General features: G+C 45.0%; 2 protein-coding genes across 4 annotated transcripts; one reads left to right on the top strand and one right to left on the bottom strand.

Moving 5' to 3' along the window:
* Positions 1-22,053: 22,053 nt before the first annotated feature.
* Positions 22,054-53,771, bottom strand: SRD5A1 (steroid 5 alpha-reductase 1). 3 transcript variants are annotated; one of them, XR_004030396.1, is made up of 6 exons: positions 53,230-53,771; positions 39,628-39,794; positions 38,002-38,191; positions 35,455-35,556; positions 28,687-28,837; positions 22,054-23,418 (listed from the first exon to the last, which is right to left on the bottom strand). XR_004030396.1 is itself a non-coding variant. In XM_003263223.4 (5 exons), the coding sequence occupies exons 1-5, from the start codon at positions 53,520-53,522 to the stop codon at positions 23,352-23,354; spliced, it is 780 nt and encodes a 259-aa protein (XP_003263271.1). In that variant the 5' UTR covers positions 53,523-53,771; the 3' UTR covers positions 22,054-23,351. The 3 variants fall into 3 exon arrangements, 2 of the variants coding, with proteins under 2 accessions (XP_003263271.1, XP_012357136.1); XM_003263223.4 differs by lacking the exon at positions 38,002-38,191; XM_012501682.2 differs by lacking the exons at positions 38,002-38,191; positions 39,628-39,794.
* A 261-nt stretch (positions 53,772-54,032) lies between these two features.
* NSUN2 (NOP2/Sun RNA methyltransferase 2) lies at positions 54,033-87,963 on the top strand. Its single transcript, XM_003263219.3, has 19 exons — positions 54,033-54,213; positions 54,341-54,498; positions 55,118-55,222; positions 61,407-61,512; positions 63,777-63,848; positions 64,969-65,053; positions 66,774-66,966; positions 69,017-69,091; positions 70,176-70,306; positions 75,456-75,529; positions 76,172-76,302; positions 77,352-77,448; positions 79,872-80,056; positions 80,341-80,433; positions 81,855-81,990; positions 82,575-82,655; positions 82,981-83,119; positions 84,760-84,799; positions 86,970-87,963. Exons 1-19 carry the CDS (start codon positions 54,118-54,120, stop codon positions 87,274-87,276), a joined length of 2,304 nt encoding a protein of 767 aa, XP_003263267.1. The 5' UTR covers positions 54,033-54,117; the 3' UTR covers positions 87,277-87,963.
* The last annotated feature ends 26,527 nt before the right edge of the window (positions 87,964-114,490 follow it).

Genomic DNA, 114,490 nt, shown 5'->3' with positions numbered 1-114,490 from the left:
TTGGTTGATTTTTCAAAGGCACGCATGGCAGCCATCTGACCTGCTTCACACTTGCGATGGGAATTTCATCCCTTTTGGCAATGGGAAATGCCATTGTTACTTGTTTGAGTTTTAGTGACTTTCCCCTAACATGCTCAACTTTAAGCTGCTTTATCACACTACATATTAAATGTGTTTGTTTTGGAGAGGTTTTTATGGTACCCCAGGAGATAATTTCTGATGACCCTGTCAGAAACACAAGAATGGGGAGAAGGTGAGCAGCCAGGGTTAGAAATTCATATTTTTATAATCTATGCTATAGAAAAAGTCTTCAGGATCAGTACTCGTCTTTCCTGAGACTACTTGCAACAGTTCAAAACTGTCACAAATAGCCTTGAGACATGTGTGGTTTGATCTTTATTTATGGAGTTGTTGAAGGATTCTTAAAATTGCCCAAGGGTCGCCTCCTCCCAGAAGCCTTCCCTGACTTTCCTGGAGTGTGGGAAGGTCGTTCCTTCCTCCCCGAAAGCCAACCTCAGAGCTGCCAATGCCCTCCCCCCAGGCTAATGTATCTCCACAATCACCCCTCCACCCTCAGTCATGGTTTTCCTGGCAGCCACCCCCTTCAGACTGTGGGCTCTGTTGGAGTAGAACCCACAGTTTCCTCATCCTCGCATCTCCAGGTCCCACAGCAGGAGGGGCATGCAGAAAGATGGAGTGAATCCACCTTGAAAGGAGAGGCAGCACAGGCACAGGGGCTTGGGGGCAGGAACACGAGCATCTGAACAGTCAGCTTCTCTCCTGTCCCACCCCAACACATGGCACAGGTGGAAACCAAAGAACCCGTCGGGTTCACCTGGCCCTGGAGTCATGCTCTGAACACAGTGGAGCAGGCACAGGCTGTGCGTCCCACACTGTCTGCTCTGCGGGAAGAAGCACGTCTGCTTCCCCAGGGCCACCCGCGACAGCCTCTGCACAGTGTCTATGCCTCTACCTGCCCTGGAGGGTCTTTTTGAGATGGAGTCTTGCTTTGTTGCCCAGGCTGGAGTGCAGTGGTGCAATCTTGGCTCACTGCAACCTCCGCCTCCCCGGTTCAAGTGATTCTCCTGCCTCAGCCTTCTGAGTAGCTGGTATTACAAGCGTGAGCCACCACGCCCGGCTAATTTTTGTATTTTTAGTGGAGACGGCATTTCGCCATGTTGGCTAGGCTGGTCTCAAACCAGGAGGGTCTTAAACCCTTTCTATGAATTACTCTCCATTGAAATTAGTAATTTTTTGCGTATGTCGTGATATTTTCCAGTTCCAAGTCTTCTGAAAAGGGTAGGACACTAACTTGTAAAGGTTACTGTGATGGTAAATTGTATGTGTCAACTTGGCTAGGATACAGTGCCTCTTTGGTCAAACACTAATGTAGGTGTTGCTGTGAAGGTATTCTGTAGATGTCAGTAAAGGAGATTACCCCGGATAATGTGGTGGGCCTCATCCAATCAGTTGAAGGTCACAGAAGCAAAAACTGAAGTTTCCCAGAGAAGAAATTCTGCCTCAGGATGGCAGCATCATCTCCCACCTGGGTTTCTAGCCTGCTGGCCTATAGATTCCAGACTTGCCAGCCCCCACAGCTCAGCGAGCTAATGCTTAAAATAAATATATTTATCTATCCATCTATCCATTCTATCGGTTTTATCTCTCTGGAAAACTCTGACTGATACATGTACATATTTAAAATATAATACAGGTATCAAAACACCTGCATTAGGAATAGACGAACATACCCATATAAAGTATAAGCTTTTTGATAGAGGTATCTGGTTGACTTTCTATACCAATCAATTGAATGAAGTCAATTGGGAAATTTCTGTCATTTTTGTTTTTCTTATGTCTCAAGAATCTGAGATGAAATCAAATCACTAATGTGTAATTAATGTTACTTGGCTACATGTTATGATTTGATTATTTATAGAAACCTATTGATATACAGCAGTATTAATATATCACATTTAACTTTACATTGTCTATGCATATGAAACATCTGATTACCACTTGTTTTACAGAATAGTGTCATTTTGCAGGGAAAATTAATATCCTGCTGTTGTTATTGTAGAGGGGATCTAGTACCTGAGGATAAATCTCCTCTGTGAGAGTGAATGGAGGCAGAATCAAGAGAAGCAGGTGAGACCCGCTGCGAGTGGGTACCTCGCATCCCACACATCTACTTCCACCTATGAGGAGCCACAGGACCTGCCTGCCTGCCTGGCCGCTCTCTGCAAGCCCACAGAGCCTTTCTGCGCTTAGGCCACACGTGCCCAGCATATGGTGCAAATAACCATTTGTCGAGTGTGCTGGACTGAGGCCTCAAGGCAAGCTTACCCCTGTGCAGGGTTAATGACAAACCCAAGGTGGGCAGCCTGGAACTAGCCACAGTCCAAGCCAAAAGCTCCAGTGACATCTGCTCTGTGTCCAAAAAGGTAGAAGGAAAGGAAGGAACACAGTGTGCTAACTTATCTCAAATAAAATAATTACTTATTGCCAACATCAAGTATGAAATGTGAAGCTATTCTGTGCCAGTTACAGAAAAGCTATATTACTATGTATATTACAGAATAAATTACTAAGTTTTGACTAGAGTATACAATTTATTTGTCTTAATTTCTAGTAAGTTTTATTTGTTGAAATATAGACTCATAACATTCAAGCCAGTGCTGGGTGTCGACTTCTGAACACAGCACACGCTGGATAGTGTATGAAACGCTGTGCAACACAACAGGGCAAAAAATTGAAAACCTGCTTTTCTGCAGTAACTTTTCATTTGCCATTAGACAAGGAACATTACACGGCTTATTTTGACAATGATGCTCTTGTATTCATTGAATAAGTCATCTAATTTGTAAGAATCTACATTTTATTCCCATGTGACTTAATAAAGCATTTTCATTATGAATAAAAATGTGAACTGCATAAACATTTGTATTTTTTTTGAATTGGTCCTCTTAAGGGGGGGATAGGGCGTTGTTTTTCACTGCTTTATACAAATGTAAGGCATAGAATCATTCTCTTAAAAAATTAAAACAAAACATTTCATTAATTATTGACTTACTTGCCTAAAAATGTCTTTATGACCAACAAATGGAACAACTTTTGCACTTAAAGTAAAATCTTCACTTTCACAAACCACCAGCAGTGCAGCAGAGCCAGCCATGGGAGGCAGACGAGGCACGAGACTTCCCAGAGCCTGTCGATCCCCGTCACTTCTGTCTGTCCTGGAGTCTGAGCCCTAGCGTCACCCCTCTAGCCCCGACCCGCTAGCCCAATTCCTCTAGTCCTGCCCTTCTATCTCCACCTCTCTAGCCCCACCCCTCAAGCCCCACCCCTCTAGCCCCACCCCTCTAGACCACCCCAACCCCACCCCTTTAGCCCCACCCCTCTAGCTCCAGCCACTCTGGCCCCATCCTCTAGCCCCACTCCTCTAGCCCCATCCCTCTAGCTCCATCCCTGTACCCCCACCCCTAACCTGACCCTTCTTTCCCTACTCCTCTAGCTGCACCCCTCTAGCTCCACTGCTTGGCCCCTGCTCCTCTGAGGCTGCCCTGCTCCTGTGACGGATTTGAGCAAGCCCTTGAATTTGGCTTCTAGGCTTTCAGTAGCTCCCACACACTTGCTACTTTTTTTTTTTTTTTTTTTGAGACAGAGTCTCACTCTGTCGCACAGGCTGGAGTGCAGTGGCGCGATCTCGGCTCACTGCAAGCTCCGCCTCCCGAGTTCACGCCATTCTCCTGCCTCAGCCTCTCCGAGTAGCTGGGACTACAGGCGCCCGCCACCACGCCTGGCTAATTTTTTGTATTTTTAGTAGAGACGGGGTTTCACCGTGGTCTCGATCTCCTGACCTCGCGATCCTCCCGCCTCGGCCTCCCAAAGTGCTGGGATTACAAGCGTGAGCCACCGCACCTGGCAACTTGCTACTTGATTTTGGACTTTTCATGTTGAAAGTTAAAGAAGCTTATTTCCCCACTGTGGTAGTAGCCAGCTTTTGTTGACTACACACACACAAACACACACACACACACCACACAAACACACACACATGATACACACTGCACATACACACACACCACACAGACACAGATACACACACACCATACACACACACACCCCACACAGATACACCACACAGACATACATACCACATACACACACACACACACCACACACACAGCACACACAGACACACATACACAGCACACATACATGACACAGATACATACACACACATACCACATACACACCACACATACAGATGCACACACTGCACAGGTACACAGATACACAGCACATGTACACATATGATATACATACACAAACCACACATATACACACACAGTGACACACAAACACATACGCCACAGATATAGTCACACACCACCACACACACCAACTCTGTTATGGATGGAACTGTGTCCTCAAGTTCCTATATTGAAGCCCTGCCCTCAGTGTGACTGTATTTACAGATGGAAGCATTAAGGAGGCTCTCAGGGTTAAACGAGGCCATGAGGGTGGGACCCTCATCTAATAGGACTGGTGTCCTTACAGGAAGAGGAGAAGACACCAGAGCCCACTCTTTCTCTGAGCACACAGAGGAAAGGCTATGGTGAGGATGCAGCGAGAAGGTGCCATACACAGGCCAGGAAGAGAGACCTCACCAGAAACCAACCCTGCTGGAACCTTGATCTTGGACCCCCAGCCTCTAGAACTGTGAGAAAATACATTTCAGTTGTGTCCGCTACCCAGCGTGTGATTTTGTTATTGCAGCCTGAACTAATATAGTATCTAAAGTTCCTTCCTGATCATCGAATTCAACCTGCATAATTCCAGCCATATAGAGGGCTGGTATAACATTTTCCAGGATGTCAGAATAATCACGTTCCCCACAGCCTAGGTTATGGCAGAGTGAAAAAAGGTGAACATGACTCTGAGGCAGGACTATGAAGGTATATTGTTGGCCCTGCTGGGTAAGAGTAAATCCCTTTGCATATAGTACTTGCAAATTGGAAAAGAAATTGAAAGCATTTGTCAGATCAATAGCTGCCTATCAAATACCAGGAGCTGTGATAATATTTTCCAATTAAGGTGGAAGAGCAGCTGCTTTTGGAGTCACTGCCTAATTAAATTTATGGTAATCCACAGCCCATACCTTCTGAAAAAGCTGAATAGGTAAACTAAATGGGGATGTAATAGTCTTTCAAGTTACTCAAAGAGAGTAACCTGGTCAAAGTTTACTGCAGAAATACTGCCAGTGCCACCATTCTTACATCTTTGAGGATCATGCCAATCTCTGCAGTCTACTCAGGAATATGGTATTACTTTGGGTTTATTGTCCTAGAAGAAAGGAAAAGTTCCAGGAATTCTACCAGCTCTTTCCTCCCATACTAGCTCTTATTCCAAACACCAGAGAAGCAACGTGTGTAGCCTTTCCATTTCTGATGGCATGTATTCCAACTAATCTTGGCAGGCACTGGAAAATAACAGCAAAGTGGACCCATGGCCAACTGGACCCACTGTGGAGCTTAGGCAAAAACTCCATTTATCATTTAAACAACATAAGCCTTCCCTTTCACTAGTGAAGCTCAGTGTTATCATTATTCCCACGAATTAGCATCAATTCAGAGCCATCATCTAGCAATTCTCCAAATTCTGAGAATTTCCTTTTCCCCACTGCACATTTGCCTTACTGAATGGACACTGGTCCTTTGGAGAGTGCTTGGGGAAAGATTGACAGAATAAATACGTGGCAACATTGCAGGGTCTTTAGTTGTATGCCTAGTAGTTCAGTAACAGTACTGTCTTCCCCCTTGGACTCCAAGCTCCATCAACACAGAGGTATGTCTGCTCAGCTCGCTCTGAGATTCTCAGAACCTAGCATAGACCCAGACACAGAAGGGGCTTGTGAATAATTTCTGAATGAATGAACCAGGGATGGGCTGAGGGAAAGAAAGCGACACGATGCTGGGCCCTACACACACAGGTTTGGGACCAAAACTCCAGCTGCTCATAAAGTGTCCTGTACTCAAGCTTGTGCATCTGTCTCCCTCAGGCTCCCCAGCGCATGACAGCTTCATAGAACCAGGTTCCAGGTGTTCAGAATTCTGAGGGTTGACCATCTCAATCTTTTTGTGGGCAGAGACGGCCTCTTTTTTCCTACTTATCTCACTGGTCTCCATCTCTGGATTTAGCCATGTCTCAGTTCCAAGGATGATTCTGGACTGAACACATAAAGGATGGGAGAAGCACCAGCCCAATCTCTGAGCCTGAGTGTCAAGTCACCCCTGCCACTTGCTTGAGTCTGACTCCTGCCCTCTATGTGTGCGTGGACATCTGGGTGCCCTGGAGTTGGAGGCTTTGCCCTAACAACCTGTGTGGTCCCTTGATGGCTAGGATCCTCTTGGTCACCTTCATCTCCCTATTCGTCTTACCAGGTCCTTCTCCTCATCTCTTGCCAGGGGTCTTTTGGTGGAATTCCCTGATAGCTATTTAGATTTTCAGTTGGATCCCATGCTTTGCATTTTATTTTTTTATTGTTTTGTTTTTATTTTGTAATAGTTTTAGATGATCAGAGAAAAGTTTCAAAATAGTACAGAGTTCCCATAAATCCCTAGGGCAATTATCAAATCAGGAAATTGACAAGGGTACTGCCCTTTTAACTCAATTACAGATCTTATTGAAGTTTTGACAGCTTTTCCACGAATGTCATTCTTCTACCCCAGGGTACGATACAGGATCCCACATTTTGTTTAGCTGTCTTGTCTCCCTAGTCCTCTCCAGGCTGTGATAGTTCCTCATTCTTTTCTTGTCTTTCATGACCTTGACATAGTTGAAGAACACTGGTTAGGTATTTTAGAATGCCTCTTCATTTGGGTCCTGTGAAGTATTTTTAAATACAATATTATGTCATAACATATGGCCTAGCATCCGTGCTTCCATATCACTTGCAGAATAATATCTTCAACTTGCCATCGGGACATACGGACTCCTTATTATGTGGTCCTGCTGTCCTTTCCTCCTCTTTTGCACACGGCCTTTGGAATCACCAAGTTCTGCAGCCATCCAGAAAATATCCTGAACTCCCTCTAATAAATATGTTTGAGCATTGTTGTCCTTTCTTACCTGAATTCTTGTCTACCTTGTGAACTCACAATCATTATTCAATACTATGCTATTCATGCAAGTAAAGTTAGAAGCTATAATAACTCCCAAGTCTCAGTGGCTATTTTAGTCAGGGTTCCCCCAGAGAGATAGAGCCAGCAGGATATATGAAAAGGGATTTTTTTTTAGGGGGAACTGGCTCACACAATCACAGAGGCAAAGTCCCATGATAGTCCAACTACAAGCTGAAAAACCAGAGAAGCCAGTGGTTCAGTCCAAGTCCAAACACTCAGAACCAGGGAGGCTGACAGTACAGCCCCCATTGAGCCCTAAGAGTTCCCAGCAGGCTGCTGGTGCCAGGTTCAGAGTCCAAAAGCTGGAGAACCTGGAGTCTGATGTCCAAAGGCCAGAGGAGAAAAGTGTCCCTTTCTAGAAGAAAGAGAGAAAGCAAAGAGGACCAATCTTCCTGCCTGTTTGCCCTAGCCAGGTGCCAGCAGCTGTAATACCCATATTACATTGCTCAAAGCCATATTACATGGCTCCATCCATATGCAACAGGATTGGGGAATGTGGTCTCCTGGAGCCTGGGAGGGAAATGAACAGCTTAATGAAGGCATAGCTATCCACCATTCTGGTCACCAAATTGTTTTGCTTCTCTTCCCATATGGTAAAACTTGCTCCCCCTCTGCACAAGGGAGAGAGCACAGGTGCCCACCCAGTCATGGTATGTAGTTGGAACCCAGGATCCCTGGGCCATTCAGGACTCTCCACCAGAAACTGAACTGCTCCTGCTCCTGTTGGTCTGAGCTCCTATGATCTGAGTGATGTGCTATCTGCCACCCTGCTTTCCGATAGACAGTGATGGTTCAAGAACAGAACTGTGTGTAATTCTTCCTTTTGGAATGGAGGAATGGAAGTCTCACATCCATCTCTAGCCCATAGCTGTACTTAAGTCCTGTAGATGTTGCATGGTGATGTTTCCCTGTTCTTAATGCTAGGAAAACTGATTAGATCCTGTTCTTGTGGCTTCAGAATTCACCCTCTGGGGGCTCTTCCTTCCACATTATTATCCACAGTCACCTAAGAATAGATGTTGGCCAATGTGTTTGGTTTGGGGCAGTGCATCTTTTGGAAGTCACTTTCTGTTCAGGAAAGATTCGGTACTCAAAGATTGTTTTTTAAGTCTCCAATAGTCAAAGAACTTTTTGGACCAGGGTTATGGTATTTTTGGCAGTGCAGTTATCTCAAAATCTTAGTGACTTCTGATCTATTTGCTTCCAGTCAATTCCATATATCAGTAACCACATTTAAAGACCTTTCCTGGACATTGTTCTCTAATTTCCTTTGGTTCCCACTTCTTCTCCATGGTGTTTTTGCTGCTCAGTGGAATGGCAGCTTCTTTCATTTCACTGGGCTTGAGTGGGAAGTCTATACCCTTACTCACATATTTGCCCTGAGTTACTTTAATCAGCTTGGAAAGTTCACTGGATCTTTGTCAGCTCAAATAACTTTTTATTTTCATGTTTCACTGTCTGGGGACCAAAAGCGGTTACCTCTTACAAACCTATAAGGCTCTAAATTTCTGGACTCTTGTTACCTTTGGTTTTCTGTTTCCAAAGTAGCCAATTACATCTGTGCTCATCTCTTTCTTGTATTTCTTGCCTTTCCAAAGAGAATAAATTCCGATTTGTACACATTTCTAACATTGCATTGTCCAATAACTGCCATGAGCCTATAGTGATGGAGTGAGCCTCCCAAGTTTCTGCACATGATCATTTGCCAGATATCTTGTCACTATGTAACATAGATGTCCAGTCACCCAGCATGCTGTTTCCACCCCACCTGTTGCTCAACTGCTAAGAAAATGGCCACATATTTTTGTTACTGCAGCAACCCACTTCAGAATACCAATTTCCATAGTATTAAATAAATCATGCCAGTTGTTGCAAATGACCTCCAAATTTTAGTGACTTAACAAAATAAAAGTTTATTTCTCACCCACCTGTTGTCCAATGAGGATGTTCCAGTTGAGTCATCCTTCTCCAGGCAGTGGAGTGACTCAGAGATCCAGGCTCCTTGCATCTTGGGATACTGCAGTCCCCAACATGTAGCTTCACATTTGCCACAGGAGGAGAAAGGACTGGATGTATGAGACATTTCATGGGATAGCCTGGAAGTGTCACACATCACATTTGCCCACATATCCACCTTGGCCAGAATTAGTTTCATGGCTCTACTGAGGTATAAGGGTAAATGTGATCCTCCTGAGTGTCCAGGAAAGAATTAAATGGTTGGCAATAATTAGAGCTATTTCTGGATCATTTCTGCCATTACTGTTAACTGGTAGCAAGTCTGGATGAGCTCCCCTAGTCCTTGATCCTTGTCTTGGGAGAAAGAATTCAGCCAAGAGACAGAGGTAGATGTAGGGCAGACATGATAGTTTATTGAAGCAAAGTGAAGTACACTTGGAAGGGACCAAGTGGACAACTCAAAAGATTTGAATGCTCTGCCTGATTGTTGGCTCAGGGCTCTTATTTATAATTTCCCAGTTTCTCCCAATCTCCTCCCCTCGTCTTTCCCTTTGGGTGGGCTGTTGGCTAATTGCCAGGTGCACAGTGACTTGCTAGTGTATGAGGGACCACATGTGCCATTTGGTGGTTGAAGCTATGTGCATGCTGTCTTAGGACAATTTTCCCTTACTGGTCTAGCACCCCCAGAGGTAGGTCATATACAGGTCAAATGCTGCCATTTTGCCCCTTACTGTGCATGCTTAGACGTGTCCCAGAGGAAGATCAAACTTCACTATTTTAAGTTTTTATTGGGAAATTGTTGCCCACAATCTCAAGATGTCTCCTGTTTGTTGGGAAAATTTCCCCTCCCTATTGCCAGCTCCCTGGCTGTCAACAATCACCTGACAGTAACCTGAAAGTCACCTGATGTTCTTTGGGGCCCTATGCTGCCCTGCTCGTATCTGCCTAATTACCTACTCTACCATGACCATCTCAAGTGTCACCTGATTTCTTTGGAACCCCCATGTAGAATCAGACATTTCCCTCTCTGCTTACATGTGTATTGTACCTAATTTGTATCATAGCACCTACCGTGTTGTATTAAAAATTATTTTTTTGTTTATGCACTTATCAGGCCATGAGCCCCTTAAGGCTAAGATCTCTCCTGTATTCATTTTCATGTCACCAGTGCCCCAGGCTCTGTGCTGAATGAGAGCTGGTGGAGCAAATGCTGAGATAGGAAGGAGGACAGGCTTAGAGCGGACCTATAGAGTCGGTCCTCTCCGCAGAGCAAGATGGGGTTTCTCTATTAGTAAGAGAAAAATTGGGATTTTGGATATGACATACTGTCTAATAAAAATGAAAGCATCATTATTTTATTTTTCATTTAATCAAGAGGGAAGCCTGTTCCTCCTCCCTGCCTCCATACTTGCTATTCACTAGGTAGTTTAGCATTTCCCAATGCATTATTCTCTACACAATGTAAGTCCTCAGTAGAGGCCATTAATTATGTATTTTTGAATAACCTCTTGTCCTGAATGAAACTGTTACTTTTAGTAGACAAAAAGTCTCTAAAATATGGGTATTGGAAATTCTCAGGACGCAAGCTGCTATTCAGTACTGGAAGGGTGGCATGTGGGTTCTCTGTCCTCTGAAGATTTAGGATTGTGCCCCAAAGCTTCTCTATTCAAGAAGCCCAAGATAGAAAAAATTCCTATTCAGGCAGAACCATTTCCAATTAACTGATGGAAATACATGGAAATGAGGAACAACAGCACATTTGTTTGCTATTACGCTAAGGAACAAAGGGCTCGTGATGAGCCTGCGCGAAGGGATTTTGTACGTCATCTGAGATGTCTCCTGGCTCCCAAGGACAGGGCCTGTGGGTGTGGAGAAGGACGCTTCCCAGTGGCCTGCCTGTCCTAATGGAGGGAGGAAACTGGCCACCAGGAGTTCAGATGGGCCACCTTCCGACAATAGGTGGAGGAGGACAACATGTCTATGGGACGTCATCACAGGTACAGACATCACAGGCTTGTATTTATCTAGACAGTTTTCTAGCAGATGAAAGTGAGTTGTCTGAAACATCAGAACAGTGTGACAATTTTCTGACAGGTAGATGTGAAGCATCTTGAAGAAGGGCATCTTTTTAGGATTCTCCCCAAGGTGCCACCTGAGCTTCCTGCAGCCAAGGGGGCAAGCCCTTCCCACTAGTCCTAACTCTCCCCTCTGGCAGGGCTCAGCCTAGGGAGGAGATTACATTGTGAGGAGGAGAGGTGCTTGTGGTCTGAAATCTGACTCCAGGGAAATTGGCCTCTGGTTGTAGTGGACACACCTGCCTTTGCAAAATCTGTCTGGCACAAAGGCACCAGAAGCAGCTCATGGAGTTACTGACCACCTCTCACCAGAGGCAATAGAGCATAACCCCAGGAAATCAGAGCACGGGAGGATGGAAACCTCAGGGGCGAGGCTGGCAGAGCCTTCTCCCACCTTCTGCAGGTTTACGCCCAGCCAGCTGACTCCATCACATGGAGGACAAAAAGTCCATCCAATGAGCAAAATGCTCTTTTTCCACTCAGTTATTTTTTTTAATTAATAGATTTAATTTTTTAGAGCAGCTTTATGTTTACAGAAACATTGAAAAGAAAGTACAGAGTTCTCACATATCTCCCTCTCCAACACAATTTCCCCTATTAACATCTTGCATTAGTGTTGTACACTAGTTACAGTTGATGATATTAACATAATAATAAAGCAAAAATTAAGTAGCATCTAAATTTAATAATTAAATAACATTTTAGATAATAATGAAAATAAGTAAAATAAATCATTTTAATTAAATAATAATATATTATTAATGAAAATCCAGAGTTTACATTAGCATTCATTCTTCATGTTGTATATTCTGTGTTTTGAAAAATGCATAATATTCTATATCCATAAAGTATCATAATAATAGTTTCACCGCCCTAAAATTTGTTTGTATTCTGCCTGTTCCTCCCTCCCTTCATCCAAAACTCTGATCTTTTTATTGTCTCCATAGTTGTGCCTTTTTCAGGATGTCATGCAGTTGGGATCATATAGTATGTAGCCTTTGCAAACTGGCTTTTTTCACGTACCAATATGCATTAAAGTTCTTCCTTATCTTTTCGTGGCTTGATAGCTCTTTGTTAAAAAAATCTCTGACACTAATATTCCATTGTATGAATAGATTTTCCTCACAGAAATAGAATTGGATACAATTTCTTTATCCACCCACCTATTGAAGGACATCTTGGTTGTTTCCAATTTTTGGCAATTTTGAGTAAAGCTGCTATAAACATTCATGTGCAGGTTTTTTGTGTGGACATGTTTTCAACTCCTTCGGGTAAACACCTAGGAGCAAATCTACTAGATTATATAGTAAGAGTATGTTTACCTTTTTAGGAATTTGCCAGACTATCTTCCCAAGTGGCTCCACCACTTTGCATCCCCACCAGCAGTGAAGGAGAGTTCCTGTTGCTCCACATTCTCACTAGCATTGGTGATGTCAGTCTTCTGGATTTTGGCCATTCTGATAGGTGTGTAGTGGTATTGTTTCAATTTGCAATCCCCTAATGTGATATGATGCTGAGCATGTTATCATATGCTTGGCACTCAGTTTTGTTTCCCTTTCCTTCATGGACCTAATGGAGCTATTTCTGATTCAAAGCAAAAAGAACTGGCTTATTGTTATGGGAGAAATATGTTTTTAGACTGATTGTGCCAACATTTCTTTCATATATCTTTCAAAAGTGATGGAGAATGATACTAATGCCAAGTATCGTTTCCTTTTTTGGATCTTTTCAAATTAGACCGAACAATCAGTCCTAAAAACAATAGGAAATAATTGATGCCCTCCCCAGAGGATCTGAATTGGGAACGGAGTTTTTCCAGCCACGTGAAGCCTTTGAGAGCAGATTTTGCTGCTTTGCAGTGGGGGAAGCAACCAGCTCAGACTGTCAATTACCTTACAAAGAGCTAGACGCTAATTAATTTGAGATATTTCTACAATCCCGCCTCCCACATGTGTATTTTAGACCAGATCAGCTAGATTTTAAGAAAGAAAAGAAAGTATTATTTTATTGAGAGAACCAGCTAGTTTTTTAATTCTGTTGAATAAAAGAAGTCAAACACAGTGTCTGTACTTGCTCCAGCAAATTCTCCATAAGCCAATATTTATGAAGACATAGGAATTAACATATATCTTAAGGTATACCATGTCAATCACAGCAAGAGGTGCAAAGAGTGATGGCTCACTCCTCACCTTGAGAAGTTTACAGCTGTGTTGGGTAGACAAAATTGATATATAGACAACAGCAGGGATAGCCAACATCTGCAAATAATAATGCAACAGTTGGACCAGGAGCTGTGGCTTGTGCCTGTAATCCCAGCACTTTGGGAGGCTGAGGTGGGTGGATCACCTGAGGTCAGGAGTTCAAGACCAGCCTGGATAACATGGTGAAACTCCATCTCTGCTAAAAATACAAAATTAGCTGGGCATGGTGACGTGCACCTGTAATCCCAGCTACTCGGGAGGCTGAGGCAGAAGAATTGTTTGAACCCAGGAGGCAGAGCTTGCAGTGAGCCAAGATCGCACCATTGCACTCCAGCCTGGGTGACAGAGCGAGACTCCATCTCAAAACAAAACAAAACAAAAAAACCACAAAATAATGCAACAGTCAGGAGTATCAACAGCTAACTTGACCAGGACACTTGGGCTGTTTCAATATCTAGTTTGACATTGATTATTGGAATTATCTGCTCAGAGGCATGCCACTCAAAAGAAGTAACTGCCCTCAGTGAGACGGCATGAACAGAGGCTGGTGGCTGCTGGCCCAAGATCCTAAATGGGAGCCTGCAGTGGTCAGTGGATTGTTCAGCATAGTCCCTAAAGTCCCACCCAACTCACAACATCAATTATTTTCTTCCTTAAGCACCAGGAAATAACGAATGTTCATAACTCAAAAATGTCTCTATAAGTTAACATTTTCAGGAATCCTGCTGTAAAAAGGCAAGGGGGACAGGAGAGGGCAGGTAGCTGTTTATGTCCCCAAGAGGCTCAGTGGTGGAGAGAGGGCCTAGAATAGGTTGATCAATGTCTTTTTTTTCCATAAGTTATTGGGGGTACAGGTGGTATTTGATTACGTGAGTAAATTCTTTAGTGGGATTTGTGAGATCCTGGTGCACCTATCTCCCGAGTAGTATATACTATACCATATATGTTGTCTTTTATTCCTCACCCCCCCTTACCCTTCCCCCCAAGTCCCCAAAGTCCATTGTACCATTCTTATGCCTTTGTGTCCTCATAGCTTAGCTCTCACATATCAATGAGAGCATACGTTGTTTGGTTTTCCATTCCTGAGTTACTTAACTCAGAATAATAGTTTCCAACAATAAAAACAAGGATAAATAGATGGGACTTAATTAAACTAAAGAGCTTTTGCATGGTAAAAGCAACAGTCAGCAGAGTAAACAGACGCACAGAGTGGGAGAAAATCTTCACAATTTATACATCAGACAAAGGACTAATACCCAGAATCTACAAAAAACTCAAACAAATCAGTAAGAAAAAAACAAACAATCCCATCAAAAAGTGGATTAAGGATATGAATAGATAATTCTCAAAAGAAGACAACAAATGGCCAACAAAGTATGAAAAAATGTTCAACATCACTAATGATCAGGGAAATGCAAATAAAAACCACAGTGCGATACCCCTCACTCCTGCAAGAATGGCCATAATAAAAAAATAAAAAAACTGTAGATGTTGGCATCCATGCGGCAACCAGGGAACACTTCTGCACTGCTGGTGGGAATGTAAACTAGTAGAGCCACCATGGAAAACAGTGTGGAGATTCCTTAAAGAACTAGAAGTAGAACTACCATTTGATCCAGCAATCCCACTACTGAGTATCTACCCGGAGGAAAAGAAGTCATTATTCAAAAAAGATACTTGCACACACATGTTTATAGCAGCACAATTCACAATTGTAAAATCGTGGAACCAACCCAAATGCCCATCAGTCAATAAGTGGATAAAGAAATTGTAGTATATATATGATGGAATACTACTCAGCCATAAAAAGGAATCAGTTAACAGTATTTGCAATGACCTGGTCGATCAATATCTCAAGAAAGGTGGGCAAGCTTTGGTTACAGCAATGGCCTATGGAGAAGATTATGGCTGTATCAGACACAAGTGAGGGTCCCTTTCCTTTTCCTTGCTTTTATTCTTGTCATTTTTTTCTACCTAACATTATTTTAGCTACTTAGTTGTTTCTTACCTGTCACTCCACCTGGGCCAGGACCGTTTTTTCTACCCATCTGTCCTCAGCACCCACTGCTGTGCTTGACATATAGTAAGTGCTTGGCAAATATTGTTGAATGCACAAATGCATGCACTGCTGGCCTTGGAGATTAAGGAGGAGATGGGTACAACTATTGTTCTCTGCCTCATTGGATTTTAGCTTTCGTCATGATAGCAGTTGGCTGTGGTCTTCCTACATATAACAGCAGACAGGGTCTGGACAGAAGGAGAGAAATGGGCTATTGGGTTCTAAGTTCTGTCAGTGTTGGGTGACTGAAGTCGCACACAGAGGCCTCTCTGAGGGAGAAGCCTAGCACGGAGGTGGTTTGAGTCAGAAACAGGTAAAAAGTAGGAAAAGAGAGAAGCAAGTTTCGGCAGCCCTGATGTCTCCACCAGGGAGAGGGCCAAGTCAAGCTGGGAGAGGCTTTAGGATTGCTGAAGGGGATTTTCAGGCAATAGAGGTGGAGGACCACTGGGGCTGCTGGAAAGTGCTTGGTTTAAAACAAGTAAGACAACTGGCCATCGCAGCATGGCTACTATTTCTGAAGTACTGCCTGATTTAAAGCCCCTCCTGCTAAGCCAGTTCTGCCTCCTCTCCTGCATCCCGCCCACCATCAAGGCTTAACCACAGGTTGAGGTCAGAGAGACCTTGGAAAGAAGTCCCAGCTAGGCAAGGGAGGCCCAACAGAGACGCCTGCCCATGGGGGGCCCTGGGGTCCTGTGGGGGAAGAGGAAGGTGCAGCAAGGAGATGCTGAGTTCTGAGCTCCTCCCTCCAGCCCCTGGCCCAGGGTAGAGAAGACGCTTAGACAAGCAAAGGAGAGCACTGTGGGCTGGGGCTTTTGCCACTATAGCAGCCTGGGGTGGCCACCTCAGAGCAATCCCATCCCCAGCATGGACAGGAGGAAGGGGACGCAGTCTGGGAAGCAGTAGACCCACTGGTGCCCACAGACACCCGAGGGCAGCTCAGAGGGAAGCTGCACTATGGCAAGACTGGGGCTCACCATGCTAGGCCAAGGACTGGGGCAGGGTGCCTGGGTGCAGTGAGCTCCCTGAGAACCCCAAACCACAGAGGAGGGTGGCAGGGTGCAGAGCAAGCTAGGGGGCACTGGCCCTGCTGGGTTGGAGAGAGGCCAGACCCCCAGGTTCCCTGAGGAACAGGCTTCACACCCCAGCACTGCAGAGCCATTTCCATGGGAGCAGCCCCTTGCCTGGGACGGGAGTTTGATGGTGGGCACAATCCCCTCGCTGAATTCCTAAGGGCTGGCGACTGTAGGCGTGGGGTGGGGATGTGTTCAGATAGGAAAAGCAAAGCCAGTGGGCCTGCAGTGTCTGAGTGTTTGTGAGCCCCAAATTCAAATGTTGAAACCTAGCCCCCAATGCGATGGTGTTGGGAGGTGAAGCCTTTGGGAGATGATTAGGTGATGAGGGTGGAGGCCTCATGAATGGGATTCGTGTCCTTACAAAAGAGACCCACAAAGCTGGCTAGTCCCTTCTTCCAGGTGAGAGCACAGGGTGGTGTCGCCTATGAACCAGGAACTGGGGCCTCACCAGACACCGAATTTTGATTTTGGACTTTCCGGGCTCAAGAACTGTGGGCAATACATTTTTGTTGTGTACAAGCCACCTAGTTTATGGTATTTTGTCAGCAGCCCGAACGGACGTAGGGCCCTCACCAGGAGACATTAGAGGAAGGCTAGAGGGACCCAGGACACCCAACCAGGGTTAAGCTACAGGTTCTGGAGTCGCGATTTATCTGGCAATCATGGGCTTCATCAGAACCCAGAGATAACCGCGTCTCATCAGTGGTGATGCTGGTCAGCTCTGAGCCAGCACTTTGAGAAGATCAAATGAGTGAGTGGAAAGGCAGACGTGGGGGCCCCAAACTGGCCTGGGGGGCTTTGGCTTTGAAAGTTGCTTCTACCCAGAAGTGGCTCCAGAGGGGATACCCTCCCTGGCTATCTTGGGCACCCACTAATTTGCTTTCAAGGAGACAGGGTTACGAGGCTGTCATAGATCTGAAAATGCACAGATTAGTTGTGTCTGGGGATGTGGACCTGAATGAGCTTTAGCCAGGAATGGTACCTGGCAAATTCTTTTCCAGCCTTCCCACTGTACACCACACTCATTCCAGGCATCTCTTCAGGATCCACACCCCTGGGTGCGTTTCCCTGTTGTCTTTCTACCTTGGTTTTCTGCTTTGAGTGAGAAGCAACACGGGAGTCATTTTGCTGTTGTTGTTTAGCAAATGTGTTTTGAGCCCTTACTACATCCCAGGCCCCCTACCAGGTCTCAGGGTGGATGGTAGCGAATGGCCCAGGCTTGGTTGCTGCACTTCAGCAGGTCACAGTCTAGCGCAGCGCTGTCCAGGATAAACGGAGCGGGAGCCTCACCTTGCTAATGGGAGCGACTGTGCGCCTATGCCCTCCAGGTGACCTCCTGCTCATGGTGGCATGAGCATGCCGCGCAGGCAAGGTTTCTTTTTTTTTTTTTCTTTATTTTGTTTTGAGACAGAGTCTCGCTCTGTCGCCCAGGCTGGAGTGCAGTGGCGCGATCTCGGCTCACTGCAACCTCTGCCTCCCGGGTTCACGCCATTCTCCTGCTTCAGCCTCCCGAGTAGCTGGGACTACAGGTGCCCACCACCACGCCCGGCTAATTTTTTCTGTATTTTTAGTAGAGACGGGGTTTCACCGTGTTAGCTAGGATGGTCTCGATCTCATGACCTCGTGATCCGCCCATCTCGGCCTCCCAAAGTGCTGGGATTACGGGCGTGAGCCACCGCGCCCAGTCAAGGTTTCTAAACATAAAGGACTCGCCTGCAGAAAATGGGAGGAAAGGGGACCCTCTGGACATTGACTAGGGTAGTCTCCTGGCTGCTGTTTATTTTTATGTGGGTGAAGGAATCAATGTCCTAAGCAAACATTCAGCGGGTAACCATTTATCAGCTGAATGTCTTGCTATGGTGACCAGCAGTGACCTGCTTTTGTTAATACGTATCAGACAGTTAGTGTCACACTGTCATTACCTTAATACCATTCTACAAATGCTGTTCTGCTGTGCTGGAGAGCAATTTTGTGAGGGAATTTCACAGCAAGTAATAGAAAGTAAAATTGAGAATCACTCGTCTTCTTCACTGAGATTTGGTAAAGATGCCTCTCTGCAGAATGGAACCATTTTTAGACTGGATTTTTTTTTGTTATTTTTTTAATTAATAAAAAAGTTGAATTTTTATTAGTCAAGGTCTTTGCAGGGCAGAGAGGTTTGGCTGTTCGGCGGAGGAGCGTCGGTTTTTCGCTCCGCGACTGTAGCCTCAAACTTCGGCGCTGGGGAAAAGAAAATGGCCCGAACCAAGCCGACAGCTTGTAAATCCCCGGGGGAAAGCCCCCCGCAAACAGCTGGCCACGAAAGCCGCCAGGAAAGCGCCCCTCTCCGGGGGCGGTGAAGAAGCCTCATCCCAACAGGCTCGGGGCCGTGACGCTGCGAGAGATTCGTGGTTATCAGAAGTGGAGGCAGCTGCTCATCCGGAAGCTGCCTTTGCAGAGGCTGGGGCGGGAGATCGCGCCCGATTTCAAAACCCACCTGAGGTTTCCCAGAGCAGCCATCCGTGCGCGGCAGGAGGCTAGGAAGCTACCCGGTGGGTCTGTTTGAAGATACTAGCCATCCACGCTGAGAGATACTATCTCATCCAAGCTGAGAGTCACCATCGTGCCCAAAGACATCCAGTTGGCTCGCCGGATACCGGGAGAGAGAGATTTTATGGCGTTTTGTAGTAAATTCTGTAAGATACTTTGGTTTGTGACTTTTGTAAGAAATTGTTTATAATATGTTGCATTTGTACTTAAGTCATTCCATCTTTCACTCAGGAGGAATGCGGAAAGTGACTGTCCACAGACCTCAGGGATGTGATCACTGTTGCTCAGGAGTGACGAGCGGCTAACATGCAGAAGGGATCGGTGATATTTCTCGCTTCTCATGATGCACGTTTCTGTATGGTAATGACCTGTTGGGTAGCTATTGAGGTACTACAATTAACAAATGTGTGCAGGGCCCTTTTGCAATAAAACTGGTTATGACTTGATCCAAGTAGTTAACAATTGGGGCTGTTAAGTCTGACCATACATTGCTGTGATAGAATGTGGGCTTTTTCAAGGGTGAAGGTACAAGTCTTAACCACAGTGTAACTTAGTTTCCTTAAAAAAAAAAAAAAAAAGTAAACCTGGCAGCTATAGAATATGCTATATGTGCATTTATAATAGCTATTTAATATGTTGTAGTGTCAACATTTTAAAATGTTTTACATTCACAAGTGAAAAAAAAAACAAGGTTGATATAGTTTGGCTGTGTCCGCACCCAAATCTCATCTTGAACTGTAGCTTCCACAATTTCCACCTGTTGTGGGAAGGACCCAGTGGGAGGTAATTGAATCATGGGGGCGGTTCCCCCATACTGTTCTCACGGTAGTGAGTAAGTCTCACGAGATTGCATGGTTTTATAAGGGGTTTCCACTTTCGCTTGGCTCTCATTCTCTCTTGTCTGCTGCCACGTAAGATGTGTCTTTCTGCCATGATTGTGAGGCCTCCCCAGCCATGTGGAATCATGAGTCCATTAAACCTCTTTTTCTTTATAATTAGCCAGTCTCAGGTATGTCTTTATCAGCGGCATGAAAACAGACTAACGCAATCATATTCTTAGTTAATAATGTTTCCTTTTCTCTGGTCAAACGGGTTTGAACTTTAACTGAAGAACAGGCCGTTTGAGCAAACGTGTAGTTTTTAAGGGGTTTAAAACTATCTGCAGTAAATGTAACAATATTTAATGGAGGAAAATAAGTTATGGCTTACAAGTGTTATTGGGAAAATATTCATATTTTGGGGACTATCATATGTAGAAATGTTAAATTAAAATGGAGACCAGACCTAAAGAATCCCTGGGCAGACAAAACCAGTTAGGCCTCGTAAATGACCTAAACCTTGTTTGCTTTGCAAACATAAGCAAAACTTAACTTGAGCTATTTGTTGTAATTGCCTATATTGAAGAAAAACAAGATAACAAGACTTAAGCTCAACTGACCAGAGCAGGCACCAAACTTATATAACCAGGGACCTTTCAAGGGAACAGACCAAATGAGGCAGCTGTGTAGCTGGAGCCACAAACTCGGTGCTGCTTTCCTCTGTGTCCATCCAGTGGAAGCCTTCCCCTTGCTCCCCGCAGTGGAGCTCCTTAACCACGTCTGGTTTGGAGCTGCCTAGTTAATGAATTGTTGTCTGATCAAATAAATTCTTTAAAATTTGTTTGAGCCTCAGCTTACTGTTCAACAGAATGAATTTTTGTAGATTTCGACATTCAAATCAGAGTTTTGTGAAAGGCTCATAGATGTGTACTGATATCTTATTAATGTTTCCCCAGTGACCAAAGACATTAAGCATCTTTGCATGTACTTATTTGCCACTTACATGTATTATTTGGTGACGTGTTGGATAATTTGTCCATTTAAAAAATGTATGCTTTATTATTGAATTTTGATAGTTCTTTACATATTATGAATATTAAAACCTTTAGCAGATATGTGATTTATAAATATTCATCAACAGTCCATTCCTTCACATTGCTGAGTGGTATTCCAGTATGTGATGTCCCACAGTGAGTGATGTCCATTCCCCTGTGGATGCTGAATCTCCCTGAAGTTACAATTTCTTTTTAAAAATTCCCTTTGGTTCCTGGGATCATGTTTTCTTGAAGAGGCTTTCATTGTTCTTTCATGATGCAGATTTTTCTATGTATCTCGTGCTTCTTGCTCACTGGTTCACATTTTCTAAAAAGGACCAGAAAGGCTGAGCAGGAGAGGTAATTGTGGGGGCACCATGCCACCCCCGGCTTCCCTGCAGCTTGAGGCAGGAGGTAACCCGCCATTACGGGGCAGGATCCCTACAGACCAAAATGTGGAGACTTTATTTTTTTTCCTGGGATGCCAACACTAGTTCTCTGGTTTTCCCCACCTAGTTAATTTTTGTGTTAGGAAAGGCCACCTCCTCAGCCTACCTTCTCTTCCCCGGTAATGGGCACACAGCTCATTTCTGGGCTCTCTGTGCTCTCCCTGGGGAGTGGGGGTGCAGAGGATGCTGCTTTCTGCTGCGGGCGCCGTGTTGAGTTAGTCTCACTTTGAGGTGCTCATTTTCCTCTGCCCTCTGTCAGCCCAGGTGTGAGGACCCAGGGTCTCCGCAGGGCACGCACTGTCATGGCCTCTCTGCTCTGCCACATCAGGCCCATCTCCACCCGTGCTGTGCTCCATCTGCAGTGATGACTCTCTCTCACTCTCTTTATGGGGCCACACCCCACTTAAATTCCTTTGAGGTGATTTCAACTGGGGTCAGGAGAGGGGAGAAGGAAAGGTGTATGTTCAGCTCATCAGATTTAACTGGAAGCTCTCAAGGCTACTTTAAAAATCACAAAAGCCATTCCCAATAAGCTTGTTTGTTTTAAAGGAAATCTCCTTTCCAAATCACTGTAGATAATAAACAGAAGTTGAAAAAAACCAAATAAAAACAGGAAACGTGATGAAAGAATGTTTTGATGTAACAATTAGTAAAAGAATTTGAGCTACCTTGTTAAATGGCAAAGTCTATTTATTATGTTGTTAAAGACAACTGAAACAAATGGCATTTAAAAACTCCAGATGAGATGATAAGGCAAAGCAATGCCAGATGAATTCATCAAGATAAAAAGCAGTATGGCAATGTTTTTATCAAAGTAGAATTCAAGTCATGAAGCATTCAACAGGAAGATTATTTTATACTGATAACAGGTACAGGCTATGAGGGGAAAGCTTTGCAAAGCAACAACAGCAAAACAGAAAGCAAAAACTATTAGAAGGAAGATTAGCTATGGAACAAAAAGAAGGCTGTAGAGAAGTTTAACAGTATAATTATTATGTTTCAATCAACAAAGAACAAACAGGATAAATCTTAACAAGTGGTCTTGTTATTGTTACAGAAAGTGATCATTCTTTACACTACAAGGGAAAACTCCAAATCTACAAAGGAGAAATTTCACAGACAACAATCTCTACTATATCCATATGTGGGGAACAGAACAAAAAACTAGGTCTAGACTAGAAGACAGAGAGAAACCATGTCAGACCAGAGCATATTGATGGCTCATGGTGAGTGACCCATGGCCTAAAGGTGCCTGTTTAGGGCCCAGGAGCCTCTCGCACAGGCAGAGCAGCTTACTCCGTATGAACCACCACCAGCACGCTTCCCTGCCTGGTGATGTCACCTGGTGGGCTGGGCTGGAACAAATCCAGATGTTTTTGCCTCGCCTTGGAAGGGCCACGAGGAGCTTCCTCCTCCATCCCCAAGTTCTCCGCTTACACACAGCACCTGACACGAAGGTTGGCAAGTTTCCCCCGGGTCATGACTGCACAATGGCAACCCCCAGCCTCTGTGGCCTCCCAGAGAGGGCTCCAAGACAGATCCCAGCCCTACAGAGGGAGGGAAGCAACACTGCCATTGACCTTGAAGGGATCACTGTAGGGGGCTATAGAAGGGATTGTGACATTTATTGTTCTGAAAATGCCATCAAAGACAGTTGTAAAGTCTAGTCTTATACACACTTGGCAAGACATAGCCAAAAGAGGTAAATTCGAAATTAGAAAAAATGTCAGCAGTTATTACCCAGAGCTTGAAATTCTGACCTGTTACACGGTAGGATATTCAACCTCCGTTTCAGTGTATTTAGGTACTTATTAGGTAGTTTGCAAAATTACTAGAAAAAAAATTCCTAGCGGATATCTTGAAAATGATGAAGTAGCAGGAAAATTACAAAGATATAACTTATTTACAAAGTCCATAGAGAAGCGCCACTGGAAAGCTTCCAGTTGAAGATAATTTCATTGAAAATGCACTTAAAATAAAAATGGAATTATAATTTTTCTGAACTTTGGATACTCTTCAAATTTCCGGAGGTACCACCTAAGAAAAAAAAATTAAAAAAGGAAATAATTCTGTCACTTAGACATTTAACAGATGCTAACAAAAGTGACAATATTTTTCATTACAAAAGAATACTCAGTTTTTTAAATGTAGTAACAAAAACTTTGGCATTTCATACTTATAGTTTAATTTTGCCTATTATGAAGAATTAAATATATCTAATCATAAAGTGTGAGTCAGAAGAAGTAGCCCATAGAATTCACCTTTCTATCTGGAAGGAAAATTACTGACATTTGATGAAAATACTGATGAGCACATTGTGGAGCTGTCTTTTCAGCCCCTGGGGAAAGCAGGCAGGCTGGAGGAGGGGCAGGACCTGAAGTAGGTGCTTCCTGAATATCTGCTGGTGACTCCACAGTTTTCTCCAGCCTGCGGTTGAGAACTACTGGTCTAGCCCAGGGTGTGGAGTGGGCGCCCAGCTGCATACCAGGAGGCTCATGAACAGCTCTTAGTAAGGATTCAGCGAAATCTGGGGAAATGCAATATGGCATTGTCCACAATTCATTCTTGTGCTCGAAACAAACATTATTTTCAGTTTTGATATAAATTGTATCAATGAAGGCATGCTGATTTGTTGTGGGGGTAATAGCCAGTTGGGAAAGGTGGCAACTAAGTGGATGGAGTAAAAATTAGAAATAATTTGACAAGATGGAGAAATAGTCATAAAAAGGGAGTTTCTATAAACACACACAGAAAGATTAAACAACAGACTAAAAATCATCATAGAAAGCAATTAGCTCATTGTTAATGTGGTAGAAACATATGAGGATGAGAAACTGAGAGGGAGTTGGCAAAACCCTGCTGGTCTTAGTTAAGTTTAACACCGGAATCCACAAATAGAGAATTTGAACATACTGGGCAGCCACGTTTACTTTTGTATGTTCTGTGTCCCCAAAAAGGCACGTAATAAGAACAATTCTAAGAAGTCGGTCAGGACTTCCAGGTCAAACGTCACTTCCCTTGGCATGAGGCCTTGAGACTGCAGCCTTTCCAGCTGTGTGGCTCAGTGGTGGTGCATGGACCCACGAGTGCCCAACACACAACGTGGCCAAGCCTAACGGCCGGTGTCAAACCTGCGAAAGTGCACTGCAAACATGTTCGCCGGTTAGAGGCTGAAGGTTTTCACAGGCCTGCCGGGATCCAGGCCATCCGCCACTTGCAAGTGCTGAAGAGCTTCCCCATGGGACATAGCGGGTGAGCTCCTCTCTCCCAGAAACTGCCCGTGGGAAGATGGGCACCCTGGCCCGAAAAGGCAAGGGCAGAGTACATGATAGCAGGAGAGCCTGAAATGGGCAAACACGAGAGGGCAGGCGGGAGACGGGAAACACAGGACTGCCGCAGGATGCCAAGAAAACACGCCCCCCCACCCACGAGGCTGGGCAGCAAGGCTGGGCTCCGTGACATCAGAAAGAACATGTGTGAGGTCAGGGTGTTCTCACACAATGAAGGGATGTTGGCTGAAGAGGTTAAATGTATTTCACAGAAACCATTATATAGAAATAAAATATTTATTGTTAAATGATTAAATTCTTCTTACTGCTTAGAATACCTTTAAATTTTGCCCTTAAAGAGAGTATTTGTTAGCAACCCAGCACAATTGACTGTTTCTGACCTAGAGTTTAACTATCAATGCAATCATTTATGAATTTAAAGACTAATTATTATAGAAAGATTTCATGGAATACAATTTTGTTTTTAGAACGTTATAATCCGGCCGGGCACAGCGGCTCATGCCTGTAATCCCAGCACTTTGGGAGGCCGAGGCGGGCAGATCACGAGGTCAGGAGATCAAGACCATCCTGGCTAACATGGTGAAACCCCGTCTCTACTAAAAATACAAAAAAATTAGCCGGGCGTGGTGGTGGGCACCTGTAGTCCCAGCTACTCAGGAGGCTGAAGCAGGAGAATGGCGTGAACCTGGGAGGCGGAGCTTGCAGTGAGCCAAGATCGCGCCACTGCACTCCAGCCTGGGCGACAGAGCGAGTCTCCGTCTCAAAAAAAAAAAAAAAAAAAAAAAGAACATTATAATCCATCAGATAGAGTGCAAGGAATAGATCCTCGGCATGTTTTCTTTTGGAATACATTTATTTGATGGCTTAATTAGTTGGGCTTATGAAAATATTTTTTAAAAAGGAGTTTTTATTTTATTCTCAGCTTGTAAGTCCTACATTTCTGAACATACTTCTGCAAAACTGAATTATTAATTCTTCAGGGCTTAAAACTGGTTTCACACTGACACCAATTTAAACAGCAAATGAATGACAAAGAGCTCTTTCAACTCATGAATTCTTCTGCAAAGAATATCTTTGGGTTTTCATTAGCAAAGACTTTCATTTAGATAACTGAATTATTTATTTTCCATTTCTATATGTTTCATATTCAAATACCGAGAGGGGCTTTCCTGTTTCCTGATTTCATTTGAGAAAACATCTTTGCCACCGACATGGTGTGCCCGTGTTCAATCTTACTCTGATCCATGTTTTTTTAAACCTCAGTGTTATCTCATTTTTTTTAATGAGAAATGAGCCATTACTCGCTTCTTCACATCAAATGTTAGGAATGTAAAAGGATGGCATCTTCACCGGGAAGTGTGGCCCAGGCCGGGTGCAGTGCTGGGAGCAGCAGGGGCAGAGGGGAGGAACTCAGATTCTAGAATGTATATTTAGAGAGATAATGTTGTATTTCAACCAATCTTGTGATAACAAAGTCATCTGGCAGAGGAGAAAACAGAGGGGTTCACCAATCATACTCCTGCCCTTACTTTCCCAGTCAATTTTAAATGGCTGGAAGGCTGGCGTATCAGTTCCCTGTGGCTGCTAGAACAAAGTTAACCACACACTGGGTGGCTTATAATAATGGCCATTGATTCTCTCCCAGTTCTGGAGGCCAGAAGTTGGAAATCAAGGTGGCAGCAGGGCTACGCTCCCTCTGAAGGTTCAGGGAAGGTTCCACTCCCATCTCCCCACTCCCAGCTCTGGTGGCACCACGTGTTCCTGGGCTCATGGCTGCATCGCCCCCGCCTCTGTGTCCATCTTCCCACAGCCTTCGCACTCTGTGTGATCACCTGGTGTATGTCTATCCACGTTTCCCCTTCTCATCTCAACTGATTACGTTCCCCAGTGAGGTCGCTTTCACAGGTACCAGGGCTTAGGACTCTCATATGACCTTTTGGCAGACACAGTTCCCAGCACAGAAGGCCCATTCCTGGCCCATAGTGTTTTCTGCCATGCCTGGCATCGAGCCTCCTTCTCAAACCCTCTCTGCCTTTGGCACTCATTCAACTTTCCGCAGATCCCTCTGTTTTTCTCAGCAGTTCTGGGATTTAGGTAGGTCGTGGCTCTCTGATCTCGCTCTCTCCTCACTGTCTATGCATGAAAATACCAGGCCACTGGCACGATGGAGTGTCTCGAAGAATGCAGGGCGCTGCTCTTAGAGCTCTCATCAGCTCTCACATTTATGCTATCACTTCTTCAAATATGAGACAAAGAGGCCAGCCACGTTGGCTCACGCCTCGAATCCTAGCACTTCGGGAGGCTGAGGTGCGAGGATTACTTGAGTCCAGGAGTTCAAGACCAGCTTGGGCAATATAGTGAGACCACAACTCTACAAAAAATATAAAAAATTAGCCAGGCCTGGTGGTGCGTGCCTGTAATCCCAGCTACTTGGGAGGCTGAGGTGGGAAGATCATTTGAGCCCAGGAGGCAGAGGTGGCAGTGAGCTGAGACTGTGCCACTGTACTCCAGCCTGGGTGACAGAGCGAGACGCTGCCTTAAAAAAAAAAATTAGACCAAGAGATACTTCAGATATGACCTTTCTTCTTCTTATCTCCAATAATCATCCTTTGCATCTGCAAACACGTGGTGAGGCTGGGAAGTACACCTAGGTACTCTTCCCACTATACCATGATATCAATCTATTCTTCTTTTAGCTTTTTCTCTCTGTCCTTAGTCCCAAAAAAGATGATAAACTCCATGAAGTAGGACAGAGTTATACATTTTTGCACACCTCGTAGCATCAGCAGCATTGGAGATTTCGATTAGATGTTTTGAGCGGATGAAGTGGGTGGCTCGGGGGACACAGTAAATGTGCATACCAGGCTGGCCGCTTGCTAAGCCCAGTCTCCATCATTTATTGTCAGGGACATGCGCCAATGTCAGGGCAGGTAAAGATCCCTCGCTGCTGCTGAGATCTCTTCCCATCAATGAGATGGGGCTCCTGGCTGGCCTCACACTCAGCTCCTCGAACCTCAGTTTCCTCATCCATTGGATTAGAAAGATGTTCTCTAAATTCACTTCAGCCTTGACATCCTTCAATTTCTTTTCCTTTTTTCTTTTCCCCTTTTTTTTTTTTTTTTGAGACTGAGTCTCACTCTGTCAACCAGGCTGGAGTGCAGTGGTGCGATCTTGGCTCACTGCAGCCTCCACCTCCCAGGTTCAAGTGACTCTCGTGCCTCAGCCTCCTGAGGAGCTGGGATTACAGGCACCTGCCACCATGCCTGGCTAATTTTTGTATTTTTACTAGAGACGGGGTTTTACCATGTTGGCCAGGCTAGTCTTGAACTCCTGACCTCAAGTGATCCACCGGCCTCGGCCTCCCAAAGTGCTGGGATTACAGGCGTGAGCCACCGTGCCCAGTCCCTTTGATTTCTTTATGAGTGTGCTGGTCAAATGGCTTGCAAGCCCTTTGGGGGATCAGATAAAAGCCAAGGACCCAGTCTCTGGAAAATGATGTCATTTTAGGGGGCATGCAGAGCTTCTGTAGCCCATCAAGGACCCCAGGTTCAGAGCCATGGCCTAAGCCACCACATAGCTGGAGAGCTCTTGTGTGCATGAGTTCTGCCAGTGTCGCTGGGCTCTGAGATTCACCGTCCTCTTCAGGACTTCCTCAACCTGCAGCATTCACAAGCTGGCCGTTGGCTATTGCTCGGTCAGGGATCTGTTTTAATCAGTATTTCCCATTCAGAGCCCTGAATCCCCTGCTTGGTGTCTAACTTGACCACTGAATCCAGCAATGTCAATTCAGAGAGGCTAAGGGCGTGGTATAGAGAGCAACTGTGATGATGTGGATCTGATTATTCCCTAGAGCTGGGTGATTCTACAGCTATTTGGTTTTGCACTTGTTTGGCCAAAGCACAGAATAAACTGGAATTCAGCAATTTAAAAGAACACTTCAAAAATCTAGCCTGAAAAATGGTAATAATATAGTCAAAGAACAAATTACAAATGGTAAAAGTGTTTTAAAACTTACTCATGATGCTCTTTTGCTCTACCAGCTAAAAAACAAAACGTGAAGAAAGCAAAAGCCGCGCCTTGGACAGACCAGCTGGCCAGGGCATAGCCACACCACTCCATGATTTCTCCGAAATAGTTGGCTGCAGTTACGTATTCAAATAAGCCTCCTAGAAGAAAACACACACCAAAGTAGTGCATTTACTACAAAATGAAATACGGACTTCAGAGATGCTAGTGAATACTTACCTGGAGAACATAAATTCAAGAACGGAAAAATATTGCCCCTACGGAATGTTAATCAATAAGACATATCCAGGATTACATGGTTTACTAATTCATATCACAACTTCTGATCGTCAACTACATATGTATATCAATACCCGTCTATGTGAATACGCACACGTACAGTTACAGCGGAAGACACCAATAAACCACTGCACCTGCTGATGGATCATGCAAACGGAGAATACAGAGTAAACCATGTAAAATGGACCTAGATAGAACCCTAGAGCAATGAGTGACAGAGATAATCATTTTCAAGCACAGATTCATTCATTCATCACATCTTCACAAATGCACTGAGTCAGTATTACGGGCCACGCCCTGCCCAGGCACTTGGACAGACCCCCTCCCCACATCTAGAACCATAAACTCCAGTGTCATGAACAAGGAGAGCACACGGCACATGGAGGGGGAGGAGTAGCGAGGGGCAGGGCAGAGTGAGGGGGCCCCGGAGCTGGGACGGGGTGGAGGAGGTCACCATCACAGAGTGGCTGGGAACAGGCCTCACAGGGAAGGTGAGGGTCGATTCAAGGCTTGCAGGTGAGGGCCAGCCTGGCAGGTGCTGGAGGTGCTCTCAGGAGTGCTCCAGGCAGGAGAAGAGATGCAGCAAAGGCCCTGAGGCGGACAGCAATGGCTGGCACACTCCAAGGACCAGATAAGGGGCGGGAAGAGGGGTCCCAGCAGAGAGGAAGGGCAGGAGGCCCCTCCTTGGGACTCACCCTCAGGCTGTAGCTTTGTGGTTACTCAAGTGTGTTTAGAGAGGCCTGGTGTGATCTGCCCCAGGTTCCAACTGGACACTATGTCTGCAGAGCCGAGAAAATTCTGAAGGCATATAAGGACAGAGCATTTTTTTAAAAAAATTAGGTTGGGTGCAGTGGCTCACGCCTCTGATCCCAGAACTTTGGGAGAATGAGGCAGATGGATCATGTCAGGTCAGGAGTTCGAGACCAGCCTGGCCAACATGGTGAAACCTTGTCTATACTGAAAATACAAAAATTAGCCAGGTGTGATGGTGCACACCTGTAGTCCCAGCTACTCGGGAGGCTGATGCATGAGAATCGCTTGAACCCAGGAGGCAGAGGTTGCAATGAGCCAAGATCATGCCACTGCACTCCAGCCTGGGTGACAGAGCTAGACTGTCTCCAAAAAAAAAAAGACAAACCGATTACACCGTAAGTCTTCAATTTCAACAAATACTCCAGCATAGGGTGGAGACTACATCTCTGAGCACACTGTAACTTACATGCATGAGGGCTTTGGCTGGGGCTGAGATAGTCTACTTTTTTTTCTTTTTTTGGAGTTATGTATTTTTAGTAGGGACGGGGTTTCACTATGCTGGCTAGGCTGGTGTGGAATTCCTGACCTCAGGTGATCCACCTGTCTTGGCCTCCCAAAGTGCTGGGATTACAGGCGTGAGCCACGGCACCTAGCCTGAGATGGTCTATATTTTAAAAAGAAAGAAAATGGTTTTGCTGAGCCCAAGACAGCAAAGTGCTTTTCTTTTTCTTATTTAAGGAAGGTGGAGTGTGTAGATGCTTGCAATATTCAGCTCTCTACTATTTTTCTGTAAGCTTGGAATAATTCATCATTGTAAAATAATACTGATATGGTTTGATTCTGTGTCCCCACCCAATCTCATCTTGAACAGGACAAGGGAGGGACCCGGTGGGAGGTGACTGAATCATGGGGGTGGTTTCTTGTGATAGTGGGTTCTCATGAGATGTAATTGTTTGAAAGTGTGAAGCAGGTCCCCCTTCACTCGCTCTCTCTCCTGCTGCCATGTGAAGGTTTTTCCTTCCCCTTCGCCTTCTGCCATGATTGTAAGTTTCCTGAGTCCTCCCCAGCCATGCGGAGTTGTGAGTCAATTAAACCTTTTTTGTTCATAAATTACCCAGTCTCAGGTAGTTCTTTATAGCAGAATGAAAACAGACTAATACAAATATCAATATTCATTGACAAGTAAACTTTTTAATGACAATATAAAACATAAAAATATCAAACTTAATGCCCAATAAATAGAAAGTCATTCGCCATGTGTGGGCATGTGCACCTGCAGAAGCGCCTGCAAGAATCGACCCAAAGCATTCACAGCGCTGTTCCCTCTGAGCCATGGAGCTTAGTCACTTTCACTTTCTTATTCACCCATTTCTGTAACTGCTTCAACTTTCTACAAGATTACGTTAATGATCATCTGTATTTCATCAGAGCCCTGGGCAGCTGAATCCCAGACGTGGAAGGACCTTTGCACCCCACCCTGCAGATGCCAGTCACTCAAAGGGCAGACAGCCTGTGGGCAGGGCTGGGGCCACGATGCCTTCCTGCGTGCAGCCTGCTCAGTGAACCTTCTCTGTAAGTGTCCAGTGTGGGGCACGCTATTTGGTGGAACAATATGGGTGGACTGGTAAGCATGTAAGTAGACTGGAAAACCTGTAGACGCCAATCTGCTAAAAAATGTCCTCTTGAGACACAGGCTGCTTACAGATGCCGCATTACAAAACCACAAACTGGTTGTCACACACAGCCCACAGCACTTGTCCTAAGCCCTAGTTCAGCCTGTATGTACTGACGATGGATGTCACACCTGTGCACCTCCCTTTATCTCTTTATTTGTTCATTTTGTCACTTGCTCCTTTGACCCTAACCAGTTATGGCACCATTATTAACAGAGTCCTGGAAAGTGTTTCTGAAAGACCTCACATAGTCACTGGATGTAGACGGCACACCTGTGTATTAGAAACTGTGAATGGGTCACATGAAAACACCCTGCAAAATTAAGAGTCTGCAGCGAAGGGCGCCGGTCACAAAGCCGACCATGGTGGAGTCCTCATGGGGCACGGCACTCAGACTCCCTATACCTGTAGTCTTCAAAACCTGACAGATTTTACATGAGGGTCTCCAAAGCTAGGATAATATTTTGGCTTCCACGTTCCTCGGGCCTCTCATGGTGCTGCCTCTAAGGCCTTGGAATGGAACGAATCTAACAAACTTTCCCTCACAAGCCACTCATGGCACGTGCAGATGATCGTCACTGTTTCCTGTAGACTTCCTCCGGTATAGGGTGCGCACTTACAAACGGCAGACGCTCTTGTGTCTTGTTTTACTTCACAAAAGCTTTCTTGAATTAGTTTTTAAAATATATTCTGTTCCAATGCCTTGGATTTCTTCTTCATGGACTTCAATGTGCCTAGGATGGATATATTTTCCCTACCTTCTCCATCTACCACCAAAAAGGTCATTCACAATAAGAATGACCTTTTTTGGCTGGGCGTGGTGGCTCACGCCTGTAATCCCAGCGCTTTGGGAGGCCGAGGCGGGTGGATCACGAGGTCAGGAGATCGAGACCATCCTGGGTAACACGGTGAAACCCCATCTCTACTAAAAATACAAAAAATTAACCAGGCGTGGTGGCGGGCACCTGTAGTCCCAGCTACTCGGGGGGCTGAGGCAGGAGAATGGCATGAACCCAGGACACAGAGCTTGTAGTGAGCCGAGATCGTGCCACTGCACTTCAGCCTGGGGGACAGAGCGAGACTCCATCTCAAAAAAAAAAAAAAAAAAAAATTTTTTTTTTTTTGAGACAGCGTTTCCCTCTGGAGTGCAGTGGTATGATCGAGGCTCACTGCAGCCACAAACTCCTAGGTTCAAGTGATCCTCCCACCTCAGCCTCCTGTGTGGCTGGGACTACAGGTGTGCACCACCATGCTTGGCTAATTTTCTTTCATTTTTTTTGTAGAGATGGGGGGGGTCTGGCTATGTTGCCTAGGCTGGTCTCGAACTCCTGGCCTCAAGTGATCCTCCTGCCTCAGCCTCCCAAAGTGCTGGGATTACAGGTGTGAGCCACTGCACCCAGTCTAGGTTTCATATTCTTTGCTTTTCCATTTCTATCTTCTAACATGCTTCTGTGTGTGTGTTTTTTTTTTTAATGATTAGAAATAAAGAATTTTGATCTTGTCTGATCTTGGAAGCTAAGCAAGGTTGAGCCTGGTTAGTACTTGGATAGGAGAAATTAAGAATTTTAGAAGCATTTTCTTCCCTAAGTCTCATGTGTCCCATGTTATCTGCACCGATGTCTGGTGTCACCTCCTGCTGCCTGAGAGTTGCAGCCAAGCTTCTGCATTTCCTTTGGCCTGTCTGTTCACAGAGATGCCATTGATGGCCACAGGCCATCAGGAAGCTGGGTTGATTACTAGCTGCATGAAGGAGGCCATGTGCTGTGGGGAAACATGGCAGGGAGAGGTCTCCCTTTACTGCGACAGGTAATAAGCTAACTTTGTGGATTGCGGGTTTGTCGCAGGTGTTCTTTAGCTGATGGGTATAGACTCTGCAAATGCTCCATTCACATTTTATTTTTATTTTTTAGAGACAGAGTCTCACTCTGTCGTCCAGGCTGGAGTGCAGTGGCATGATCTCGGCTAACTGCACCCTCTGCCTCCCAGACTCAAGTGATTCTCATGTCTCAGCCTCCCAAGTAGCTGGGATTACAGACATGTGCCACCACGCCCAGCTAATTTTTGTGTTTTTAGTAGGGATGGGGTTTTACCATCTTGGCCAGGTTGGTCTCGAACTCTGGACCTCATGTGATCTGCCCACTTCGGCCTCTCAACGTGCTGGGATTACAGGTGTCAGCCACCATGCCTGGACTCCATTCACATTTTAAAATTCATGTTGGAAATTTGATTACAATTTTCCCCTGCTTTTGTGAGTTTCTGCTTAGGTAAGTTTTGCTGCTTTTTTGCTGTCCTAATGTTATGACTGCACAGATTTGGGGATTGTACCTTTTTTGTTCTTCAGGTTTGAATATGTTGGATTAGAAGAAGGATCAGACACTAAGAGAGGAAATGGAGGGAAAGGGGCTGAAAAGTTTTTGTGGCATCTCAACTACTGTGGGACAGTGGACAGGACCCTTTGTGTGAGGCACCTCAGGCCTTTCCGTGACCAGCCCGGCCCAGGAGGGCCCCCATGGGATCCTGCTGTCTCTGGGGATGCCCTTTCTTTTGGAAGTGGTGTTTCTCAAATCTGCCAGTCTGTGGCTTCTGGCATCTTCTGCACCTTTTCATTCTGCCTCCCCCAGGACTGTGCCCTGTCCCTTCTTAGTCTGGCTCATGGCAGCCCCTCCTCAGGACAGGGCCCTCTCCTTCAGGGGATGAACACTTGCCGATGAATTTGGAATCACACGGTTCCCCATGCAAGAGTGCTGGGCAGGAAGCGAGGGGGCCACCATCCAGCTTACATTGTGCTCTCCCAGCCACTGTACCTGCCAGACGAAGCGGCTCCTTGGGATGACCCCATGAGGGTGCAGTTTGCTCATAAGCCCAACACCAAAGAGGGGATTCTTTCCCAATCCACCCAGGGGCTGAATGGGTGATCAGCAGCCTGTCTAGGACTCTGTCATATTTTCTCTTCTTTGCCACTTCTATCACACTACCGTCATGTTTGGAGCTGGCTTTGCTGATTCCAGGTTCTCAGCGTCACAGTTTAAGTAATTTGAGATTTGTAGCATTGTTTGTTCTTGTTGCTATTCTCATATGGTTTCTAGGAACATAAGTGGAAGAAGTCAAACTAAGTGATGTCACGCCCTTTCTCCATTAAAGTTTTAGATTTATGTACTTTAAAATTTTTTTTCTGAAGCTCTATTGGTTTCTAGTCCTTTTTATGGTACATTGCTTCTTTACTCCTAATTGTAATCTGCTCCTTTTAAAAAGCATTTCAAGTACTCACTTTATAATGTTTCCGTTAATTCTAACATCCGAAATCTTTCATGTTGAATTACGCTCTCCCTAATGGTGCTGTACTTCCTTGTGGGTTCTGTACCTTGTGACCATGCCTCTTACTCTGTGGAACGTGGCACATTGGGTTCTTTGAGGCTCAGGTTGAATGCAGATCCCCTTGGGGATCTGGGCTTTTGCTGGCCAGGAGAGTCCACCACCACCCTAGGCCCTGGAAATTAATTTATGGCTTGAGATTTTTCATACTATACAAGTAGTGCGAATCTGGGTTATAAACCAGCATGGGGGTTTATAAATTCATTACAAATTCTCAAAAGACACGCTCCAGATTCCACCATTCACCTAGATCTTGTCCTCTGATGATTACTTCCTTTCTTGATAGTATACTGATGCATTTAAGAAGATTTTCAAAATATTCCAACATTTTAAACTGTTTTCAGAGGAGGGTCAAAGTATCTATTCCATTATACTGCTAGAAACAAAAGTGTCAGACACTCCTCGTAAATCATAAATTCTTCCTCATCCTCTCTTTCCAAGCACAGATATAACTGGAGTTTCTGCTTTGTTTAATAACTGTTCAGTTAGCCAGATTTGGTTCTTTTGTTGTTCTAATAAGACAATAACAATAGCACTTGTTATTAATAATGATGATGACTTACTCTGAAAACTTGTAGCTAATAAATACTATGCTACTACTTCTTAGAGCTGGCAACACTAAAATAGCCTGGAACCACGGCACGCAACTTTCACAGAAATTCTTCACTTTCAGTACGTACCCCTTGGTATTTTGTATCCAGTGTCTCCTGGTTTTCTGAGATTCCTTAGGATATGATCTGAATGGATGTTTATCAACATGCCCGTTAACCACAAGCCAAAACCTAAAGGAGAAAAATTGCAAGATGATTATGGCTAATAAACCATAAAATTTCACTACGAGCCCAGTCTGACTGAACAGTATTACTGCAACCCCTCATATTACCATTGTTAGTGTAACATATTAGCCAGAACTGGTAGTAAAAACCACGAAGCACTGTTGTCAGGTATGCTAAGTAAGGCTTTGTTTTTCTAATAATACAAATACATCATCTAATGTACTCAAAATACTTCGACCTGATCATCACAATCTACATTTTCAGGATGACAAGTATGGACAGAAAACTGACTTGGGCACATGGCTCCTTTCCAGGGAGCATCAGGGAGTCAGCCCACCAGACAGACTCATCCCACTTATTTCTCACAAAATCTGCATGAGGCAATGCTACCATCTCCACCACATGAACCAGGAGGGGTGATGCTCCTGTGCTGCTCTGTCACCACTGGCTGTACGCCACCCCTTGAGGGGTGACAGTTCCTAGGAGCAGATCTCTGGTGTTCTTCTCTTATTTACAACCTCATTTAAACAAATTAATGCACATCCACGTTTCCCCCACCGCAGAATTCCTGCAGGCTCATCAATCAGCATTCCTCGGTCAGTCCTTCCTCCTCGGTTCTTGATAAGAGTCTCCCGTGGCCGGCTGCACGGCTCTCCCCAGAATCCCACGGTATCCCTAGTTTTCTCGCCTATTCTTACAAATCTGCAAGGATTTTTCATCACTTAAAGGAGAGTTGTTTGTATCACATCAATTAATTCCGTCAAGAAAAGGCAAAAGGCCAAAACAGTGTTTTATAAAAGAAATATTGATAAAAAGAGGTTAACTTGATGGTTCTGATATACTTTTTTAAAATGTGAAAGACAGATGCTGCTTAATGCTGGCATTCAGTACAATATTAAATCAGTGTACACGTGGGTATCATTGTTATTTGAGTCATCACATCAGTGACATTGAATACTTTTTCACAGTTAGAAAAAGGACATGGAAAACCTTCTGATCTATAGCAAGAGTTTCAAGATTTCTTCCTTCTGATTCTGCCACTGTAATCAGCTTTTTTTTTTTTTCTAAGCAAAGCAGTTCATACCAAGTTTTATAATAGGTTTTGTAAGTCATTTATTGGATCCATACATTCATGGTTGATTTGCTACCTTTTTGGGATTTTAGTATTTCACTCCCAGGTAATTTGGCTTCCAATATGAGGTTCTAAAAAGAAATCATGTTGTCTAAATAACATGGCTACTTTATGTTTCTTCTAGGAGACAAGCTCCCTTTATTGCTTAGATTGGAAGAGAACTAGTACTTGTGTTCATCTAAGCTAAATATTTAATTCCATTTATAAGAATCTTAAAATCTGGCTGTGCACAGTGGCTCACACCTATAATCCCAGCACTTTGGGAGGCCAAGACGGGTGGATCACTTCAGGCCAGGAGTTCAAGACCGGCCTGGCCAACATGGAGAAACCCCATCTCTACTGAAAATACAAAAGTTAACCAGGTAAGATGGCACAAGCCTGTAATCCCAGCTACTCTGAGGCTGAGGTACAAGAACTGCTTGAGCCTGGGAGGCACACGTTGCCATGAGCCAAGATCGCGCCACTGCACTCCAGCCTGGATGACGGGCTGCCTCAAAAAAAACAAAACAAACAAACAAAAAAACCCCAAAATTTTTCTATAAAATATTTTAGATTAACCATTTTTGCTGTTTTGGAAAACCTTTTGTTAGAAATTTGCTGGGCACGGTGGCTCACACCTGTAATCCCACCATTTTGGGAGGCTGAGGCAAGTGAATCACCTGAGGTCAGGAGTCCAAGACCAGTCTGGCCAACATGATGAAACCCTGTCTTTACTAAAAAAATACAAAAATTAGCTGGGCATAGTGGCATGCACCTACAGTCCCAGCTATTTGGGAGGCTGAGGCAGGAGAATCTCTTGAACTCAGGAGGCAGAGGTTGCAGTGAGCCGAGATTGCACCTCTGCACTCCAGCCTGGGCGACAGAAAGACGCCATCTCAAAAAAAAAAAAAAAAAAGGAAGAAATTTATTATTATTTGCTTATTACTTCATGGTAACTATAGTAGGCATAATTACTTATGTAATTTTATGTGTGTTTCCTCACAAAAACAATAAACTCTAGGCAATAAATACAACACACAAAAGGTAACCTAGATTGTCTTCCAATTGGCATATTTTTTCCTTTTCAAATCCTTCTGTTTAATTGTAGAGAAGTCAAGAGGTCTGTATACAATTGATCGGTGTTTGGAATCTCTGACCAGCTTCACAGTCACCTCTACGTGACGTGAACCATCTGCGGAGCTACTTTAAATAGGAGGGTTCTTCTGTTGTTGTTCATCAGAGGTGAGTACCATGAGACTCTCTAGCAAACATTTAAAATCTATATCTTCAGTTAAAAAGAAAAAAAGAAGGAAATTCCCCTTCCTCTTATTCCTTGTTGCCACTTGTGGACACTCAGCTTGGTGAGGTGGTGGAAATCACCGCTCTGCCATTCAGTGTGTCTAGATGTCTTGGGCCAGCTGTGTAACTCTTCTGACCTTTCACATCTTATGGGCATCCTTTCTGCCTCAGAGAACATGGGGAGGCATAAATCACGTGATCTGCACAGGAACTCAAAAGCCTGTTCTTCCTCTTGACAGGTAGGGCAGAAGAAAATAGTCAAAAAGCAGGTAAACCAAGAAGATATTTGGGGATACTGTACAACAATTTAGTAACAAACAATTTAGTCTAGCATTTCATGGAGGCACAGATTTCTGGGGCTAGAAAAGGATCTTGAAATGCCTTCTCAGCCAACCCTCCTTTTGTAGAGGAGGGACAGGTGTCTCACTATAACGATCCTCAGGTATGATGAAACCTTGGAATAAAATTCTAATTCACTAACAAAAAACATGGCTGAGAAATGTGAAAGGGATCTCTCAGCAACAAAGTAGTATCCGAGTGTTAGTTTATTTCTATGATTATAAATTAATACACATGGAGAAAAAGCAAAATGCAATGTAAGGTCACTTTATGTAGCTTAAGGTGAAGCACTGAAGGGTAGTTTGCAAATCTGACAGACTGACTTCAGACTTTTAGCATGCTACCTTTGTAAGCTACACCTCAGTATGGTTTAACATCTAAGTGCTAGGATAGACTAAACAAATACACAGAGGAACCTTTCCTATATATAAGATCCCTGAGTTTTTTTTTTTTTTTTTGAGACAGAGTCTCACTCTGTCACCCAGGCTGGAATGCAGTGGCACAATCAGGACTCACTGCAGCCTTGATCTCCTGGCCTCAGGTGATCCTCCCACCTCAGTGCCTCTGAGTAAGCGGGGACCACAGGTGCGTGTCACCATGCCCTGCTACGTTTTTGTATTTTTTGTAGAGCTGGAGTTTCGCCATGTTGCCCAGGCTGGTCTTGAACCCCTGGATTCAAGTGATCTGCCCACCTCAGCTTCCCAAAGTGCTAGGATTACAGTGTAAGCCACTGCACCCAGCCAATTTATTAATTTTTAATGCTCTTGCAAATATTTTTGATGGCTGTTTTATTTTCATTTTTGCTTAGAACTTAAAAAGTTATAATTAGAAGTTGAAAATGTACATTAATTCACACTAACTGATACAAATAAAAAAATTCAACAACTTCATAAACCTAAAAGTTGATTCAAGTTCATAGAATCACAGAAGCTGCACTGTAGGAAGATAACCCAGTGTGGGTTTTTCTCATGTCACGGAAGGAACTGCAGGAGATTATGTGGTCAATGAGTGGCCAAAGGGTCTCAGTCTTTAGTCCTGCTCATTCTGCTACAGTGCGCTGCTATTTTTGGGTTCTTGGCCTGACCAGGCACCTGTGTTTCAGCGCCTGCCCATGCAGGGGAAGGCGCCCAGCACCTGCGTCACCTCCCTGCCCTCAGCCGTGCTGAGACAGCTGGGCTCTCCCACGGGGACTCCGGGGTCCTGCTGCCCTCTCTGTTGTGAGTCTTTGTTCTCACAGGAAGCTTGGACTTTCTCATTAGAAACCACTGGGACATCAACATAAAAGCAATGATGTGAACAAGGCACAGTTCACTGCTGTGGACACTCACCTATTAGAAAACGGGGATCTGTTACCCAGTCATCAGCATACACTGCACAATGGCTCAAGTATCTGCTTTGCAAGTAGCCGTTACAGGTACAGAACATAATCGCCATTGCACATGCCAGCAGTGGCATAGGCTTTCCTCCTCGCATCAGAAATGGGTAAATTAAGCACCTTAGGAAACAAGAAACAGGCACAGTTTTTTAAAAAATTAAAGATAATCATTTCCGTAATCCTATCTTAAATGATTTGGGTTTTAAATCTTACTTTCTTGTACAAATGTCATCCTCAGTAACATTTATACTGATTTATTATGTCTAAGCTAAAAGTGGATTTTGATTTTAATTTTATTTTTTGAGACAGGTTCTTGCTGTGTTGCCCAGGCTGCAGTGCAGTGGCATGATCATGGCTCACCGCGGCATTGAGCTCCAGGGCTTAAGCGATCTTCCTGTCCCAGCCTCTCGAGTAGCTGGGACTACAAGCATGTGCCACTACACTTATTATTATTATTTTATAGAGACCAGGTCTCACTCTGTTGCTCAGGCTGGTCTCAAACTTCAGCCTCAAGTGATCTTCCTGCCTTGTCGTCCCAAAATGTCGGGATTATAGGCATTCAGCCTATATCAATCATGTTTACCACAGTGTACAAACTCCAGATTCTACTTACATGCAATATAAAACAGAATACACTGAATTTGAGAAAACCAGGGGCTTCAAGAGGCTCTCAAGATTTTCACTACCCTAAAACCATTAACTAGTCCTAGTCTAAGCAATGAGATTTGGAACACATCATCACATCATCCATCACCATTGCAATGGCTTCCATTCACTGAGCCCTTTCACCTGCTAGCCCCACCCCCAACTCCCCCCGCGACTCCTCGCCCCCAGCTCAGCTAACCAGGCAGAGGCACTCTTATCCACATTTGATAGAGGATAAAATTAAGACTCAGAGTGGTTAAGTAAGCTGCTCAAGGCCACGGGCTAGTGAGTGGCTGAGCTTAAATGTAAATCGGGGCAATTCAAAGATGATGTTCTGTTGTACCACACTGGCTTAGGTGCACTTTACTAAAGGTTTAATGAGTGAAAATAAAAGGACAAGAAATTAGAAAATTATAAAGAGAATGCAAAATGTTATTCTTCGTTTGAATTTTCTTTTTAATATCAGTGTATAACACATTGAAAGAGGGGACATCACGACATATTCTACAGACCTTAAGAGGATAATAAGGAACTCTTTTTTTTTTTTTTTCAAGACAGGGTCTTGCTCTGTCACCCAGGCTAGAGTGCAGTGGGGCAATCATGGCTAACTGCAGCCTCAACATCCTAGGCTCAAGTGATCCTCCTGCCTCAGCTTCCTGAGTAGCTGGGACCTCAGGCACACGCCACCACACCTGGCTAATTTAAAAACTTTTTTTTGTAGAGACAGGGTCTCTCTATGTCTGATCTCTAGTTCTGGTCTTGAACTCCTGGGCTCACGTGATGCACCCAGATAATAAGGAACTATTATGAACAACCTTATACCAATAAATTTAACAACTTGCTGAAATAGACAAAGTCCTTGAAAGACACAGATGACCAAAACTGACCCAAGAAGAAAGAAAGACAACATGAATAGCACTGTTACCAATGAAATCAATCCAATTTAGACTTATGAAATTCTAGAAAAGGCAAAATGAGACTCAGCGGAGAGGATTAACTGCAAAGATTGACTTTCCCTTTTTGGGCAATATTACTGCTCTCTATATATTAATAGATTGTGAAGGGTGGGTGGGCAAGATGGCTGAATAGGAACAGCTCCAGTCTTGCAGCTCCCAGCGAGATCGACACAGAAGGTGGGTGATTCCTGCATTTCCAACTGAGGTAACTGGCTTATCTCACTGGGACTGGTTGGACAGTGGGTGCAGCCCACGGAGGGCAAGCCGAAGCAGGATGGGGCATCACCTCACCCGGGAAGTGCAAAGGGTCGAGGGATTTCCCTTTCCTAGCCAAGGGAAGCCGTGAGAGACTGTACCAGGAGGAACGGTGCATTCTGGCCCAGACACTACGCTTTTCCCATAGTCTTCGCAACCAGCAGACCAGGAGATTCTCTCCAGTGCCTGGCTCAGTGGGTCCCACCCCGATGGATCCCAGCAAGCTAAGATCCACAGGCTTGAAATTCTCGCTGCTCCACAGCAGTTTGAGGTTGACCTGGGATGCTAAAGCTTGGTGGGGGGAGGGGCATCTGACATTGCTGATGCTTGAGTGGACAGTTTTACCCTCACGGTGTAAACAAAGCCCCAGGAAGTTCAAACTGGGCAGAGCCAACTGGGGGAGGGGGCGGCTGTGGGCGCAGCTTCAGCAGACTTAAACGTTCCTGCCTGACAGCTCTGAAGACAGCAGTGGTTCTCCCAGCACAGCGTTCGAGCTCTGATAAGGGACAACCTCCTCAAGTGGGTCCCTGACCCCCCGTGTATCCAAACTGGAAGCCTGCTCCCAGTAGGGGCCGACAGACGCCTCATACAGGAGAGCTCTGGCTGGCATCTGGCGGGTGCCCTTCTGGGATGAAGCTTCCAGAGGTAGGAACAGGCAGCAATGTTTGTTGTTCTGCAGTCTCCACTGGTGATACCCAGGCAAACAGGGTCTGGAGTGGACCTCCAGCAAACTCAGGCAGACCTGCAGCAGAGGGGCCTGTTAGAAGGAAAACTAACGAACAGAAAAAAAATAGTATCAATATCACCAACATCAAAGACCAAAGGCAGATAAAACCACAAAGATGGGGAAAAACCAGTGCAAAAAGGCTGAAAATTCAAAAAACCAGGACACCTCTTCTCCTCCAAAGGATCACAACTCCTTGCCAGCAAGGGAACAAAACTGGACAGAGAATTAGTTTGACGAATTCACAGAAGTAGGCTTCAGAAGGTGGGTAATAACAAACTCCTCTGAGCCAAAGGAGCATGTTCTAACCCAATGCAAGGAAGACATAAAAATTGTGGGGAATATAAGGCCTGGATTTGGTTTAGAAAGATGTCTGTTAAAATAGAAAGGACTCAGTTCATAAGAGGTCGGGCCTCTGGACCTGAAAAAAATCCATCCTAAATTCAATACTGGATAACAAGAAGGCAAGGTGAAAAAGAGGAAGGGAAAATATTAGCAAGCTTGAAATACACAGAATGGAAAATGGTCTATGACACTTCTGCATTGGATGTCACCCACTGAAACAATGGACAAATGCAGTGTGAGAGAAACAACGCTGAGGAAACATTCTGCGTATGTGGTGGACGTTCCCTCTGGGATATGAGAATCACATCCAGCGAACCTCGATCCATTTGTCCCAATTTGCATCCAAGTTGTGGGTTGAATTCTGACCTGAAAAACGTCAGCTGGCAATGACAATAGAACCGTGTCAAAAGAATATAATAGAGGATAATACTACCAGACGCTGCACTCACCAGCCTATTCCCAACTCACAGAAAAGCACTGGTCAGAGAAATTAGAACATTTAAGACAGGGAGGCCGAGGCAGCAGGGTTTCTTCACACAACAAAGGAAAATGAGGCTGCAACCAAAGTAAGTTATCGGGCGGCTCATTGGTTAGTGAAGCAAGGAAAGCTGCACATCAATGGTGAGTTAACCAACGGCGGCAGCCAAAGAGGCGTGTCCAGAGAATACACACTTGTTTCCCACAATTAGCCTTTCGGGGAGAACACTTGCTAGAGGAGTTAAGGACACTGGGAGCAACCTTGACAGTCAATTTAAACAAGGCAGGACCAGATGCAGGGGCTCATGCCTGTAATCCCAGCACTTCGGGAGGCCGAGGCAGGTAAATTGCTGTGACTAGCCTGGGCAACATGGCAAAACCCCCCCCTCTACAAAAAATACGAAAATTAGCTGGGTGTGGTTGCACATGCCTGTAGTCCCAGCTACTCGGGAGACTGAGGTGGGAGGATCATCAGAGCCTGGGAGGCGGAGGCTGCAGTGAGCTGAGGAGCATGTCACTGCATTCCAGCTTCGGTGACAGAGTGAGATCCTGTCTCAAAATAATAATTTAAAAAAAAAAAAGGCAAGGCAGATGATGAGCAGTCTTTGTTGGCTCTGGGTGAGTCTATGGATGTTACTGATACAGCTCAGTTGTTTATTTGAGGAGTTCACATCAAGGCTGAAGTGAATGAAGGGTCAGGCTCTTTAGACAGTATGTGTAGAACAACTACCGGTGAGAATATTTTCAAAGATGTTGAGAAAAAACGAATTTAGTAAAATCCAAAGTGGAATCTGCTAACCTGTTGCAACTGATGGTGATAAAAATGTATGGGACAAAAAAAACAAATTACAAACTTACAAAGCTTGTAAAAATGTAAGGTGTTTCATGCTATTTTTTGTATCAGCAGGTCTTTTGCAGAAAATCTATTGTGTGTGACTGAGCCCATAGTGTCAACAGTGAATGACAATCTCTCTCATGGACTCAACCATCATCAGTTCTCTAACTTTCTGTCACAAATAAGCTGACTATGCCAATTTGCCCCACGTAAATACACCAGTTTGATGGCTTAATAAAGTTTCATCACATTATTTTGAGCTCAGAGCTAAGACTGAAACTTTTCTGAGCAAGAACTGCCCTCACCACCATTATTGAGTTCTGAAGGGCTTAAGTAGCTTTTACTGCAGACTTGATAATAAATTCAACCTAAAGCTGCAAGGCAAAACAGCACTCATGTGCAAAACTCATATTGTGTTAAAGTCATTTTGATGACAACTGACATTGTTCCAATCACAAGTCATACCAAACTGCGTTCTGTACTTTCCATGCTATTAAAATTAAAAGACGTGAGATCTCCATGCTCACATAAGTTTGCAGTGGATATAAATTCTAAGTTTAAATACAGTGTGTTTGTGAGCCTGGATTTCCATATTTCAAAATCCATTTAGCTATGCAGTGGGAGAGTTGCCATCTAATCTTCCATAGGAAGATATGAATCTGCAATGTAATACCATACGGAGAGGAAAGATCAAGAGAAGAATCTAACGGGATTCCATGAGTGCCTTCCAAGTGATGATCATGCTCAATTAAAATCATACACATGTGGACCGATGTCAATGCTTCCATTTATAGAGATAAAATACGTAAAATCTCACGACAGATCAACACTAAGAGAGGAACATTTACAATAGATGTTGACAATAGGAAACAAACTTTGAATCCCAATAAGTGAAATGTTATCCCTCACCAAGAAAAGAATTCTATCTTCTCATTAGACAAATATTACAAAAAATGCACTAAGATAATATATTTTGAATTTACCACTGAAACTTTTGTGAAAATGTGTTTTCCCTCATCGTAAATACCTACCCAGTATCTTGGCCCACAAAGCCTAAGATATGCACTACCTGGGTCCTTCCAGAAAAGCCTGCTGACGATTAGTCTGAATTAGCACAAGTGTGTTATATTTTGGAGACGTCGACTTGACTTCCTTAGAAAGTGCTCTTGCTCAGGGCATTGGTGCTACATGGCTGCAGCTGCTGCGGTCTAGGCTTGGCTGTGCTCTGGGAGTGAGGACGCGCTTCTGTGTATCTGCATTTTTGAATGACTTCTGCTCTAGCACATGCCCTGGATAAGACATTCACAAAGAACCTCAGGATAAGATTTGTCCCTCTTTTTTGTCTCACGTGAATGTCTGAGAACTGCAAGGACTGGAAACCGAGCCTTAAAAAGATCGACACCAGTCTCTTCTGGTGTTCTCTGATTCCTGCCCTGGAAGGGGGCACCAGTAACCCTGGTGCCTATAGGCCTGTCATAAAACCGCTGCAGTCAACAGAGTGGTGGACAGGGTAGAGGAGGGCAATGCTGCCTCTGCCTCCAATCGCTAGGAGAAGGTGAGATCTTCCTCCCAACTTCCTTCCCTCTAGAGAGCTCTGACTTGGACCTAGGCGCTCCGCTCCAAGGAAGCGCTCTGCCCCTCTCAGCACCTCCTGGAAGGCTTTTCTTCTTGCGGGCCATTCCCTTTAGCTTTACTCAGTTTCCTTCCTTGGAAATCCATTGTTGTCGGCAAAGATTTTCCTTTGACTGTGGCCAATTTGGAACTTGCGTGGCGTGGGGTCGGGAAGAAGGTGTCTGGGCATTGGCTTTTACCTGAGTCTTTGTCTAGACTCTAGAGGGACAACAGCACTTGAGAGAGTGCAGTGGACCCCAGGCATAAATGACAGGGTCCTACTTAGGGCCATGGGGCCAATTTCAGATAGCAAGGAAGGTGGGTGCACCCGCCTGGACATAAATTACTCATGGAACTCACAGCACATCAGTCTGCGGCCCCGACTACCCCAGTTAGGACAGGCGTGGGCACTCACAGCCTTTCTCCTACACCATCCCATTTGCACACAAAATCACCCTTCCATAGAGGAACAATGGGAAACAACTATTCCCTCTCTTTGAGAAAATAAAGGATTGAACCAGAAGGTGACAGTCCCTTATGATGGAAACCATCTTTAAGAGAAACTATGAGGCACTTGGATTAAAAAGAACATTAAGTAATGTGTTATAAATCTGTTTTCTGTTCTGATTACAAGTTAACGAATACAAAACAGTCACGTCTGGGAAGCTACACAGAGATTCTGTTTGCTGATTAATCAGAGTAAATGTAAGATTAAATCTGACACTTCATTCTCTGTCATGTTACAATTTTCCTGTTTTATCTGATTTCTTTCCATGTAAAGAACAAGACTTTGGCCTGGTGTGGTGGTAATCCCACCACTTTGGGAGGCCACGGAAGGAGGACTGTTTGAGCCCAGGAGTTCGAGACCAGCCCAGGCAACACTGGGAGATCCCATCTCAACTGAAAAAAAAAAAAAAAAAGAATAAGACTTGCTTTTCATCAAGTTGTTTTTATAACCCATGAAAACTGCAAACCTTGGTGTCTGTGAGGCCACCAGGAATGGGAGACATGTTTGATGATGGAGCTGAACTGAGAGTATTAATGAGCCAGAATTTATTTGGTGCTTTAATGGCAAGGACGATTTGCAGTTGCCTTTTGGTTGAGTTTACAAGCTTAGATATAATAAGAAAGTGCATCTTATAGTTCCTTATAGAAGTGTTCCTAATAATTCCTAATCCTATACTAAATGCCCTTTTTTTACACTGCAAAACTGTGACTATTATCTTTATTTTACAGATCAGAATGTGGAAGCTCACAGGAATATGGTGACGTGGCCAGAGAACATCACAGTGGCAGGGCTGGCTGGCAATGGCCCTTTTCCCAGGTGCTCCGACCACCACACCATGAGGACCCTTGAGACATGGGAATGTCTGGCCCAAGCACATGAAATCATCACTGTCAGTCATTTTCATTAAGTGTTTCTATTAAGTCAGAAGAAATACTTACCAACTGCTAAAAGTAGGTTACAAGATGTTGTACGCGTGTATCTCTACTGCTTAGAAAAAAAACGTATTAAAAACAATGAAAGATATGGGAAAAAGATAATACCACAATATTGTCAGCTTTATCTCTAAGATGAAATTATAGGCACCTTTTATTTCTTCCCTCGAATTATTTTCTAAGTTTTCTACAACAAGCATGTATTTCACCTGTAAGTTTGTTCACATACAATATTGACAAGTATCTTAAGTCCTGGCACCTAATATTCAGAACAGACGGAATGAGAGACATGGAGAAATTCAATTTCCTGGGCTAAATTCAATTTCCTAAAAAGGCTCGGAGAAAATCAGGCGAAATTAATAAACAAACAAACACAGATTATCCATCTAAGGAAAAAGAAAGTACCCTATAAGCAGCCAGGAAGAAAAATGGATTACTGAAAAGAACAAAATCATCGGGGCTGCCTCCATGTCCATTCTTACTGTCCGCGAGGGCTGTGGGGTGGCACCCACACAAGGGCACTGAGAACTCCGAGCTTCTCAAACGTCTACTCACAAGCAGCACTTGAGCGATTTCTCCAGCTATTCAAACCAGCAGAATTACCCATACAGTATAAACCCAAGTAACTGGTAAATAACTGCTCATACTCGTCTGCTCGACATGATCTGCTCCAAAGGGGAAAGAATCAAAATATAATACAGTATGCATTCCAGAGGAAGAAAACGCAAGCAACTACTTGGAATGACTATCCTTTAAAGCATTTAAAGTAAGATTTTTGGGTTTTGTCGTCTTGCAAGCAAGTTCTATGCCTGTTTAATTCACACAGTGAACTAAAGAAGTATGTCTTGAAATATTTTCCCAACAAACTGGAATAATAATCCCTTGGTTTACTGATAACAACAAGGCATTTATTCAGCAAATGATTTGACTCTCAAAGCAACTGGACGTCATCTTCCAGGACAACCTATAATGTTGTACCCCCAAGTTTAGGAACAATGAAATAGAGAATTTGGTTATATGGGAGTAATTTAGGCCATGGTGGATTTAATCATTTTTAAATGTTTAAAACTGAGAGTGGCTAATTTTAATAATCAGCTTTATTGCTTTTTTCCCTTAACAACTTGAGACCATTGAAATCTATAGCACTTTCTAGATTTGGGTCTGTTCCTTTCGTCTAGATTTTCCTCCTGTAAAATACTTTTGAAATGATGGCCAAATTGCACAGCTGCCAACAAAGCATGCTTAAAATAAGTGCTTGGCTATCATTATTTCACTTTTCATCATTCTACACTTTTGAATAGAAGTTTTTCTTTTCTCAGATTATTCCAATCTATGAGGCAAGGGCCAAGGATTCAGTACGCCCTTATTAAAACAAATTAATTAGAAGGCCATTAGGCTGAGATGGTGTCTTGTGTCTTACATAAGCACATGGAAACCCAACAGTGGAAGGAAACTTAAACCAGAAGGAAACTTAAACCAATCAGAAACTGCCAAGTGACTTCTAATGAGAGATCGTGCCAAGCAGAAACCACCCACTAACCTCCGGGACTTTCCACTCTGACCAATCAAATGCTTCCTTTGTCTTGCTTGTGCAAACACGTCTTACAAAATCGCTTTCCCACACACCTTCTAGGTAGAGCTCATACTGCTTGTGGTTTGGTGCTGATTCATGAATTGGTCTGCTCCAAAAAAACGCTACAACTTCTTTTTTTTTTTTTTAAGATGGAGTTTTGCTCTTGTTGCCCAGGCTGGACTGTACCTCCACCTCTGGGTTCAAGCGATTCTCCTGCCTCAGCCTCCCAAGTAGCTGGGATTACAGGCATGGGCCACCACACCCAGCTATATTTTGTATTTTAAGTAGAGACAGGGTTTCAGCATGTTGGTCAGGATGGTCTCGAACTCCTGATCTTGTGTGATCCACCTTCCTCGGCCTCACAAAGTGCTGGGATTACAGGCATGAGCCACTGCGCCCAGCCTAAAAAATTACAATTTTAAGGCACCTGAGTTTATCTTTTAACATACTTCACCCTCAAAGTTCCCTGATGTGTTTTAACATTACCCACAACACATTTAGAAGTGAAGCTGGGCTAGGCTCCCCACAAGAGCCCATTAACAGGATTACACAAGAGAAACAAGGAATCAAAGTTGGTGCAATTTTTTGAGGCACCATCATCAGAGATAAAGACAGAAGCAAAGTCCCACAAGGTCATGGACCTGGCTGAGTACAAACCTGGGGCAGGTGTCAGAAAGAGGAGGCCTCGGGGGCACTGACTGGGTGACAAAAAAAAAAAAAAAAAAAAAAAAAAAAAAAAAAAAAAAAAAAAAAAAACTGGGCATCTGACTGTGTGCACTCTGGGCACCATTTAGCCACCAGTCCTAACAAAGGCAGTCACTGAGGACTCCTGTGGCAAGCAGCACCTCCTGCTCAGGCTCCTCAGAGTTATTTGTTAAATGAATGTGCAATGAAGAGACAATCCCCTGACTAATTCACTGCTGATAGTGGGGAAGGAAAATCCATGAGCAAAGCAGCCTGAGTTCAGGGAATACTGAACAAACCCACGTGGCTGGAGAGAAAGAGCCTGAGGTCAGGGCACAGTCTGCAAAGCCCCCTAGCGACTCCCACACAGTTCAGAGCTAATGCCCTTGACTCCAGGAGACTTTTGCTGTGTCTAGCAAAGCAGGATTTACAAACGAGGGTAGAGAAAGACCAGTGGGGAAGAGTGAAGAAGCCCAGCAAGAACCGACACAGGTGATGAGGACCTGGTTACAGCACCAGCCCAGGGAGACAAAATAGAGGGCCAGGGAACAGGGTAAATGCAGCGGGGCGTCACTGTAACCACAGAGCGAAGGGCAAAGGTGATAGGAGTAAGCACAGGCTTTGGAGGGCTCTAGGGAGGCCTGCCAGGAGGTTGGGGAAGGCACCTGCCTCCAGGGGCTGCCACCGTGCCAGACGCCATTCCACGTGCTACATGACTAAGGCCCCAGTGAGATGCTGCCGCCCTTGCGCCCAAGAACCCAAGCGCCCTGGGATCAGAAGGAGGAGGCTTCAGCACAGACAGGAGGCAGGCAATCCTTGTCGCTACCGCGAGCCCTAAAGATGTGCCTGAAAATGTCCTTTGCCCTCCTAGGGGAACTGGTAAGGACCACAGCTCGTCCTGCGTCATGGCTATCCCCCCACCCCAGCCCTGTCCCCTTCCAGGCAGCCTGTCCTTCCCTCCCTGGTGTTTGTGTCCAAAAGACCCCATAGATTCTCCATAACCTGTCTTTTACTCCTCAACTCAAAGGGAATGTCTTGTCACTATATCCCCAGCACAACGCCAGGTCCAGAAATCCTCGCTGGCACGTAAGTCTTCAGTAAGTGTTTGCTGAATAAACACACGAAAGCGCACCATTCCCTCTATCCCTTCCTTCACCTTTCCTCCCTCGACCTGACTGTCCTGTACTCATTGTTCGCAGAACTGTCAGTTGCTCTGGGAAGAGCTGTAGTTCTGCTGCTGCCTTCAGGCCTCATGGACTGTGGAAAGTCCCTGGACCTGGCTCTGGTCCTTGTCACTCCCAAAAGAGGCTCTAGCTCCCTAGGGCAAGGCCCAACCTCACTCCAGCGAAACCTCACAGGTCAGCACAGGGCCTGTGCGCACACCTGTCAGGTTGTGTAAGGTGCTACTGGCTCTGCCTGGCCAGCGCCTCCTCAGCTCACTTTTCTCCTGCCTTTCATAAGAGTCATCCTTGTACCCACAGCCTCCTCTCACCGGGTGTGGTGTTCTCTGCAGGGCCCTGTGCAAATAAGGGGCTCCAGGACGCTTCCAGGGGCTGCTGGGATGGTTTGTGTTCAGTGCTGAATGCTGTTTCCACTCTGGTTCTCTTCCAAGTGCTCATGACTTAGATCGAGTGACTGTTTAATAAATTAGTTGCTTGGGTAGAATGGAAAATGTTTATCTTTTCTATTTGGAAAACGTAAACGTCCCCAAACCACATAGGCTATGTACAGAATAACATGTACAATTCAAAAAAAATATATAGCCTAGCAGTTTAAAAAAAAAAAAACTATACCTGACCCAGCCAATCCTCTTGGAGCAGCTTTTAAACTATTAGTATAGGAAGTGGGCTTTTGTCCCAGCAGCTCCTCCTCCAACAGCCTCAGGGAAGACAGCAGCACGCTGTGTCTCCGTGTTCTACTCTGTATGAATGAGCTGTTCAAGTTCTATTATTCGAGGTGACTCTGGCCCTTTGGGAGGCTGCATTCATTTTTCTGCTTGAGTGAATGTAGGTACAATTAAACATGATGTCTCAAGGTAAAAAGCTTCCACTTGGGATGTCAGGCAAAACTTTGTAAAGTGCTCCCTTCATTTCCAACACCACAGTTTTGCTGACACACGAGGCTGGCAGCAGTGCACATGAATGACACACAGAGTACACGTCTGTATGTGCATTCACAGCAATGCAAAATAGTGCTAGATATCATGTACTGAGCACTCAGATGCGCCAGCACCATGCAAGCATTTTAGGGAGTTGCCTTTGCTTAAAATTCATGTGATCCCACAGGGTGGTTCCACCACTATGCCCATTCTACAGGTGGGGAAACCTTGCTGCGGGGCAGCTTAGTAACTCATCCGGGGTCATGAGCGATGGGGCTAGGATAGCACCGAATACTCTGACCTGAGATTGCTTTTAGCCATAAAGAAACAGACATACAGCTTCTGGTATATTTATGGAAACATATATACAAACAGCAAAGTCTGACTAATATTCAAATTGTAGCAATGGTTGATCCCATTCCAAAAAAAAAAATTAAGCAACTTTGTCTAATGGCAAAGAGTTTCAGGCACACAGTACTCACTAAGCCTCTGATGAATGTTGACTTGCCCCTGTTTAAAGTGCAAGTCATCAAAGCACACTGAGGACACAGACTGCACCAGTTACAGGATAAGGTGCTGGTTTTCAGGGAACTCAGGTATCAAAAACTGTGCTGGGTACAACACTGGTTCCAAGCAGTGGAGCTGTGTACTTACTCTTCGCTGGAATGCACGACACCAGGAGAAAGAAGAGAGGCTTATAAACACACACTGAGTTCTTCCTGTCTCTCTGGGAAGTGGGTGTTTTAAGGTGGGACCCCAAATCAGAAAGGTTGGGTAAACCACCCATAGTCACACAGCCAGTGAGTTCAACTTCCTTGGGTGTAGAGACACCCTTTTTAACTGTGAAGCTTTCCAGAGCCTGAATGAAAACGTTTAAACTTTGATTCTGAACTTCGACCTGTCGTTTGCTTTGGCTGTGTAAAAGCCAAAAGATAAGACCTGGAGAGAACCCCAACTTATTAGAAGACTTAAAGATTTCAGACACAGCCAGTTTTCAAATATTCAAAAAAACAAAAACCTTGAAAGATTTAGAAGTCATCTTTAAGACTTCGTTTGTTTTAGGTTTAAGGTTGCTGCCTGGAAAGCCACCCCCACAATCCTGGGGTCCCTTGCATAAGGTGGACATGAAAGTCTCTGAAAGTGATCAAGCCTATATGGAGAAACTGCTAGGCAGTTTTAGGACACCAGGTTTCCAGTTGCAGCTGATCACTTGGCCGGGAGAAAACAGCTCCACCATCATCAAAGATACCAAAAGGGGAACCGGCAGAAAGGAGTAGAAACCAGTGGCCCCCAAGACCGAAGACCACCAGCATTAGACTCTAGGCCAACCCCCGCCCCGCCGCCCCCACAGTCGTGATCTAAGGGAACAAAATCTAGTCTTCATTTTTATTTTACATTTTTACTTTTTAATTCTTTATTTTTATTTATTTAATTTTGAGACAGAGTCTCGCTCTGTCACCCAGGCTGGAGGGCAGTGGCGAGATCTGGGCTCACTGTAACCTCCGCCTCTCGGGTTCAAGCGATTCTCCCATCTCAGACTCCCGCGTAACTGGGATTACAGACAGGCGCCACCGCGCCCGGCTAAGGAAACCAAACCTAGGACCACTGAGTGGCTCTTTCCAGATCAGTTTCATCATGTTTTTTTCCATCACTCCCTTCCAGTCCTTTGTTTCCTGCCCTTTCTAGACGAATCCCTTCTGGTTTCCAAACTCCCGGGGCCTGGGGACTCGGGGAGGAGACCCCAGCGGTGGCAGGGGAAGGGGACGCGTGCAGATGGGGGACGCCCCGGGGGATCTGGCAGGGAGAGGGCATCTGGGTGGGGGAGGCTTCGGGGAGAGGGCACCGGGCAGTGAGGGGAGGGTCGGAGAGGACGCCGGGCAGCGGGTAGGGGGCCGGAGGCCGGGGACGTTACCGATGCCCGTAGTGGACGAGGAACATGGCCAGGAGGATGCAGTTGGGCGCGCTGCGGAGGCGCGGGGCGGACTCGTTGGCGTACTGGTAGAGCGGCAGGACCAGCGAGGGCAGCTCCTGCACCACCCAGGCGGCCCGCGCCGGCACTCGGAGCCTGTGGCTGGGCGGCGCGTGGCGGCCGTACACCGAGTTCGTCTGACGATTCCGCGCGAAGACCGCGCAGCCCACGGCGCACTGCAGGTAGGCGAGCGCGGCCAGCAGGCGCTCCTCCGCCACCCCAGTCGCCGTTGCCATCGCCAGGGCTGGGCAGCGTGCTCCATGCCCCAGAGGCCGCGGCGGGCAACATATAGGGCGGCGGCGCAGGGGCAGGAGGGGTGGCTACCGGAGGGGCGGCTACCGGAGTCCCGCACTGGCGGGACACTGCAGAAAGGGTTCTCAATTCAGGCTTCTCCAGGGCCGCCGGGACTGTGGGCACGGCCCCGGGGGCGGGGCGAGCACCTGCGCGGGGAGGGACCTGCAAGCGCCCCGCCCATGCTGGGCCGCTGTAACCCCGCACCGCTCTGCGCACGCGCGGCTTCAGGCTGTCCGCGGAGCTCCCTGAGCCTGCGTGGGAAACCCGGGCGCTTCGCGCGGAGACGCCTTTGTGGCTGCTTCCTGGAGCGTTTTTTCCCCTTAGAGCTGTCCGCGGTTTTCCCTTTCACGCTGCTTTTCGGGAAGACGGGCTGTGCGCTTTGGGCCTATTCCTGGACGGTCCCCAAAGGTCCCCGAAAGGACCAGGCTCGGACACGTGGGGCCTTGGTTTCCGGCCGGAAGTCCCGGGAGCTGTAGGGCTAGAGTTGTGGCCGTGGCGGGCCGGTTTCTGCGTGCTGCGTGCGCGGCCGCGTGGGCTATGGGGCGGCGGTCGCGGGGCCGGCGGCTCCAGCAACAGCAGCGGCCAGAGGACGCGGAGGATGGCGCCGAGGGCGGTGGAAAGCGCGGCGAAGCGGTAGGAGCCGGGACCAGGCGGGCGGGCCAGGGGCTCTTCCTGGGCCTCCTGGACCCCGAGGCCTGCGAGGCAGCGGCGAGGGGGCGGCTCCTCGGGCCTCGGGGTAGACGTCCCTTTCCTTCCTCAGGGCTGGGAAGGAGGCTACCCCGAGATCGTCAAGGAGAACAAGCTGTTCGAGCACTACTACCAGGAGCTCAAGATCGTGCCCGAGGGCGAGTGGGGCCAGTTCATGGACGCTCTCAGGGAGCCCCTCCCGGCCACTTTAAGAATTACTGGTTACAAAAGGTAGGGAGGCAGTTGCCTGTATTTTGGGAGTTGGGGCCAGGATGCTGGAGGTTAAAGGCGACGGTGTTTTCTCCGACAAATGTTACAGTGCCAGAGAACCGTGGCGTTTCAGCGGTTTGGATTCAGGAAGCATTGAGGTGTGGAGCACAGGGTCCAATGAAATGGTCACGGAGGTATTGCAGGTGCAAGGTTAGAAGAGGAAATGAAAATGAGATCTGAGGAAGATTCGGCTCCTGGGGAATCTTCCAGGAGGGAAGCTGAGGGTCTTACCTTTTGGAACGTAAGAGAATTTATAGAGAATGCATAAAACCCCTTGGTCCTTCACCTCTCCGCGCCCTCCCCATCTTTGTAGTTACATCTTTCTAAATGAGTCGGAAGTAAGACTGTAACTGTAGGTATGCTCAGGAGAGAAGGAATGCAGTGTTGCTCTTAGGGCTCAAGCAGTGTGGACTGCCTAAATTTTGAAGGCATACAGTGTAAAAGTAGTGACTAAAGAATGTTTGCTCTCCATGCAAAAGTTGGTTTTAGTTTTAAAACACTTGCAGTCTTAAATTTAAAAAGATACAATGTATTAACTTAGCTTTTTCGATCAGTTTGAAACTTTCTTATTTTTCAATAGCCACGCAAAAGAGATTCTCCATTGCTTAAAGAACAAATATTTCAAGGAATTGGAGGACCTGGAGGTGGACGGTCAGAAAGTTGAAGTTCCACAGCCACTGAGTTGGTAGGTACCACAATGCTTTATGCCGAATATTTATTTGGGATATTAATCTCTATCACTTGAATTGTATTTCTTGGTACTGCATTTGCTGTTAACGTGAAAGAGCCTGGGTATACTTTGCAAACATCCTAATGTTCTAGTACCTGGTGCTTTTATCAACATTACATTGCTATGCAAGTTTTCATGCGATTTGCGATTTGCAGCTTTATGAGTCACTGAGTTCAGCCAGCTCTTCCTAGTACATCCAGCCTCTTCCTTTATGTCACCACTTCTGCCAGCTCTATGTTACAGCCCTTGTTTTCTCACATCAAAACTGTTGCAGAGTGGCTTGTTTGCCTTCAGAAAAAGGACGGACTTAGCTTGACAACAGTCTCCTGGTAAGTGGTCTCCTAGTATTTTCCATTACAGATGGGTTACCACTGTCTGCTGTTAGGTTGTCTCCTGGTGCTTCCCAGTACAGACTGCACCAGCCAGTGTAGCATTTCCGAGTCTCAGCACCCAAGCGTACTGCTACTCCGGGAGCTACCTCTTTCTTGACCTGTCCTGGAGGTGCCCTCTGGGTTACCTATTCCTCATGGCTCAGTTCTAGTCTCAGTTGTGTGAAGGTGATCCCCTTGTGCTGACAGCATCTTGTAAAGATGCTTGGAGAACTCTGGAGGCACCAGTCCTTCAGTTAACTTATAAGTGGAAAAGTCGTTATCATTAACTTTGAGGTATTGAGTTCTCAGAAAAGAAAAGTAATGCACGAAAAGGTGAATTAAGCCGTTTTTTGTTTGTCTGTTTGTTTTGAGATGGAGTCTCACTCTGTCGCCCAGGCTGGAGTGCAGTGGCACGATCTTGGCCCACTGCAAGCTCCACCTCCCTGGTTCATGCCATTCTCTCGCCTCAGTCTCCTGAGTAGCTGGGACTACAGGTGCCCACCACCACGCCTGGCCAATTTTTTGTATTTTTAGTAGAGACAGGGTTTCACCGTTTTAGCCAGGATGGTCTCATCTCCTGACCTCATGATCCGCCCACCACGGCCTCCCAAAGTGTCGGGATTACAGGTGTGAGCCACCGCGCCCAGCCGAATAAAGTGTTTGCATCAACTTTTGAGGTTTTGACTATTCCAGTACGTAGTGTTATCTTTCCTTTTTGGATAACCGTTAGTGTTCGCAAATCGAGGTCAGATTTTCATTAATCATGGGGTACAGGTTTGCTTGTTTTTGTTTCATTGGCTATTTGGATTTTCATTGTCCATATCACAGATAAGCGTGTACATTCACAATGAATGCTGACTGGCCAAACATTAAGCCAATATTCTGAATCAAGACCGAATATCACCATCATGGAATGTGTTGCTGGGATATAGGAATAAATATGACCAACGTCGTGAAACCATTTCTACTAAAAATGCAAAAATTAGACAGGCATGGTGGCACACAGCTATAATCCCAGCCACTAGGGAGCTGAGGCATGAGAATCGCTTGAACCCAGGAGGTGGAGGTTGCAGTGAGCCAACATCGTGCCACTGCACTCCAGCCTGGGCCACAGAGCGAGACCCTGTCTCAAAAAAGAAAAAAACAGAATAGATATGCCAAATCTGAGATTTTTAAAATCTTGAAGGGTGCAGTATAGGAAAATGGTACGGGTGCTAGGTTGCTGTTAGTGGTCACTAATTGTCCACTGTAGTGAGGTCAGTGGAAAAGGTAGATGTTTTTCAGCCTCTAGTTACGGCATTGCTGAGATGAGGTAGCCTTCATGAGATCAAGCTTTTCTTCCTCCCAATAACTAGGTTTTAGACTTTCCTCAAGTCATTTGGTTTGAAGATTTGATTGACAACACTGATTGTGTTCTACTCGAAGTAGAGGTCTGATACTGTAGTATTCCGTTTCACGCTGTTATAAGGACATACCCGAGTAGTGTATAGATAAAGGAAAGAGGCTTAATTGACTCACATTTCCAGATGGCCTGGCAGGCCTCAGGAAGCTTAAAATCATGGCGAAAGATCTCTCTGCACAGGGTGGCAGGAGAGAGAATGAGTGCTGAGCAAAGGAAGAAGCCCCTTATAAACCATCAGATTTCCCCCTGAGAATGAACTCACTGTTGTGAGAACAACATGAGGCAAACTGCCCCCGTGATTTAATTATCTCCGTCTGGTCCTGCCCTTGACACGTGGGGAATATTACAATTCAAGGTGAAATTGGGGTGGGAACACAGAGCCAAACCATCTAAAATATTTTAAGAAGACAGGATTACGATTCTTCTTGGGCACGTTTGTATTTTTACCAGTGATGCATGTATGTGCTGCTTCACACAATCACCTGGAAACATTTGTTTCTAAAACCTTGTGTTTAGAAGCACAGAGATGGGATAAGAAATGCTTTTAAGATGAAGAAGTTCCTGTCCAGGAGGAATGTTTCAGCATGCGTCTGTAGGGAAGAGGTGTGGTCTCGAGGCCCATCAGTGTGGGCATTTTCTTCTGCAGGCTCCAACAAACTAGGAGAAACCATGCGATGTTAATAAGGCTTGCTAGTTTTTTATTATTCTCTGCAAACTCCAGTTAAACTTTGATTTGATCAGCCCTTTTAACATTTAATAGCTGCTTTTCCACCTTGTTTGTTTAATAACGTGTCTGGGTATATGACGAGGTAATTACCAAACTCTTAGAATCTGCAGGTTGTCTGTAGTTGAAGAATGAAAGTGAATTGCTCTCTGCCAACAGCCAGCTATGTTTTCGTTTGCTTTAATTTTCTGAACACACAGCTGAGGGGTATGAACAAAACATTGTAGATTTGGGTTTCTAATACATGGCTTTTTCCATTATCGATGGTTTCTCTATTTTATTTTGAGACAGGGTCTCACTCTGTCACCCAGGCTGGAGTGCAGTGATGTCATGATGGTTCACTGCAGCCTTGACCTCTCAGGCTCAAGTGATCCTCCCACCTCAGCCTCCTGAGTAGCTCGGACTACAGCTGCATGCCACCACGCCTGGCTAATTTTTTTTTTATTTTTTGTAGAGATGGAGTTTCACCTTGTTGCCCAGGTTGGTCTTGCATTCCAGGGCTCAAGCGATCCTCCTGCCTTGGTTTCCCAAAGTGCTGGGATTACAGACATGAGCCACCATTCCTGGCCAATGCCAGTTTCTTGGCAGCTGTATTCTCTAAACATTTATTCAAATTCACCTGTCAGTTTTAGGATACTAAATCTCTCAGCAAGCAAGTAAAGCAGAAGCTTTCCAGGACTTCTGGTAGTTTTCTGTATTGCTGAAGATGCAGAAACAAATCATGTAATATTCCTCCCAGTCCTCTGGTACATAGTGAAATACAATTTAGGAAAACATTTTTTGGAACTGCATTTTTTAGAAGGAAAGTTATGTATAGGACCATAGCTTGGGCCACTTTCATTTTTTTTCTTACTTTCCATAGACTCAGAACAATGAGAAATTGTCCTAAAGCATTCTTATAAAAGCATTATTTTGGCAACCAGCTGTTCAGAGTGCACCTTATTGTCATTCTATTTATGTGCTGTTTACTTATTTTTTTTGAGACAAGGTTTCTGTTGCCCAGGTTGGAGTGCAGTGGCATGATCTCAGCTCACTGCAACCTCCACCTCCTGGGCTCAGGTGATCCTCCCACCTCAGCGTCCCAGGTAGCTGGGATTACATGCCCCCGTCACCATACCCAGCTATTTTTTGTATTTTTTGTACAGATGGGGTTTTGCCGTGTTGGACAGGCTAGTCTTGAACTCCTGACCTCAAGTGATCCGCCCACCTTGGTCTCCCAAAGTGCTGGCATTACAGGCATGAGCTACTGCACCTCACCCATTTACATGCTTTTTAATGTCTAGATTGAGAATGGTTTGTTATAGATGTTGTATATATTTACAGAGTTCTTACCACTTGAGAATTTTTGATATGCAAAGATGACAGTGGTCCTTTTAACTTATCCTCTAAAAAGCCCAAACAGGATTTTTTCTTAAAAGACACAAGCTAAATTTGAATTAACTAAAAATTAAATATACCTCTCATTTTGTTTGATGTTAAAATCTACAAAGATTCAATAAACATTTTTTGGTTCATAAAAAGATGATGCTGTTCCTAAAGCTATCTAAGAAACATAATATGAAAACATTTCTTGTAGAAACAGGGCCTCACTTTGTTGCCCAGGCTGTTGTCTGTGCCTGGAGAAAATTAACATTTATCTCTTAGTTTCTGTTTGTATTTAAATATTTCAGAGTTCCTAAATGTTTCTTTACATGAGATCAACAGCCTTCACAATTATAAATACTGTAGAATTTTAATCTTGTAATAGTACGTTTACATTTTGATTATCAGAAATTTGATGAATAAGACATATAAGGCTATATTTGTTCAAAGTATATCTAGACTGCTTATCTATATTTGAAAATGAAAATTCAGCTCTTTACAATAAGTCTAAATGGCATGTGGTGTTCATATTGATGTTTTAGTGATTTGGTAAGGCAATAACTTACATGATCGTACTAGCTTTGAGACAGACAAGTTCAGGAAGACCAGATACTGTATGAGCTGGCATTTGGCTGTTTGCAAGTAGAGGTTACAGTGGCACAGCAGATATTTGCCTAATACTATAGCAAATGACAAATTTGCATGTAACCTACTATTTCACCTCTAAGGAGTCCAAAAGAGTATTTAAAACAATTCTTTTTTAAATTGCCTTATGAATATGATTTTATTTTGGCTTTATATTTTTGAACACATTAAATGTCGAGGGAACTGGGCTATAAGAGATAGAATCAAAGCGCTGGGGACCTTTGGAGGGTGGCCATGGACAGATTCAGCCAGTTTCATCTTCATTATTTGGTAGAATATGCTTTTCAGATATATCTTGTAATATTATGACTTGAGCACTGTCAGGCTTTTAAGTCCCGAGTTTGTGTCCATCAAATAATCAAAGTTTAAAAGCAGTCAAATATGTTTGTGTTTTCCAGACATTCCAATTTTATTTTCATGGTTTTCACTCTAGCTACAGTTTGACGCATGGAAACACTGTGAGCCTGCATTGTTAAACTGAGTGTATTACTGCATCTCAGATTTAGTGAGAATTGCTGAAACTACAGTAAGATTTATGGCTGCGTGACATGTTACACTTGGTTTGGCATTGGATTGAGCATGGTGCTGTGTGACATCAGTGTGCTCATTTGTATGGTGCAGATACCTGTATATAGGTGCAGGCCAAGTTTAAAAGCACATCCTGGGTTGGGTACAGTGACTCATGCCTGTAATCCCAACACTTTGGGAGGCGGATGCGGGCGGATCACTTGAGGCTAGGAGTTCGAGACCAACCTGGCCAACACAGCAAAACCCCATCTCTACTGAAAATACACGTCTGTAATCCCAGCTACTCAGGTGGCTGACTGAGGGATGAGAATTGCTTGAATCCGGGAGGCAGAAGTTGCAGTGAGCTGAGATTACACCACTACACTCCAGCCTAGGTGACAGTGAGACTGTCTCAAAAAAAAGCAGTGTTTTTAGTATCCCCCATTTCTCCCCTAATTAAAAAAAATAAAAAATAAAAATACCATTGATGTCATCATTTGTAGAAAGTTCAAATATATTCACAGAAATGATGGCAGGAAGTGCTTTATTCTTAGTTATATACAGGTAATAGCCTAGGAGCTCAAATTAATGCATTAGTGGTTTCCAAGGTAGGGTTTTTTTGGTATATAAAATATTTTAGTGCATTATTGAACTGGTGTTAGAAATAATGAAAAATATATTTAAAAAACTCTAATCATATAGTTGTGGGACACTCTGACACTGCATTATTTTGATTCTGTGCGATCTGCACAGTAAGTAAGTCATCTTTTATCTTTTTTTTCTGATGACCTTACCATTGTTACCTTATAATGGTGAAGAGCAGAGGAGTGTCCACTTTTCCATCTGATCTCGAACGTTTCATCATTATAATTTTACAGTAATATGCATAATCTTATAACCCCCCATGGCTCTCCTGTTTCTGATTGGGCCACGGTGTAGCTAGAGCCATGTTCCTTAAGCCTACAGCGACATCTGAGTGTTGCTGGCTGACTGTAGAGGATTGTGAATAGGAGCAGGGAGAACAACATTCGAAGTCTCAATTGGCATGTGACTAATAGAAGCACAAAGTTGTCAGCAGAGGACTTTAGCGTTTATAATCCATAAACGTTTTGCTTTCTTTTTGGTCAGGTATCCTGAAGAACTTGCCTGGCACACAAATTTAAGTCGAAAAATCTTGAGAAAATCGCCACAGTTGGAAAAGTTTCATCAGTTTCTAGTTAGTGAAACTGAATCTGTAAGTTGATTTCTTTAGATTTGCTAGTTTCCTTAAAGCTGTAAATGTATAGATGTAGTGTCGTTCTGTTTTTAGGTTCATGTCACTAGAAGCAACAGGTGGACATCGCACACGGTAAAGACAACTGCGGTGTGTGCACCACCTGCGATTTCTGATTATTTGTATATCCGTTGCCTTGTTTGGTTTATCTAGTCATGAAATTTAGTAAGGATATCAATCTCAGCTAGTTAATTTCTTGTTTCCTCTTGCTCATGTATTTGGATGGCTATAGGGTTGGGGTGAGCACTGCACTCTCATTTCCTTCTTAGGTACACATTTCAGGTGCCCGTTGTACATAAAAAGTAGTATGTTTTTAAGGCCATCTTGGTGGGGAATAGGTTTTTGGTTTTGTTTTTTAAGATCGATTTATTTTATGAAGCTTTTGATTTTACTTTTTACTGTATTTTTTTTTTCTTACCACACATTGCTCTTGGTAACCACAAAACCCCTAAGAACCACAAAACCCCTAAGCACAGCTTTGGTCCTCACAGGACAGCATCTGTCTTCACATTCTCTGTTGCCACCCACATTCCTTGAGTGCAGTTCAGGTGCTGAGCTTTTTACCTTTAGCATCAGACCATCCCCAGCAAAATAGCTATTTGCTTATGTACTAAATAATTCAATGAATGTCCATAAAGTTTGGGTATTTGTTTTTTTGGAATTCTTAGTCTCACATTTAAAATCAGAGGTTTCGTCCTTCCTATTTTCTAAACTACTACTTTCTAGTAAATCTGTGTGTCACCAGATTATGGTTCTTTTTCACTTTGGCTTTCTGTCATCTAAGTAACCGACTAAACTGGGCTTGTGTCTGCCTGGCTTTTCCTTCCTGAGTAGTAACAAGAACCAGGAACTAAGTGCTGCCACATACCCCTTTCGTACTTGAGACCAGTGCAGGAAAGGATTCTTTTGCTCAACTTTTAATCTAGATGGAAGGCCAAATAAAGATGAGTAAGCTGCTAGAGAACAGCTCAGGTTTGCACTTGGAAGAGGGCATGGGGTTTGTGGGTGTGATGCACATGGATAGGTTGGAAGAGCCAGGTTTTGGCATGTTTGGAAGATGGAAGAGATGGGAGTTTACAGTGGGTAGCAAATGTTGTAGGGAACTAGTATAGGTTTTTGATTAGGAGTCAGCGTGATGAGAGCTCTTGAGATGAATGGCAGTAACGTCTGGGTTATGGAAAGCTGGCCACAAAACGTCTACACAGGGTGGTCATGAATCTGGTGACTGTCTGCCAGGTTGTCCCCATCTTAATGCTTTAATCAAAACCTTGGATGGATACAGAAGGCAGGCATATTAGGATCACACGTATAACTCGAAAGCTTGGAATCAGTGTGCCTAGTGAGGGAATCACCACAGACTCATACTGGCCAGAAACCCATGAGGTGAAAATTAGCAGCCGTCAGTGTAAAAGCCTGTATTTAAGGCTCTTGACAGTCACATGCCTGAGTTTAAGGTGGGTGATGGATGCCTGGGTGGCTGTTCATTTCCAGAAGTCCCAGCTTTTGTAGGGTTGTGTTGGAGCAGAAGCCTCAGCTTCAAGGCGGTTAAAATAGAGGTGTGGTTGAGGGTAGTGCTGGGCCAGGGCAGGAGGATTTTGTCTGCACCTGAATAGTTCTGCCTTGTAACAGATGTCCTGGCCCACTAGAGACGACAGAGGGCAGGGAGTATGGTGAGGGATTTTAGATATTGATGGTCTAAAGATGGAAAGATGGAAGCAGCGGTTGATGTCTTCATCTCTTTGAAAGGTAGTTGTGAGAAATAGAAAGTGGACATGGGCTATGTCTGAAAATAGTGGAGGACTAAGAAATAGAATTTTAGGCAAGAAGGAAAAACCCTGTGACAGTCACTTTCTGTCCTAAGTTGATGCTGTCTGTTGAAGTTACTTGTTTAAATATTTAATAGCATTTCTGTCGTTGAGAGCTGCCCCTCTAGTTTCTGTGCTTTCCTGCGACGGGGAGTTGGGGCTCTGTAAGCTTCAAGTCCCTTTTCTTTCATGAAAGTTGATATTATACCTGAATTTCTAATATTTGAATGGTATAGCAACTATTTGTCCGCTAGTGTACAGATCCATCTCATTTAGTGTTCTGTGTGATAGTACGAGTTCTCTTGTTCTGTGTAAGATTATGTGCTGTTTTCCTTTTGCCTTTGAAACAATGCCAAAGATTGAAATTCTCTGCATTTTTTTTTTTTTTTTGTAATTGTTGCTGATTTTTTTTTTCTCAAGGGAAATATCAGTCGTCAAGAAGCTGTTAGCATGATCCCACCACTGCTCCTCGGCGTCCGGCCTCATCATAAGGTAGCATACAGCAACTAGAAACGTGTGGGTGGGCAGCTTGTTACCAGTGTCATGCCTGTTTGTTTTGATGAAACCATTTTTTCTTAATATAATTAGTCCATTTTTTTCTTCTTTTCACTTTGGATAGTGATATGTATATATCTTAGTTTCTTTTTTTTTTTTTTTTTTTCATTTTTGTCCTACTTAATTTTTATGGTTTAGAAAACTATTTTCTCCCCTTTAGTTTTACTGATTTGTTGACTAGATGGGTTGTCTTCAGTGATGGTGATTGGCTAAATTAGGTTGAAAATGATAGTGAACATGTATTGAGAGCTCATTGTATGGCAAGCATTGCTCTGTGCTCTTTTTTTTTTTCTTTCTTTTTTTTTTTTTTGGAGACAGTTTCACTCTTGTTGTCCAGGCTGGAGTGCAGTGGCGCGATCTTGGCTCACTGCAACCTCCGCCTCCCGAGTTCAGGCAATTCTCCTGCCTCAGTCTCCCGAGTAGCCGGGATTACAGGTGCGCACCACCACACCCGGCTAATTTTGTATTTTTAGTAGAGACGGGGTTTCTCCATGTTGGTCAGGCTGGTCTCGAACTCCCGACCTCAGGCGATCCGCCTGCCTTGGCCTTCCAAAGCGCTGGAATTACAGGCGTGAGCCACTGCGCCTGGCCGTGCTCTTTGTTTTTTAGGTGAATTAGTTGGCTTTATCATTCACACAACCCTCTAAGGGCAGATACTGTCACCATCTCCATTTTTCCAGATGAGGAAAAGGAAGCAAGGAGAAGTAATTGACCTGAGGTTGTGGAGCTGATAAGTGGCTGAGCTGAGATTTGAGCCTAGGTAGCTCTGTTCCTTAGCATTATGTTCTCATGATTCTTACTCGTTCATCTCTATATTCAGTCTCACTGGCTTCCAGTTTCATTCTCCTCCCATCCTCTTTGGAGACTGTACCTATATCATTCTGTGATTTTTGGGGCAGTGTGGAATCCCTAAAAGTAAACTATGTCATGCTGTAGACTCTGTAAAGAAGTATATTTAGATCTTGGACTAGAAATTGGAAAACTAGAATTGCTTTAAATTAAATGTAGAATATTTGGTTTTTTAAAAACATGAAACAGTTTCTTGCTTTGTTAATAGATCTTAGATATGTGTGCAGCACCTGGCTCAAAGACCACACAGTTAATTGAAATGCTACATGCCGACATGAATGTCCCCTTTCCAGGTATGCATTGGACTTGTGTTCAGAGGTTAGGAATGCCACTTTGGCAGATTGTAGACAAGGAAAAGACTCGTAACTTTGCCTGTTAATTTGGCTCTAAAGTCTCCTATGACAAGCAGATGGGTTTTCTGTCTACCGGAAGTAGAACTGGACATCTTGCCTACCACCGTCAGTAGTACTCAAACCAACACACTCATACCTTGGGGGAGCTTTATTTTAGAATTATGTGTGTTTTCTATAAAAACGAATGGTGTTCCTTTTTTTTTTTTTGAGACGGAGTCTCGCTCTGTCGCCCAGGCTGGAGCGCAGTGGCGCAATCTCGGCCCATTGCAGCTCTGCCTCCCGGGTTCACGCCATTCTCCTGCCGCAGCCTCCCGAGTAGCTGGGACTACAGGCGCCCGCCACCATGCCCGGCTAATTTTTTGTATTTTTAGACGGGGTTTCACCATGTTAGCCAGGATGGTCTCGATCTCCTGACCTCATGATCCGCCCGCCTTGGCCTCCCAAAGTGCTGGGATTACAGGCGTGAGCCACCACGTCCGGCCACAGATGGTGTTTCTTTATCAAGCCTACTTACAGAAGATAGATTTCACTGTTTTAATTTTTAGTAACAATTTCCCCCTTCCCCCACCTTTGTTCATTATTATTATTACTATTATTATTATTATTATTATTACTTACTGCCTTACATAAAGGGTAGTAGTGTGTAGTTAAAAAGCCACTGTCAGACTCCCTGGGTTCAAATCCTAATCGGCAAGTTACTTACAGTGTTAGACATCCCATATGAAATGGGACGCATCAGTATGTAGCTTGCAAGGTGCTCAGGAAATGGCAGCTGTTACAGTGACAGCATGCCCCTTTCTCTTAAGTGGAAACAAATACCTCTCATGATGTTTTAGAGTCAGCTTTCATCTCGTCCTACCTTTATTCAGGCAAACTTCTCTAGTTCTGTTTTAATAGGCATATTTGTTAGGTCTGTTTTTTGAAGTCCTCTTTCTTACATTGTTTAAAGATAATGCCTTGGCTAAAAAGCCTGCTTCACTTTTCCCTGTTTTTAGTTATTTTCTCCACATTGGAAGTAAAGAGCCTTGGTGTCCCAGTAGCAGCAGCAGGTTCTCCTCTTTGTATCGTGATGTTTTGCGTTTCATACTGTTTTGAAGAGTGGCTTTGATCATAAATGTTGTCGGTATATTTGCCTTTTTGCTGAGGGCGTGAGAAGAACCAGAAATGAGCAGAGGCACACCCAGTAGAATTCCCAGCCAGCGGAGCCTCCCAGGAACAGCTTCCGCGTTCCGGTGCTTGGGGCCCCACCCCAGGAGCCTGACTCACAGTCAGAGCAGGGTCCCGGCTCATGTTCAGGATTTTGAAACATTTGTAAGGGGATTTTGTTGTTTCTACACCTTTCTCTTCACCTTTTTTTTTTTGTAATTAATCGTTACTAGTAATAGAAAAGACATTTTTGGCGTGGTAATTGGCACAAAGTGAATAATTGTTGAATAGATGACTTTTGAGGCTTTCAAAATTCGAGTGTCCATAAAATCCATCCAGAGCCACCTGGTTCCTTTTTTTGAACCACTTAGCATAATTCTAGAAAACCTTGACTATGGGTCTTAGGTTTGGTGGATTGCTGCTTCTCACTGGCTGACCTTTAGAGGTCGCCTATTTCAGGATGTGACTCCACTTAGGCTCCATTTCACCTGACACTGCGATTCTGTGCCTTCAGAGGGATTTGTTATTGCGAATGATGTGGACAACAAGCGCTGCTACCTGCTCGTCCATCAAGCCAAGAGGCTGAGCAGCCCCTGCATCATGGTGGTCAACCATGATGCCTCCAGCATACCCAGGCTCCAGATAGATGTGGACGGCAGGAAAGAGATCCTCTTCTATGATCGAATTTTATGTGATGTCCCTTGCAGGTATTTATCTTATTGGCCAGAAAGCTCAAATCCACTAAATAAATCAAGTCAAATAGAGACTAAAATGAAATTGTGCATGAATATGACACAATTATACATAAGTCTTGGGGTCTGGAGAAAGATAGCGTGAGCCTAAACCAAAAGGTGGACACATAGAGTCTTAATGAGAAGCAGCGCAGCAGATGCTGGATAAAGAACAGGAAGGGGTGGTTGCGATAGCCTGCAGAAAGATAAAGAGAAAAAAAACAAAACAGAAAATACCTAAGAGGAAAATAGAATCGTAGACTCTCATTGTGGTGTGTTTTAGGATGTTATCGCTTGGAGCAATTTGTGCACCCCAACTATTTGTATTAGTTCTTCCAGTGAGTACAGCATATAAAAAACTTTGTCATAAAATAATACGTAATCACATTGGATTTTATGTTATTTGTTGAATGAAAGAAATTTCGGAGTTCAAGCCCTTAAGAAATTCATTTTACTTGTGTTTTTATACCTTTCTTGAGTTAATACGTGAACATTTTAGATATTTAGAGTTTAGATATAAAATAATACTCATGGTATAACTGAGTAACAAGTTTTTTTAAAAGGAAAGAAACAAAACTAAAGACATCATCTGTTCCGTTCCCATAGGAGGTGCACGGATGATGATCCCAGGTGATAATGACTTCCGAATGACATAAGTTTGTCAAGACCAGAATTCAAAAGCTGCCACAAAACTTGTTAGCACAGAATGCAAGGTTTAAATACGATACCACATTATGGAAGAATGCCATTTTGTTTCAGTAAGTGGCAGAGTTACTGTTCATGGCAGAACTCAGTATGAAACTTGCAGCTGGTGGCTCTGAATATAGCTGAGTGTTAATCTGGAAAAAGTCCTCTTTAAAGTAAAATTTAAAATAGGTCATGAACTGAAGTTTTTTTTTCCTCTAGGTTGCAATTTTTCAGTATTCCTTGGGGTCTCATGTTTTCCCACCCCTGTTTTTTGATCAGAAAGATAACTCGTTCCTTGTATCATATTCCGAGATCTGAGAACACAGTGACCTTACGAGCAGAGGTTGCAAGCTGGGGAAATTTCTGAAATTGTGGTGGGATTTCTGCCATGCACACAACTAGTGTACAGCCAGGAATGCCATTGCACAGTGGGGATTACATCTCATGGGATACTTCCATCCTGCAGACCTGGTCCCTCCTGTGCACGCAGCTAGACCACCAAGGAAAATCAGCATTTACAGAGAAAGCCAACAAAAGCAGGCGTTACCTTCTGAGAAAACAGGGTAGATAAAATTAGACACAGAAAGTAACAAATCCAGTCTTTATTATAAAATATACATGGAAAGAACGTCCATTAACAAAAACATGAAAATAACTTCCATTAAATAAAAGTAGAAAGTCAGAAATTTAACCGTGATTGTAAGAAAAATTTAGCTCCTATATTAGCTTAATTGAAATTACTGTGGAAAATTTATTAGTCATTATTCATGTAATTCTGATTAAAATGCCATTGTTGATTAACTGAGTTTTTCAATAATATTTTAGGTTCTGAAAAACATGAAAGTAACTTCCATTAAATAAAAGTAGAAAGTCAGAAATGTTTAACTGTGATTGTAGGGAAAATTTAGCTAATATATTAGCTTAACTGTGGAAAATTTCTTATTAGTCATTATTCATGTAATTCTGATTAAAGTGTCATTGTTGATTAACAGATTTTCAATAGTATTTTAGGTTCTGTGTCCTAGGTCTGCAAATTAGTCTTGCTAGTATTTTTTCCAAATGGAAGCACGTTAATATCTCCTTAGATAGTGAATGGAGTTTCCTATTCAAATCCATTATTTTCTGCTTGAAAATTGAAGTATAATTTAAAAGTATAATACGTTAGAAAATCCCTAAAACAAAAACCGAAAGTTGATTGTAGTTGGTGAAAATGGAGATTGTTTCCTAACTGATATTTGTAACACTTGTTTTGTAACTTAGCTTGCATGTGACATGTCTGTTAAAGTGTGGTCATCCACCTGTAGAGAGCTTTACACTCATAAATATCTTTTTTTTCCAGTGGAGACGGCACTATGAGAAAAAACATTGATGTTTGGAAAAAGTGGACCACCTTAAATAGCTTGCAGCTACATGGGTAAGTAAAACTTCATCACTGCTAACACTGTGTGACAAGTAGATTAGCAGAGATTTATTGTCATGCACCTGAGCATCCGATCTTTAATTAGAGAGCTGAAAGCATCAGAGGATGGTCAATGGCCACCTTCAACAGTTTTGTCAGAAGTTATTTGAAAACCTTTCAAGAGCAATAACTGCAAATTGTATACATTTCAGATAACACGTTTATTAAAAATGCCTTCTATAAAAATTTCTTGCAACACTTCAAATATGTATTTTTCCATGAAATGACCGCTTACCTCTTGATGTATGCATTACTAATCTTTTATCTCTGTTTTTGTTCTTTTGTATCATCATTTTGCTAAGAGACATTTTGATCTCTTAGAAATATTTTTTGGTTGGCTTTTTATGATGGGGAACTATTCATTAAAGAACAGTTGGAAAATTCTTAATCTCATAACACGGTGATCACGTCTGTTAATGTTTGGTGTATTATATTGTTTTCCTGTTTATAGGGATTTTTTAAGTACTTTTTCCAAATACTTTTGATCATGCTGTCTGTAGAGCTGTGTATTCTTTTTTTTCATTTGACGTGACAAATGCCATAGTCTTGCATGCAGGACTGTACTGTGCCTGAGCCAAAGAATACTAATTCGCATCCACCACAACCAACTGTAGCAGGAGGCCTCGTCTCCGTAAAATACTGTCTACTGTTTTGTGACACAGAGACTAGAGTTAGGACTGGAATGTATGATACCAATTTTTCATAGAAAAACCACATATTTAGAAAGTATGGAGGTTTTTTAAATGGTGAAATTTCATCTGATATGTTGAATTCTGTTGTTACTGAACTTTATGCTCTGCTGGTTGACATATTGGGAAAGGTTAACAGAGCAGTAAGAATATTTATATAATACTGTTTTTAATTAACATGAAACACTTATGTAAGTTTACTCTAACTTCACTTAGATCCCTAGAAGGTTTTTTTTAAGTATAATTGTGTTATAAAAACTTGTAATGAATATGTGACATAAGTAGGTGCTTCCAATATGTGCGCTTCATGGATACGTTTGGCCTTACAGTCATCTGATATCTTCCCTTAGCTTACAGCTGCGGATTGCAACACGCGGGGCTGAACAGCTGGCTGAAGGTGGAAGGATGGTGTATTCCACGTGTTCACTAAACCCTATTGAGGATGAAGCAGTCATAGCATCTTTACTGGAAAAAAGTGAAGGTAAGCACGCTTGATGGATCTTTTATTAACAGCATATGCTTTTCAGAAACACTGTTTTTCTTTGTGTTTTGTATTCATGTAGACCTTTTCCCGGGAATTTGTTTATATGATGAACCTATAACTTAGGGTTATGGGTTAAGGAGATGTCCTACTTAAAAACGTGTGGATGTGTGGATTTGCTGTATTTTGTGAATTGATTGGAATTTGGAGGTTTGGAAACAAAAGGAGCTTTGGCTATTTTTTTCTAAGTTTGAAAGATTGTCAGATCCTTGTTCACTGTTTTTTTAAATTTTTAATTGTGGTACAATACACATAACATGAAGTTTACTATCTTAATCATTTTTGAGCCTGCAGTTCAGTCCCGTTGGGTATATTCCCATTGTTAATCATCACCACCATCCATCTCCAGAAATCTTCACCTTGCAAAACTGAAATTTTGAACTCCTTTAAACAGTAGCTCCCATCTCTCTCTCTTCCCTGCCCCTCACACCACCATTCTATTTTTTGTATGAATTTGACTACTCTAAACCTCACAGAAGCAGAATCATACTGTATTTGTCTTTTCGTGACTGGCTTATTTAACTTACTGCAGTGTCCTCAGGGCTCACCTGTGTTGTTGTGTGTGTCAAAATTGCATTTCTTATTAAGGCTGAACACTATTCTGTTGTTTATGTAAACTGCATTTTGTTTACCCATCCATCTGTTGATGGACATCTGGGTTTCTTCCACTTTTTGGCTGTTGTGAGCAATGCTGCTGTGAGCATGGTATACAGATGTCTCTCCAAGACCCTGGTTACGATTCTTTGGATATATACTCAGAAGTTGAACGGCTGGATCATACCATCATATGGTAATTCTGTGTTTAATTCTGGGGGGACCCACCATGCTCTTTTTCACAGTGGCTGCGTCATTTTACATTTCTACCCCCAGCGCACAAGGGTTCCAATTTCTCTACACGTTCAGGGACACTTATTATTATCTGGGGCTCTTTGTTGTTAGTAGCCATCCTAATGGGTGTGAGGTCACCTCATACAGTTTTATACTGAGGAACCGACAGATAGTACAGAATATTCTGAAACAGCAATGTATTTCTCCAGTGTATTGATGTAACATATGTCTCCTTTTATGTTTTGCCAAAGTGTTAACTTTTCCATCATATTTTCCTTAGAGCCAATAATGAGAAATTTCAAACTTAGCATGTTCCTGTACCCACATGCGTGAAGTCAGTTGGTGCATAGCCAGTGAGACAGGCATTTCCTGGGCAGTGCCCACCCGCTGCTGTCCTTCCAGTGAGGCTCCCCTTGGCGATCGGCTGGTCTGGGTTGTGCCCTCAGCCCTGTGGTTGTTGATGCCTTCACAGTCCTTTAAGCTGGAATTTAATGTTGTGTTTATTTTCCTGTGCTTATGTAGACCTCTGTAAAGATGTCATTTCTGCATGATGTTTTTTTGCACAGTCATAATTGCCATGGTGTTGGTGATACTTTATTCCAAAAGGTGTGTGAGGGGGAGTATGGGGGATATAATAGTTTAGTTGTAGGGAAATTATACCTTCAAGTGTGATTTGGGGTCAGTTGTTAGGACTGTTGAATCCTGCTCAGATTTTTGTGTTCATTAGCTAGGAATTTAGGAAACCATGATTCCAGGCAGCTTGAACAGCACAAACACCTCCTATTTCCCTTGCCACAGTCAGATTTCAGATCTCTGAGAAAGAAAATGGACTGCATTTATTAATTTGCGTGCCTAGTTGCCATTTACGACTCAGACTTGAGGGTGAGCCCCAGTTCCTGGGCGCTCTCACTGCATTCTTTGCTGGTGCTCTTTGTCTTTTGTAAAGACAGCTTCCCCCGGTTTCTCGGTGAGCAGCTTTCTTAACTTGGGGTGAGTGGTCACAGCCCCATCTTGTGCTGCTTAGCTTAAAATGTTTGTAGATTCCTTAAGCATTTGCTACTCTACTAAGTCTCTGTTGCCTAGTTAAGTACCCTAGGTGGTTAATTTTGCTCCTTTTTCTGTTGTAAGCTTGTGGCTGGGACCAAAAGCCAGGTCTCCTGAGTTCTCAGGTGAGAGAGGCTCTTGTCCGCACAAGCCTGTCCTCACTCGTGGCTGGAGTCATTCTTTGCAGGCAGGACTTGCTGACCCGAGTCCACCGGGCTTTACTTTCCTCACATTTGAGATACTTGCCGTTTGCCTGTCTCATTACCACAAAATTGTCCCCGCTCAGAGAACATGCTGTGTGCTCTGTGGGCTGGTTGTGCTGTTGGACCGGGTTACTTGCCTGGAGCTGTGGATGCTTTCTGCCACCCTCACCCGTTTCCTGAACATGCCAACGTTTGAAGGAGTGGCTTTGTGAGGGGTTGTCATCTGAAAGCAGGTTGAATCCAAGTTCTAGTTCTCCTTCCCATGGGTCTCTCTTTCCAGCAGCAGTGGGGAAGCATCATTCTCCTGAAAACCCACTGATCTCTAGGGGAAGAGTGGACAGAACCTCACGCACAGTGCACCGCATTTGAAAGTTAACAATGAGCAAGCGTGACCCAGGCACGGGGGAGTGAGAAAGAGCTGCAGGGTGAAGAAGAAAACGGGAATGCTGCTGATCAGGATTGTGAGGCGGGACGAGCAGACGTGGGATTGTCCTGGGGTACTGATGGGTTCGTCTTCATCTGGTCTGAAACCTTTCTTGATTGTGGATTTTCACTGGTCTTTCTGATTTTCAGACTGGCCGGCTGGTTCCTTTTCTTCTATTTAGAATGTTACTGCTGGTTTTCTAAGTGAACACTCATAATCTTTTCAGACTTCATCAAATTTGTGGCTCTAGCTGGCTTTATGTCTGTCTGTATGTGTGTTTGCGAGGTGGGAGGCTTTTTTTTTTTTTTTTTTTCGAGACAGTCTCGCTCTGTTGCCCAGGCTGGAGTGCAGTGGCGCCATCTCGGCTCACTGCAACCTCCATCTCCTGGGTTAAGTGATTCTCCTACCTCAGCCTCCCGAGTAGCTGGGACTACAGGTATGTGCTACCACGCCCAGCTAATTTTTGTATTTTTAGTAGAGACGGGGTTTCACCATGTTGGCCAGGCTGGTCTCAAACTCCTGACCTCAGGCAGTCTGCCCACCTCGGCCTCCCAAAGTGCTGGGATTACAGATGTGAGCCACCATGCCCAGCCTGGCAGGCTTTCTTTTGAAAGCCCAGTAAATAACGCCCTCTTTCCCTGCCCAGGTTCTGAACCAGTTGACAAATAAGGTAATGGAGCAAGGCAGACCAAAGCCAGAATCGCACCTTTATTACCAATAGAGCAGATGATGTGCTTTCAAATACTTACCTTTAAAATGAGGCTTATTTCCTCATCGTCACAGGTCACAGAAGGTGTTAGACTGTGGCATACAGTTGAACTTTGTTCTAAGGGCAAGCTTCACTGCAAGAAAAGAAAGGAGAGAGTGCTCAGGTTCTTTATTCAAATTTTGGAATCATTTTAGCTTTCTGAGATGCCAGGGGAGATACCTTGGGGGTGGAGGGAGTTCTTGGTCAGGGGCTGGCTTCTGTCTCCACATAGGAGATTTCAAAGAACAGCCAGCACCGTTTGGCCAGTGGGTTTTATGTATAAGGGCATTCATATTTAGAAAAAAAGTACATGGATTCTTTTCCTTCAAGTAACTGCATTGCTTTTTGCAACTTTTCTTCTAGTTTTCACTGTGTCGAATAGTTTTGATTGTGTTGTGTATATCTTAAATACGCTGCTTTTTCGCCTAACGTTCCAATATGTCATAGTAGTTTTTCCTGTTAGCAAGTGTCAAAAATGAATTAATTCATTGAGTGAGTCTCCTATTCTGTAGTCATTTTCTTACTGGACAGGTGGGTTTCCAGCATGGAGCGTGTACAGTATGATGTCACAGCCAACTTTGTGCATGTGAGTGGCTTCAGACCGCATTGTAGATGCTTCCTCCCTTTCCTCTGTCAGAGGCGGTGTGCGTCGATACGGCTGTATCCAGAAGGAGCAGACCTTGGCTGAGCCTTAGAGTGGGTGGTTGCTGGTGATTTTGACTGGAGGCGGTGTGCGTTCCCCACCTGACAGTGCTCAGCAACTTTACTGGAGAAAGGGCAACATGGGGTAGCATTGGCAGCTTCCAACCCAAGTGCTGGGGCGTGGAGGTAACACCTGATGCCTGCCCTGCTCATCTATGAGGCCCCTGGACAGTGTTTGATGGAGAAGCCCGTCATGTTTGCCTGCACTGTCATTTAGTGTTAGCTTTTAAAAGGAAGAGGATTCAGAAATGATGGCAGAAATCAATACGATGCTTGCTTCAAAGGTTTCTTACTGCCATTCCTCCACCTTGGGGATTCTTTTCCTTTGTTTTTGTAATTGTCCCATTTTCATGTTTTCTGGGAGATTTGTTGAATTTTCCTCTGCTGAGAGGCTGTCACATCAGTATTTGTGCTAGTAGCTGGTCTCAACCGGTTTCCTGTAATGGCCTCACCTTATAGCTTCTTGTTGTGTCACTGGTATGGACACTTAAGGCCAGTGTGTTTTCACAGCTCTTATCGAATTGTTTTTAAAATTGGGCTGACTGTGTCCTGATGGGCAATTTTAGGAAATTTCCTGGGACCACAAACTTGAGGTTTAAAAATTCCCACAGTTCGTTTTCAGCATTGCTCTGGGATGTTTGTTAGATGTGCCTGCATGAAGACCCACAGCATCGCCCTGGTGTGCATTGGAATGGGGAGACGGAGCAGGCGTCCTGCAGCCCAGCCTCCTGGTTGTCTTCTTGCGGAGTTAGTCTCACGTCCGTGGCAGGACTCCTCAATGCCCTGTCATTGGAACAACTTTATTGAGGTGTCATTTACATATTGTTAACGTTTGCTCATTTTAAGTGTACAGTTCAGTGATTTTTAGTCAGTTTATCCAGTTGGCAGCCCCTTACCACAGTCCAGCTTTAGGCCATTCCCATCACCCTAGCAGACCCTTCCTGCCCAACAGTGCTTGCTCCCCATTCCAGCCGAGCCCCATCAGCCACTCATCCACTTTCTGTCGATGGGTTTGCCTTCCCTGGACATTTTCTGTACGTGGAATCATATAATATGTGATCTGTGTCTGGTTTTTTTCACTGGGCATAGTGTGTTCCACTTTTTTGAAAAACAAAAGTCGTCCATGCTTTTGCTACACAGGTGCTTTGGAGCTTGCTGATGTGTCTAATGAACTGCCAGGGCTGAAGTGGATGCCTGGAATCACACAGTGGAAGGTAACCTTTCCTCGAGAACTTTCATTCTAAAGAGTAGGTGCAGCATCACTGAAGTAGAGAGTCAAGTTTCAAAGCATTCACATGTGGGTAACTTGAATAAATGCTACATCTGGTTATGCCAATTAGAATCAATTTCAGAGTGTTGTTCCATGACACATTTCATGACAAGCGGCATGTTTATTCCTAGCAGTGGAAAAGTTTTTTTTTCTCCACGTACAGAAATAAACTCTTTTACTCTCATCCCTGTAAGGGTAGCTTTGCTTTTTTTTTTTTTTTTTTTAATTGGGCTGGGATTCAAGCCTTGTTTCCAATATGAAGTAATTCATTACAATTTTAGGCCAGGAACAGCCTGAGGCTTGTTTAAAAAGAAAAAAACTAGATGGAAAATGTTATTTTATAATGCTTGTCCTGGTTTTTAGAATAAATGTATTTCCTCTTTGTTTTTAACAGAATTTATGTATTAATAATTTGGGGATTTTCTGTAAAGATTGTTTTGTTTTGTCTTGGCAAGTGATCTTCCTATCTTTGGAGCGAATGAGAATGACCATTTGTCACCTTTGAGAGAATGGACACTCCTGCCCTGTGATTTTTGTTGTTATTGGATAGTGCTAGTAATCTGGAATGTACCCTGTGGTTCTGCAGGTAATGACGAAAGATGGGCAGTGGTTTACAGACTGGGACGCCGTTCCTCACAGCAGACACACCCAGATCCGACCCACCATGTTCCCTCCGAAGGACCCAGAAAAGCTGCAGGCCATGCACCTGGAGCGATGGTGAGCTGGTGGGGCCTCCAGGTGTGGGGAGGGGGGATGGTTAAGCCCCACCCCTGGTGAGCTGGTGAGTCTTGCTGGGGTGAGTTGGAGGCACCAGGTGACATTGCAGTGAGGCTTGGGCTATGCCAGGGTCATGACCCCCATGTGTGTGAACTTCCCAGCCAGTATGGCTTTTGTGTCTGTTAGTTGCTGGCATTGAGCATTTATTAATAGTGAAATTGGCTAGAATCTAAACGGTAATGCTTAGGACACTTCATGAACTTTTTTTTTTGAGACAGAGTCTCACTCTGTCACCCAGGCTGGAGTGCAGTAGCTCGATCTCGGCTCACTGCAATCCCTCCCTCCTGGGTTCAAGCAGTTCTCGTGCCTTAGCCTCCCAAGTAGCTGGGATTACAGGTGTCTGCCGCCATGCCTGGCTAATTTTTGTATTTTTATTAGTAGCGACGGGGTTTCACCACGTTGGCCAGGCTGGTCTTGAACTCCCAACCTCAGGTTATCTGCCCGCCTCGGCCTCCCAAAGTGCTGGGATTACAGGCATGAGCCACCATGCCCAGCCTTCATGAACTTTTTAAAGATTACAAAGTGGGCTAGGTGCGGTGGCCCATTCCTGTAATCCCCAGCACTTTGGGAGGCCAAGGCTGATGGATCACTTGAGCTCAAAAGTTTGAGACCAGCCTGGGTGATGTGTCAAGACCCCATCTCTACAGAAAAAAAAAAGAAAAATACAAAAACTGGCCAGGCAGAGTGTTGCATGTTTGTAGTCCTAGCTCCTTGGGAGGCTGAGGCAGGAGGATCGCCTGAGCCCAGGAGGTGGAGGCTACAGTGAGCCGAGATCACACCACTGTACTCCAGCCTAGGCAACAGAGCCAGCCCTTATCTCAAAAAAAAAAAAAAAAGAAAAAAATTTAAGTTTACATATTGGCCATTCTATGAGTGAGGGTTGAAGACATGATTTTTCTCTTGTATCATCTTTGCAGTATTTGTCTTAATAGTAAAATAATGCATTTTTGATTAGTTCAGAGGTGTGAATTACGTATATATATATTTAGCCTTAGGATATTACCCCATCATCAGAATACTGGAGGGTTCTTTGTGGCAGTATTGGTGAAAAAATCTTCAATGCCATGGAATAAACGTCAGCCAAAGGTGAGTTTTTCTTTTTCCAAAATGACATAACATTTGATCTTGTACATTTAAGACAAAAACTAACCAGAGTTTAGTAGAAGTACGAGGAAAGAGGAGCTTCTTGCTGTGGGCAGCAGGAGAGCTGACCCTGAATGAAGGGGAAGTTCATTTAAATATCAGGTTTCCCAAAAAGCAGATATTTCTCATAGGTGATAGATAAGTGGAGAAGTCAGTGTTTGGGGGAATGTATTCCTGCCACACTGTAAATCCAGTTATTTAATAAAAATTGAAAAGACACGAAAGATTGCTCTGTGGCTCTCAATTGGAAGCCCCAGGTTTCTGTGCTCCATTTCCTTCTGAGTGGTTCATTTCACCAATTACAGATAGCAGAGCTCTGCTGACCCCAAGCCAGCCTGGGTTCACCTTGGCTTGTCCAGACCTGGCTAGAAAGATGCAGCCCGGCCTGTTTGTGATGGATCTAAACTGCCTGCTGGTTCCTTTCCAAGGCGGGCCAGGAAACAGAGTGGGGAAGGAGTGTTGCCTTCATCCTAACACGCCGTCCTTTGTAATGCGTGCTGTCTCACCTGTATCACGCCAGCATTATTTATTAGTTCATAAATCAGCCTTCCGTGATGATAGAACCTGGCCTGGAATCAAAGTCTGGAAGTCTCTATTTCTTTAAGATCCATGCTTGAAAATTAGGACAAAAAACACTTAGCTTTGGAGGAACAAAAAGGAAAGAGTTCCGCAAAGAACTCCAGCCTTTTTCTGGGGCACGGTTTGTGCAGATTAACATTGGAACATACAGCCTCAGACTGGCAAAGGGGGCAACTGCACTTCTCCTGCCGCCACCAGGGTTTTTCTATCAGGTTAGAAAGTGTTTCACTTTGAGGCTAAAAATCTCACAAGGTATCTTAACTCTGATGGAATGTTATTTTCATGGAATCAGTATTAAGACATTATATTGCAAAGCATTAGATACTTTGCATTCATTCATACTAGGTTTCACTAGCTTGTGTTTTAGACTTTGCACTTGTCACATTTTAAGTGGTCAGTGGCCACAGGCTCGTGGCTGCCCGGCTGCACAGCACAGTGCAGTCACAGAGAAGCTTGTCTTAGAGACGCGTGCTTTAGGTTGGCCTGCATTGGGGCTTACGTTGATGTTTCTGACGGGTTAATACTTACGTAGAAAGGTTTTGACATTTTTTCAGTTCGCCCCTTATGTATAGTCTTACTTTTTAGAACAACTTATTGTCATTTTCTCTTTTAAATAATATGAATACTTCTCTCTTTCTGTTACTATGTCAGTTTCTTAATCATGTCGTTCAACAGATCTAGTGCTAGCATGGCCTGTGCTGCTGTTGGTCCTACTGGGAACCCAGGTAGAGTCTCTGTGGTCAGGATGCCGTGATCTGTTGCGGTGCTGAGGCCTGTGAGCACTTGGCTAGAAGTTAGGCCAGGGAAGCTCACACTGACCTTGGTATTTGAAGGTCCTAGAATGAGGTTGTTGAGGTGGAACAGAGGTGGGAGAGCGTGCCCTTGGAGCTGGACCTACTCAACAAGAAGGCCCCTCTGGGAGAAGCTGAGGTTGGACAGGAAGGGCGTGTGCCCTCACTGACCTGCTCACAGGCTTGGGGTTCGTCTGCTTTTGTTTTTTGCTTTTTTACATTATATTAACATGGAAATAAAATGTGTTCCCTGGGATGCTCCCGGCTTCTCTGCTCAGTAGCTTTGTGGCTCTGAATAAAATGAACTTGCCTGTGCTGAAATATCCTAATTTTTAAACTTACTTCATAGGGACTGAGGAATTACAACTTTTATCAATTTTGTGACTTGTTAAAAAGGACACGTATTTTTTAAAGATTTTTAAGTAAAACATTTTGCTCATTCCCAAAGCCAAATTTAAATTATACCATGGCCCTAATTCAGAAGTTCATTCTTTGGCAGGTGTTCCCTTGGTGCCTGGGGCACTCTGTCTTTCTCCCAGTTCCTGTGGCAGTTTGTCCAGGTGCCCAGGAACAGTTCGTTCCCTCCTTTCTCTTTATTTCTATACTTGTCTTTTTGCCCCTGCCGGGTATTTTAGAAATTGTGCTTGGTGCACTTTGTGTCCTTCAGTGTGCCTTACCCAGAGCAGATGCACGATAAGCATTTTTACATGAGAACAAGCTGGTGGTGTAGGCCTCTGCTAAGGAACAGGCTGTATATGCTCTTTGTGGGATTAAGGTAGAATCAGCTTTAACTCCAAAGAAACTGTCCATGAATTTTGTTTATAATAGCAAGTAGATGTAAAATGACACTTTAAAAAAATTCTGTTGTCTTTCTCTACATATAATGCTGTAGAAAAATATAACTGATGGATTTTGCGAACTTGGTATTTTTAACTTTTCGTAGCAGCACAAAGAATGCTGTTCTTTGTGTGTCAATGAAATTGTTCTCTATGACAGCTGCAGGGTAAATCTACAGAGACCAGAGAAAGCACACAGCCGAGCCCTGCAGATCCCACAGAAGGGAAACCCACAGATCCCTCTAAGCTGGAAAGTCCATCATTCACAGGAACTGGTGACACAGAAATAGCTCATGAAACTGAGGATTTAGAGAATAATGGCAGTAAGAAAGATGGCGTGTGTGGGTAAGAAAAGGGGTTATGTCTTGATCTAACACTCTGGTGTCTTCACAGTCCTTTTGGATTAAATGGGATCCCAGAGCCACTTCTTGGTTGGTTCGAGGGGGCAGTACATGTGTGGTATCAGGTACATGCAGTGTGAGGGCTGGACTCTGTGGAAGCTGGAAGGTTTCAACATCTGCCACAAACCCCATGTTGCACAGAACTGACAGAAAGGAAGAATGTGCTTTTGGTATTGAAGGTTACCACCCATTACAGATTGATGTGTCTCATCCTGATTCTCTTTTTAGTCCTCCTCCATCAAAGAAAATGAAGTTATTTGGATTTAAAGAAGACCCATTTGTATTTATTCCTGAAGATGACCCATTATTTCCACCTATTGAGTAAGGATTCAGCCTTTTTAATTATTCATTTAAAGAAACTTACTATAGAGTATCAAATGTACAACTGATCACATGTAACTATTGTTTTGTATGTAGTTCTGTCTAGCTTTTTTTTTTAACCTTTTTAACTGCATATTAGAGCAGGATGAAACTTTAGAGGTTACTCAACCTTTTAATTTAAGGAGAAGGTAAACATTTACTTTGTGAACATGATAGATAAAAAAAACTGGACCGGGCACAGTGGCTCACGCCTGTAATCCCAGCACTTTGGGAGGCTGAGACGGGCGGATCACAAGGTCAGGAGATTGAGACCATCCTGGCTAACACAGTGAAGCCCCGTCTCTACTAAAAATACAAAAAAAATTAGCCGGGTGTGGCGGCGGCGCCTGTAGTTCCAGCTACTCGGGAGGCTGAGGCAGGAGAATGGCGTGAACCTGGGAGGCGGAGCTTGCAGTGAGCCGAGATCGTGCCACTGCACTCCAGCCTGGGTGACAGAGCGAGACTCCATCTCAAAAAAAAAAAAAAAAAAAACTGGACTGTGATTATGAATCTAAATTACTCAGTTCTCAGTTGTGATCCTGAACGTAAATTGCTCAGTTGAGTATATAGACCAGTGGCCAAGGTTGTCTAGTTCAGTTTCTGTAGAAGAAATGAAGAGGAGCGTGTGTGAGGCCTAATTAGGGACAACATAGAACATAGAGGAAAAGGGTTTAGGATAAGTCTGACATTCATCTGTTTCTTATTCATTGAATTTTAGAATCTATTAACCAGGGCGGTAACTTACTGTCTTTTGCATAACTGGTCCTTTGCATACATTTGTAAAAGTCTGTTAAAAAATAAGTCTCAGCCGGGCACATCCCAGCACTTGGGGAGGCCGAGGCAGGTAGATCATGAGGTCAGGAATTAGAGACCAGCCTGACCAATGTGGTGAAACCCCGTCTTTACTAAAAATACAAAAAAAAAAAATTAGTCAGGCGTGGTGGTGTGCGCCTGTAATCACAGCTACTCAGGCTGAGGCAGGAGAACCGCTTCAACCCGGGAGGCAGAGGTTGCAGTGAGCCGAGATTGCGCCACTGCACTCCAGCCTGGGCGGCAGAGCAAGACTCCATATCAAAAAAAAAAAAAAAGGCTCAAAAGTAGTGTTTATCAGGTCATTATCGTTGGAGTAGCCGCTGAGGGAGAGAAGCTGCACTTGTTAATTTAGGTTTCTGATGGAGTTTGTGCCCCAAATAAATGTTGCGTGGAGGTTTCAGGTGGAAGTGGATGAAGTTTAGAAGCTGGAGTCCAGAACAGAGCCCAGTGCCCTTGAACCACACTGCAGTTTTAGGGATTGAATTCTTAAGGAGGAGAATAAGATGTTTAGAAACAGTCTACCAGATTTTGAACTCAGTGTGTATAAACAACACTGTTTTTATGTACAGGAAGTTTTATGCTTTGGATCCTTCATTCCCAAGGATGAATTTGTTAACTCGGACTACGGAAGGGAAGAAAAGGCAGCTCTACATGGTTTCTAAGGAGCTGCGGAATGTGCTGCTGAATAACAGCGAGAAGATGAAGGTGCCAGCCGCACAGACGCTGAGTGCTGTGTGACTCGGGATGCGTGTGGCTTTTCACAGCGGCTTAGATTCCATTTAGAGCAGACCGTGGCTTCTGCCCTCCCCACCTGTAGCGTTGGCTGCGGGTCTCTGAGCCTGCCCTGTGATTTCAGAGTTGTTGACTGGCACAGGGCTGAGTGGTTCCTACCAGAGTCCCGAATCTGGTGGCCTGTGTCTTTTCTGTGCCCCATTCCTGCAGCCGGGTGAGCCTTGGTGTAGTTCTTACAGCTCGCCCTCCTGGGCAGAGAAGTTACTGAGGGCATAGAGGCTACAAGTACTGCTGCCCCGACCCTTGGGATTTGTCCTTGGAGACACTTCCCTTAGAATTTGGCCATTTGGAGACCCTTCTTTCATTTGCTTTACTGCCCTGCAAACTGCATAAACACAGGTTGTGAGTATCAGTTGGTTCTTACTGGGGTTTCTCGGTGGGTTTCTACTTCTCTCCTTTCCCATTCCGTTTCGGTTGCTCCATGTGGCCCGGCGTCCTTACAGGAGATGGTCCTGTGTTCATCTCTGTGTGTTTCATCTTCTTTTTTTTACTTACAGGTTATTAACACGGGGATCAAAGTCTGGTGTAGAAATAACAGCGGTGAAGAGTTTGACTGTGCTTTCCGGCTGGCACAGGAGGTAATTTTGGAAGTGGATTTGAACAGCAGTAGCCACAGATGACTGAAGCAGTCGGGAGTAGATGGGCTTTCTGGTCAGCCAGATGGTCTTAGTGGCTCAGGGCTTGGCTGGCACCTTCCAGCCACTTGACCCTCACAGGTTATAGAGCTCTCCCAGGATGCTGGTTTCCCCTCCTAGGGGGTGGGTTCCACACCTGTCCAAGGAGAGGGGCCATAGTGAGGGCTCGACCACCATAGCCCCCGAGAGCATAGCCCCTGAGAGCAGGCTGTTGTCATTCGTGAATGACATCATGGTATCCGTTCTCTTATTCTCTTTATTCACACAGGGTATATATACATTGTATCCATTTATTAATTCAAGAATTATTACCGTATCAATGGAAGATGTTAAGATACTGTTGACCCAGGAAAATCCCTTTTTTAGAAAACTCAGCAGTGAGACCTACAGTCAAGCGAAGGACCTGGGTGAGTAGTTGGAAATGCATAGGGACATAACTTGTATTCCCTTTACAAGGACGGCAGAAATGCAGGTGTGTGCTTTGGGGCATATTTATCAATCATAGTTTTCAGTTTATTTATGGCTACATCAGTTTCCAGAGGGCTCTGTAGATCCCTGACTGACAGTTCAGAATGCTAAGGGTCAAAGGCATCTTGGGGTTGCTGTGCTTCCCCAGGCTCTGGTGGTGCCCCGCTGCTGCCCAGCAGCCTGTGATGTGTCTGTGTGGCGTGTGGGGCTGGCCTTTGCTCACCTTGCTGGGCCAGAGAGTCCAGGGAGAGGAGGGGTCAGCCTGTGAGCAGCCCTAGCAAACCCCCCAGCCAGAGCTCTTGACCTACTTGCCTGTCAGCAGGTCGCGGGTGGATGGAAGCAGGTCTCTGTGCGTGGGTAAATTTGTTTTTTTCTTTTTTTGCTTTGAGACGGAGTCTTGCTCTGTCGCCCAGGCTGGAGTGCAGTGGCGCGATCTCGGCTCACTGCAAGCTCCGCCTCCCGGGTTCAGCCATTCGCCTGCCTCAGCCTCTGGAGTAGCTGGGACTACAGGTGCCCGCCACCACACCGGGCTAATTTTTTGTATTTTTAGTAGAGACAGGGTTTGACCGTGTTAGCCAGGATGGTCTCGATCTCCTGACCTCGTGATCTGCCCGTCTCGGCCTCCCAAAGTGCTGGGATTACAGGCGTGAGCGACTGCGCCGAGCCAGTAAATTTGTTTTTTAAGGTACACAGCCTCAGGAGACTGGCTAACATGCAGATTTTAATCACCTGTGTTAGAGCAAAATAAGAGTCTTGCCAACAGTTCTGACTTTTCTGCTAGCCAGCTGAAGTAGATCATTGGTCGTATTGCTGCTTTTATATTTCATCAACTTCCACTTCAAATCACTCCAGTGACATTTTCCCCTAAGCATAAAAATCATTTCTCCAAGCTGTTCTAATTTTGTTTTTCTGTTGTCTTCATTCTTGTTTATTTTTTTAAATAACTTGCTGTTTAATATTTTTGGCTCAATTTGATCAAAAGTACATGAATCACTTCTTGCAGTTACATCTCTTACTTGCATTTAAAACTTACTTGTGTGTTCCTTGGGGATATAAAACATGCTCTGTGGAGTCTGTCTCCTGCTGCCGTCTCCAGGCAAGAACCACAAATTAAAGTAGAGATTCTTGTAAAGGATAAAGGAACTGTTTATACTGGTTTTCTTTTAATCCTGCACTTAGATGATTGCAGTATTGTTTTAGACAATTTTTATGTATTTCATGCCATTCTGGGAGTTGGTGTTATAGTTTATTTAATCTTGAATTTTGAAGAATTAACCAGCAGTTAATCCCCAGCCTCCTTGCTTTGCTTCTCAGTGGATTGTCAGGTGACATCCCTTGAAGTCCCTGAATGGCTTTTGCCTGGGTCCTCTTCCAGATCGTCCCTACTGCATCATTTGGACTTGGTTCATGTATCCAGACGGCCTCTTTTCACCATCTAGATCCTCGAAGCCAAGAATGTAGATTATTTGTTGTTCTCTTTCATCAGAATGCTGAACACATCACTAGGTGCAGAAATGTGCTCAGCGCATGCATCCACTACCTGGAAAACTTGGCAAATGTGTGTCTCTTTCTCTTCCAGCAAAGGGAAGCATCGTGCTGAAGTATGAACCAGATTCTGCGTAAGTCAGTATACGCCCTGCCCTTAGATGCACACATCTTGTCATTAGCTACAGTGTTTTCGTTGGTGAGGAAAGTGACTTGGGAAGGTGGGAACTTTCAGGCCTTTTGTGATTGTTCCTCAGAAGTAGCCTTGTGAAAACTTCAGAACCAAAATATTCCTGTAGGTCATCATGAAGATACTGTTTCATAGAACACTCAGCTCAGGCTAAGTGAATTTTTACTTACAGAGAATAAAATGCATAGTACTTATTTTTTAAGCATTAGAAACCAATGAAAATTTCTGTCTTGTACAGAGTAAGTGTAAAGATTGGACAGTTGAGTGAGGTTCCGTTCTTTCACCCTCGTGGCTGGTTCAGCCATGTGTGTTGCTGCCATGTTATTGCATCAGGAGTGCTAGGGCCGGAGCATGGGATTTGCTCACGCTTGCACTCACGGTCCCCACGGGACCACTGCTCCATGCTGCTTGCATGTATTCACGCTGCATCCTCATGGGGGGCCTTGGGGGAGCAGGTGCTGGTTTGGGCAGCACTTGCCAGAGGAGGAAGCCGGGACAGAAAGTTAGGTGGCTTGCCCAGAGCTCCTCAGCTTACGAGTGGCAGAATTTGGATCTCACCTGCAACAGCTCCGTCTTGGTGACATGAAACAATGAAACACCATTTCTGAGAGGAAGAAATAGAATGGGGTCCAGGGCTGACTGGGATTTTGGGGGAGTGAATACGTAGAACCACTGTACAGATTTCTTTGGGAAGTAAGTGTTGGACCAGGGATCCAGTGCTAACTTGAAGGAACCACCAAAGCGCAGATCCTGAGGCAGATGCAAGCTGGGGGTCGGGGCGGGCCCAGCCAAGTAGGGAAGGAAGAGGGACAGGTAAGAGGTTGGCAGGGAGGCCGAGGGGCCGCATGTCCTCAGGGTTCAGGCTGTCCGGCTGCCATGTGGAGAGAGGACAGGTGGGGGCTGAGGTGGGAGGGGCAGGCACTTGGTGAGGGAACAACAGATGGATGGGCTGGGGAGGTCGGCCGAGCGCATGGGCACCCTGGGGACCTGCTGGAGGCGGATGGTGTCTGGACGGTGAAGGGGCAGGAGCATCTAGTGATTGATGGCTTCTGGGTGTTTTTACGAGAGTTTGAATAATTCAATGACTCAGAAGTGGTTTTTAAAATAACAGTCCCATGTGGCCCACATAGAAACTATTGGGATATTTTAAGGTGTGGATTCACTTTTCCGTATTTGAACACTCGTTTCTACTTGGTGAAATACACAGGTGAAAAGTCAACTTCAGGAATAATGATTTTTTTCTTAAGAAGATGGGAGTTGGGAATTTCTTGTATTTTCCTCTCACTTCTTAAAACCACCTTAGTGCCCCTGCTTTACATTAGGAAAAATGGAAAGGTGATTAAACACAGCCGTTAGGAGCCTAAAATCTAGGTCAGGGTCGCGTATGAAAGAAATTAGGTAAGTTGAGAGAGGGCGTCTGCAGGTTGGAAATGGTGGCGTCCATCTCTGCTGGGGCGTCGATGCTACCTGGCTGGACAGTGGAGCCTGGAAGGTTGGGAGGCTTGGGGCAGGTTCAGAGAGGCAGGGATGTTTTTGACTGTGGGTAATGCTGCATGCTGGGAACGGAAATGAGCACTGTGTGCCCAGCAGGGCACAGACTGCCATGTGGGGTCCCTAGAGAACAAATCACGCGAAACATAGGTGGTCCCGGGTCCTGCTCTGGCAGCCCTGCTAAGGGCAGAGTCTCCCGGCCTCTCAGGAGCTTCAGTTCACTTAGGAAACTTGAGGTGAGCTGCAAGGAGCCTGTGGAGAAACGCTTCTCATTTAGTGGGGTGAGGTGACACGGGGCGGCGGGGACAGTAAAGTTTGAGAAGGAAGTATGTAGAAAGTATATGTGAAATCTGTAGATTTGGGGCCTACTCCATTGTGAACTTAAAGAGGCAAGGCGAAAGTGAGGGTGAGAATTTTACTCAGGACATGAAGAAGGAAGCTGATCTCCCTTTGAGAAAACCTACCCCTCGGATCACAGATGAAAATGTCCTCCCAGTAGTTTTGGGGGTTTTGTGGGTGTGGGTTTTCTGTGGTTTTCTTTTTTAAGCAGTTGCATATTATATCTTGTTCGACTTAGTTGTGGGAATGTTTAATGTTCTACATGAAGCCACTATCACTTGCAGGAATCCAGACGCTCTGCAGTGTCCCATCGTCTTGTGTGGATGGCGGGGAAAGGCCTCCATTCGAACTTTTGTGCCCAAGAATGAGCGGCTTCATTATCTCAGGATGATGGGGCTGGAGGTGTTGGGAGAAAAGAAGAAGGAAGGGGTTATCCTCACAAATGAGAGTGCAGCCAGCACTGGACAGCCAGAGAATGAAGTGACTGAGGGACAGAGAGCAGGAGAGCCCAACAGCCCGGACGCAGAAGAGGCCAACAGTCCAGACGTGACAGCAGGCTGTGACCCGGCAGGGGTCCACCCACCCCGGTGAGCAGGCCCAAGGCAGCGGGGCCCCACACCCCTCACACGCAAAACTGGCTTCTTCTGGTTACTGGTGTCTGAAACCAAATCCAGAGCAGCCTGTGGCCTGTAAAGCAGATATTTCTAACGACTGCAGACTGCTGGGATGATAGGAGCCTTCTGAATGACCAGGACTGCTTTCTTTGGAGCTGATGAAAACATATGCTTTTAGCGTGTTAGAAATCACTCGTTTTACTTTGTTTCTTTGGCCAAGCTGGGTCTAGTGTTTCTTTTGCTGGGAATAGGCTTTCAAAAGTCGTACTTCTATCAAGAAACAAAACTGCCCTTGCAGAAATTTCAGGTCTCTTGTTAAGCCTGTATTGGTCTTAAGGTCCAGTATTTTTTAAATTATTATTTATAGAAAGAATCTATAAATTCTTGGGGAAGTGTGTTATAAGCTTTAATAATTACATTGAGTTGCACATTAGTGGTGTGACATTAACATGCAGTGGGGTTAATATCTGAGGCCTCAGATGACTTTGTGCCTTTTGGAATAAAGGGTAAAATAAACTCTCCCAGAGTAAGAGCTGTATCATGAATTGTCATACTAATTATTGAGGGGGACTTACGTGCTTTTATTGAATGGAGTGCTTTACAATTTTTATTTTTAAATGGGGTTGGGATCCTTGGAATATTTAAATAAAGTTGATAAAATATATACATGTGTGATTCTTGGTTTTGCTCTTAGGAAGCAGAAAGAACAAACTTACTTGTGGCTAAATGGCAGTGTTAGAATACATCCTTATTTTCTCCAGTGAAAGCAGTTTCACTGTGAAGGCTGCTGTCTCCTTGTCTACCTCATTTTGTGTGTTGGTCTGTACAGACACCGACCACACACTGCCTTTGGTGGATTTGTCTCTGGAGTCTGCACTCTGAAATACTTTGAAGCTCTGTGGCGTGAAGAGCTCCTATTTCTCTTTCGCCCAAATTCTCCACTGAACATTTCTCTGCATTTGCATTTGCATCTTCTGGTGTGCTTGCATGTCACTCATTGTTTTCCGAACGCTTTGACAGTAAGTTACAGACGTGTTCCATTACCCCCTTGCCCCTATGGTGTTTCCTGGAAACAGAGGCCCTCTTTACAGCTCACAGCATAGGCGTCGGAAACATGGATGCAGGTCACCCTCTAACCAGCAAGCTCGCTCCAGCGGCCCGGTAATGTGCTTTGCAGTCACAATGTCCAATTTTGTCTGGGGTGACACCTGTTGCCTTTGTCTGTCTTGTCTCGAGTTCACTCCAGTCTGAAACAGTTCCCAGTCTGTCTTTTATGATTGAGACAGTCTTGCGGGGTACCGGTCAGGTAGTCTGAATGTGCTTCAGTTTTGGTTGGTCTGAAGTGTCCCTGTGATATGTGCATTTTTGACAGGAGTACCAGAGAGGTGGTGCTGTGTTCTTTTTGCTGCATCATGTCAGGAGGCTGACGATGTTGGTTTTTCTCTTTACAGTGGTGGTGAAGTTTTTTTTATTATTATTAATATGATATCTGCCTGCCAAGTTTCTCCACTGAAAAATTTGTAAGTATTTTGCAAGGAGATATTTCAAGACTATATTCCTCTCTCTCAAACTTTTAACTGCTAGCTTTAGTATTTCTTGATAATTTGCCTTAGCCAGTTTTTACTGTGATAGCTACAAATGATTTTTCCCCATTTTTCATCACTTCTACATTATTAGTTTTCATTCTACATAGAATAAGCACTCCTGTCTCCTTTGTTTACTTCTTGATTCATTTTCTATCAGTATGGATTCAAGGATTCTGTTTTATTCAGTTATTTACTTATTTTTACTGTCATTTATTTTGGTTCTCAGATTGTCCCGGCATTGGCCAGTGGGAACTGTTTCCAGTCAGTTTCAATGCCCTCTCGCATGCCCCATTATCCTTTATCCTACTTGCTGGTCCAGGCCCTGGACTGGGGACACCGGGCACGGTGGGGACCTGGGGGCCACACAGGTGTGTGGGGATGGGGTTAGTGCTCTTGGTATCTTTCTCCTCCCTCAGTCCCCAGTACTTTTAGTGCAGTGAGATCTTGGTCTACAGAAGGGGATTGTTGAAAGATGCTTCTCTGGGGAAACTGTCTAGCTCCAAAAAAGCCGTAAAGATAGCAGCCTTAGGATTCCTGGGAAATAGCCCACTCTTATCACCCTGTAGCGACGCTCAAAGCGAGGAGTCACTCCTGCACTTCGCACTGCCTGTGAGCACCTTGCCTTGTCAGAATAGACAACCCCGGGTAACCAGACGCTGAGAGCAGCCTCCAGCATTGGATGTAGGGGTCAAAGACAGCAGAACAGCAACTAGCAAGTACAGACCACACAGGGAGGAGAAAACTTAAAAATTGATAAATAAGGTGGACAGTTGTTACGGTGTATGGATAAGCCTGAGGAAACATTCAAGAGAAGACTGTTCCTAACATGAAGGGTTTTCTTTCTCTAACTTTAATCAGCATTTTGTTAAGGGTCTTCCGATTCCCAAAGAGTGCACTGCAGAAGAAAAGACATCAGCTGGAGAAGGATTTTTCGCTTCCACCCAGCAGGCTTGTCTCTGATGAGGGCCTCTCTGAAGTAGCCAGCCCCATAGGCTGGGAATAGTGGTTGTCTTCTGGTGGGGGTGCTTAAATGGGAGAAAAACTTTTTACTGAAAACTCTGTTTCCTTTGAACTTTGACATACCTGTTGAGTAGATGAATAAAATAAATTTCCTAAAAAACAGGACAACTTTGAGCCAGCGAGTCCACTTCACAGGCCTACAGATGAGTCAGATGTGTCTGCAGAGTCATTTGATGCAATGTTGTTAATAGCAGAAACCTGGAAGCCCTCAGCATCGATGACGAGGCACTGGGATACAAATGGTGCAGAGCCCCTAAGTGGACACTGTGGCCAGCAAAGGGGCTGAAGCAGCTCACTGCGTCCTGGAGTCCAGTGACCACCAAGAAAGAAACGCAAGGTGTAGAGAAGAATGTGCATTCTGCTGCCATTGTGTAAAGGGGGAAAATACACAGGCTTAGAGACAGACATGTGCTTTTGAATTGAATTTATGTAAAGTAACTGGAAGGATACAGAAGAAATTGACAGTACTGGTTGCCTCTGAGAAGGGGATCTATGTGGGCTGGCCAACGTTAACAAGGAGATTTTAAATACAGATGCTCTTCAGCTTACGATGGGATTATGTCTTGGATAAGCCCAGCATATGTTGGAAGTGCCCTACATCAAAGTGCATTAAGTACCCCTAGACTACCTTCAGCATGCTCAGAACGCTTCCATGCTACAGTTGGGAAAATCATCTGGCAACACAGTCCCCTGTAGAGGGTTGGTTGTTTACCCTTGTGATCGCATGGCTGATGGAGCAACTCGGCCACTGCCCAATGTCACAAGGATATTGACTACAGATCACCAGCCCACGTAGACATCAAAATCCAAAGTACAGTTTCTATTGAATATGTGTTGCTTTCCTACCATCATAAAGCCAAAAAATCATGGGAATTGTAAGTCAGGGGCCCTGTCTATTAAAACATGGTAACCTTAGATCTATTCAGTTAATAAGTGTGTAATGAGTAAGTGCTGCAAAAGAGATGTCTGTGTCTCTGTGAACCCAGAGGACAAAATTCTTAATGGGCATCTGCAAGTCCGGGATTGTATATATACAAACTTCACCCTAGCAAATGGCACTCCATTCCCAGAGCACTTCTCAGGAAGTGGGTTTGGGACATCTGTTCTTGCTCACTTCAACAAATGCTGAGCAGCCTGGGGTGGAGGGTGAGGGGCTTGACTCCTGGCTCTGCCGTGGTGGCCTGCGTGCCTCCACAACAGCCCCTTTGACCCCCGCCTCTGGGGTTCATGTTCTGGTGCATTGTCCTGTGTGTGTGGGCTGTACCTTGTGACTTGCTTCTAATGCACAGAATGACGATGGGGCAAAACTTCCAATGAGATTATATAGAAGACTGTGACTTCCATCTTGTTGGTGATACTCTTGTGCTGTGTCGGGGTCCCCAAGACCCACCCCTGGGTTTGGTGAGAACTCCCAGGACTCAGCACCTAGTCCTACTCTGCTATGATTTATTACACAAAAGACTTGTGACTGCAGCAAAGGGAAAGGCACAGGGGGTAACATCTAGAAAAAAACAGGTGCAGGCTTCCGAGAGTCCTCTCCCAGAGGTATCAAACAGGACAGACTTGATTGACCCAGTGAGTTGTGATTACACATGCAAAGTGTTGTTTTTTAGGGAAGCTCATTATAAAGACTCAGTGCTCAGGGAGCTTACAGGGGTCATGTGGGCACCTGTCTGGCACCTCCAACATTCCCGACTCCCGCAGGGAAAGCAGGCACTCAGTGTATTGTTTGCATAAACAGTTTAGGCACACTGAATCACTCTTATCAGTTGGGATGTTGGGAACACTCCCAAAATCCAGTTCCCAGAGGCCAACTAAGGGCCAGTCTTGCATTCAGGCCTTTTTAGGGAGAGTGGCCTTGGGCCTGCTGGGTAAAGTCCTCACACCTGCCTTACTGCAATGAATTAAGTGCAGCATTGGAAAAGCAAGGAACTGAGGCGCTTAGTCCAGCAACTGCCTTGGACCCTAATCCAGCCAACAACCCCATACTTGAGCTTGGAAACAGATCCTGCCCTAGTTGAGGTTTGAGTCAACCCACTTCTTGAGAGATGTTAACTTTAAAAATACAAAAGCACTGTATCAGTCTGTTCTCATGCTGCTAATAAAGACATACCCGTGACTGGGTAATTTATAAAGGAAAGAAATTTAATTGACCCATGGTTCCACATGCCTGGAGAGGCCTCACAATCATGGTGGAAGGTGAATGAGGAGCAAAGTCACGTCTTACATGGTGGCAGTCAAGAGAGCTTGTTCAGGGGAACTCCCATTTCTGAAACCATCATATCTTGTGAGACTTACTCACTACCATGAGACCAGCGTGAGAAATCACCGCCCCCATGATTCAATTACCTCCCACCAAGTCCCGTCCACAATACATGGGAATGATGGGAGCTACAATTCAAGATCAGATATGGGTGGAGACACAAACCATATCAACCACAATTAATACATTTAGAAAACAGAGGAGACTTTATTTCTTGTAAAGGTTTCAGCCTGCAAGGTGGCCATCCTGTAGCCTGGGAAGCACAGCCTCCAGCCAAGACCAGAGAGAAACACCTTGGAAGAAGAGAAGCTGGGACGGGAGCTTTATGCTGAACTGGTTGGCTAAACATGCATATTCGACAGGTGACGGGAGGAGCTATGAATATTCATGATGGTCCTGGCACATGTGTATGGGACAAACGTTCGTGTAACATACCACCCATGTTCACTTTGGGATGGAGACTTAACATTTAAATGTACTATAGTTAGGCCCTATATGTCAAAAGGTCTTTTCAGGACATGAAGGCGTCCAAGGGTGCAGCCAGCCAGGACCAGTTGATGGTCAGGAGAAAGTTACTGGAATCAATCGCTTTGTACTACAGGCTCTTTGTAATACTACAAAGGGATTTCAGTAAGTTCAAGTCAAAGCTGCAGTTATGGCTGGTGGAACAGGGTCAGTTAGTTAACGTCTCTGAGCTGGATGAGCTGGAATTGTTTAACGTATCTCGAGGCCAGTGCTTGTTTAGTTGCTAGGGGAAAAAAACCCCTTGGCTGTTAGAAGAAAGGGTAGGGATGTGTGATGTAACCCTTGCCTGGCATGGCCTTGGGTCCTGTTTACAATCTGGCATCTTACTGCCACAGAGAGTCTATTTGCCAGTCTTATGATCTCTTTTTTAACATTAATGTTGGTCAGTTGTGTCTGAACCACAAAAGGGAGGGGGTAGAAAGAGGTGTGTCTGACCTCACATCCAGTTATGGCTGGGAGCTTAGTTTTAAGGTTTTTCTGGGGTCCTCTTGACCACAAGGAGTCCATTCAGTCAGCAGGGGGCTTAGAAGTTTATTTTAGTTTACAGAGACTTTGAAGCAAAAGACCCAGTTAAGCCCTGCCAGCATTTATGACCTACAGAAGTTGTGAGATATTAAATATTGTTTCAAGCCACTACATCCTGGGGTAATTTGTTACAAACCCATAGATGACTGATACAGTCACTTACTTCTTGACTATATGACCCTGGGCAAGTTTCTTAACATCTCTGAGCCTTTATTTCCTCATCTATAAAATGGGCAGATGGTAGCACCTACCCGATAAGGTGTGCTGAGACCTGAGTTAGTGAATATGTGTGTTGGGAAAAAGCTGAGTGTTGGGAAGAAGCTGAGGCAGGGCTTGCATGTCTGACATAATGTAAAAGAGTCTTGGAACATGTCCGGGGTCCAGGGTCTAAAACCCCTTGTGGCCTTTGGCATACCAAGCTCTGTGCTGAAGAGTGGAAGGCTACCCTGACACACCTAATCTAAGCCCAGGGCATAAAATCCCTCGTGGCTTGGATGGAATCCAGGGCTCGTGGCTCCAGAATGTGTCTAGACTTGCTGGCTCCTTGCTCCTTGCTCTCCCAGGATCAACTGTATGTTGAGTTAAAAGAACCTGCTGTCCATTATCTCAAGTAGCAGAGCAAATGCTAAACCATCACAGCTGTAAATCATGTGCTTGATGCAACGTGCCCTTTTGACCCCCACATTCTCACCACCTCTTTCTCTGTTGGATTACCAGTAAATAGCGTGGTCTCCCAGAGCTCGGGGCCTTTGCAGCCTCCACAATCACGATGGTCCCCTGGTCCCACTTTAGTTCTCAAACTTTTTCTCAATCGTTTGATTCTGCCAGACTTCGTCACCCCCATGACCTGGTGTTGGGTCTGATCACCCCAACATATGTGCAGTGCACTGAGAACGGCACCTGACAGCTAGTGTTTCAAGGTGGGGGCTGGTTGGGGTGTGAGGTGCTAAGACAGCACATTTACTGATCATCATTTATTTATCTATTTGCTAGTGAATAAAACTTTTTGACTGGGGGATCCAAAGATGAGGTGGGTGAAGCATATAGAACTTAAATGTCATCTTTGCTCACATATTTGGCTGCTGCAGAATCTTCAGTACTAGCAGAAACTAACATAGTCACTGAATCACAGCCCTGAGAACCAAGGAGCATCACATAATTCACGTATTCTTGTTCTAATTTCCTATTATTGGTCTGGGGAGGAGGTGCCTCATGCCCTTCTGCTGAGCTGTCAGTGGCAGGGCACCCTGGAGCTGGTTGCAGCAAGAAACACAGAATTGCATAACTGACCGCTTTTTAATGTCAAACACGAATTTCTGCTACCTACCTCTCACATCCTCAATGCCAAGCTTCAGCATCAAAGATTATTTTAAAGTACCTTATGAAAAACTAATAAAAACTAGAAAACATTGGCCCTGCACTCCAAGTATCCAAGCACCTGGCAATTGATGCAAATTTGTGTTTTAATTAGGTCATTAGGTTATTTATAAGATAATTGTTGGTATCAAGAGAACGACTTCACTTTTTACAATTAAAATAGAAATATCTGTGGTATGTATGCTTTTCCAGGTGGATTTTGGTTACAACAAATGACATTTTCCAGTATCAAGAGCTCTAAAATTTCAACCCATTTTAAACAACTACAATATAAAGGGTCCAAGAGAATGTACTAATGGGATATTACCAGAACCAACATACAGATAAGCCTCTTCGTAAGACTGATCACCTTTTACGATCGGCCCTGCCCATTTGTATATTATGGTGTGTGTTCGAACTTGTTAGACAAATCAATCTTTGGAAGTCAGGTTCCCTGGGAAACACTGAGCTAGAGATGTGCATGCAGAAAGTGTGGATCATTCCCTGCAGCTGAGTGAAAGAAGCAGGGTTGGGTGGATGGGGCTCAAGGAGACATGGGACTGTGTCGCAGGCATGACAGGCCCCAGCGGGTCCCATGGGGTGCTCTGGAGCTGCATGACGTGGCAGAGTTGGGGTGAGAGTTGACACGGCACCTCCAACATCAACCAGCCGTTAGATGTGGGGTGTGGGCTGCCCTGGGAAAGATCACGACCTTAGGCAGGGAGACTTTCTTCAGCTGGGGGAACTCCCCAAGAGTGTCCCAGCTACCAGCTGAGACTGTCTCAGCTCCTGGACAGCTCCAGACCTGAATACCTCCTTATCTGCTCCACCGCTTCAATACATCTGTTCACATGGTTGAGTAATGATTATAAAGACAGCAATAGGAAGTATAACCTCCAAATCACTAGAAAAGAAAAGTCACAAAATTGCCATCAGTCTAAGGAAAGAGAAGAAAGGAAGAAAAAAGGATAGAAGGCCGGGCGTGGTGGCTCACGTCTGTAATCCCAGCACTTTGGGAGGTCAAGGCGGGCGGATCACGAGGTCAGGAGATCGAGATGAGACCATCCTGGCTAACACGGTGAAATCCCGTCTCTACTAAAAATAAAAAAAAAACATTAGCTGGGCGTGGTGGCGGGCGCCTGCAGTGCCAGCTACTTGGGAGGCTGAGGCAGGAGAGTGGCATGAACCCAGGAGGCAGAGCTTGCAGTGAGCCAAGATCGCGCCACTGCACTCCAGCCTGGGTGACAGACCGAGACTCCGTTTCAAAAAAAAAAGAAATGGCAAGAAAACATACTAAACAGAAAATGCAAAACGGCTCACAAAATGGAAATAAGACTGACATACATAGGCAAATGCTAATGCAAGATGCAGGTGTGGGTACTTAATTTTAATTATGTTTTGAATCGTTAAACACTGAGTTCAATATTTGAGAGATTCGGCTCCATGAAATGCTCCCTCCCACCCCCTTGCCCAGCGCCATCCTCTGTGGGTAGCCAGCAGTAACAGTTTCCTGTCCATCCCTCGAGATATTCTGTGCAGATAGGTAGATACGATTTTCCCCTGTTAAACATTTTTTTTTTGAGACAGGTTGTCACTCTGTTGCCCAGGCTGGGGTGCAGTGGCATGATCTTGGCTCACTGCAACCTCCACCTCCCAAGTTCAAGTGATTATCCTGCCTCAGCCTCCCCAGTAACTGGGATTACAGGCATGCACCACCACACCCAGCTAATTTTTGTATTTTTCATAGACATGGGGTTTCACCATGTTGGCCAGTCTGCTCTCAAACTCCTGACCTCAAGTGATCTGCCTGCATTGGCCTCCCAAAGTGCTGGGATTATAGGCATGAGCCACCTTGCCCAAATATTGACACAAATATTGACATCTATTTTGACTATTTGACAAATATTGACAATATTTTGACATTACACAAATATTGACATCTATTCAGAATGTTTTGTTCCTAGGATTTGTTTTTGTGTAATCACGGGTCTGACCGATCATTTCCTGTCAGTACATAAGGAGCTTCATTCTTTCCAGAGTGGCAGAGGGTCCATTGTTTATCCAGACCCCTGTGAATGCATATGTGGATTACTTCCAATCCTTTGTTATTACCTACGAAGCCTACAATGAATAACGTACCTTTCATTTCAAATATTGCACACGTGTGTGTGTTAGAATAAATTCCTAGGAGTCATATTTATTTGTCAAGGAGTATGTGTGTTTTAAATTATGATAGGTATTAGGTATGTCAATATATAAAAAAAAACAATTCATGGCAAGACACAGTAAATGGGGGAACAGGGAAATTTTCTACATTTGGTATTTATAAAACGAATAAGCTGTCAAGAACACGTGAGAGCACTTAACCTTAAAGCATCTTACAACAATCACCACAAATAAAAAATAATTCAAAAAGAACTTAAGCATCTTACAACAATCACCACAAATACAAAATAATTCAAAAAGAACTTAAACAAGCACCTTACAACAACACCACAAATACCAAATAATTCAAAAAGAACTTAAGCACCTTATAACAATCACCACAAATACAGAATAATTCAAAAAGAACTTCAAAAGGCACCTTACAACAATCACCACAAATACCAAATAATTCAAAAAGAACATAAAAAATCACCACAATAACCAAAAAATACAAAATAATTCAAAAAGAACTTAAGCACCTTACAACAATCACCACAAACACAAAATAATTGAAAAAACACTTAAGCACCTTAAATCACCACAAATACAAAATAATTCAAAAAGGACATTAAAAAAGCACCACAATAACCAAAAACTACAAAATAATTCAAAAAGAACTTAAGCATCTTACAACAGTCACTACGAATACAAAATAAATCAAAAAGAACTTAAACAAGCACCTTACAACAATCACAAACACAAAATAATTCAAAAAGAACTTAAACAAGTACCTTACAACAATCACCACAAACACAGAATAATTCAAAAAGAACTTTAACAAGCACCTTACAACAATCACCACAAACGCAAAATAATTCAAAGAGAACTTCAACAAGCACCTTACAACAATCACCACAAACGCAAAATAATTCAAAGAGAACTTCAGCAAGCACCTTACAACAATCACCACAAACACAAAATAATTCAAAGAGAACTTAAACAAGCACCTTGCGATAATACCACAAATACAAAATAATTCAAAAAGAACTTAAAAAAGCACCTTACAACAATCACCACAAATACAAAATAATTCAAAAAGAACTTAAGCACCCTATAACAATAACCAAAATATACAAAATAATTCAAAAAGAACTTTAAAAAGCACCTTACAACAATAACCAAAAAATATTAAATAATTTAAAAAGAACTTTAAAAAGCGCCTTAGAACAAATATTGGAAAAAGCAAAAACTATTACCAATATAATAAGAAATAGACAAATCTATGATTACATAAAAAAATTTTAATACTAGCATCTAACAGAAATTGACAAAATACAGAGATTTGCGTATCAATTAACAAGCTTGAGTAAACACAGAATAACGTGATAGAACACATAGTAGTGGTGATCAATAACTCAAAAGTTTATTCTTTTGAAAAGACCAATAAAATAGACAAATATTTGTTAATTGCTCAAGGAAAACAAAAAGAGAGAAGGTCATTACACTAACGGAGAGACTCTTACGCTTTCAAGAACATACTAAGTCCACCTGCACACCAATGGATTTGAAAATATACAAGTAGTAGAAATATCCAAGTAGGCACAAGTTAGCAGCATTGTTCCAAGAAGAGAAAAGCCTGAGTAGGAATAATAATCCTAGAAAAATGGAAAAGGCATTTGGAGATCTACCCATTTTCATACTCTTTATCCCCAAGAAAAGAGGCACTAGGCCAGGGAGGTTTCCAGGTAAGTGTTACCACATTTTCAAGAAAGATCTATTTTCTATGTTAAACTCATTCTACAGAAAAAGCTGGAAATTTCCGCCTGCCATTCTGTGGTGCTAGCATATCCAGGAGACTCACGGTAGATGAAGGTACCCACAGAGGAAACACTAACACTCTTACCATTGCTGACATAAACAGGCCTCATAAAACATCAGTGGCACAAAGTGAGCAGTGATTTAAAAAATGAGCCTGTCATGATGCACTCGTGAAACATAAGGAAGTATACTCTCATATAATGACATGCTTATACATTTGTTAATCATTTGTATGATAAAATACATATGAATTTACATCTTTAATATGACATAAGGAATATTATGAAGTTAAAGAATAAAATATAATTATTGATACACTAAAATCCAAGATTCATTCCTTATTTTTAAAAATAAACAAGAGTAAAAGGAAACTTATTTAATTAGATAAAGAGTATGTACCAGAAATCCTGTATCAAGCATCATACTAACGGTAAAATATTTTGTTTTAATTTTAACATTTTAAATGTATTTAAAAATAGAGACAGGGTTTCTCCATGTTGGCCAGGCTGGTCTTGAACTCCTGGCTTCAAGTGATCCGCCCACCTCAGCCTCCCAAAGTGCTGGAATTACAGGCGTGAGCCATTATGCCTGGCCTTAACACTAAAATCTTAGAAACAGGAACAAGGTAACAGATATTGCTGTCAACATTCCACATCTGAGGTGCAGCCTTGGGAAGATGAGACTAACGCTGCCCCTATTTGCACATCAGATAATTATCTACATAAGAAAATAAACCGAAAAGGCATAAAAGCTCACAATAGCTTAATAATGTTTTAAGGATGAAAGACATTATAAGAATTTTTTTAAAAAGGGACACACTGGGAGAAAGTATTGGCTGTGAATGTTAGACTCCCCACATCCATGATATGTAAATAGCTTCTGCAAATCAATAAGAAAAAGATGAGTTATTTGAGAGAAAATTTGGCAAAGGAGTAATTTGCAAAAAAAAAAAAAAAAGGACATACAAATGGCCAATAAACAGCTCCACTTATACTAAGAACTAAAAAATGATAATATAAATGAATTTAAATTTTTACTCTTCAAAGTGCTACAAGTTTAAGGAGTAGAGACATTCAGCTAAGAGGATGCTACAGGGATATGGGTACCTTTGGATTAGCTGGGTCTTTTTGGAAGGTGGGTTTTCCATGTGCTTCTGATCCAGAGAGGTGGTGGTGTTTGTGTTTGACGAAGCTGCTGACACTGCTGTGCTGACATCGGCGAAGTGAAGGTCTGAGTACAGAGAAGGTGGCTACTCTAAGACTTCCACTGCAGTAGTGGCAAAAAGCCAGCAAATCAGATGGATGATGACCTTCACTTACAGCAGCTGGTCCTCTCATGGTGCTGCTGGACGATGGCCAAGTTCATCCCTGGTCACGGCTGTGCTGGCTGTGACATCTCCAGAGGTGGCAATCATGGCAGAATCCTTCACTAGTGTGAGATGCACAAAGAATCAGAACAAAAACTGCAACTATGTTCTTAAGCATCACCGGAAAGTCCGAGACCAGGTTTTTTGCCTGCACTCTTTCACCGGCTGAAATTAATTCTTAGGACAACATCATCTGCTTGTTATAAAGTCAGGCAAGAGGGTGGCATCACTCCTTTTCTGCATCATGCTCTATATTAACTTGCTTGTTTTGTTTACTGTCCGCCTCCTTCCCGTTGGAAAGCAAGCTTTATGAGGAAAGGGAAGTTCGTCTCCATTGCCAGTGTTGGCCTCAGTAAGTGTTCGTTGAATGAATGTTGGTGAACAAATAAATCCCCAGCCTCTGGTGTTCTGCGTGATCCCAGACTCTCCAGGGGAAGCACTGAGTTACTGGTCCCTGCCACAGGAGACTTGTCTGCTGTGCTGATCGGGGTTGCAGTTTGGAAGGAAGGAGGTGAGACCAGCGCTCTGGCCATCCATGCAGGAGGTGTGTGGGGGTCTTTGATTTGCCTCTTTGCCTCCCTCCCCCCACTAGTCACAGGATTTAGGGAAGGGCTTTTGACCAACCCGCTGGGGACACCTGCATAACCAGAGTAGCTAACTCTGATTCAGGCAATGCTCGTTCACCGTCTTCTACCTGAGCCACAGGTCCCCTCTTGGAGCCCCTTTTTTTCTTGGCCAACATTTGTCAAGGGCTTAGTGTCTCAGTTCAACATGGAAACACGCTCCCTGGTGGCATCATGACCTGACTCGTCTTCCATGAAGAAGCTGAGACGCAGGCAGAGGGGCTTGCTGGGGGATGGAGCTGGGGTTAGCTGCTAGGCTGGGCTGGGACGGGAGCCTGGCCAGGCTGGTTGTGATGCTGGCTGGTGGCAAGGAAGGAGGAAGTGTTCATGCGCCCAGCAGATGTGAATCCATCTTACGTGGTGAATACAATGTCTCTAAGATACCAGCATTAGATCGCACTCAGTGCTCTGAGGGACAGAGCCTTGTTCTAGGTGAGCCACAGTCCCTAAGGGAGCTGACCAAGCTGAGGCGCTGCCTGGGGAGGGAGGGTAGAGAGTAGAGGAGCAAGGCTGAGTGCCAGGGAGGAGAAGGGAGGGGTTGGAAGAGAAGACACGGGTCTGCCTGAGGGTTGGGGCCAGGTCTGAGGGACAGGGAGGGCTGGGTAGCAAGCCGGGGGCGGAACACCCACTACCCGCAGCCCTGGCCCCACTCCGCTGAGTCTACACTAGGACACTCACCCGCTCTAACACTGCACACCTGTGGATGTTTTAGAGGCACTTTTCATGCTGTTGACATGTGAGGAACCTGCGGCTCATGATGGGCGCCGTGTACCGCAGCCACCTCAGCCGGCCCAGTGGCAGAGCTGGAGTGCGCTGTGTGTAAATGCCTCCAAAGTCACCACACGCTGATCCGGGACATGATATTCTGTCTCCACCGCCCAAAGCAAGGTTTGGCCAAACAAGCTTCTCTAGAGTGAAGTTTCTGGATTTCCCAGGAGCTGTAAAAAGTAAAAAAATAAAACCTCATCGCACTGTCAGAAATCATTCCTTTTTATATTCTGCTTTAAATCCACATTTTTAAGCAATTCCAAATTGAACTGGCTTAATTGCACCCCCTTTCAGGATGCTTCTAAGAGAAGTGGGCGCCACGTGGTTGCCTTCCCTGTGAATTTCAGGGATGGATGACTTTTCTCCCATGCCCTTCAGGGACTGGCCAGTGCTTGGGCACGGTGTCCAGTGTGTGCCAGGGCAGCAGGCGAAGGTGGCCGCCTCTCAGGAAAGGAGAGGGGAAGATGATTCACTTTGAAGCTGGCCTGGGGTGGGCCTGCCCTTTTCATTGCCTGCTAGTCCATTTTTTCGGTTTCCTGGGGCTGCCATCACAAAGCAGCACAAATTAGAGGCTTAAACAAGCGAGGTGGATTGTTTCTCTGTTCCGGAGGTGGGAAGTCCAAAGTCAAGGTGTGGGCAGGGCTGGTCCTCTCTGAGGGCTGTGTGGGGAGGACAGGTTCCAGGCCCCTCTCCTTGGCTTGCCCATGGCCATGTTCATGGTCACACTGTGTTCTCCGTGTGTGTGTGTGTGTGTGTGTGTGTGTGTGTGTGTGTGTGTGTGTGTGTGTGTCTGTCGCCACATTTCCCTTTTTCTGTAGGGATACCAGTCACATGGGCTGATGCCTCACCCTGATGACTCTATTTAACTTGGTAAAGACCCTTGCTCCACATGAGCTCCCATTCCGAGGTACTCGGCATTAGGATATTAGCACATGCATTTCAAGAGGGACACAGTTCAGCCCACTGCACGCATCCTGGGGCCAGATGCAGGGAGCACACAGCGTCAGATGGAAGGTGGACACGGCCATCCTGAACAGCTGGGCGGGGCGCTGTGGAGGAGGGCCCGAAGGCCAGGCTGATGGGCTCTGGTCCTGCACAACTGCAACTGCATGGGGCTGATGGGGGTTTGTGATGCTGACTGTTGTGATGCTTTGTTCACAGGAGGCTGGGTGAGGGGAAAAAACAAGGTTAGTTATGAGCCCAGCACCTCAAGAAGGAACTGAGCCAGGGATTTTTTTTTCATCATCCGGAAGCAGAAATTGCTTATCTGAGGGCTACTTTGTCTCTTGACTTTCCAGGTCCTCACTGCAACCTGGAAACAGAGACGCTCACTGTTGCCGTACCCTTGGCCTTCCCATCACCAAGGCTGGGCAGAGTGGTTTGATTTGATAATTAAGAAAAAATTAAAGCCCCAGCTCATCTCCTCATCTTCCCCTTCCAGGGAGAACACAGAGAGGATTGGGCCTGGAGAGAAGAAGCCGACCAAGCATGTTCTTCCCTCCCTAGGTCCTTCCCTCTAGTCTACCACAGCCCTCCCTTGCGGCACACACAGTCTGGAAACTGGCAACATCCTTAAATACAGGCCTTGCCCTGGAGTGGCTCTCTGGGTAATCAAACTAATTCTCAAATCAGTATGTCATGTATCATGTGCATACTATACCACATATGACATATGTAATGTGTATATGTATGTACATGTGTATGTATATGTATGTGTATGTATATCGTTCCATGATATCATGGAAAGACAAGTCCCTCACTCCCTGCTGAAATTTTTAGCTGCGATGTGACCTCAGGAGTGGGGGCTGTGCGGCGGGGTCAATTCCTCAGGGGAGAGACTGCCTTGTGCTTTTATTAGGGGGTACAGTTTAAGAGCATATGTATTTGGCATTATGAGTATAAATTCTAGCATTATGAATATAAATTCTAGTTCTATGAATATAAATTCTACGTTTGGAAGAGGAAACTACAAACTTAGAAAAAATAACATAAACTGCAGAAAATTAAACTTAACAGATTTTTTGTCTTGTGGAGCATAGAAAACCCACCTCCTGAGGTGACGGCACCCCTGACCCTCATTTACCCCCATCCGGAGTCTATGGGGGAGGTCAGCGTGGGGAAAGAGATGCTCAGCTTCGTCCAAAGCGGTTTCCAAAGGTCCCAGAACCCAGGGCTGTAGACGCAGAAGGCGGGGGCGGCGTCCACACTCGCGCACCGCAGCCCGGTGGCTCTCAGGCCCCCACCAGGCGGGACCCTTCCCTCTCCTCTGCCACCTGGAAGGGACGGAGCACCTGACGCGCGCATCGGGGGCACACGCCGCAAGTTTCTGTGACGTGAGGTCTTTGCAGGTTGCCGGGGCTTTCCTCCCACAGGGACACGCGGCCTGCGCCCTCCTAGGCGTGCAAGTGCGGCTGGGAACTGGCGCCCTTCAAAGCCCCAGTGCCCCGGAGCCGACAGCGCGCCGGTGGAGGAGCTGCAGAAAGGGGCCCACGCCGCAAAGGCGCCGTTGTCGAGGACCCTGCGGGGTTCCAGGGCTGGTGCTGGCGAGCCCCGGCCGCACCGCCCCGTCTCTACCGCGCACCCCGGCCGTCCCGCCCCCTCTACGGCGCACTCCGGCCCGCCCAGCTCCCGCGGCCCCGCGTTCCCCGCCTCCCGCGGCTCCTCAGCCCAGCGGCCAGCAGGGGATGCTGCCGGGCTCCAAGGCCCGGTCCTGCACGGCGCCGCGGGGAAAGACGCGAGTCCCGGGCCGGCGCTGCCGTAGGCCGGGAGGGTGTGCAGCGTGACTGCGGCGAGCCCCGGCGCCCGAGAAGCAGGGACCTGCTCTGGGGGGATTCTTTGGAGACAGCCTGGGCGCTGGGGAATCCGGCGGGTGGGGAGGACCCAGCTCGGCCCTTGAGGCGCTCAGGCCTAGTCCCGGCCATACAGGTGTGCAGGGCAGGGACCAGCCACAGGCCGCATGCACCTTAATATGCAGTGAAGGAAAAAGACCAGACGGACCTGGGGTTGATGACGCCATCTGAACAAACCGTCCCCGCCCCACGTACCGTTTGCCCCTCCTGAGTCCATCCCGTCGGTGGGAGCAGAGCCAGGGAAAATCACTAAGGACTGTCCCCTCCAAGGCGAAGACTTGCCTGACCTGCTTAGGCAGCGCCAGCCTCCCAGGTGCAGATGGCTTCGCCCTCCCCTAGCTGGAGTTAGGCTGGTGTCCATGCTCTGAGTCCTGGACTCCAGGAGGTACCCACCGTGCCAGCAGAAGGACGCATGAATCTATTTGTGATCACGTACCAGAGAGCTGCAGAGCATGGCTCCTTGATGCAGAGGCATTAGGAAGCGAGTTATCTCCTTGCAATGGATGATGAAGGACTCCACTTTACAGAGGAAGAAAACCTTGCCAGCAAGTCAGTCACCTTCGGACTCCAACCTAATTGACCGAAGTTAGGTTATTGATGAGGTTATTGATGGGCTGGACACCAGTGAGCTGAGAACGAGCAGTAGTTAATCCCCAGTGTCCACAAAGAGCCTGATGGCCACTGTCCCTCTATGTCCCCTCCCGGCCCAGGAGTCAGCCAGGCACCTGGGCACCGTTCACTGGGTTTTCCTGCAGGGCTGCGTGGGAGTGAGCACATGGTGGCCCCACTCCTTTCCGACCCCTTAATTTCTTTTTGTTATATGTGCCCTTCTCACAGGGAAAGCTGAACCCAGGATGAGCTTATTAAAAAATATGTTTTTCTATTCCCCTCAAAAGGAATTGGCAGTAAACGTGTTTCTCTTTTTTACTCTCTGGAATTTTATCTGTATCTTGAAATTCCTGCCAAAACCCACAATCTAAGGCGATGCATTACTTAAAAATCAACTGAATTTCAACTAGAAAAGGAACGTGAACATTATAAAGCAGAAGCTACTCTTCAGCTCTTTTCCTGGTTCCCCAGAGAAACCAGGCAAGGAGATGATGTGGGGGTTGGTCAGAATCTGGGGGAGACAAAGGGTGGGCTTCCTGGGGCCTGTGCTCCCTGGGGCCAGTTGGCTGGGTGACCTCGGGAGATACCCGACGGTGTCTCAATTCTCTCACTGCTGAAACAGGTGAGTGGGACCTATGGATTGTCCATATCCCTTCCAGCTTGGATCTGTCATTCCACAGGTAGGTGCTGAGAGCTTACAGGTCCCACTTGGCAGCCTTCCGAGTTACCTGCTTGAGGAAGGTTTCGTGATGCATGGTTTGCGTCCTGTCCCCTGAGTAAAGGGTCTTCTCGTGAATCCCTCAAATCTTCTCGTAACCTCCTCCAACTGTCGACATAAAGATCAATATGAAAAAGGACACTGATTTATTTCTGTTTTACTTACTTATTTTTTGGAAACAGGGCTTTGATCTGTGGCCCAGGTTGGAGTGCAGTGGCACAATCATAGCTCACTGTAACCTCAAACTTCTGGCCTCAAGGGATCCCTCACCTCAGCCTCAAAAAACTCTGGGATTACAGGCATGAACCAGTGCACCAGGCCCTGATTTGTCTCTGAATCATGAAGTTTTGCCAGTTGTCTTGCAGATAGAATGCTTTAGCATGTGTTTGTGTTGTAATCTGAAGCTAATGATTGTAACCTCTTTGGGACACCCTGGCACCCTCTGATGGAAAAGACAATGTAAGGAGTGCCCTCCCCTCCTTGCTCCTAAACTTTCTCATAGAACTATTCCGACCCTGGAACAATCCTCACATTTGGCTTCCAGTAAACCTTTCTCAAATTATTTCTGCCTCAATAGCCTTAATTTTGGCTGACAGTATTTAGCAGCTTAGCTGCAGTAGAGTTAAATTGTATACAATGTGTGTGAGAGAGGGGGAAGTGTAGGGATTTCAAGTCAGCAGACTTGCAATCTTGGAGTGGGGAAGGCTTTTAAAATTTTGACCCCAAACCCAGATACAAAAAAAAAATCATAAAATCAACCACACAAAAATCTTCTGAATGAAAAAGGACCCATAAAATAGTCATGACAAAAAAACAAAAAAAACAAACAAGAGGAAAGGCATCCCAAATCAAGGGACTAATTTATTCTTTAATAAACAAAGAGTGCCTCCAAATCAAACAGAAAAAGATCAACAGAGAAAGAGGTAAAAATATATATCGATATATATATACACTAATGGCCAATAAACATGTTGAAATATGCCCCATTTCATTAGAGAGTGCAAAGTTGAACAATGAGCTTTCTCCCATAGCTGTATTGACCAGGTACCATCATATATTGCAGATGAGGGTATGCATTGATTAAACCTACTGGCTGGCAATAATTATCAAATTAAAAACACTCATACTTTTTGACTTAGGAATTGTATTTCCAGGAATTTATCCAACACATCGTTTGCTAAGTGTTCGAGGCAGACGTGCAAAGTTAATCACACAGCATTGCGAGAGTGAAGGATGGGAGACCACCTGCTAATAGGGAACTGATTGAATAAATTACCACGTATCCACAAAAGGGAATGGCATCGTGCACTTGCTGAAAGCGTCAGGCAGCTCTGTATCTGCCGATGCACGTTTCTAATATATCTTGGTGAATGCAGAAAAGCGAGGTGCAGATGGGTAGAATCGCTGGCGTCTGTCTACTTTACGTGGATCTCTCTGGAAAGACATGCAGGGAGTCTGATCCAGGGCTCATCTCTTGAGAGGAGACTGAGTGCCTCATGGATGGCAATTAGAGGGGAACACATTGTGTACCTTTAAATTTTGTTCCACATCTGCGTATTATTTGTTTAAAATAAATAGGGCACTTAAAAACAGTAAAGTTAACTCCATGGGAGAACATTTGTGTGGTCAGAATGAAAGCGTGGTGGCTTTTGCACTGGAATTGGAGTGGATCTCCTTCTCCACGTCAGCCTCTGATGAAGGAGTGGCTTGCAGTGAGGAAACTCATCCTCAAACTCTGGCTGGGAACCGAGACTGCCCGTGCACAGCAGCGGAGGCTGCCCATGTCACGCTCACCGTGGAGGCCTACTCATGAGTCCCATGGTAGAGGGAACTGCCTGTTCTGTGGAACTGGTTCCCATGCCTTTTAGAGGGATGTTGAATGTACATGGCAAATTCATGTCCTGTGTGTCTAGGATGCCATCTGGGCCTCACCAAGCTCACCTGAGGAACCAACCTTCTGGCCACCTGGGCCTGGCTTGCAGCAGAGCTGCTCGTATGGTTTGGCTGTGTCCCCACCCAAATCTCATCTTGATCTGTAGTTCCCATAATTCCCAAGAGTTGTGGGAGGGACCCAGTGGGAGACGATTGAATCATGGGGTGGTTTCCCCCATATTGTTCTCATGGTAGTGAATAAATCTCATGAGACCTGATGGTTTTATAGGGGGAAACCCCTTTTGCTTGATTCTCATTCTCTTCTCTTGTCTGCCACCATGTGAGATGTGCCTTTCACCTTCTGCCATGATTGTGAGGCCTCCCCAGCCACGTGGAACTGTGAGTCCATTTAACCTCTTTCTTTTGTAAATTGCCCAGTTTTGGATATATCTTTATCAGCAGCATGAAAACGGACTAGTACAGCTGCCTAAATTTATCCATATGCCTCAGGGCTCCTCTGAGTTCCCTGCAAAGCCCTGGCAGGAGGTGTCATCCACAAAAAGTGGAGGTGGCACCTGCTCATTGAGACTGTAGACTGGTAACACACCGTCCTGAAGAGAAAAATGTGGAGGGAGGCCACTGGAGAGACATTAGAACCTGCACATTCCAAAGGCACGGCCCCCGCTTCAGCCCACTTAGGTGATTCCTGCAATCCCCCTGTCAATGGTCGCTGCCAGCCCTTGCACAAGATCTCTGCTTGTGCCATGTGCCTGGTATTTTCAGGAGATTTTCCTTTGTACGGTGGGAGGTAACCTTGTGTTTGGCTGGAATTTGCATTTCTCCAAAGAATGAACACGTTCCAACATTCCAAAAGCCTCCAAGATACACCGGAACTACCAAGGGGATTGATTTCTTTGGAAGCGAGTGCAGTGGTTTATGGGATGTGCTCGCAAATATTTGGAATGCTCCCTTTGGTCACCCCCACCTCCCCACCGTGGCATCTGTGGTGACATGGAGGTGACTCGGAGGCAGTGTAACTTCGGGGCCTTTCTTTCTCCAGCCCTTCCACACCTCTGCACCTTCAGGACCATTGCTGTGGGGAGCCACGGGCGGCAGAGAGCTCTCAGATGATCCTCCCGACAGTCACAGAAGCTCTTTCACCAGGCGACAAGGACGGATGAGGGCACAGACACCGCAGGAATTGTGCAACGCATTTCTAGAAACTGCTTTGGAAAGCAGGCAGCATTTTCCCGAAGGAACAATGGAAATAATGGATGGCATAAAGTGATTGGGGATCACCTGTCACACCGAGGATGTGGCAGCAAATAAAACCAAAGAGATGTCACGGACAGAAAAATATAACAATTATAAACTTCTGTAATCACAGAAGAATATAATTATCTGCCAACACACAGAATTTTAGGGCTCAATTAGCCCTCCCTGTTCATTTTAGAGGATGGATGGGGAAGGGCATTCATCCCGAGTCACAGAGCTGGGACTGCAGGGCAGCAGCCCGCACTTGGGTCGCCTTCCAAAGCTCAGGGTAGCTGGCTCCCCAGTGAAGGGTGGGGTGCAGCAGATCTGGGGGCTCTTGTGTCACTCCCCTGTACACCCCACCTGTGCAGAGACATTATTCCTGTGGACTGCAAATCCCAACTTCTCTGAAATCAATACCCTGCTATAACACATGAGACATGTTCAATGGATCTTTTTTCTTGATTTGATATGGATAGGTTTTGAGGTGAAGGGAGTTGGGGGATTACTTGAATAATCCTTGTTTCTTCAAAGTGAACCAGGGTAAGGAGGAACTGGTGGCTCTAGTCACATGGTGTTTGTAGTCATGTGGACAGCAGCATTTTCAAATAGAATACATGATGTGGGCCGGACGGCCAGTCCTGCATGCACCGCTACTTGGGAGAGTCACATGGACTCCTGCTCAGGCCTCCATTTCTCAGCCATACATGGGGTTGGACAGGGAGCGAGAAGAGCTGAAACCATCTCTTGAATTCTAAACCTGTGGCCTCTTACTTTGTTTGGGAGTTTTGGAAGACAGCGTTCTCCGTTTTGTCCATGCATATTCAGAGGGCCCATGGGGCAGGTGCTGAGAGCTCACTGTGTGTGTCTTGCTGTCTGGGGATGACTAAAACACCATTGCCCTGTGCCTCTTGAGATGCCAGTCAGCGTCGCCTGCCTGGGCAGTCCAAAATGGCAGGGAGAATGATGCACACTCTAGTTGGAAGGTTAATTTTTCCTTTTCTATTTTTTGAGACAGGATCTCACTCTGTTGCCCAGGCTGGAGTGCCATGGTGCAGTCACAGCTCACTGTAGCCTTGACCTCCTCAGTGCAAGCAATCCTCCCCACTCAGCCTCCCAAGTAGCTGGGACTACAGGCAGGTACCACCATGCTGGAAGGTTAATTCTGCATTTTGTGATCATCAGTTTCATGGGTCAACTTGGCTAAGTTCTCATATCCACTTATTTAATCAAACACTAATTCAGGGGTTGCCTTGAAGGTATTTTGTAGCTGCAGTTAACATCCGTGATCAATTGGTTTTAAGTCAGGAAGGCTACCCTCAAAAATGTGGGTGGGTCTCATCTCATCAATGGAAGACCTTAAGAACAAAACAGGTTTCCCAGAGAAAGAAGAAATTCTGCCTCAAGGTGGCAGCAACAGCTCCTGCCCCAGAGTTTCCAGTCTGCATTCCGGATGGCCTGCCCTATGGATTTGAACTTGCCAGCCCTGATAATCTAGTAAACCAATGCCTTTAAACAAAGCTCTCTGTCTCTGTCTCTCTGTCTGTCTGTCTCTCTCTCTCTCTACATGTCTTAAGGGTTCTGTCTTGTGCTTCTCCACTGCAACCCTGGATCATAGAGTGTTCCCAAACTGATGAGCATTCAATATCCACTTGTAATTTAAGGCACATCCTTTTTATTTCTTTTCTTTTCTTTCTTTTTTTTTCTTTGTGTAGCATTTGGCATCATTTAGGAGGAGAGAGATATAGGAAGGGCAAATGTTTTTTCTTTTCTTGTTGCCATGAATCAGAAGAAACTTTGCTCAAGGAGGAAGTGATTGTAGAGAAAAAGAAACATTGCAGGGCATGCTGGCCCTTGAAGGATGCCAGGGGTGGAAAGGATGGAGCGACTGGGTGAGGCTTTGGGAAGAAACTTTACTCTTGAATGTCAGGCGGCTAACATCTGTGAGAAACCAGGATTCTCTTGGAACACTGTTGGGCTCTTTGACTAATGGTTTTGAGGGACAACATGGCTTTGCCTCTAGGAATTTTGCAGTAGCCACTCACCCACAGCTGGGTCTTACAGGTCCCCTATCCACCTGCTTTGCTGTTGAGTGAGGGCTGAGGTGACACCGGAGCCTAGGTACCCTGCACTCTCCATGAGATGACTGCCTGGCTTCCCCTTGCATCAGGTCCTCCCTGGAGACACTCCTGTGGGCTGCCTCCTTTCCCGTCCAAATTAGGGTTACCTGAGAGGACCTGCTGCCATGGCTACTCCCCAGAATAGCGCTGACTTCTCTGGGTTTTATAGATATGGAAATGGCACTGTCACTGGACTTGAAATGTGAAACATGCCCCCAGTCAGCCTGGTGGTGTCGTTCAGGACACCAAAGTTGGTGGCGGCCTTCCCAGAGGGCAAGGTTCCAGCCAGCTGCTGCCTCGCTGCCTCAATCCTGTTCCAACAAGCTGTTTCCTTGCTTTTTTTTTTGCTTTTTTTTCCTTTTCTTTTCTTCTTTTTTTTTTTTTTTTTTTGAGATAGAGTCTTGCTCTGTCGCCCAGGCTGGAGTGCAGTGGTGCGATCTCGGCTCACTGCCAGCTCCGCTTCCCGGGTTCATGCCTTTCTCCTGCCTCAGCCTCCCAAGTAACTGGGACTACAGGCGCCTGCCACCATGCCCAGCTATTTTGTATTTTTAGTAGAGACGGGGTTTCACCGTGTTAGCCAGAATGGTCTTGATCTCCTGACCTCGTGATCCGCCCACCTCGGCCTCCCAAAGTGCTGGGATTACAGGCGTGAGCCACTGCACCCAGCCTCTTTTTTTTTTTTTTTTTTTTTTTTTTTGAGCTGGAATCTTGCTCTGTCACCCAGGCTGGAGTACACTGGTGCAATCTCAGCTCACTGCAACCTTTGCCTCCTGGGTTCAAGCAATTCTCCTGCCTCAGCCTCCCGAGTAGCTGGGATTACAGGTGCCCACCACCATGTCTGGCTAATATTTTGTATTTTTAGTAGAGACAGGGTTTCACCATGCTGGCCAGGCTGATCTTGAACTCCTGACCTCATGATCTGCCTGCCTCAGCCTCTCAAAGTGCTGGGATTACAGGCATGAGCCACCACGCTCAGCCTACTTTCTTTTTTAAGACATAATGTTGGTGTTAGAGGACAAGACACACACTAGTCTATAGATAAATCATAATCCCAGACTTTTACTGAATAATTTTTTTTTAAAACATGGCTTGATTTGCAGTATATGCAGAACATGGTAAACACAAGCATGCTATCACAGGGCCCGAGTATAATTTTAAAATATAATGAAGTGTGGCCAACGATTTGTTGAAGATTCATTTCACTCAGCAATGAGGGGAGCAGCAGGATGGTGGAGCTGGTTTAATGGGCATTTGATTTATGCAGCCCATCAGAAAAGAGATCCTGGGATATCTTGGCCGTGGACATGCAAAATTGGGCCATCATCCACCGAGAGTAACAGCGTGGCCTCTGGGGTCATCTTTTCTCCTGGACAAATGTATTTGCAGTTTATCAAGTTAATAGCTGTTATCACAGAGTGTGGGCTCTGATCAAGTCAAAAGCATTCCTTGAGCACAAAAGACCACCCGTGGCAGGTGTGCTGAACAACATTCAGCGTTTTCCAGCTTGGAGTCATTCTCAGCAGGTCCCTCCCTGATTTCTCAGCTCACAGCCCTTGATGCCTCGGGACAGGAGAGGGGAGAGAGTCACTTGCTATCTGTAATTTACTCAGTCTGCCATACAAGGGGAGAACCCAACCAAATGATATGGCAAGAGCGTGGGTCCAGCCCGGCTGTGTGTCGTCAGCTTCCCCATCTGGAATGAGGAGGAAAGGGGAGCACACGATGTTGCTATGAGGATCTGATTCATGAGACATATGTGAACACGGGACCCGTAAGCAGTGGTCAGGACACCTGTCTCCAGCTGCGGTGGCTTTTGGAGAGCACAGATGTGGTGCACATTTCCTGCCAGCTTCTTGAGCTGGGTCTCCCTTGCGGTCCCTCCTTTGGTGGCTCGTGGTGCGTGTACTCCCTGAGCACTGCGGCAGCTCCCTGACCCTCCGCTCTCGCTTTGACATCTTGGGGATAGTGGCCTTGCTGCCAGGAGCTATTCTTTCATCATCCCTAGCCTGTGGGTGAACAGTGGCTCTTAACATGCCTACGAGGGAAACAGGGGAGCGCCAGGAGGAGTGACTGTGAGTGACGTGCAGAGAAGGCTGGGCCAGAGACACCGACAAGAGGAGTCTGGGTGTGGCAAACGTTCAGCTGGGGAAGCCAGGAGTTGCCAAATTTAGCAAATACAAATACAGGGTCCCCAGTTCCGTGTGACTGGCAGATCGGCAATGCAAATATAGCTTTAAAGCACAATATGTCCCATGCAATATTCTGGGTACACTTTTGCTAAAAAAGTATTCATTATCTGAAATCCAAATGTAACGCCCAGCCTGTATCTTATCTGACATCCCCACCTGCAGACCAAGTAAGGGCAGAAAGGGGAGCAGAGCCACAGAGCAGGGAGGAAAGAAAGGGACAGAAGCGCTTTGAGAGCTTCTAAATTCCCCAGGGTAGGGACGTGGGGCACAGGGTCAAAGGACAGTGTGACCTTCAGAGGAGCAGCAAGGAGGGCAGGACAGAGCAGTGCCAGCCAGGGCCACCCCCTGGCATGTGCAAGGCTGGAGGAGAGCAGTCCAGGGTGCAGAGCTGTGGAAATAAATGAAGACCAAACACAGGAGAGGAGCTCAGGCTACTGATGCAGAGCTCCCTCCTTCTCTCCTCCCTCCCTCCTTCTCTCCTCCCTCCCTCCTTCTCTCCTCCCTCCCTCCTTCTCTCCTCCCTCCCTCCTTCTCTCCTCCCTCCCTCCTTCTCTCCTCCCTCCCTCCTTCTCTCCTCCCTCCCTCCTTCTCTCCTCCCTCCCTCCTTCTCTCCTCCCTCCCTCCTTCTCTCCTCCCTCCCTCCTTCTCTCCTCCCTCCCTCCTTCTCTCCTCCCTCCCTCCTTCTCTCCTCCCTCCCTCCTTCTCTCCTCCCTCCCTCCTTCTCTCCTCCCTCCCTCCTTCTCTCCTCCCTCCCTCCTTCTCTCCTCCCTCCCTCCTTCTCTCCTCCCTCCTTCCTTCTCTCCTCCCTCCCTCCTTCTCTCCTCCCTCCCTCCTTCTCTCCTCCCTCCCTCCTTCTCTCCTCCCTCCTTTCCTCCCTCCCTCCTTCTCTCCTCCCTCCCTTCCTCCCTCCCTCCTTCCCTCCTCCCTCTCTTCCTTTCCTCCACCACTCACCGTTGTGAGCCTAGCACTGTGATGTGTGCTCAGGACGGCTGGTAAGAAAACAGGCAGGACCCGGGCCTGTGAAGATGTCATTCAGCAGGGGTCTTCAGTGCATCTCTAACGTGGCTTATCCCCTGTTTCCAGAAGAGAAACCCAGTTGTCCTCCATTGGGTGTGCTGTGGAGAAGCAGCGCGGCCCTGTACTGTCCCCCTTCCCCGGCCTGTGCTGTTAGCCTTGGCTAAGGACTTTCTTCTTGACTCTGTCCAGTGTGGTCTTTGGAAATGTGGATCCCCAAACAGGAAGTGTTTTCCACAAGGGCTTGACCGGACTTGGTACGGGGAGAAAATGAGTGCTTGTGTTGATTCATTTCTGTTCTGTAAATGGCCATTGATTTTTCAGGCCCTCTCTGGGCTGCACACTGTACCCAGTGCTGGGGGTTCAGGCCTGTGGACCCTGAGGCTGCCCCCCACTCATGCTCTAAGGGAGGCACACGCCACAACAGACAATCTCCATGTCATCAGCCAACAGGCTGTGGCAGGGTCCGCAGCCCGACATGGGGTTTTGCAGAAGTCTGCTTTCTAGACTTACACGTGTGCCAGGTAGTAACGTGCAGAGTTTGAAAAGTTCAGTAGTGCTAAGGGTTTTA

The sequence above is a fragment of the Nomascus leucogenys genome, chromosome 6, assembly GCF_006542625.1.
Source record: "Nomascus leucogenys isolate Asia chromosome 6, Asia_NLE_v1, whole genome shotgun sequence".
In the NCBI taxonomy this organism is placed as follows: Eukaryota; Metazoa; Chordata; class Mammalia; order Primates; family Hylobatidae; genus Nomascus; species Nomascus leucogenys.
Note: the sequence above shows the minus strand (reverse complement) of the source record. Positions and strands in the feature narration are given on the sequence as shown.

Bases quoted from the DNA above. Each gene is read 5' to 3' on its own strand.
- SRD5A1 (XM_003263223.4), bottom strand. From the start codon at position 53,522: ATGGCAACGGCGACTGGGGTGGCGGAGGAGCGCCTGCTGGCCGCGCTC. The intron at 39,795-53,229 runs GTAACGTCCCCG...TTGTTTCCTAAG, and splicing joins CTCGTCCACTACGGGCATCG to GTGCTTAATTTACCCATTTC. The intron at 35,557-39,627 runs GTGAGTGTCCAC...TTTCTCCTTTAG, and splicing joins AGATCCCCGTTTTCTAATAG to GTTTTGGCTTGTGGTTAACG.
- NSUN2 (XM_003263219.3), top strand. From the start codon at position 54,118: ATGGGGCGGCGGTCGCGGGGCCGGCGGCTCCAGCAACAGCAGCGGCCA. The intron at 55,223-61,406 runs GTAGGTACCACA...CTTTTTGGTCAG, and splicing joins GTTCCACAGCCACTGAGTTG to GTATCCTGAAGAACTTGCCT. The intron at 76,303-77,351 runs GTGAGCTGGTGG...ATATATATTTAG, and splicing joins GCCATGCACCTGGAGCGATG to CCTTAGGATATTACCCCATC.